The 142,806-nt window shown below is 40.3% G+C and overlaps 7 protein-coding genes across 25 annotated transcripts in view; 3 read left to right on the forward strand and 4 right to left on the reverse strand.

Annotated features, from left to right (window-relative positions):
• Window positions 1-3,413: 3,413 nt before the first annotated feature.
• Window positions 3,414-12,855, reverse strand: ARPC3 (actin related protein 2/3 complex subunit 3). Its single transcript, XM_042910838.1, has 7 exons — window positions 12,747-12,855; window positions 10,495-10,594; window positions 7,502-7,578; window positions 5,621-5,689; window positions 4,651-4,777; window positions 4,207-4,301; window positions 3,414-3,730 (listed from the first exon to the last, which is right to left on the reverse strand). Exons 1-7 carry the CDS (start codon window positions 12,750-12,752, stop codon window positions 3,668-3,670), a joined length of 537 nt encoding a protein of 178 aa, XP_042766772.1. The 5' UTR covers window positions 12,753-12,855; the 3' UTR covers window positions 3,414-3,667.
• Window positions 12,856-16,756: 3,901 nt separating this feature from the next.
• Window positions 16,757-29,829, reverse strand: GPN3 (GPN-loop GTPase 3). 2 transcript variants are annotated; one of them, XM_042910619.1, is made up of 8 exons: window positions 29,711-29,829; window positions 26,375-26,483; window positions 21,452-21,619; window positions 20,090-20,214; window positions 19,274-19,389; window positions 19,058-19,154; window positions 17,962-18,090; window positions 16,757-17,400 (listed from the first exon to the last, which is right to left on the reverse strand). In XM_042910619.1, exons 2-8 carry the CDS (start codon window positions 26,463-26,465, stop codon window positions 17,338-17,340), a joined length of 789 nt encoding a protein of 262 aa, XP_042766553.1. In that variant the 5' UTR covers window positions 26,466-26,483; window positions 29,711-29,829; the 3' UTR covers window positions 16,757-17,337. The 2 variants fall into 2 exon arrangements, with proteins under 2 accessions (XP_042766553.1, XP_042766552.1); XM_042910618.1 differs by having other exon boundaries at window positions 29,671-29,829.
• A 219-nt stretch (window positions 29,830-30,048) lies between these two features.
• On the forward strand, window positions 30,049-40,305 carry FAM216A (family with sequence similarity 216 member A). 5 transcript variants are annotated; one of them, XM_042910625.1, is made up of 7 exons: window positions 30,049-30,188; window positions 32,161-32,195; window positions 35,673-35,788; window positions 37,265-37,394; window positions 37,474-37,657; window positions 38,217-38,299; window positions 39,931-40,305. In XM_042910625.1, the coding sequence occupies exons 1-7, from the start codon at window positions 30,106-30,108 to the stop codon at window positions 40,044-40,046; spliced, it is 747 nt and encodes a 248-aa protein (XP_042766559.1). In that variant the 5' UTR covers window positions 30,049-30,105; the 3' UTR covers window positions 40,047-40,305. The 5 variants fall into 5 exon arrangements, with proteins under 5 accessions (XP_042766559.1, XP_042766558.1, XP_042766556.1 ...); XM_042910624.1 differs by having other exon boundaries at window positions 30,050-30,188; window positions 32,161-32,201; XM_042910622.1 differs by lacking the exon at window positions 30,049-30,188 and adding an exon at window positions 30,247-30,576 and having other exon boundaries at window positions 32,161-32,201; window positions 37,268-37,394.
• A 1,338-nt stretch (window positions 40,306-41,643) lies between these two features.
• VPS29 (VPS29 retromer complex component) lies at window positions 41,644-50,304 on the reverse strand. Of its 2 annotated transcripts, XM_042910087.1 has the most exons (5): window positions 50,211-50,304; window positions 47,907-47,918; window positions 45,457-45,648; window positions 42,367-42,602; window positions 41,644-42,132 (listed from the first exon to the last, which is right to left on the reverse strand). In XM_042910087.1, the coding sequence occupies exons 1-5, from the start codon at window positions 50,211-50,213 to the stop codon at window positions 42,015-42,017; spliced, it is 561 nt and encodes a 186-aa protein (XP_042766021.1). In that variant the 5' UTR covers window positions 50,214-50,304; the 3' UTR covers window positions 41,644-42,014. The 2 variants fall into 2 exon arrangements, with proteins under 2 accessions (XP_042766021.1, XP_042766022.1); XM_042910088.1 differs by lacking the exon at window positions 47,907-47,918 and having other exon boundaries at window positions 50,211-50,296.
• Window positions 50,305-50,382: 78 nt separating this feature from the next.
• RAD9B (RAD9 checkpoint clamp component B) lies at window positions 50,383-82,337 on the forward strand. Of its 9 annotated transcripts, none has more exons than XR_006195140.1 (12): window positions 50,418-50,540; window positions 52,424-52,494; window positions 53,288-53,440; window positions 53,647-53,761; window positions 61,791-61,890; window positions 63,340-63,446; window positions 69,756-69,862; window positions 69,945-70,009; window positions 70,563-70,685; window positions 71,816-72,056; window positions 74,953-75,037; window positions 80,198-82,337. XR_006195140.1 is itself a non-coding variant. In XM_042910085.1 (11 exons), the coding sequence occupies exons 1-11, from the start codon at window positions 50,504-50,506 to the stop codon at window positions 79,529-79,531; spliced, it is 1,248 nt and encodes a 415-aa protein (XP_042766019.1). In that variant the 5' UTR covers window positions 50,383-50,503; the 3' UTR covers window positions 79,532-80,087. The 9 variants fall into 9 exon arrangements, 7 of the variants coding, with proteins under 7 accessions (XP_042766019.1, XP_042766013.1, XP_042766014.1 ...); XR_006195141.1 differs by lacking the exon at window positions 80,198-82,337 and adding an exon at window positions 79,403-79,465; XM_042910085.1 differs by lacking the exons at window positions 74,953-75,037; window positions 80,198-82,337 and adding an exon at window positions 79,403-80,087 and having other exon boundaries at window positions 50,383-50,540.
• A 1,614-nt stretch (window positions 82,338-83,951) lies between these two features.
• PPTC7 (protein phosphatase targeting COQ7) lies at window positions 83,952-118,746 on the reverse strand. Of its 2 annotated transcripts, none has more exons than XM_042910241.1 (6): window positions 118,228-118,745; window positions 97,554-97,733; window positions 92,025-92,223; window positions 88,228-88,351; window positions 86,438-86,567; window positions 83,952-85,325 (listed from the first exon to the last, which is right to left on the reverse strand). In XM_042910241.1, exons 1-6 carry the CDS (start codon window positions 118,448-118,450, stop codon window positions 85,267-85,269), a joined length of 915 nt encoding a protein of 304 aa, XP_042766175.1. In that variant the 5' UTR covers window positions 118,451-118,745; the 3' UTR covers window positions 83,952-85,266. The 2 variants fall into 2 exon arrangements, 1 of the variants encoding a protein (XP_042766175.1); XR_006195178.1 differs by lacking the exon at window positions 83,952-85,325 and adding an exon at window positions 87,024-87,112 and having other exon boundaries at window positions 86,482-86,567; window positions 118,228-118,746.
• A 21,389-nt stretch (window positions 118,747-140,135) lies between these two features.
• Window positions 140,136-142,806, forward strand: part of TCTN1 (tectonic family member 1) — a 28,450-nt gene continuing 25,779 nt past the window's right edge. For 2 of the 4 annotated variants that reach the window (XM_042911472.1, XM_042911473.1), the window contains exon 1: window positions 140,136-140,435. In XM_042911472.1, the coding sequence (XP_042767406.1) occupies window positions 140,216-140,435 (220 nt within the window). In that variant the 5' untranslated portion in view covers window positions 140,136-140,215. Of the gene's footprint in view, window positions 140,498-142,806 lie in introns of all 4 variants that reach the window. The other 2 variants (XM_042911474.1, XM_042911475.1) reach the window with 2 other exon arrangements.

A 142,806-nucleotide genomic window follows, 5' to 3' on the forward strand; every position in this document is an offset into this window, starting at 1 on the left:
GTAACTCATACATTACAATTATATATAACCCATAACAATGTGGGAGTTAGGGGCACTGACCTTCCCCCGCCCAAGTTGAAAATCTGTATATTAACTTTTGACTCCTGAAAAACTTAACTATTAATAGCCTACTGTTGACTGGAAGCCTCATCGATACCATAAATAGTCAATTGACATGTATTCTGCATAAATATTTTATACAGTATTCTTATATAAAGCTAAAGAAAACCATAAGGAAAGTAACATTTACAGTACATTCTTGTAAAAAAATCTGCATACAAGTGGACCCAAGCAGTTTAAACTCATGTTTGGGGTCAACTCTTCTCTAGTTGATCAAGTAACACCATAAAGCTCCAGTTTTAATACAATTTTAAACTTAGTTCTGCTTCTATGTAGCTTTCCTTCTGTCCTTAATAGCACAACACAAATAACCAGGGTAGCAACACGCTCAGCTAAAATTTTCCTCTTTCCAGACTCCCTTGTAGCTACGCATGAAGGAGATATAGTACAAGTCTCCAGGCAGGATTTCTGGGAAGGATATTCAAGGTGGCACTCAGCTGGTATGCTCTCATGCTGTCCCCACTTCTTCTTAAGCCCAGAGATGCAGGAGCACCTAGAGGTGCTCTACATGTGGCACGTAAAGAAACGTAGACCAAGAAAACTGGAGGAGCCTGGATCTCCAATGACCTCTTTAAATGGCTGCCCCATTCAGGGACTACTTCTAGATTCAAAAGAAAAAACAAGACCCCCACCACCACCCAAGGCACTGTAAATTGGGTTTTCTGGGCTCGTGGCCAAATACAATCCCAACGTAGATACAGAAACAACTGCCTCTTAAAATAAAAGCCAAACACATATGGGCTCGATAGAGCTGGCAGTGCAATAACTTTATGTCCAAAGGACTCAAGGCCTTTTCTGAATCATCTAACTTATAACTTTAACATACCAGGAAATACATGGTCCCATAAGTATTTGTAATAACTCATGATGGCTACTTTTATCAGCCAAATAATGAAAACCTCTTAAATGCTAAAAAATTGGCCAAATAGAAAAGTGAATGTCACATAAGGATAGACAATAGAATCCAGAAATAAACCCATACATTTATGGTCATTTTTGACAAGAGAGCCAATTCAAAAGGAAAAGGATAGCCTTTTCCACAAATGTACTGTAACAAATAGCCATGTCCCAAAGAATAAAGCTGGGCCTCTACCTTACATCATATATAAAAGGAAACTCAAAAAGGATCAGAAACCCAAATGTAAGAGCTAAAGGTATAAAACACTTAGGAAATCATTACTTAGGTGTGAAATGATGTTTTGGAATATACAATAATTTTTTAATAAAAAACATTTTTTTAATGTTTATTTTTGAGAGAGAGAGAGAGACAGAGAGAGCACGATCTAGGGAGGGGAAGGAGGAGAGAGGGGGAGGGAGAGGGGGAGAGAGAGAGAGAGAGAGAGAGAGAGAGAGAGAGAGAGAGAATCTAAAGCAGGCTCCAGGCTCTGAGCTGTCAGCACAGAGCCCGACCGGGGGCTTGAACCCACAAACCACAAGATCATGACCTGAGCCGGACGCTTAACCAACTGAGCCACCCAGGCGCCCCTACAATAGTTTTTTAGATATGACACCAAAAGCACAAGCCACCAAAGGAAAAAAAAAAAAAAAAAGACTATAGACATAGGAGCAAGTTTCCACAAATCGTATATGTGATAAGGGTCTAGAATTCAGAATATAAAGAACTCCTGCAACTCAACAACTAAAAGATAAAAAAAAAAAAGTAAAAACGGGGCAAAGAATTTGAATAAGCATTTCTCCAAAGAAGATATACAAATGGCCAATATCTACATGAAAAGATGCTCAACATCATTAGTTATTAGAGAAATACATACCGAAACCACAATGAGATAAAACAGTACAGTTTTAGGAGATACTGCTTCATGCCTATCCGGATAGTTATAAATAAGGCACAAGTGTTGGAGAGGACATAGAGAAATTAGAACTCTTACTCCTTGCTATTGGAAATGTAAACTGGTGCAGCCACTGTGGAAAAAGTCTCCCAGTTCTTCAGAAAGCTAAACATAGTGTGATTCAGTAATCCCACTGGTAGGTATATAACCAAGAGAAATGGAAACATATATCCACACAAAAATTTGTACAGGAATGTCCCTGGCAACATTGTTCCTAACAGCCCATAAGTGGAAACAACCCAGATGTCCATAAACTGATGCATGGAAAAACAAAATGGGATATACACACGCGCACGCGCGCACACACGCGCGCGCACACACACACACACACACACACACACACACACACACACACGATGGACATACAGTGGAGTATTATTCAGCCATAAAAAGGAATGAAGTATTGATATAGGTTAAAATATAGATGAATCTTGAAGACATTATGCTAAGTAAAAGAAGCCAGATACAAAAGGACAAATATTGTTTGATCCCTCTTATATGAGATGCCAGGATAGGCAAATTCAGAGATTGAGAGTAGATTAGAGATTATCAGGAGCTGGATATTACAGTCACTGGTGGTTTTAAGTGTTGCTGTTTGGAGTACCGAGAAAGTTTTGGAAATAAACAGTGGTGATGGTTGCAAGTATTGTGAATGTAATCAATACCAGTGAGCTACACACTTAAAAATGGTTGAAATGGGGCGCCTGGGTGGCTCAGTCAGTTAAGTGTCTAACTCTTGATTTCAGCTCAGGTCATGATCTCACGATTCATGGGATCGAGCCCCATGCCAACCTCTGCGCTGGGAGCATGGCACCTGCTTGGGATTCTCTCTTCTCTCCCTCTCCTCCCCTGCTTGTACTTGCTCTCTTTCAAAATAAAGAACTAAACTTAAAGAAAATGGTTGACATGCTAATGTTATACGTTTTACCACAATAAAGAAAAAGAAAAAAGGAATGGAGTACTGTTACTGTAACATGGATGAACCTTGAAAATGTCAATTCTAAGAAGCCAGGACACAAAAGGCCACATGCTGTATGATCCCTTGTTGTGAAATATCCAGAAAAGGCAAATCCATAGACAGAAACTACATCACTGGTTGCCAGGGAATGATGGGGTGGGGAGAGGAAAAGAATGGTTGGGGGGGTGACCACCACTGAATTGTACACTTTATTATTATTTTTTAATTATTATTTTTTAATGTTTATTTATTTTTGAGAGAGAAAGAGAGCATGAGCAGGGGAGGGGCAGAGAGAGAGCTGTCAGCACAGAGATTGACGCGGGGCTTGAACCCACAAACCATGAGATCATGACTTGAGTGGAAGTTGGACGTTTAACCAACTGAGCCACCCTGGCATGCCATGAATTGTACACTTTAAAAGAGTGAATATTAGCTCGAAAAAATTTTAAGTGAATGTCAAAGATAAGCAATAAAGTGTTTTGACATGGAATGTTAGAAATTTCTTTATTATTACCTATTCTTATTAAGCACCAGCTTAATAACACAGAAAATTTCAAATCACCCTTCGACAACCCATTCTTCTCCCCACCACCCTAATTCTTGATAAAGAGCTCTTCAAGTGAAGACATGCTCTCTTCTCTCTTCCGTATAAAACTTTATCAAATAAAGGCAAAGAACTGTGTACATCTTGCTGTAAAATGCTGCCCGTGGCTGTGGGAAGTGTCTGCCCAGGCTCCTTTTACTGTCCAGGTCCTGAAAGACTCTTGTTCATGAACTGTCTCTTCACAAAGCAAGTCCACCACTAACAAGAGGAGATAAAACAGAATGGATAGTGGGTGTCAAATCACCATGCAAGTTCAAGATAAGGTCAGAATATTAATTTATGTAATAACAAAATGTAATCTTGGCCTGACATCTCTTACGTTATAAACTTCTTGAAAACACATGTAAAAAAGGTTTTTTTGACTCACAAATCAGTCAAAATTATGGTGACAAAAAAATGTAATACATTCAAGATATCTCACACAGAAAATCTGCCCTGTGGGTTTACAATGCCCTAACAGAAGAACATACAACCAAAAATGTTTATTGTATGCAATTCATTATTCACTGTGACTCACTGAACCCCTACTATGTACTAGGCACATACTCAAAGTTAAGCAGCACTGCAATGCACAGACTAAAATATTCTTGCAAGGGAAGACCTTAGTTTATTTAATAGTAGCTGCACGATAAAAGGTTATTTATCAACTAAGTAGGTAAAGAAGAGGGTCTTACCTTGCTAGGTTTATCATTCTGAGGGTCAAAAACTTTCTCACAAAGTCTCAGTCCAGTCTCTTGTCTCAGCTGCTGTAAGTAGGCCCTCATCACCTCTAAAATAAGGAGCCAGGAGAAAAATAAGAAAAATCCTGTCTGAGAATGCATCCCCAATGTGTGCTGGTTGCTGGACAGTGACCTTGGTAATACATTTCTACACATTCAGACAAGATATGAAATAGAAATGACAGTCCAGTGGTTTTATAACTATTCTGGTTCAAAGGATTCTCTACATGTTATATTTGTTGCCAAGAATCTTTTGTGAGAGTTACTGGTAAGATAGTATCTGTGCTAATGATTCTACTCTCAACCTGTACACCAATCAAGACAAAGAAAGGAGGGGGTAAATAATCAAATGGAGAAAATCTTGTGCCATAGAGAGGGAGGTGGAAACCCTGTTCTTACCATCCTCCTGTTTGTTTGCAGGTTTGGCATAAATTGCATTAAGTGGAAAACCAGGCTCTCCAGGAATGGGAAAATTAGTGATTCCCAGGGTATACATTTCTTTCTCACCTTGGCTTTTGGAATTGCACTAAAAAAAAAAAAAAGAAAAAGAAAAAAAATTATACACACACACATATTTTACAGAGAAAAGGATAATAACATCCAATTTGTAATTTTTTAGTCTAAGTAGATGTGGCTGGGATTACTAATGTTTTTGGGTGCCCTTCTGCATTCTGGGAAGCCTCTAGGCCCCTCCCCAGAATAATGTTTTAAATGACTAAAACTACAAAATTACAAAAGAAATCATTTATAGTCAAACACAATAATTACAATATTAAAAAGCCAAATTTATGACATACTCCTACAGGCACTTCTTTATTAATGCACTGCATGACAAGATCCAGGCAGGGGCCTAATAACTAAAATATGAAGTAGTAATGAGTGAAAATAAAATTTCAAAACATCTTCAACTCTGAATATAATAGGAAAATGTTGTGATTTCTACTGAAGAAAAAGTCACAGGTACAGCTTATGCTACTGTGGGTTGTTGCCTACATTAATAATTACAGTAAATGCTAAATTTCAGTTACAAGTTAGTGAAAAGAAAGATGTAATCTTTTTCCCTCTCAAGCTCATGAACCCTTGAATTATATCCTTGGACCCCAGGTTAACAACCTCTGAGCCAAGAGTTTAAAAGAAAGATTTCTGTCTCGGGAAGATACACGCAATGCCTTAAAACACCACACCCTTATCTTCTCATTAGTCAACTAAATTATAGGTTTAGAATCCACATTCAGATTTTCCTCTTGGGTCCGGGCTCTAAGAGAAAGTACTACTTGTCCTTAAAGTCTCAACAAGTCCAGATGGCTAAGCAGGTGAACATGTGTTAGTACTGTGTTTTCCAGATAGACAATCATCCAAGCTTAATTACCTTTTGGAGTTTCTTCAGACACTCAGAAATATAGAGAGTTATATATATCAAGGTTCTATCAGCTTCATTCTGCAGGGGTGGGGCGGGGGTGGGAACACAGAAGTTAAAAACAGTCCTGATTAAAACATAACAATCACGTGCAATAAAAATTCAAGCTTTGTCTTTTGAGCATCAACTGAAAGCTGCAAGTATAGTTCCTATAGCACCAAAAGTTGCCATTCTCCAAATGCAGTCTTCTCGGGCCACTGGTGTGTCTGCTCCTAGGGAGGGAGCTGCCTGTTGCCATCCTGAGCTGTGTGGCTGTTTTTGTTCACCTTGGCTGCCCTCATCCCTGCATTCCCCTTGCCTCTCAGTCCCCGGGAAGCTGTGCCAACAGCACCTCCCTCCGTGTAGGAAGGAGAGTTACTAGAGCTGCCTGGAAAACCTGAGGTGCACCATATGGTCAGCTAATCTTTAAAGCTCTTTCACTTCAGAGTCTCTGCCGAGAACAAAAGCCTTTATGACTTTAAAGGAGGAACAGCTATTTCATGTGTGTCTTGTTTTTTTTTTTTTTTTATGTTTGTTTATTTTTGAGCAAGTGAGAGAGACAGAGCACAAGCAGGGGAGGGGCAGGGAGAGAAGGAGACACAGAATCTGAAGCAGACTCTAGGCTCCAGGCTGTCAGCAGAGAGCCCGACAGGGGACTTGAACTCTGGAACTGTGAGATCATGACCTGAGCTGAAGTTGGACGCTTAACCAACTGAGTCACCCAGGCACCCCTTCATGTGTCTTGTTCTTAAAGAGCTTCATGAGCCCACCTCTTGATCTAATTAAAAGGAAAATGTGAGGATTGGATGTTGAGCAAATGTGGCACATACTTCAGGTTAAATCTGGCACAGATCTACAGTCTAAAAAAAACCAAATTACACATGTCCTTTTTTTTAAGATTATATGACTCAGAAGAATGAAATGTGGCAGAATTACATTTATTTACACCTATTACAAACATAACACTTAGACCGTATATTAAATACAGAATACGTTGAGAGTATCACAGGACAGTTAGACTACAATTTCTAGACCAAGAGTCTACAAAGATTTTCACACCCTGATTCCAAAAGGTCAAAGTTTGGCAAGGAGAGGCTGAAGTTCCATATTCTAGAATGTTATCAATAAAAGTTGTTGACATTCCTGTAACTTGCTCATAGAAGGAACTCAGAAAAGTTCCTTTTTATTTTGTTTCCATCTCCCCCTCTCCTTTTCTGCCACCTTCCTTCTACCTTCCTCTTGACCCCGTTCCTCACAAGAACTAAGAGCAGAAAGGAGAAAAGGGTAGTCAAGGGAAGGACCAGGATCAGTGAAGTTTCTTTATTGCTCCATTTCAGGTCCAGGACACAGAAGTATATAAAAATACCGTATCATGTAGGATTTTTTAGTTTTGGACTGGCACACAGTAGGAGCTTTACTAATGCTGATAATAAATAAAAATGTCCAGATGATGGGTTGGCAGACTTCCTCTGTAAAGGACCAGATATTAAATATTTTAGGTTTTGTAGGCCAGGCTTTGTCACAACTGCGCAACCCAGCTGCTGTGGAGTGAATGCAGCCATAGACAATATCTTAAAAAATGTACGTGGCTGTGTTCTAATAAAACTTTATTTGTAAAAAGAGGCAGGGGGCCAGATTTGGCCCTCAGGCTGTAGTTTGCTGACACATGGTACAGACTTTGGAGGAAAAATGAGAAACTAATGTTGATATAGGGTCTAATATTAGGCATTATTCTGGGTTTTTAAAGTCATACAATCTCATTCAATTTTATTTACTCCTCAGAACCCTGACTGCCAGGTAGATTATTATCCCTACCAGAAAACCAAATTAAATATTAAAAGCTCTGTACTTTACCTTAATCTCATAGTTTTTGAAGAAAACATTGGCCTTGAAGTAATAGATGGCTTCATCCACAATATCTGTATCTTTTGCTAAGGAGGACACAAGGGGAAGAAGGCAGAGAACATTAGCCAAATGCGAAAATAACACTTAGAAAAAAAACCCCAGTTCAACGGTCAAAAGTCTTGGTGTGAGGGGCGCCTGAGTAGCTCTGTCGGGTAAGCATGTGACATTGACTCAGGTCATGATTTCATGTTTCATGGGTTTAAACCTTGCACCTGGCTTGGTGCTGACAGCACGGAACCTGCTTGGGATATTCTCTCTCTCCCTTTCTCTCAAAACAAATAAACAAACTTAAAAATGGAGTTGAATAAAATGAGGCTGAGACATGAGGTCTTTAGAAACAATTTCTAGAAAAATCAGTATGTACATGGTTTATTATTTTTTTAAAAAAGCTTGCTATTTTTTAAAGGTTTATTTAAAACAGAGAGAGAGGGAGGGAGAGGGAGGGAGAGGGAGGGAGGGAGAGGGAGGGAGGGAGGGAGAGGGAGGGAGGGAGGGAGGGAGGGGCAGAGAGAGACAGGGAGAGAGAGAGAATCTCAAGCAGCCTCTGCTGTCAGCACAGAGCCTGACCTAGGGCTTTATCTCAAGACCTGGACGCTTAACCGACTGAGCCACCCAGGCATCCCCATGGTTTATTCTTATAGTTTTATTGTTTTTATAAAAAATATACTCATTAGAAACAAATTAATCACAGAAAAATATTTTACTGTCACCCTAAATCTCACTCCCTGGAAATAACTACTATTAACATTTGGTGAACATCATTCCAGACGTTTTTCTCAATGGGTTTATAAAAATAGACTGAGACACAGACTAACTTTGATAAAATGCTATTTAAAACTAAAAACTATTCAATGTAATTTCATTTGAATTTACATACTGCAGTTTCAGGGGAAAAAATCTCAATTGTCATTTAGGAACACACTGGGCTCATGTATATATCTTTCTATGAAAACGATGACTTCATATATACTTGTACAAGCTGTTTTAGGTGGTTAGAGACTGAGAAAAGCCAGAAACACTGTTGTGACAAAGACAGATCTCTTTATACAATTTCTTTGGCAGTTTTTTATTTTCCTTTTCTTATTTTAAGAAGGTCAAAATCCCAGGGTCTTGATATCCGGCAGCTGGTTGCAGAAATGCACAGACTGTTGTTATTTTTTTTTTCCCAGAGACAGTTATTTATATTTCTTGTCCATGACTGCTATCCCTCTCACACAGTAGAAATGCAAGGTAATCCTGAAGGTTGAATCCTGTGTGATTCAGCTGACTTTAATGCTGCTTGTTCCCCTGCTAAAAAATTTCAACATAATTCTAACTCTAGACTCTGTGTTCTCCCAATCTATTTTCTTATCTAGAGAAAAGGAAACTTCCTCAAAAGATTCAATATTGTTTATAAAACCAGTTAGGTCTTCTAAATGTAAAACTGTGGGGGGTGGGGAATGGGTTACAAGATTTAGAAGCATGTCTGGCACAAAAAAGTGTTCAAAAGCTATCTGTTGAATGTCAAAAAAATTTTTTTGGTTCTGAAAGAGGGGTTGGGGGAGGCCATGCACAAGCGGAGGGGAGGAGCAGAGGTAGAGAAAGAGGATCTTAAATTTAAGTAGGCTCTACCCTTGGTGAAGAGCGTGACATGGGGCTCAATCCCATGACCTGGGATCACAACCTGATCTTGAGCTGAAATCAAGAGTTGGTCGCTCAACCATCTGAGCCAGCCAGGTGCCCCATAAATAAATTAATTTGATTAATGCTACCTATTATTTAGCTCACAGCACAGGCTTGTACTCCTTCCTAATTCTCATTCAGGTCTAATCCTGTCTCCTGAGGAAGAGTATCCCTGTTTACAGAAGTCACAAAGATCTGGTTTCTAGGGGCCCCCTTCTCCCTTAAGGGCCCAGGAAATGTTGCAAAGGTGGTAACTAGATACACTCCATCCCTGGTCAATTACATTTTCTAATCTGCTACATGTATTTTGTAACCATCTGAAAAGGCTGCTTCTCAAGGAATCTGGGCCAACATTGATTCTTATTCTTTCTTTGCACTGTAATTCTTTTCTTTTATGCTATTTTTCTTCTTTTTGGTCTTTTATTTTTTCCCATCTGTTCCTTTTTCTTCATCTCAGAATCAAGTAAAAACTATGGCAACTCACCAAATTTATTGAGTTTACTGAGTTTTCCACTGGTGTTGAAAACAAAATTAAGAAGAGGTCAAGTCAAATAGTCTGGCAGAGGAATGGAGACCAGGTCAGTACAAAATTGACAGTGAAAACTATGGTGTTAGAAACCCAAAATGGAAATCACTGCAGATGCTTTCTGGGTACAGGGAAACCCTGTCTAATACAATACAAATCACACTGTTGGCAGAACATCTCAGAATGTGTCAGAAGAGTCTAAAAGAATGGGGCTTTCTAAACAGTAAGAAATGGTTCAAAAAAAGAGAAAGTGAGTACCAAGAAAGAAAGCAAAGATCTAAAATTCAGAAAAACAAGAGAAAGAATGTGCAATGTTATAGAGGGCACGTAAGATTTAAGATCGAAGTACTACTGAAAATGAAGATACTGAAGAATGAATAAAGGAAGTAGGATTGAATGGGAGAAGGGGTTAAAACGTTGTTTTTTTTTTTTTTTTTCTCCCAGCCTTAAGACAGAGGAAGGATGGGGACATGTCATTCTACAGAAATATCAGCATTAAATCACTTTGTAAGAACTGACAGTGGGATGACTGTCATCCTCTTCCCTCTCAACAAAATATCCTGGAGAACTCAGCAGCAATAATACACTTGATCTTGAAAGGCCTAGAATGCAATATCCACCAAGCATAGAGAAAATACAAGAGCAATCTGAGACCGAGGACCGAACTAAGACTTTGCCTGACTTGAAAACGTCCGAGGATTGCTAGTTGTTTCCTACTAAAATCTGAAAATAATGGAAAGAAGTTTCGACTTACTCTCTCTAGGGGCGGGTCCTTTGAACTGACTTCTGATAGGCAACAGTGCCATGTTTCCAATGAGTTTGGTATCGGGGTCCATGAGAGAAGAGTGGTAAGCCTGTTGTGGCAAGCCAGGTAAGAATACGGAAACAGAAAGAGAGCAAATGTCAGCGGGGCAGACAAGCAACATTTCTCCAGAGGAAACAAGAATAACCCACCCAAGACTAACTAGGGGAGGGGGAAAAAGGGATGGCAGCAGCAATGGTCTGGAGCTGGCTCTTACTGGCTCATGAAAACGGGATGTTATACATTTTGAGGAATTTTGACAAATTTGGAAGTAAGCTGGTTGTTAAACACAGCTGTTACTAAAAATTATATAAATTTGCAACTAAGTTATAGTAAAAACAAAGGTAATAAGTACTCAAAATTCATTACTTTCTATTTTTAAAAATTATTTCACTATGGTCTATGGTCTTAAGGTTATTTATAACTTTTCTATCTTTGCAGTATAAATACTATGTAATGGTGTGCTATTGGGCATCTTCCAAGTTCATGTTCAGTGACATCACATTTGTAACCGGTGGAAGTCTTTATGCTACAAAGATAGGCAAACACGAAAAAATCAGGGGTACGCCCCCCCCCTTCCCCAAGCTATTGTTAAACCAGAACCCAAGCAGTGGCTTTTCAGTTCTGCCACTTCCTGGCTGTGTGTTTGACCAAGACATCACTTTTCTTCTCTTAGCCTATTTCCGAATTTACAAAATGAAGAGTTATCTACTGCCTTCAGCGGGTAGGTGTGGGTTAAAGGAGCAGGGGAAACCACACTTATGAACGCAATTTGTACGCTGATTCCGAGTTCTGCTTTTTACAAGATGTCTGTCTTTCGGTAACTCAAGAAGGGCCCCATTCATATATTCACTCATTCACCGAATGATAACCAAACACCTTCTATGTGCAAGGCATGGTGATAAAATGGTAAGAAAGACCAGTGTGATCTCTGTCCTTGAAGAACTTTCAGCCCAATGGGGGACAGGGAAGTCCAGGAACGAGCACAGGACTTTAAAGTCCTAGCTTAAAATCTAGCTTTACCATCCGTACACAACCTTGGGTAAGTTACTTAACTTCTCTGAGCCTCAATTTCCTCGTCTGCAAAATGGGAACAATGGGTTACTGTGAGGATTAAATGGGATAATTTACGTGCAGTGTGTAGCTCAGGGCCTGCCTGGCACACATCAGGAATCAAATGGTAGCTACAAGATTCATTAAAAATGTAACTGTGGCTGGCTCTTTTTTGTCACAGGTATGCTTCATCTAAAGCAGCCTCCACCCTCACCTCCACCAGCTGTCTTGTTACCCATCGATTTCCTTCATCGCGTTTGTCACTAAAACCGTCTTCTCTATTTACATTTACATGTTTATCTGTCTCCCCATTAGACTGTGACCTCGAGTGTAGGGGTTTGTTGGCCTTATTTACAGCTGTTAACAGTGCTTGGCAAGCAGCAGATGCTCAGTAATTTTTTTGTGTGAGTAATCACGTTATTGAACCTCCTTTTCCTCACCCGCAAAATGGAGACCATGATGGCGATAAATTTGCCCCACAAGACGGGCTGTCAGCAATGAAGGACAACCAGCCTACTATCAATTTTACTCCTACCCCGAGGCACACGAAAATAGAAACATCTGGTAACCAGGCGCCGACCCAGCGTCTGCTCTGGCGGCCCTACACCCAGCAGCCAAGTGTGGCCACCACGGCCGGAGCGACAGAGGGGGAGTCCGGGAAGTGGGGTATGACAGTGACAAGCAGCGGGAGTGATCCGCCCCGGGGGCTGAAGAGGAAGTGGGCCTGTGGGGGGTAGAAAAAGAGAAACCAGACCCTAGACTTGAGAATTGGGGGAGAAAAAAAAAAAAAAAAAAAAAAAAAAAAAAAGCACAGCCCTTGGCTTCTCGGCTCTAGTGAAGCTTTGGGGATCCTGCCGGAGTCCGGGGACACAGGAAGAACGAGAGAAGGGGTCGGCACTGGAACGAAAGGGGCGAAAGGGGCCGGGGCAGCCTCCTCTACACGCTCGGGGTCTCTGGCCCACTCTGCCGCGGCCCCGTCCCCGCTGGCCGACCCAATCCTACAGCGACAGGCCCCCTCTCCTCGCCTCTCCCCTTCTCAGGGCCCGCTTCCTCTCTGCCCTCCTCGGCCCGCTTCTCTCAGCTCACGCACGACTTCTCGCCGCTCTCCCCAGTTCTCGCCATCTCTCCACACCGCGACTTCGCCCCCTTACCGGCATCTTGGCGGCACCCGGTTTCAAGCTAGACCAGGAGGTTGGGGTTAGAGCGCTACGCTTCCGGTCCGGCGGCCCGGGCGGGGTAGGCGGAAGTGAGCCGGAAGGGGAGGGTGAGGGGAGGACGCGGCACTTCCGGTCTTGCTATCCCTCCGCTGAGGCGGCCGAGGCTCCGCAGGGAGGAAGGGACACCAGAGGGCACCCGAGCACTAGGCAGGGGCTCTGAATGCCGCGCATGTGCGTAAAGTGTGCGCGAAATGGAGCTGGGTCTTGGGTTACAGAATCCTAAGGATCAATCCCCTAAAAACTTTGCTTTTCCTCAAAGGTCGTTTCAGTGAAGCGTTCCCTAGATAACACTATTTTAATTTTTTTAATGTTTATTTTTGAGAGAGAGCGCAAGTGGCGTAGGGGCGGGGGGGGGGTACAGAGGATCTGTATTGACTGTGCTGACGGCAGCGAACCCCATGGGGGGCTTGAACTCAGGAACCCCACGAGATCATGACCTGAGCCCAAGTCGGATGCTCAAGGGACCGAGCCCAAGGGTCACACTATTTTAAGTTCGACCCCAATCCACTCCGCTGTGTCATCCTTATTTCTTTTAGCCACAGTTATGATTCTTTGGTTCTTTAGTTTACTTTTGGTATTTATTTCCCCATCCATGTGGACGTCAAAAAGGCAGAGATTCTGTCCATTTCGTACACCATTGTATCCTCTGCGCCTATAATAGTGATGTACATGGCAGGCATCAAGAAATATTTGTTGAGTGAATGAACCCAACTGGTCCTAACAGTGGAGAAAGGAGAGCACTCAGAGATGGGATTTATGCACTACCCTACTCCAATTTGTGTGTAAAAACTGCGAAAATGGACTCTGGGTTTGAATCCTAGCTCCAGCATTTACTAGCGGTGTAATTTTGGGCAAGTTAATTAACCTCTCTGTGCCTCAGTTTCCTCCCCCAAACTGGAGATAATATACTTACCTCATTGTTTTGTGAGGATGAAATGAATTACATGTAAAGTGTGTAGAACTTAAATGCCTGGAACATACTAAAAGCTCAGGAGTTTTTTTTTTTTGTTTGTTTTTTGTTTTACCTATTACTAGAAAGCACCTCATGTGTTAGTTTGCAAACTGGCCCTTGTATACAGGAGGCAAGAAGACTGAAAAGGAAGGCCAATCCAGATATATAGGTGGTGGTTCTAATGAGCGAGGAAACTTACTTGTAAGGGTTATCTTTGGTGAGGCAAGAGTAGATGTCCCCACCTACATGCCAGACTAAGTTCGTGTAGAGGTCATAATTGGGTTCAGTCACATCCAGATGGGCTCAACACCTTATTCTCAAGACCATGTCCTTGGAACATCTCCCACAGCGAGGGTGGGAGGGATGAGGAACCTTGGACTGCCTGAGTCCAGTTTAAGGGTCAACCAGTGGTCACATCCTCTTGATTATCTTCTCCAACATCACCTCAAGTGCCACCTTATTGCTGCCTCAGGCTGTTTCTCCTGCCAGCCCCTCAGACTGGAACACTCTGCCCCATGTTCCCACAAATGATTTCTTACTCAGGTTTCTGGCCAAATAGCACCATTTAGGAGCATTCACCGACAATGAGCCCAAAGTAGCCCCTTACTCACTCTCCACTTCATTACTGTTTTCATTTCTTCCCATTCCTTATCAAGGTTTCCTTGTTTGTGGTCTCAAGGGCCCAGCGTGTCAACTCCATGAGACTAAGGCCTTGTCTGCTCTGAGTGCTCCCATTTTTTATCCCCAGTGCCTGGCACCCACCAGTAAATTTTTCCACAGAATCATGTCAGGATCTTCAGCAAGATAATGAAATCCTTGAGGACTGGAATGGACATAGTCATCTTTAAAACCCATGTCTCGAGGGGAAGGAAATTCAATCTGGCCCTTCACTTCTTGCCTAGAGGCACATTCCAGACTCCAGAAGCTAAACCAGGGCAAAATAGTTCAAGGAGCGATGAGGGCAAATGAAGTTGCCTTTCCTTTCTCCCATGGCAATAAAATGTCTAAGAATTTGCAACATGGGGAGACCAGAATGTTTTTACCCTTTCATACTCAGGGCCACAGGGAGAGTCCCCAAGCAGGACAGCACATTCCCATGATGCCCATTCATGTTCTCGCCTTATTGCCTTCCCATGACAATAGCTCACACCAATGCACCATGATGCAAATACCTGACTTGTACTCATAGCCTAAGCCCCCAGACACAAGTTACCACTGGAAGCTACAGCTTCTCAGTTTGCAAGTCTTTAGTTAAAATGGACCAAATGTGACACTACAGGTGTCTCTCCTGCTATCAAGGCCTAAGAGTGATTAAAATTTAACTGGAGTTGCGGGTTAAAGGGCTTAATTTGTATTGCTAGAAGATCCAGGACCAAATGACCAATGAAGCCTGGGCCCATTATGAGGATATGAAAGTGAAAGAAACTATAAAATGTTTCTTTTTTACCTTTTTATTTTATTTAAAAAAAAAATTTTTTTTTTACGTTTATTTATTTTTGAGACAGAGAGAGAGCATGAAGGGGGGAGGGTCAGAGAGCGAGGGAGACACAGAATCCGAAACAGGCTCCAGGCTCTGAGCTGTCAGCACAGAGCCCGATGCAGGGCTCGAACTCACAGACTGTGAGATCATGACCTGAGCCGAAGTCGGTCACCCAACCGACTGAGCCACCCAGGCGCCCCCTTTTTTACCTTTTTAAAAAAGACTTGAGAGAGAGCGCACACATGCAAGAGAGAGCAGGGTAAGGGCAGAGGGAGAGAGGGAGAGACAGACTCCCAAGCAGGCTTTGTGCTGTCAGTGCAGAGCCTGACACGGGCTCCAACTCATGAACTATGACATTGTGACCTGAGCCAAGATCAAGAGTTGGACACTTAATTAACTGGGCCACCCAGGCACCCCAAGACTATGTAAGATATTTCTTAGCACAATGCCTGGCAGAACTCGGTGGGCTTTAGCAGGGCCTGGCCCACGGTAGATACTAGAAAAATATCTGTTGACTGACTAGCCAGCCATTCTCCATGCTTTCATACCCAACCCCACTGAACTTAAAAACACTGAAAAGAAACAATTCGACCAATGTGCACATTAGTTAAAAGAAAAAACTTTACGTCTTTTGCATTTTTGTGTGCATGTTACTCCAGGAAAGTATACATTTTTAAATGCTCAGAGACTAAAAACTGCATTTTTGGGGTGCCTGGGTGGCTCAGTTGGTTAAGTGTCTGACTCTTGATTTCAGCTCAGGTCATGATCTTGCGGTTGAGTCTGAGCCCCGGATCAGGCTCTGCACTGACAGTGCGGAGCCTGCTTGGGATTCTTTCTCTCCCCTCTGCTCCTACCCTGCTTGCTCTCTCCCTCTTATAAAATGAAATATGAAATGAAATGAAATGAAATGAAATGAAATGAAATGAAATGAAATGAAATGAAAAAGTAAAAACTGCATTTAAAAAAAAATTTTTTTTTTAATGTTTATTTATTTTTGAGACAGAGAGAGACAGAGCATGAACTGGGGAGGGTCAGAGAGAGGGAGACACAGAATCTGAAACAGGCTCCAGGCTCTGAGCTGTCAGCACAGAGCCCGACGCGGGGCTCGAACTCACGGACCACGAGATCATGACCTGAGCCGGTTGGCCGCTTAACCAACTGAGCCACCCAGGCGCCCCAAAACTGCATTTTTAAAGAAATCACTGACTATGTTTTGATGACTGGGCAAATTTATTCATTTAAAAATTTGCCCTGGCTGAGTATTTCATTTTTTTTTATTTTAGAGAGAGAGAGAGAGAGAGAGAGAGAGAATGAGAGAGAGCGCACATGTGAGTTGGGGAGGGGTAGAGGGAGAGAGAGAATCTCAAGCAGGTTCCACGCTCGGCATGGAGCCTGATGCCTGACGTGGGGCTCAATCCCATGACCCTGGGTTCCTGACTTTTGTTTTGATCCTGGTATCAGAACCCAGGTGCCCCTGGCTGAGTATTTCAAATTCTGACTGGAAAACAAGAGTGTAATGAAAGGTTAGTGCTATTTTCTATTTATTTTATTTATATACATACATATATATTTTAAAAGTTACTTTTCATTTTTTAATTACACAAATGATACATTTTCAAAGTAGGAAAACTCAGAGATATAGGTAAGCAATGGGTCTTAACTATATCCTTCTAGATTTTTTTCCTTTGGACACACATACATATGTTTTATTACAATAATCCCTGCCTTTCCAAAAAAAAAAACCTTTCAAAAATAACAAAAACCCAACAGTAGAAATAAAAGTAGACTGGGTCCTAAATGTACCACAAGTGCTCATTCATTCATACTATATACAAGTCTATGTGCATTCATTTCAACTTCAACATTTAAAATCTAAATTGATGCTGTTAAAATGATACTAAAAGATTCCACCTGAAACACCAGCCATTGAAGAATAACTAGAACTTGATTCAGGCATGCTGCTGCTAAAGAGCCAAGTATTATTTTTTTCATTAAAATAAGTAGCTTTCTAGTACTGCATCCTTTGAAGGGAACAATGTCTTGCTGGTTCAGCCACAGTGCTTCACGTATATGGTTACTATTTTAAAAATTCTTCATTCATTCTGGTGTCCTTGAAAATATTCATCAAACATAGAAGACGACTCATCTTCATGTTCCTGACACAAAGAACAAAATAGAAAATATTCATTTCCCCTAAGGTAGACCTAGTATGTGCTTACGTATTTTTCAGGTAATGCCTTACCAGGAGATAATGCCCAACTGCATTTTAGGTGTATTTTACAGTGACAAAAGGCATGAGTGATAGAATTTTTCCAGCTAAGTGGTAAATCAAAGTGCCTGTATCTCATTGGAAGCACTTCTCACTTGAGTTTACACCTGCCGATTCTCAGCTACTTTGCTGAGATAGTGGCCTATGATGACTACCACCAGGCTTCCCAGTGACATGTGAGGGGAGCCCAAGTTCAATTGGATTTCATCTCCTCTCTGCACATGCCCCCACGCCCTGAGAACAAAGAAACTTAATAATACTGTAGCCTCAATAACAGGGAGTAGAACTGATACTGCTTGTTGAGCAAAGATGTCAATTTCAGAGATCTCCCAGAAAAGCCCAGATTACCACTGCTGCTAAGACAAAATTTAAGGAGTTGCTGGGAATATGTTAAGAGGCCACTGAGTGCTGGCAAACATTGATACCAAAAGCCAATAATCAAAATTACCTTTGGTTCTTTGAATTCTAAGTCTTCTCCATACTGAATGGCAAAATCAATATGCTGTAACACAATGTTCATGCTTTCTTCATCTGACTGATCATAAGGTAAAAATCGAACCATGCTGTAGTCATCAATCTATAAGTTGGGAATTTCAGAAAGGGTCATTCTGAAGCTGTACAAGACTTAACTTTCAACTTACATTTTCGTTTATAACCATTTATACTTCCGATTTAAAACATCTGCATGTGGAAGGGGGGGAGGAGGGACAGACACAGAACAACAGCAAATCATCATTGATTTTTCTGGCCTCTGACCTCCCGGATACTCATTAACTTACTATTTAACTAGACACTTACTGTTTCATACGCATTTATCTGAATTCAACAACCACCAGGAATTTCAAAAGGGCACAGACAGTTCTGACCTCCCCAGAAAGCTTAGAATAGTAGACACATCAGTTAACTTATCAGCTACTGCCAATAACTACTTCTAAATTAAACTTCTGAGGGGTGCCTGGGTGGCTCAGCTGGTTAAGTGTCTGACTCTTGATTTCGGCTCAGGTCATGATCCCTGTATCAGGCTATGTGCTGGGTGTGGGACCTGCTTAAGATTCTTTCTCTCCCTCTGCCCCTCCCCATGTGTGCATACACATGTGCTCTCATAAATAAGTAAGTAAGTAAGTAAGAAAGTAAATAATTTAAGCTACAGACTGGCCACAGCCTGCCCCTACCTTCCTCCCTTTTGCAAAGAATAGGGTTGGACTCTGCTTCCTGTAATAGTGGCCACTGACTAGCTATGGGTAAACAGCTAACCAGGTTATGGTCAGGTTATGGTCGGGTTTTTAAAAAAAAAAAAAAAACAAACTTGATGAGAGCCTGGGTGGCTCAGTGGGCTAAGCATCTGACTCTCGATTTAGGCTCAGGTCATAATGTCATTGGTTTGTGAGTTCAAGCCCCGCATCGGGATCTCTGCTGTGAGCACAGAGCCAGCTTCAGATCCTCTGTATCCCCCTCTCTCTGTCCCTCCCCACTGGTTCTCTCTCTCCTCTCTCTCAAAATAAATAAACTTAAAAAAAAAAAGAAAACAAAACTTGAAAGCTTACCAGTCCACATATAGCTTTAGTCAATTTTTTGAATTTTTTGCTTCTTAAGTCACTTGCAGAATCGTCTAATAAAGAATACATGTCTGGATCTAGAAACCTTCGAAGGAGAGAAAAATGATGAATAAAACGAAGAATAAATCAGGAACGTTTTGTAGACTGACAGAATGTCACATCTCTGCAATTAAAATCTGATGATAATGGAAGAAGTGAACTCACTTTTCAATTTCCTTTTTAGCTTTCTTGCTCAGCAGATCCATTTTTGTCATGATGTTAACTTGTGGAATTTCTAGAGAGATCATGGCACTCAGGGCTGCCAAGATGCCAGAGATGAACTGAAGGAGGAAACAGAAAAGGGAAGATAAATTAATTGTTGCCAATAAAATTTGCTGGTCTCTGCATAAAAGAGAGGCTTTTACTCCTCAATGGAACAAAACTGGCCTAAGTAAAAGAAATGCTAATCCTAAAGAAAAGACAGTCCATTCATCAGATGGTTGACCCTTGGTTTCCAAAGGTGAGAATAAAGAAGAAAGAGGCAGATTTAATTTACAGTGATCGTAAATTACAATTGTAAATTACCAAGTCCGGCTGGCTTGGTCATCTGAGCACACAACTCTTGATCTTGGGGCTGTAAGTTCAAGCCCCACATGGGTGTAGGAATTACTTAAATATAAAATCTTAAAAAAAAATTTACAGTGATCACAAACCTCAATCTAGATGTTTAACTTCTTTTCATCGAATATTCCTTAAGAGCGATTAATGGGAAATACAGTTCATAAGCTAGACCAAAGGCCCTCAGAGAATCAAAAATAGACTTATAAACTATGCACTTGCTTTATTTTTCTTGGTAAGTAGTTCCCCCAAATCTATATGATATCATATTTTGACTTAAAAATACATCATTATAATAACTGAATAAGGGATACTAAATAATTCCGGAATACCGTTTTGAAATGTCCAGAATCACACAGTGATTAAAGAAGACTGTCACCTGCATATACCCATGACTAAAAAATCGGTATGATTGATCTAAACCTTGAATGACTCCACCATGAACTGAGAGTCAACGAGAAAAACTCCACAGACTCGGAACTCCCACTGTTCCAGCTGCTGGACCAGTTGTTTCATCACAGGCAGGTGTGTATACAGCTCAATCTGACCTACATGAAGAATAATAACAAGACTATTATAAACAGGAAATATGTGAACTCATTAAATTACGTGAAAAAAAATTTTCTAAAAATGGTTAATAAAGGGAATCAAAAGCAAGTGCTACAAAGGTGTGTGTTGTTTGGGAATATTCATCAAGCTGTATGCTTGGGATATATACACTTTTCTGTAGGTTCAATTAAAAGCAAGGGAAAATAACGTGAGGGCACAAATGATCACATCTAGGTTAGACTCAAGTCTAAAATTCACAATTTTGGGGCAGCTTGGTGGCTCAGTCAAACACCTGACTCTTGATTTTTGGCTTGGGTCATGATCTAATGGTTCGTGAGATTTAGCCCCATGTCGGGAGCCTGCTTGGGATTCTCTCTCTGCCTCTCTCCTGCACGTGCTTGCTCGCTCTCTCTCTCTCAAAATAAATAAATAAATATTAAAAAAAATAGGGGCGCCTGGATGGCTCAGTTGGTTAAGCATCCAACTTTGGCTCGGGTCGTGATCTCACGGTTTGTGGGTTTGAGCCCCACATTGGGCTCTCTGCTGTCAGCACAGAGCCCGCTTTGGATCCTCTGTCCCCCCCACCTCCTGCCCCTCCCCAGCTCGTTGTCTCTTTCTCTCTCTTTCAAAATAAATAAGCATTAAAAGTAAAATAAAATAAAATTCACAATTTGGCTTAAGAAGTTGTGTGTGATTATGTGTCCCCCATCAGCTTCACCTCATGACATTTCCCTGGGTTTTCAGTACTCCAGCCACACTGGCCTTCTCAGTGCCCCAAACCCATCTCACTTTTTCCTGTCTCAAGGCTTTTGGCATGCTGTGCCCTCTGCCTGGACCATGGTTTCCCTCACCTTCACCTCACAGCCCAGCTTACGGGCCACTTGATCAGAAGACTCCTAATCTTGCTATGTGGGGGTCTGTACTACTCCTGTGGAGAACCTACCAAAAATGAATATTAAATAATAATTTGGGTGATTTTGTTCATTCTGTTTAGCACTTCCACTTGACTGAGGGCTCCGTGAGAGCAAAGGCCATGGCTTCCTGGCTCTGTATGGTATTCCCAGCACACAAAGTAAACCCTCAGTAAACTCATGAATGAGTTAGTGTCAATGAATAAGAGCTTTGTACTTCACTGCAATATGGTTTAGAGCTACAAAGGCTCAGTCCACTTTTTCTCACTGAGGATAGAGCCAGCACAACTTCAAGGAAAAGGTCATGTTCAAATTGTAGACTTACCTGGACAGTCAAAAAGGATATAGTCATCCTCTACGTGGCCAAGACAGTTCTCTAGCCAGTCAAAATTATTGGCAAAGTATTCCATGCAAAATACCAATCCTCCATTGGGACCAAACCGCAGACAGTCATCCTCCATGACATCATCCACCTCGATCAGCTCTCGAATGTCTGCAAAAGATAGACAGGGCCCAGAATATAAGAACATCCATTCAAAAATTGTTATCCTCACTAGTGAGAGTTAATAATTATATAAAAAAATCACATATATGAAACTATTCCTGTACATGATTATTCACTTCTGATCAAGTAGCAGTATTTGTGGGAACTAATTAAATAAATTACTATATAGCCAGATAATGGAATCCTATGTAGCCATAAAAAGGAGAAGTTCTTTTAAGTATGCATGTGATACAATCTTCCAGGTCTACTTTTTTATTTTTATTTTTTAACGTTTATTTTAGAGAGAGAGAGAGAGAGAGAGAGAGAGCGCGAGGATGGACACAGAGACAGAGAGACAGATCGAGAGGGAGACACAGAATCTGAAGCAGGCCCTAGGCTCCCAGCTGTCAGCACAGAGCCCGATGTGGGGCTCCAACCTGCAGACCACGAGATCATGACCTAAGCTGAAGTTGGACGTTTAACCGAATGAGCCACCTAGGCGGCCCTCCCAGGTATACCTTCAAGTGAAAAGTTTAAGGTACAGAATTCTGTGTAAAAATGCCATCATATGTGTCAACAACAACAACAAAAAGACAAAGATTCACTATATACATAATAATACACATATTTGATTTTATATGCACAGACTCTATACGGAAAACCATCCTAGAAACTGGCAACACTGGATGCCTCCAGGTAGGGGAGCTGATTAATGAGACACAGAGCTGGGAGGGAGATGTTTTCCTGTATACTTACTCTTTGTACCTTTTGCATTTTGAACCATGTGAATATATACTACTTACTCTAAAACAAGTACAACAAAACCAAACCAAGAAAACCAACTGCTATTTCTTAACATCATGACCTCAGGGAAGCTATGTAACCTCTCTGCATCTCACTTTCTTTATTTATAAAATGGCGGACAAATCATATATGCTGGGGTAGAAGGATGAAGACTCCATGGGATAATGTAGCTAAATCACCTATAGCGGGAGCTTAAAAATTCTGGTATATGTATAGTTCTTCTCTACTACTAATTTTGGAAATTTATTCCTTATAACTTTCTACCACAGGTTTTTTATGTTTGTGCTCAAACCTACAATCTCTGGGGGCACCTGGGTGGCTAAGTCGGTTAGGCGTCCATCTTCGGACTAGGTCATGATCCTGAGTTTGAGCCCTGTGTCAGGCTCTGTGCTGACAGCTCAGAGCCTGGAGCCTGTTTTGGATTCTGTGTCTCTCTCTCTGCCCCTCCCCTGCTCACGTTCTGTCTCTCTCTCCCCAAAATAAATAAACATTAAAAAACAAAACCAAACAAAACTATAATCTCTGTTCACAGAGAAATGCCTCACTCATAGCCATGTTTATATGGATAATATCTTCCTATGCACTTCCTCTCCCTATCAAGGGGATAAACATCTGACCCAAGTTGAGACAATGAAATAGGTCTTCTAAAAGGATGACTCAAGGGGTGCCTGGGTGGCTCAGTCAGTTAAGCATTCGACTTTGGCTCAGGTCATGATCTCGCAGTTCATGGGTTGCTCTCTGTGCTGACAGCTCAGAGCTTACAGCCTGCTTCAGATTCTGTGTCTCTCTCTCTCTCTCTCTCTGCCCCTCCTCCATTCGTGTTCTATCTCTCAAAAATAAATAAATTAAAAAAAATTTTTTTAATTAAAAATAAATAAATAAATAAAAGGACACAAGTCAGTCATTAAGACACCTGGACCAGAAAGGGATGTGAACCTGAAGTTGGAGGCACTTTGCTGGGCCACCTGAAGCGGAGAAAGCTGGTCTGTAAGAGAGAGAAAAAGGCAGAGAAAGACAGAAAGCCGGCTTTAGTTTCTGTTAGTTTTTGTGTTTTGGGTTCTAGTCTCTCATAAAGCCTTCCTCTTGGGTTTTGTAAGAGATTCCCTTATTCATTCTAAATAATCCTTTTATATAAGCTGGCTTGAGTGCTTTTTGTTGGGTGCAATGAAACAATCCCAAAGCAATGCAATGATGTTTTTTCAAGGAAGATGACTATTCAACCTGCCTCCTCCACCCCACTCACACCCACTTCCAGCCACTCTAACGTCCTGATGGCACAAATATCATTAACAGAAATCAGAAGCCAACCAAAGAGAATTTCCCATATTCCCACCACCACTATTACATGGTGCCTTCCACCCTGCCTTCCCTCTGCTTGCAAGGAAGAAGCACCCCACTCCAGGGACACCTGGTGGTTCAGTCAGTGGAGCATGCAATTCTTGATCGCGTTGTTACTAAGTTTGAGCCCCATGTTGATTCTATTTCTTAAAAATAGAAGAGACAATTTCTTTAAAAAAAAAAAAAGCCCCCCACTCCTAGTGAAGGCAAAACCCTCCACCTGTTTGGGATTTCCCCCTCCCTTTCTCACTTGTGAAGTTATTCCCACCGTCTGGCATTTTCAGTTTCTTTTTCTACTGGATCGTTCTCTTCAGCAATCAAGTCCGACCCAGTGTTCCAGTTAGCATCTCCAAGGTTAAAAGGAAACCTCCCTTGATCCTCCTATCCCCTCCAGTTCTCATCCCACTTCTCTGCTCCTTTCACAGTGAAACTTTGTCTCCTGTCTGCGTCACTGCATCACCTCTGGGCCACTCTTCAAACCGCTCTGCTGAAACTTCTAGGCACAGTTACCACCAACCACTTCCATGTCCCCACGTCTAACACCCACTTCTGTCCTCATCTTACATGAACTCCTAACCATCAAGAACATCACCAAGCACAAGCTCTTTCTTGAAACTGTCTCTCCTCCTGGCTTCTGTGATACAACATTTTTCTGGCTTTCCTATCTCACTGACTCCACTGCCTCCACCAGACTTCTGAAGATCAGACAACTTCAAGGCTTGGCCTTGGGTTCTCTTCTCTCACCATACTTCCTCCTGAGATGATCTCATCCAGGCCTGGAGGTTTATGTTCTGTCTATATGCTGCTGATTTGCCAACTTATATCTCTAGGCCAGATCTTGTCCCAGAGTCCCAGACTATTATATCCAATTGGTTCCCTGACGCTGCCTCTTAGATATGTCAGACATCTCCAGCTTAGTAAGTGCAAAGAGAACTGCCCTAACCTAAACAGACTTGTCCTCCTTCCTGGTAAATGGTACCACATGCTCTCTTCAGCAATTCAGGACACTCAAGTCAGAGATCTAAGAGTCACCCTTGATGATTCCTCCCTTTCTTATACCCTTCGGGTTCACTCTCCCACAGAATGCTAATTCCATTTGCAAAGTAGATACCAAATCCATCTACTTCTTTCCATCTGTACCATAACCACACTAGTCCAAGCCACCTAGACATTTTCAAGAGCCATACTGCTAGTACCTGCTACTCCTGACCCCTAGAATCTCTGTTTTTCATCTGGGAGTCATTATCTTTAAAAATGTATATTGGGGCACCTGGGTGGCTCGGTGAGTTAAGCATCCAACTCTTGATTTTGGCTCAGGTCATGACCTCACAGTCATGAGTCCAAGCATGAGTTCAAGCCCCTTGTTGGGGCTGACTGTGCAGAGCCTGCTTGGGATTCTCTCTCTGCCCCCCTCCCCACTTGTGCTTGCTCTCTGTCTCAAAATTAATAAATAAACTTAAAAAAAAAAAAAAAAAAGATGACTGTATTTCTTTAAAAAAAAAAAAGTATATCGGATGTCAATCCCCTCCTCTGCTTTAAACCCTCCAATGGTATTCTACTGCTGACAGGTACTATAGATTGAATGTTTGTGTCCCCTTGAAATTCCTATGTTGAATACCTAATGCCCAAGGTGATAATATTAGGAGCTGGAGCCTTTGGGAGGCACCTGGGTTATGAGGATGGTGTCTCATGAATGGGATTAGTGCTCTAATAAAAGAGGCCCCAGAGAGGTCCCTTGTCCCCTTCCATAATATGAGGACATGGGAGTCAGCAGTCTGCCACCTAGAAGATGTCTTTGACCAGAACCTGACTCTGCTGGCATCCTGATCTTGGACTTCCAGCCTCCAGAACCATGAGAAACACATTTCTGTTGTTTACAAGCTGCCCTGCCTGTGGGGTTTTGTTAAGGCAGCTCAAACGGACTAAGAACACAGGATAAAACCCAAACTTCTCATGTCCTACTGGCACTTCTTTGCTTCACTCATTATGTTCCAGCTCATTGACATACTTGCTTTTTCTGGAACACACCAAACCCCTTCCTGTCTCTAGGCTGTTTATTGCCCTGACATTCCCTCATCTTGGAAGGCATCTCCCCTGCTTGGTGAGCACATTACTATCATCATCAGGTCTGGGTCCAAATCTCCCTTCCTGAGACTTTTCCCCGACTACCCTTCCTAAATCAACTTCCCCACTTATTCCCTCTCATCAGCCTATTTGCAATCCTTAGGACAATCTGCAATGTTTATAAAGCATGTGCTCAACTGAATGAATAAATTAAAAGAATTTTAAAAAACAAAACAGGCTGCTTACTTATACTATGATCAGCGGTAAACCTGATTCACCACAGCAGGACTAAGCATGAAAGGGACAGAAGGGAAGTGTGACAAGGGAGGAGTCTACTCACTTAATTCTTAAACCAAAGACCAGGAAAGGATACTGTCACCTATGTCCACATGAGTGGATGTCACAAATGACATTCAGCCTCATGCTGTTCACTATAAAACAGGGAAGGAAACTGTAGTAATTAAAAATTTCAGCTTTTGTGCCAAGCAGCCTGCACTTATGGTTTCTCCACCCCCTTATTTTTCCTGAAGGAGGGGGAAGGCCCTGCTGAGGACTCACCAGCCATCACGGAATAGTTGAAGTGTTCTGCTGCAGGATCTAGGTTCACAACTTGGACAGATCGATTGAGGGCTTCACAGTGCTGGACCATGGTGGCACAGTAGGTGCTCTGTAATGTCACAAGGCATGAGGGGTCAAAGCAACAGGCAGAGTAGTACAGCCCCCTACACCCCCAGGAGGACTCTCCATATCCCTTGGTTAGTATCCACTAAGGGTAAAACTATGCCTTTATTGACCAAAAATCTGACTGAAAACAGGAAAGGTACTGGGCTGGGAGTCAGGGACACCAGACTGGGCTGCGGATCCAGACCTGGCTGGGACTCATGCATAACTTTAGGGAAATTGCTTCTCTACTTTGCTCATTTGTTTCCTTCCTTCCTTCCTCCCTCCCTCCCTCCCTTCCCTTCTTCTTCTTTTTTTTTTTTTTAAGGTTTTATGTTTGTTTGTTTATTTAATTTAAAAACTTTTTTTTAACCTTTATTCATTTTTGAGACAGAAACAGAGCATGAGTGGGGGAGGAGCAGAGAGAGAGGGAGTCACAGAATCTGAAGCAGGCTCCAGGCTCCAAGCTGTCAGCAGAGAGCCCAACATGGGGCACAAATCCACGAACCATGAGAGCATGACCTGAGCCAAGGTCAGACACTTAACCGACTGAGTCACCCAAGTGCCCCTATTTATTTTTTGAGAGGGGCGGGGGCAGAGAGGAGAAACAGAATCCCAAGCAGGCTCCACACCATTAGCACAGAGCCATATGCAGGGCTCGAATTCATGAACTGCGAGATCATAACTCGAGCGAAGAACAAGAGTTGGACGCTTAACCGACTAAGCCACCCAGGCGCCCCTTAAGACTTTAAGTAATCTCTACACCCAACATGGGGCTTGAATTTATAACCCTGAGATCAAGAGATGCATGCTGTGCGGAATGAACCAGCCAGGTGCCCCCCTGCTCAGTTTTCTAATCTTTTAACTGGGATGGCCTCTACGATCACTAAGGCTCCCTGCTGCTCTAACATGCAAAAAGTGGAATTTAAAAAGAAGATTTCTGATCATACCACGCAGCACACACAATGTCTATGTAACACACAATATCCTTACCAGGATGATTACAGTCCAAACAAAGATTTAGGTAGGGTGGTCAGGGATGATGTCCCTGAGGGGGGGAATGTTTGAGCCAAGTGATGTGAATGTGCTTACCAGCCAGGGGAAGAATATTTCAAGATGAGAGCACACTGAGGTCAATAAATAGCCTAGAGATAGGCTATCAGTTTGCAACTTTTGGTTTAGAGAATTCTTTATCCCTCATGTAATCCTTAACACACTATGTTAAAATCTCTAGGCTACTTGTCTGTCTTTCCTACTCTCTATTTAAGGGCAGGGATGTGTTGGGGCGCCTGGGTGACTCGGTCGAGTATATGACTCTCGATTTCGGCTCCGGTGGTGATCCCAGGGTTGTGGGATTGAGCCCTGTGTCAGGCTCCATGCCCAGTGTGGACCCTGCTTGAGATTTTTTTTTCCTCTCTCTCTCTCTCTCTGAGATTTTTTCCCCTCTCTCTCTGTCCCTCTCTCCCACTTGTGCACTCTCTAAAATTGAAAAAAAGAAGAAGAAAAAAGAAAAGAAAGAAAGAAAAAAAAAAGGGCAAGGATGTGTCTTATTCAGTTTTACAAGCCCAGAAACTAGCATGGCACCTGATACATAATAAATGCTTGATAATTGTTTCTAATTGGCTGACTTACTATGTTCAGATATAAACTCTACAAGGGCAGAAATGTGTGTATGTTTGTGTATGTGTGTTTTATTCACGATACAACCCCTGGGGCCCAGAACAGTGCCTGGCAAAAAGAACATGCTCAGTGAGTACTTTGGATAGCAGGCATCAAAAATTTAGAGAAAGGTACTTGTCTAACACAGTCAGAAAATTCATCTGGGGCACCTGGGTGGCTCAGTCAGTTAAGCGTCCGACTTCAGCTCAGGTCATGGTCTCACGGTTTGTGAGTTCGAGCCCCGCATCAGGCTCTGTGCTGACAGCTCGGAGCCTGGAGCCTATTTCGGATTCTGTGTCTCCCTTGCTCTCTGCCCCTCCTGTGCTCATGCTCTGTCTCTCTTTGTCTCTCTCAAAAATGAATACACGTTAAAAAAGTTAAAGAAAAGAAAAAGAAAAGAAAATTGATCTGGACTATAGAAGATAACTTCTATTAACCTTTCTCCTCAGTGACTTTTCACATACCATTCTCTCTAACAGGAGGCCCTCTCCATGCATCACACTATATTTTAATTAATAAGACACCTATCAGTCTTCCCAAATAGACTACAGGCACTGGGTAGGCAAGGGCTATATTACAGTCACATGTAGATCTCCTGCACCCAGAAGAGGTCAAGCCTGAGAACAGTGTCTTCAAGATTGAAGCCAGACAAGACTTCCAGACTCCAGAGCTTTTCACACTCCTGTTATTTGACCAGTATCTTCACCATTTCTGCAATATCTGAATGACCCTCATATCACTCTGCTAATACTTGCTTACAAGAAAAAAAATGATCTCTATTGTAAACAGGAAGCCAGGTATATTTATCATAACATGAAGGTAACCGTAAAATTAAATTAACCGTAAAATTAAAGGTACCTTAAAAGGTACCTTTAAAGGTCTATTTGTTCTAGCTAAATACAAATGTCTGTCAAAAGCTCTAAGATCCGACAGCGGAAGAGACCTGGGGATTAAAGAAGTGTTAGATACACAAGCACCAAACTGCCAATTTCACCTCAATGCAAACTGAAAGAGAATTGAAAAGGGAGTAACGTTCTCAATACATGATTCAATATTCACTAATGTTAGGTCCATGTACCTCCTAAAAGCGCCTCAAATACCAGAAGTCCACGTCTCAACCTCTAAGAAACAGTGATTGATGAGACCACACTTGAACCTTCTATGAGCGCGAGAGGGCGGGATTGTGGAGTTACACAAAACGATTCAAATTCCAGCTGTCACTTACTTACTAGCTGTGTGATCCTGGGCAAAGAACTTAACCTTTCTGTGTCTCGTTTTCTGTAAAATGAGAATAGGACTTCTCGCACAGTGTTTAAACGCAGTATCTGGGGTACAGGCACATTATAAACATTAGCAACCATCGTTAGTTACTCCACCTTCAAAACCACAACAAAAAGAGCACTGAAGCACAGACTGCAGAGGCGAGCTGCCCAGGGTCCCCAGTAAACGCATGCGCCGGTCCCGCCGTCAGGACCAGAACCTCCCTGCCTCCCACGAGCTCGGACTTTTCTCTTCTTCTCCCGCCAAATGCTCACCTTCCCGCTGCCTGCCGGGCCCATGACCAGCTGCGCATACCGAGGCATACCGGCACTCCAAGTCCCGGGTGCTGCTGGCGGCTCGACACAAGGTCCCACCGCCCCGCTCCCTTCAGCCTTCGCGCGGCGCTGACTGAATTCCGGGAACACGACTTGCGAACCAATCGCAATCCAAAGTCCTTCGGTACCTTCCGCTCTGCTACATCCCCGACTACGGAGCATCCCGCAGGTCACATCTCGTGTGAAACGCGTTCTCAGGAAACTTCGGGGAGGGCGGGAGGGCGGTTCGCGTGTGCGCAGAAGTAGTTGACGGAAATAGGCGGTTGGTAGGCTCGAGACGCTTGGTTGCCTTGGTGATAACGGTTAACGGACCACACTCAGCATCGCTGAGTTTGGGGCTTTGGTCCTTGGTTTGTGTACCGAGGTTTGACCTATATGGTGACTCTCAAGATTTTCAAATTTGTAAAGAAAGGGTCTGGGATACTAAGGTGCAAGGCACCTCCTGTTTTAGGGGACAGGTATATTTCCTTCTCGTGACTGATCCCTTCCACAAAAAAGATGCAAACGTGCAAGCGCGCGATCAACTAAAGAACTCCTGCCCCTCCCCCAATTTAACTCCTGCGTCGCGCATCTGCCCTCCCCGCTCTCCCGAAGCTATTCGGGCAGTGTCCGGAGCGCATCGGAGGGGGCTAGAATACCGCGTCCTCCTCTTCACCCGCGATATCGCCCGGCTTGACGCACGCGTGCTGACGGGGGAGGGGAGAGGGGAAGGCCGCTTCCGCACGCCGCTCGAGGTCCGGGCACCCGGGAGGAGATGCCGGGCCAGGGTCCGGTGTCCGACTGGACAGAATGCAGCTCTTCTGCAGAGCCTCCCGCAGTGGCCAGAACCGAGGGTGGCGGCGGCGGGTGAGGCTGAGGGGCCCTGACGGGTTAGGGAGGACGGCGACCGACCCTGGGTCGTGATCCCTAGTGGAGGAGGGGGTGGGAGTTGACTGCTCCAATAGACTGGTCCCCAGTGCACTGAAGCGAGAGGAGGGAGAACCTTTGTTGTGGCCGGGGTGGAACAAATGGAAGCCGACTCACAGTTTAGGGGAAGGGCTTGTGAGATAAGGTTGAGTGTTGGTGCAATGACTAAACGCGGTGATTGCGACAATTGCCTGGGTGCATTTTTCTGCCCCGAGGGGGCGCTGCGAAACCTGCTGGAAAATATGCCGTCTGGTCACAGGGTCTCTACAAAAAGAGGGGGTGGGGGATAGAGCAGAAAGGGAGGTTCAACGGAGGACTTCCAAGTCAATAAATCAGTGCCGTATGTGCGACATTAGCCACCTTCGTGTCCGAGGGATTCATAATGCCAATGAGACAGATAATTAGGGATATTAGAGGCACCTTGATCTTGATATTTTCTTCCCACATAAGTTTTTCTTCATAAATTCATTTTATTTTAAGCAGGGTGGGTTTTTTTTGTTTGTTTTTTGTTTTTTCATTGTTTTGTTTTGTTTTTACTATTATTTACTGGATGCTGAAGACAATTAGTCTTCGGTACCTCCTCATCCCTTCCATCAGTTATTACCTAAAAGTGAGAGCTGCCGGGTGTTTCTCTCCAATTCAGCACACAGTCATGGCTCCTGCCGTATAAAACAAAATGACCATAAGGTACTGAAGACTTTTAAAGATGTGGTCTTGTCTTTCTTTTCCGTTCATTACAGTGCTTGACAAAGTGTGGGATCCGAAATGTATCAAGAGATAAATGAACACTTGGTCACTGAATAAACGGAAGGAAGAGACAAGGAAGGGAGTTTTGTCTTAATTTGAAAAAAGAAAAAAGAACTTGTACAAACGTAGAAATATTCCAGACCAATTTATCAGTTCCCGTACACCTTAATTACATACAGTAAAGAACAAGATAGTCTTCTCCATAGCAAGTTACTTGATTAAAAATAAAGAGAGCAAGAAAATGCCACGGGTGACACAGAAGCCCAAACTACTTTATTGAGCTCAAAGTAGGAATTAGATTAAAAAGGCTATAAAAGTAAGACCAAATCTGGCTTAAAGTAAATCCTTTCTAGTATGGTAAAAACCTCAGATAACTCACTTTGAAAAAGCCCGGAGCCATTAGGATATAACCAGGATTAGAGGAGAAAATTTACAAGATGTTCTGTCTGATGGAAACATGAAAAGTAAAAAGCATACTCGATACTGCCCTTTTTTCATTTAAAATACTTTTTAGAAATACGTTTATTTATTTATTTTTGAGGCAAAGTGTGCCTGTGCGCGAGTAGGGGAGGGGCAGACGCGGAGACTGGAGACAGAAGATTCCAAGCGGGCTGGGAGCTCAAACCCACCAACGAGGAGACCATCAGCTGAGCCTGAATTAAGAATGAGTTTCTCAACAGACTCAGCCACCCAGGCGTCCCTAAAATATGTGCTTTCTTTAATGTTTATAAAGCTGTCAGTTATTGCATATTATTTAAATCTTTTTTTCCCCAACAGATCACCTGGACTTTCTTATTATCAGAATTCCAAAGGTATTGGTGAGTAGAGCATATACAACAGATAATACCTATAAATAACACGGTTTAGAGATTTTGCTACAACTACAAACACAATGGAGTTTTAAATATAGACTTTATTGGCATCCTGAGCTTAAAATTTTGGGGGGTGCCTGGGTGGCTCAGTCAGTTGGGCATCCGACTTCGGCTCAGGTCATGATCTCACGGTTCGTGGGCTCGAGCCCCCCGTTGGGCTCTGTGCTGACAGCTCGGAGCCTGGAGCCTGCTTTGGATTCTGTGTCTCCCTCTCCCTCTGCCCCTCATGCTCTGTATCTCTCTCCTTCAGATATAAATAAACATTAAAAAGAACAATCCAGGTTTTTTTCTCTTGTTAAGATATCTAATATCAAGTATTTATTTTTTTAAAAATTGTTTCTTTTGACAGGAGTGCGCATGCACATGGGGGAGGGGCAGAGAGAGGGGTACAGAGGATCTGAAGCGGGTTTTGTGCTCACAGCAGAGAGCCTGATGCAGGGGTCAGACTCCAGAACCTTGAGGTCAATGACTGGAGCTGAAGTGCATGCTCGACTGAGCCACCCAGGCGCCCCCCACATCAAGCATTTTAAAAAGAGTACTTCAAAATAGCAATGAATCTGAAAAGAATTGTGTTTGTAACTGATGTTTGAAATGTCCCAGGTATGGCCTGGGGTTTATACACAAATTGAAGGGAAAAGTTCTGACTAGAATAACTTCAAAGGATGTAAAATATTTCTCATTGCTGCCGTTTTCCCTCTCACTTGAAATAAAGGATAAAACTGCTGGAATTAAGAGAGTAACACAGAACCCCAAAGGCCTCTCACTAATTTCTGGTTGTGGTGAGGGGAGCAATTTCAATTCTATGATGTATAAGCTTAGATTCACTTTATTTTTCCTTGGAAATTTTATAGTCCTTACAGTTACCTCAGAAAAACACAGACGTGTATCAATGTGTATGTACATAAAAATGCATATGTACGTATAAATAAAGTAGTTGCTTTGAAATGAAATTGCTGGATCATATGGCAATTTTATATTTAATTTTTTGAGGAACCACCACACTGTTTCCACAGCCGCTGCACCATTTTACATTCTCACCAGCAATGCACAGGGTTCCAATTTCTCCACATGCTAGCTAACACTTGTTTTCGTTTAAAAAATTTTTTTTAATGTTTATTTTTAAGAGAGAAAGAGGGACAGAGCTCAAGCGGACAAAGGCAGAGAGGGAGGCACAGAATCGGAATCAGGCCCCAGGCTCCGAGCTGTCAGCTCAGAGCCCAACTTGGGCTCAAACTCACGAACTGTGAGATCATGACCTGAGCCGCTTAACTGACTCACCCAGGCGCTCCTGTTTTCATTTTTTCAAGTTTGTTTTTATTTATTTTGAGAGAAAGAGACAGAGAGCAAGCAGAGGAGGGGTAGAGAGAAAGGGAGACAAAATCCCAGGTTGGCTCTGTGCTGTTAGCAGAGAGCCCGATGCAGGGCTCAAACTCACGAACCATGAGATCATGACCTGAGCTGAAGTCAAGAGTTAGACACTTAACCAACTGAGCCACCCAGACACCTTCATTTTTTTTTTTTTTTTTTTTTTTTTTGTGATAATTACCCTTATGGGTATGAAATGATACTTCATTGTTACTTTGTGTTTCCCTAATAGTGAGCATCTTTTCTTGTGCTTATTGGCCTTTTGGGTGTCTTATTTGGAGACATCCAGTCTATTCAAGTCCTATGCTCATTTTTCAATTGGGTGTTTGTCACTGAGTTTAACTGTTATCTTTAAATGTTTAATTTTCTGTGAAGAAATGCTACCAAGCTTTTGACAAGTTAAATGTTAGTCCAGGCTATAATACGCATCTCAGAAATAATGAATAGCAGGGACACAAAAGATATAGTCTTAGATAATTAGCCCACATTTACCACTCGAAAAAGGATTTAAAAAAAAATAAGCTTTTATTACTATAGATTCCAAATTATATTTTAAGGGTCATAATGACATAATTTCCAGATAATTGTTTCTTTGTTGGCAAACTAGTTAGTCCTTTAGTATGCAAATATAACACTTACTTATCTGCATTAACTCTCCAATTTGTCAAAATCTTTTTCTTTTTTTAAATTTTTTACATGTTTATTTATTTTTGAGAGAGGGAGACAGAGTGCAAGCACGGGAGGGGCAGAGTGAGAGGGAGACGCAGAATCCAAAGCCCGCTCTGGGCTCCAGGCTCTTGGCTATCAGCACAGAGCCCGACACCGGGCTTGAATCCATGAACTCTGAGATCATGACCTGAGCTGAAGTCGGATGCTTGACCAACTGAGTCACCCAGGCATCCCTGTCAAAATCCCGAAGAAATAAATAACTAAAATTTAATATGTAAAATTGTAATGGACTTTGTTGTCAATATTGAAACAAAAGTGTGGTTATTTAATTCAACTTACTGAATATAAACTTTTAACTTAAAAATCTGTTCTGCCAGCTTTATTTGTAATAGCCTAAAACTGGAAACAACCCAAATGTCACCAACAGGTGGATAGATATATATCAAGAATAAAAAGGAATGAACTATTGTTACACATCACACAGATGGATTTCAGTATAATTATGCTGAGTGAAAGAAGCCAGACACAAACAGAATATATGCTGTATGTTTACATTTATATCAAACTCACGAAAATGCAAACTACTCTATAGTGATACTAACTGTAGTGATAGAAAGCACATCACTGGTTGCCTGGAGCGGGAGAGTGTGTGGGGACTTGGGGAGTGTTTCAAAGTGTTATTTCCTGGTTAAATTTCACCAGATACTGTTTTCCCCCAAACTGTTAATGAAGTTTTTACCCTAGATTAAGTTACTGATCTCAATATGTCTGAAACTGAAAACTAGCTTCATTCTCCTAGATATGTCTCAAATTGCATTTTGTATTAAAAGACTATTAGTCTACCCACATCGGTATTAAAAACATGAAATAACAGAAATCATGTAAAAATAAGTTTTAGTAAATTTCTGCAAAGCCCTTTGTGTTTTAACACTGCCTCATTAAAGGTATAAAATTTGTGTTATTCTATCTTCTATCTTGAGTTTAATACTAACATACTAAAATCAAATGAATGATAAAATATTGTTGCAAATCTTTAAAGTGCAAGTCTTGCATGCATATTCTTGTCTAGTATAGTTTGACATACGATAAACTAAACAACATAGTTTGCATCTCACCTGAGTTCAAAATAATGTAGTCTATATATAATTATATATATATAGAGAGAGAGAGAGAGAGAGAGAGAGAAAATATTTGTAAATATCTTAGACTTTTGTATGCTCTAAAACCAAATGGCATATCATACAGCCTCTTGAACTTTAACAGAGTGACTCATATTCCTACTGCAGGGTAGTCAGGGACATGTGTAAATATATAGATATTAATAATTAATTTATTGAGTACATCTTTGCTCATGAAATTCACCTAATAATGTCCTGCCCACAGACAGAATCAAAGATGGACCCAACACACACATAGCCAAGCTGCAAGAGTTATGGAAAACTCCTCAAATTCAAGCAATTAACATCCCTAAATCAATGACAGATGCGTCTTTTCTAAAGGTATGCTAACTAAATACCAATGCTTTATTTAAATGCCAAATTCTTTGTATTCAGAGCTGAACTTTTTATTGGAGATCTGCTGCTTAGAGGGTAAGGCACTTGAGAAGACAAGGTACACCCAGCATATTGTCTAGGACTCCATAAATATCTGTGGAGTAAACTCAGGAATGTATGCAAGGATTTTATCATTATAGATTTCTCATCATAAGAGTTCATTTAGGGCTTCATGATACTTGACATCTAATGTACCTTCACTCAGAAAGCTTAATGGCCCTGAGGAAAGTTACATTCCAGAGATGGAAACCCAAACTCCTAGATTTCACTGAAGGACTGCAAAATTAGAGGCAAGCTAATAAAGAAAATGGCAATAAGCATTTTATAACTGTTGAACCTCTGTTACCTATTAAAGGTCATATCTGCCAGATGTGTCCCTGTTAGAGGAAAGCAAATTAAGGTTACAAAAGATCTGTGCAAATTGGTCAGATTTTTTTGACCAGCATTTTGAGTTTTCACTGAATTTATTACCTGTTCAGTTCAGTAAATCCCGTGTGTGTATACACACATACAGACACAGTGTAGCCTTGCATTTTAAGTGAGTGTTACCTTCTAAAATCAGCAAGTGAAAATCTTAAGTCAAAATTACTTTCATCAAAGACCGATAGACTATTCCCCAGTTTGTTCAACACAGTTATTCTTCTGGTACTAGAAAAGACTATTTCTTTAGTTAAGACTAAGTAGAGTAGTTGAGTAGTTGAGTAGTTGAGATAACCACATGATACCTCAAAAATATTTGGAAGGTAAGATGCCCACATTCACTGAGAGGCACACAGGAACTAAGTCTCACTGACAGAACAGCGAATCTCTACTCTCCTTTTTTTTTTTCCTTTTTAAACGTTTATTCATGTTTTGATAGAGACAGAGCATGAGTGGGGGAGGGGCAGAGAGGGAGGGAGACACAGAATCAAGAGGGAAGCTCCAGGCTCTGAACTGACAGCGGGGCTCGAGCTCACAGACTGTCAGATCAACCTGAGCCGAAGTCGGACACTTAACCAACTGAGCCACCCAGGTGCCCCAACTCTCCTTATTCTTCTAGATCACTGGTTCTCAAACTTCATTGGGCATTTGAATCACTTGAGTGCAAACAGGAGGCAGGGTCACTTGTACTGTTTAAATGGCCTTTTCTTTCTTTTCTTTCTTTTTTCTTTCTTTCTTTCTTTCTTTCTTTCTTTCTTTCTTTCTTTCTTTCTTTCTTTCTTTCTTTCTTTCTTCCTTCCTTCCTTCCTTCCTCCCTCTCTTTCTCTCTCTCTCTCTCTCTTTCTTTCTTTTCTTTCTTTCTCTTTTTGGACAAATTAGGATAGTTGAATTGGAATAAATAAAAATACAGATGGTTCAGCTGTCCTGAACATTCAGCCTTTCAGATAAAGAATCTTGGCAACCTCTGTTCTACAATGCCTATATACCTTGTTTGTATTTTAGCAGCCAGACCTCACCTTAGGCCAGAAGCGTTATCTGTGCAGCATTGCTAAGATCTATAATGCAAACTACCTGCGGATATTAATGAAGAAGCAGTATATGCATGTGATCCAGCGCAACTCACAAAAGCCAGGCAGGTGCACCTCATTCGTTTCTCACTAGTTCTGGCAAGAAACAAGAGGGCCTTCTAACAGCGCTGGTCTGTATGACAGGTATCTTCACTCATCACAGAAGCCGCCTCAGTTCTCGTTACTCACAAAAGCAGCATTACCCCTGCACCACATGGCGACACCAGTTGGAGAGAGTGGACTTGGGGCCTTCTAACATCGCAGCTGCACCTGCACCTGAAATGATCCTGCAACATTCACTCTGGCGACCAGTGAGAAACAAAGAAGGGTCTGTTTCTTACTGTTTAAAAGGAGGAAAATGTATCCCAATTTTATCTGAAGGGTAGCTAAATGAGATAAAAGCTTGTTTCCTAATATGTTTATTTTGCTACATTCAGAGTAGGTTAGACAAAAAGCACAAAAGGATGTTATCTTATGGTCTCTTTACTGATCTGACTGGAATATGCCACTCCTTTTAGAACATCTTTTGTGGAATTGTAAAAATTTCTTGATCAGCTAGAAATATGGAAGACTGCCCTTTTTAGTAATTCCCACTCAAATTTAAAATAATACAAACACTTCCAAAAGGAGCATATGGTTGCTTCTGCACAGGGGACTACTATAAACAAAAAAGGAAAGAAAAAAGAAAATAAGCCTGATTATTCAACCTGTACTACAATAGTGAGCTTTGCATTTCAGGGTTAATAAGTCGCAGGAGAATTCAGAGATTGAAAGAGTCTTTTTGGTGATACTGGCAGCTTAATAAAAAGAATTTGTATGGTCTTCTACATGCATTAGACAGTTGTTCATTTCACTGGCTCCAATTAAGATACTTCTCTTTCTTACAGTTTAAAAACTGGATATGCATCCAAAACAAGATGTAAGTCACTGAAGATTTTTAGAAAACCAGGCAGACTGTTCATGCAATCAGGTAAATGTGGATTTTTTTTTTAATGTTTATTTTTGAGAGAGAAAGAGAGCATGAGTGGAGGAGGAGCAGAGAGAGGGAGACAGAACTCGGAGCAGGCTCCAGGCTCTGAGCTGTCAGCACAGAGCCTGACACAGGGCTCAAACTCACAGGCCGCGAGATCATGACCTGAGCCAAAGTCGGACGCTTAATTGACTGAGCCACCCAGGTGCCCCCCCCTTTTTTAAACACGGAATTTTAAAATAGCATTTTTAAAGATCTTATGCTAAAAAATACATTTTTTAAATGTTTATTTTTGAGAGGGAGAGTGTGAGCAGGAGAGGGGCAGAGACAGACAGGGACAGAGGATCTGAAGCAGACTGCACCAACAGCAGAGAGCCAGATGCAGGACTTTAACTCATGAACCAGAGATCATGACCTGAGCCAAAATCAGATGCTCAACAGACTTAGCCACCCAGGTGCCCCGTGCTTAAAAAATATTAACCCAATATAGTTTCATTTCTATTACAGAAGACATTAAAAATATAGAATATTATTTGCTTTTAATTCTCCAAATAAAATAAATATGAAATATAGTTTCTGCGTTTATCTAAATGGACATGCTGCTGAGGGGAGTAAAATTCAAGGCACTTCTAATTCTAAAGAAAGGTATTCATAATATCACGGTCGGAGACTTAACAGAGAATGAATTTCTGAGAACTCACAGCCACAAACATGAGTTTTTTAAGCCATAGCATTTTTATGAGATAGTGTCATTTTTGGATGGACAACATATTTTATATAGCATCATAGTTTACAAAGGGCTGTATCACCTATATCATTTTGTTTAATATTCAACAACCCAGTGGAAGCAAGCCAACCAAGTGACATTATCACAATTTTATGGGGCAACTCAGAAAAATCTAGACTTGGTAAGAATCAGCATAAAGGATCCTTCTATCACAAGTACAGAATACCACAAAATGAAAAAGGCAAAAGAGGAAGAAAGATGGAATGCTCAGAAGTATTCCTCAGAATTGATAACGTGGAGAGGACTAAGTGGAAGTTAAACAATTTCCTAGTTGCTACACAATGAGTAGAGAAGTGGGTAGGAAGGAAGTGGGGAAGTTAGGCCTTCTGAACTCCTGGCTCCTTGCTGTATGACAGTGCTGCTCAGCTCTGCTTAAATACCATAGTATACCTGTCCGAGGGAAATGGCAGGGGAAAAAGTAAGTCTGGGTCCAGAAAGAATAGCTGGATGAACTGCAGTGCAGACAGGGGGAAAGTGTCTGTGGTCACCAATGGAAGGGAGATGGGCAAGGACTTCAGGCTTACTGAGATGAGACTGCTGAAGCCGTAACTTTCGCATAACCAAGAGATTTTGAAAGCAAAGAGAAAACAAGACTCAGTAACAGAGAATTTGCTATAAGTTTCCCTGAATACAGTACTTACTAAGACTCTTATTTTACAAAGTTAAGAGATTTGGGGAAGGGAGAAGTGATTAAGTTTTGAAAATTGCAGGCCATTTATTTCTGCGAAAGGTTATTACTAAGGTAGGCCATTTTGAAGGTTGTTCTTATGTACAGATCTCAATATTCAGGATGAAATACAACTTTATTTCCAAAACAGATATTATAAATTTATTTTCCTTTCAGTTTCTACAAATGATTCTGAATCATACATGAATGAAGAAAAAAAGGAAGAAGATTTACTAAATAAGTATATGCAATCAATGTCAATTGAAGAACAAGAACATGTGATGTTAACTTGACAATCTTGTCTTGTGAGTCAATGAGGTGCCAAAGGTGGGGGGTTGGGGTTGTGAATTGTGTCCTCTCTCTACATTTAGGATAGTATTGTTATTCACCAGTAAGTCATTAAGTAATTTTAGTTTGTTCAGAAACTTTTACAACAGTGTAATTGGTTTGATGTAGTTCCATGTGCTAATTGATACTTGTGTAATAAAATTTATGTGTAATATTTGCTTGTATTTCTAGCTAGATACAATTAAAAATTTTCTTGTGGCTTAAGATTGAATTATTTTTCTTTAACCCTGAGAGGTAAATTGTATAATTATTTTTCTGCTTACAGTAAGTCCTAAAACAGCAACATTGGAATTCCCTACAAATTATTTTCTTGACTGGGCTAAGGAAAGCCCTGAAATATCCTGATACAGAACAGCACTTGATAGACATAGCACCCTGATTTGTAAAGAAGGTGCTTAATAAGTATTTGCTGCTTGAAAACAACTTAAAAATATCAATTTGTCCTATTTTATGAAAACTGCCACACACACACTTGGCCTCTCAAGCTAGAGTTGGGAGTAACTGTACTAATCAGAGGATTCTTTACATTATGTATTCACTCTAGTGTGCTTCCGGAATTTCTAAACATTACTGTTTAAAAAAATACATATACACACATACACATAAACACACACAGTTAAAACTTGAAAAATAGGAATAGGGCAATTTAAAGCAACAGTTTGAGGAATTATTGCTGATTTAATATGTCAATATAGTATATTCTTTGGAAAATCAAATCTGAGCCCAACATTATGACCCAGAATGTTGTAAGAAATGAGAGCACCCTGAAAGGTCACTCCATCTACCTCATCACTTTAATGCCTAGGTGCATTTAATTTCCTTTTATTTTTTATTTAAAATAATTTTTAACTTTATTTTTTTTATTTATTATTTTTTAATGTTTTATTTATTTTTGAGAGAGAGAGAGACAGAGCATGAGCGGGGAAGGGGCAGAGAGAGAGGGAGACATAGAATCCAAAGCAGGCTCCAGGCTCTGAGTGGTCAGCACAGAGCCCGATGCGGGGCTCGAACCCATGGACTGTGAGATCATGACCTGAGCTGAAGTCGGACGGTCAACTGACTGAGCCACCCAAGGCGCCCCAAGAATTTTTAACTTTAAAAAAAAAATGCGTATTTATTTTTGAGAGAGAGAGAGACTGAGGAAGTGAAGTGGGTTCCACACGGACAGCAGAGAGCCCAATGCGGGGCTCAAACCCATGAACCACAAGATCATGATCTGAGCCAAAGTCAGATGCTTAACCGACTGAGCCACCCAGGAGCCTATTTTATTTCTTTTTTTAAAAGGTTATTTATTTTGAGAGAGAGAGAGAGAGAGAGAGAGAGAGAGAGAGAGAGAGAGAGAGAGAGAGCGCGCGCACACACACAGGTGCAGGGGAGAGGTGGGGGGGGGGGGGGCAGGAATCCCAAACAGGCTCTGCCTTGTCAGCACAGATCTCACAAACTGTGAGATCATGACCCAAGCCAAAATTAAGAGTTGGATGCTTGACCAGCCAGTCACCCCTTTTATGATTTTAAAAAATTAAAACAAGTTTACCAAGAAAGTATAAATGAAAGGTTAATTGTTTATTAGTGAAGAGAAAAATGTATACAAGAAAGTCTAGATTCTTTTTCCTCATGCACTACTTTTGTAATAAAGTTCCAAATATCAACTTTGAAGATATTTACAAGGATAAATTTTTCTTAACACGTGACCATTTACTGGGTGGTGGACATTTTTTCATATAAATCACATACGGGAACGGAATATATTCTTAACAGTTTATAAGAAGCTTGGAACACTGTATTAACAGAAGATATTATATTTTACTGCAAAATATTATAAAAGTGATACAATTCTGTGGCTCATAAATGTTTAATTACTTGATTTGAACAGGGAATGAAAAAAAAAAAAACCACCAAGATAGGCCTGGCTTTTAAGATTTTTTGTATTCAATTCGTTCTACTTTCACATCATCTCCAATTAGCTGATACACATAAGTGACAACTGTAGAAGCCTGGATATCCATCAACACAAATGAAGGAATAATGTTTCTGAAAGAAAATATAAATAATGTCAGTGTTTTGTACTAAAAAGCACCGCACTAAAAATTTCAATTTACAATGACAATTTGGATTCAAGGAGAATTCGAGTTGTTACGTATTAAATAGAATAATCACCCAAAGAAGAATGCCACAAAGGCTATCACTGAAATGGCTGCATTTCTCCTTTATGAAACACGACACATGCAATTATTAACTTTAAAAAATCCCCAAATTCCTACTCACGTTTCCAAGGCATTATATGCTCCAGTGGCAGAACCTGGATTAATGTAAAATTTATTTTCATGCTCAAATGCTTCAAATTTGTGTGTGTGTCCCGAGATAAGAATGTCCACATCAAACTGCCTCTGCAACAGGGCTAAGCTGGCCATGTCTCCCCAAGGAATAACTTGATGCCCATGGATCAAACCAATTTTGAACTGCCCAACAGTCACAACTTTCTGTTCTGGATAATTCAGATTCTAAGATAAGAAACAGACATGAAAACATATATATATTTCAGAGATACTTATGTTTAAAAAACAACCTGCTTAAACATTCAATCTCATATGGATGTTTGGATACAGTGCTCCACAACCAATACATTTATTAAATATATACATATTTAAAAAAATTTTTTAATGTTTATTTTTGAGAGAGAAAGAGAGTGTGAGAAGGGGACGGTCAGAGAGAAAGGGAGACACAGAATCCAAAGCAGGCTCCAGGCTCTGAGCTGTCAGCACAGAGCCCAATATGGGGCTTGAACTCACGGACCACTAGATCATGACCTGAGCCAAAGTCAGACACCCAACCAACTGACCACCCAGGCACCCCTATTAAATATATATTTTTAAATGTTTATTTCTGAGCGAGAGAGCACAACCAGGGGAGGGACAGAGAGGGAGACACAGAATCCGAAGCAGGCTCCAGACTCTGAGCTGTCAGCACAGAGCCCTACGCAGGGCTCAAACTCATGAGCTATGAGATCATAACCTGAGCCAAAGTTAGATGCTTAACTGACTGAGCTACCCAGGCACCCCCATTTGTTAAATACTTGATTTCTCTTCAGTCTCTAAGGCTACAACTATGCTCAAAACATAACTTACTCCAGGTAAACTGGAATTTACCATGCAATCCCTTTCTTGTGTTTTGTTTTTTTGTTTTTTTTTTTGTAGAATATAGGTTCTTTGGGGCATGCTGTGGAGAATAATTACTCCCCCAAATTTGTGAGTTTCCTCTACCTAAGAATTCTAGGCATACGACCTATAAGCTAGATGTGTTCAAATTATATCCCAGGCTTTAATAATTATATAGATGGTTTCAAATAATAATGATAGTTAACACTTATTCAGTACTTAGTATGAAGCAGGCACTATCCCAAGGGCTTTATAAACATCAACCTATTTAATACTTACAAACAATCCTAAAAGGTAGCTTCTGTTATGACCCCCATTTTATGGATGAGGAAACTGAGGCACAGAGAGGTTAAAATAACTTGCTTAAGGTCACACCTTAGTAATAAGTGGTTGAGCCAAGATCTAAACCCTGGTAGTATGGCTCCAGGGTCTGTGAATTTAGCAATCAGAAGCAAAAAATTTTAATTCTTGCTACTGAAACTGTCTTTAGCATAACACAAGCAGAAACCCAAATATGTTTTTAACAAACCGAACCTATATTCTAATTATTGACAAGAAGTCTGTGCCTTCCTTCTCATTTCCCTGTCTTTTGCTCTCAGGTGGAAAGTTACCCGAAATCTTTTTTTAATTTATTTTTTTAAGTTATTTATTTTGAGAGAGGGGGGAGAGAACGTGTGCAAAGGAGGGACGGAGGGAGACAGAGAAAATCCCAAACAGGCTCCTCACTGTCAGTGCAGAGCCTGATGCAGGGCTCAAACTCATGAACGACAAGATCATGACCTGAGCTGAAACCCAAGAGTCAGATGCTAAACTGACTGAACCACCCAGGTATCCCTGAACTCTTTTTTTTTTTTTTAATCCACTAAAAAAAGAAAAAGACACTATACTTACTCAGTTTGATATAAAGGAATCCCATTAAACAGCACCAATTAAGTTAATTTATGAAAAAGCTTATATTCCCAGAAATAAAAGGCAATTTTTTACACTAGAATCAGATTTATCATGCTAAATCATACAGTGTTAGTATGAGTAGGGCCTTAAAAATCATCTATTCCAATCATTTACGTGAGAGGAAACTAAGAGGATGTAATTTGCCTAAAATCTCATTATTAACTAATGGGCAAAGCTGGAATCCCAGACCTTCTAACTTTTTTCCTTAAAGTCGGGTTTATTGAGGTATAATTCACATACAGTAAATTTACCCTTTTTAGTGTACAATTCAAGGGTTTTTGACAAATATAGTCATGTAAGCTCTGCCACAATCAAACCCAGAGCAGTTCTATCAAGTCCTCAAAACTTCCTCATGCCCCTTTATTGTCAACCCTGGAGTTAGGGAGCCACAGCAGGGTTTTCAGCAGAGTGGTGATGTGATGTTACTTCGCCTAAAAAGGATCACACTGGTTGCTACTTAGAGAACAAATTGTGGAGGAAGGAAGGGTAGAATGAGAAAGCTGGAATATAAGAGTGATATGGTGGCTTGGAACAGGGTAGTAGAGGTGGTGGTGAGAAGTAATAAAAACTTTATAGGGCTCCTGGGTGTCTCAGTCAGTTAAGCATCTGACTTCATGATCTCACAGTTTGTGAGTTCGAGCTCCTCATCGGGTTCTGTGTTGACAGCTAGGAGCCTGGAGCCTGCTTCTCTCTCTCTCTGCCCCTCCTCTGCTCGCACTCTCTCTCAAAAATAATAAACATTAAAAAAATTAAAAAAAAACTTTATAAACTAAATGATATCACTACAAAAAATAGCAACACAATCACTTTTAGTCCATATCAATTTAGTCAGAACAGGTATTTAATATGCTTATTGAGTAATCTACTATCAGTGATTTGCAAAGAGTAAGAAACAAGTATGTGTAGGAAATTGGTATTTGGGGGGCACCTGCATGGCTTAGTTGGTTGAGCATCCAACGACTTGATTTCCGCTCAGGTCATGATCTTACTTACGGTAATGGGATCGAACCCAATGTCAGGCTCGTTCAGTGTGTGGAGCCTCCTTGGGATTCTCTCCCTGCCGCTCCCCCCCCCCCCACTCCCCCCCCCCCCCTTTCTCAAAATAAATAAATAAGCTTAAAAAACTGCATTTGGGATGTTAACAACAAAAGACCTTCACAGTTGAAAAACTAAGGTGTAAAGAATAAAGCTTATATATGTAAGAATTAAGAAAAAGAAATAGTTGTGAATGGAAAGAGAAATACATCACCTCATCGAAGTCTCCTCTCACAATATGAACATCACCGGCCAGAGTCTTGAGATAGTCATAACTCTCTTTGGTGCAAAGGTTTCCAGTACAGAGAATGTGCTGAATCTTTCCTGGCACCAGCAGCTTTTTGAATTTAGCCGGCAAACTGTTGCACCGGTGTGGGATGTGCAGGTCTCCTAATACCAACACCAACTTTAAAGTGTCAAGGTGAGACAAGGTGTCATGTCAAACATGATGTCAAAACAAGATGTTCTCTCTTAACTCCCCTTTTAAATTAAATTAAGCAGAGATTCCAGAACCCATAAGAGCAGAAGTTATCCATACAGTTCTTAACATGACCATTTAAACAAACACACATATGGTAACCTACTCTGTTCTAATCAACCTTATTTTGGTCATAAATAGGTGTGCATTCACAATACAGGTCATCATTCAATTTACCAAGAATAAAATTGGGCTTTCTAAAGCAATTCATTTAGAGACCTATAAATGACACTTAAAAAATTGCAAAATGAAAAATACACTACTGGGTCCTATGGGATTTGGCATTTTTGAGGTGTGATACGGTAATTCCTAGTTCTCCAGCTATAATGTAAAACCTAATATACTGATTCCAATGTTCCAGGAACATTAGTAAAGAGAATTGCTAAAAATGTAGTGATAGAGAAAAAACTTAATTCTGTAATTTATGTTTACTAGACTGTTTACTAAACTATATGGAGGAGCAGTAGCCAAAATTTATAATATTTTACTTAAAACAATTAGTTCTACAGTATATAGGAATAAAAACAGCCTATGCTTCAAAGAGTTTCGATAGGACAAACACGTGCTTTTGAATTATGATCTCTGTTATCTTCTTTCCTTATTAAAAATCCTGTCATATTTCTACTGTCTAGATTAAATTGCCTATGTACCCTCAGTTTGGTTCCCAAATTTAAAATAACATTTTCACAGTCTTTCATGTGCATTAGAGATTAAAACAAAACAAAACAAAAAAGAGATCAACTAAATAAGTCATGAATTTAGCAGGAGGTGGTTTAGAGTTGCAACATAGTCTCAGATGACAAAAATAAATTTTGCACTTAAGTATAAAAGAATAAATAAAAACCTCAATCCTGTAAAATTTTAATTTTGAAAATTCAAGATTTGAATATAAACATTATTTGATTCAGTCATTTAATGGAATATTGTCAAAAGGTCATTTTGAAGTAATATCTGCCCCCCAAAGGACAATAATCAATTTCTTATGTTGATTAGTATAAACACCCTCATTCTGTAACAGGATGTTTTCCCACACAGACATTCCATCCATAAATGTACATGCCCTTTAACTGCTTTTAAAGAAGGCATGACTATTCCTTAATATTGAGAAAGAAAACATTAAATAAATACGATACAATCAGAAAATAGTTTTGCCACCATAGACTTTGTAAACTGAAATTAATCAAAAATGAAAATGTGTCAAACTAAAATTATTACTAAAACAAACTTGATTCATCTTGCAACAAATATCAACATGATTACAAAGGAAAGGAACTGTTATCAGGACACAGAGTAACTGAGGTAACACGAGGTTACACAATTAGCATACTTTAAAAGAAATTGTTAAATAAGTTTCTTCTTTTTAAAGTGTGGTTTCAGCTGGTTATTTGTTCAATGACTTAATTGTTTCAATCCAGATCTTGGTGGATAAAACATCTTACTGTAAAACTAAAGACCACTATGAAGTTTCCACCCTCACTGGTAATCAATGCAAAAGTACCTGGAGACAGAACAATCTTCATCTTTAGAGGGGGATCCCTTCAGATATGGATTGAAGTACATAGTTAATGTGGGAAGCTGGCATTTGAGAAAAAGGTAGAAAATAGATGTCTATATTAAAAAAAAAAACCCTCCAACTACTCGTAAAAGGGAATACGTCTATATATAGCAGGTCCAAAATCTTTGGGACTGATAATCAGCTGTTGAATCTGAATGTGCTAGAAAGAATATTAGTAAGACACGCTACTTTATAATGACTGATGACCTAAATTCTATCACATATTACGGATTATGCCTAAGTCTAAAGATATTAGCAGTCTAAAGCTATAACTATATGAATGACCAAACAAAAATTATCTCAAACTAGTAAAGATTCTTAGTAAGACTCTCATTTCATATAGGTGACTAAGTTATAGGGGAGATAGTGTCACATAACAAATGTCATACTCTGAAGAACGTCCTTGCCCAAATTCCACACTTTTGACAGTTCAGGTTAGGCAAAGTTTGTAGTCTTTTGAGACAGCAAAAGATCCTAGAAATGGCAGCTTTGTTAAATTTAAATAAAGAACCAACCCAATCAAAGCATAGGAATTTGGTTATTTCCTATTTGATAGATTGTAAAAGGGTGAAATCCCAGTAATCAGCCACCCGACCACCATTGTTAGTAGGAGCTAAGAGAAGAAACTTACTCTGTGCCCAGCCTTAGTGGAATGAAGAAGTTGATTGCAGACAGGGGAATGAAAAAAAAGGGTGAAACATGACCAATGTTAAAAGAAAGCAACGAAAAGAAACAAACCAAAAACAGAGCAACAAAAACTCATATCAAATGAATATGCAAACACTTGTTAATGATTTCTGAGTGTTATGAAAGAAAATGTTAAAAATTGGCTTTGCTCAAAACAATACCAAAAGAACCATTTGCTGTATTTTTAAACATGACACACACACGGACACACACACACACACACAAACGCACTGTAAAAGAAATTTGCCTTGTCGATTTTTTCTACTTCTCCTACTCTTCTCTACCATGATTCCAATCTCTTTTGTTTCCTGTTCTGTTTCAAATTTTGTAAAACAATTTGGAAAATTCACCAGTAACAATGTAAATGAAAGCTAACATTTTCTGGATGCGTAAGGACTAATGCCTCAAGTATACTGATTTTAATTCTCTTATGCTCAAAATTCTAGTAGTTGGAAAATTTATGCTGCAGCTAGATCATTATTTTGTATAGAAGATCTAACACAGCACTATGAATACATTATCAAGTGATGAAGCCACCAACGAAAGATGATGCAAAACCAAACACATTCCTCCAGCTACAACTGGACCTTCTCCACACCTGAATTTGCTGCCCACAGACCCTGTATACCAGGTGTTGAATATTTCTAGTCTACTTTGCCAAATTAAAAGTTTTTAATCATGAAAGAGTCCGCTAATGCTAAATTATGCCCAGTTCTATCTCACGTGACAAGTAATGTTCCAGTGTAACTCCCCTTAAAAAGTGTTCATTTCTCGGGGCGCCTGGGTGGCTCAGTCTGGTTGAGCGGCCGACTTCGGCTCAGGTCATGATCTCAGTCTGTGGGTTCGAGCCCCGCATCGGGCTCTGTGCTGACAGCTCAGAGCCTGGAGGCTGTTTCAGATTCTGTGTCTCCCTCTCTCTCTGACCCTCCCCCATTCATGCTCTGTCTCTCTCTGTCTCAAAAATAAATAAACGTTAAAAAAAAAATTTTTTTTTTTTTTTAAAGTGTTCATTTCTCAAAAAACCCTTCAGGAACATGAGTATGGAATCATATGTCCTCTTCTCTCAGGAATAGCTGCCTCAAAATTATTGTAAACCGATCACTCTAAACTGGAGTCTGCTGAGAAGCAAAAATCAAAAGACGGGGTTAAAAACCTTTCACAAAGATGCACAGACCATAAATCTTTGGCTGTCACGTCTACAACCACCTCCAAGGCTATGCTTGTCACACAATCGTGGGAATCTTAAAACGTGCAATGGATGCCCATCAGAAATAGAAGTCCCTTTACAGTTACCCTCACCAACACAAACACCGAGATAATCAGAGCTCCTTCTGAACACGTTAACTTTTCAGGGAGTGAAGGACACCTTTGAAAATCTGATCGTGGCTCGGAGTCCTCTCCAGCAGCAGCTCCCGAGTTTTTATATAAGACGGTCGCAGGGGCGGACACCTACTGGAGGCCAGCGGGTGGGGTTTGGCCTTGAAGCGGGCAGGGCAGTCCGATGAGTCTGACCAGGTAAAGCTCCACAAACTACCCCCCGCCCCGGCACCCACACTGGCTCCTTACCCGGAAAGAATGTACACATTCACAAATGTTTCCAATTTCAAGGAGCTCATAAACCATTAAGGAAACAACAGTTCCAGCCATTCTAAGAGCCACATCCAGTCCTTTGAGGACTCGCTACCAATTTTCAATGGCAGCTGCACTAAATTGCAGGGGCTAAGGGGATAGTTTGTATTCCCTTTTCTCGGACGGCAAACTAAAATGGATAGGGGATTCTGCTCGTTAGTTCCCATTTTGCATCCGAGAAGCCAGCTTTCCACGCAAGCGGCAGGCAACTGGTATACCCTCACCAGCGGAAGGTGCCTTTCAAGGGAAAGGAGTAGGGAAACGTCTGGAAACGGAGGGGACCATGCCCCTTTCTCAGGAGCTAGAGGACCAGGCCCAAAGGTCTTTCCCGGCTCGGGCGCGCGGGTCTCGTGACAGGACGAGTCGCTGAGGGGGGCCCTTTCCCCCCTCGGACGTCCTCTGGTCCCTGGGGCGGGGGTGCGAGCCGGCCGCACCCAGCGGTGGCTGCCCCTGATCCTCCCCTGCCCTCCCCCTGGGCCTTCTCCAGGCCCGGACCTGGGCTGCGCCCGCCACGCCCCCGAGATCGCCCATGCCCTCGCTCCGAGACTCCCAACGTCTCCCAACGATGCAGCACCGCGGCCGAGAGCTAGGCCTCGGCCGCCGCATCTGCACTCCTCACCATCCTGTCACAGGGCTGCGCTCAGTCACCACCGCCGCCGCCGCCTTCTTCCTCGGGCTCCGGGGCGACCCGCCCACCTCGCTCTCAACCAATGACAGAGGAGGTCGACGGGAGACGGCCTACGGAGGCCCGTACAGGCCCTTCCGCGACGTCAAACTTAGCTGCCCTTTGGGGAAGGGAGGGTGGCGGGAGGAGTAAGATCTCGAAGCTTCGGAGGGTGCGGCCGACATCCGGGCACCTGGGGCCGTCGAGCTGAGGCGCGCCTCGGGGCCCTGCTTGTTAGGGCTGCGGCCATGCTGAAGTGCGGGATGAGCGGCAGTCAGGTGAAAGGTGGAGCGACCTTTTTTGCCTACCTTTGTAGAAAAAGGAAAACCAAAAAAAAAAAAAAAAAAAAAAGTAAAAGAATAAGAAAAGAGAAAGCCGCAGGTTCAGCCTCAGGGTCTTCTCCTTTGCTCTTATGCTCAATGACTGGCGACACAAGGCCTGGCCACAAACAGCCGCCGCCCACCCAAGCTTCTAGTAGCTTCTGAGGGAAGAAAGAGAGCCCATCTGCTTTTATTTATGCGTAGTATTTATTTTCTTGGGTGTCCATGAAATGAAGTTGCACATTGGAACAGAGACTGGGAGCGCTGATAAGGACAGTGTTGGGTGGGGTTGGGAGAAAAAAATAACGTTTACACCCTTGAAGTGTTTTAGTGCCACGAGAAAAGCATCAACCTGTTTTTTATTCCAAATGCTATTTTTTGACGTGTGACCTGGAACAAGCCACTGAATCACTTGGCGGGGGGGGGGGGGGGGGGGGGGGGGGGGGGGGGGGGGGGGGGGGGGGGGGGGCGCTGCTCAGTTTCTTCATCTGTAAAATGAGAATAGTAACGTTTTCCTTGTAGGCCTTGTAGGAATGAAACGGAGATGCATGTAAAGAGCTCAATAATAGATGGGAATGTATAGGAACTATTGCATGCTACAAATAGTACTTAAACAAGGTTTTTCAGAAACTTCCTCAAGTTTCTATTTAGGAAAACAGTGGTTTCCTACATTTTGTAAGGTGTGAAGTGATCCTAGAAAGGCATCTTGTGTTGTGGTTGGCTTGCTCTGTGTTGAGGACAAATATGGAATAGTAGTAATGAACAGGAAAGGGAAGCACAGGCCCTCAGCTGTTCCATGTTCTCAGAGTTCTAGGAGGTTCTCTTGCAGTATATAGCTCACTTCTCGATAAGCAATTATTTGTATGATTGTTTTTGCTTTTTCTCCTGGACTGTATGTACGGTGAGGGCAGAACCGTTCCTGTCCTGTTCACTGCTCTACTCCCATTGCCTTGGGTTGTACCCCAAACATAGTGGGTGCTCAAAACCTAGTCATTGGAGGAATGAAGGGTCTGCAACAGGCAGCTCTAGGAAAAAGTGTTGAACGTGAAGTGGTAAAAGGGAGAAATGCCTCTTTCCCTCCCCCCCACCATTGGTCATCCCATCTCAGTTTGACACTGGCACACCCAATTCACACACCCTTGATTCTTAATATTGTAACCTGATTTTATGTTCTGGAATTAATTTTTCTTTTTTCTACTGTTCCATGGATTGCTGTGGCCATCCATTTTTATTGCAGCATAGTATTCCATATCCATTTGTCACATTTTGTACTTATTCATAATTCATAAGAATATGAACTGTGTCATACCAGATTAGACCAATATGTCATTCATCCTGGCCTCTGATACAGGGCATCTGAGTGTGTTTGGTGAGATCTGAGATCTGGCATTTTGCGTGCTACCTTCAAATTTCAGAGATGCATCTTAAATGCCTCTAATTTCTTTCATGTGACTTGTTTTGACCTTGCCACCTGTGAAGTTATTGAATCCCTTCAACCTCTCCATGCTCTATTTTCACAGTTCTTTTTTTGGGCAGGGGTGGGGGGTGGTAAACCAAGTCTAAAAATACATTAGTATGGAAATTGGCTTGCTACAGTACAGAAAGGAAGAATGTTACTGCATTTTATCATTTTGCACAATCATTCTGTAAATTTATTGATCTCTTACTATGTGTCTAGCATTTTGTCAAGAGTATTATTCTGTGTTTAAAGCAATTTGTAGCATTAGTCTATAAAAGACTGTTCTTTATGAATTTATCTTGAGTCCTGTGAATGCTGAAGTAGTCCTACAATTTGCTGTTATTGTTTGAGAGAAAAAATGTAAACCATACCTTTCTTTTGCTCCGTAGTATTTGGGAAAGCAATCCAAGCTCTATCACGAGTCAGTGACGAGCTGTGGTTAGACCCATCTGAAAAAGGTGTAAGTAAGAAAAGTGACCAATAGACCATCTATTAAGGCAAAAGAAGTTGTTTATAGATCCCAGTCCAGATTGAATGTTTACTATGAAATCCAGAAATTGTAATTATCCCTTTCATTGTTCATCTTTATTTTCCATATCTGAATACATTTAGAGCATATTAAACTTAAAAAGCATGCAGAGAACCACAAGAGATTTAAACCAGAAATTGCAAACTGGTGGTTGAGAAGCTAGATATTGCTTGCAGAAGTGTTTTGTGGGACTGCACTGTGTTTAAAAGAAAATAATAATAATTTTCTAAACTTAAAAAATTGGGAGTCCACATAAAGATCGGAGTTTTCTGCTTCTCTTGAAAACTTAATATCTGACAGTTTGGGGCCAGCATTCCCAAGCGGAAATAGTTGGCTGGCGCTGATGGATGGTTTCTCCCTTTAGACAGGACAAGAGATTGCCATTTTGCTGCAATCTTTTTACCCCTTTTACGTTGCTTTCTGCCACTTTGAGCATTAAAGTTAAAAGGTGTTTACAAGTTTACAGTTTCAACATGCAAGATATTAGAGTTAATACCTATACGTGTTCAATATAGATGTGTACCTGTGTGTGTAGGTATGCAAATTCAATGCATAGTGGATAATGCAACCTATTTAATATCTATAATAATTCATATGTAAAATGTAGTCCATAGAATGCAGTTAACATCCTATATTTAATTGCAGTGTTACACATAATAGAATTTTTTGAATGAATCCTTTACAGAACGTTGATTTTTTTCCTTAATAACTATTATTTTTCCAGCTTGCTTTAAGATCTGTGAATTCTTGTCGGTCAGCATACGGATGTGTTCTCTTCTCTCCTGTGTTTTTTCAACATTATCAATGGTCAACCTCAGTGAAAATGAATGATAATGATTCGACTTCATCAAACTTAAATTGCAAATTGGGAATGAAGGTAAATATAAGTGGCCCTGTTTTTCTCTCATATTGCAGGAATATTTATTATATATGATATAACATCTACCTTGCATTTAATATATGGCTTAAAGGGCGTGGGGAACAAATCTATTCATTTATAAATATACATACTCTTGTTAGTTCTTTTAAACTAATCAAACAACCAAACACCAAACCATGTTCTATAACGTATTTGTGTTACAGTCAATTCTGCCCATCTTTAGATGCCTGAATTCCCTCGAAAGAAATGTAGAGAAGTGCAAAATATTCACCAGGTCTGATAAATGTAAAGTGGTTATTGAATTCCTCTGCAGACATGGTAGGTATAATTAAAGCTAAAGTATCATGTGTTTTTTGTTAATATTTTTCATGTTTAGAATATTGAAAGTGCATGTCAAGACTTCTCATTGCATTACTGCTTAGAATTTGTGTGGTTTTGTTGTAGGGCCATTGTAAATACTTGGAAAGTATTATCTTGTCTCTGTAGAAGTATTATGAAATGATTTGTATTCAGTTTTTCCTCTTTTGACTTATCAGTGGCACAAGCTTGGCCTGTATACAAACCAAAAATTTTTTTAAATGTCTTTTTGAATTCAAACAACTGGTGATTCTAAAATTAACTGGCTGCTTGATGATATTCTGTAAGAGTGCCTTGGTAACAGCGTTCTTTGGTAAGAACAGAAAAGAATCATGCCTACCTGTATTGAAAGTCCTCCAAGAGGCACATAGTATTATATCTGGGGCTGAAGGAAGCATGGTAACCGGCCCACAGTCACAAAATTAGTAAGTCATAGTAATAGGAGCCAAAACTTTTATACGTTTTCTCTGTTACACGAAGCTGTAAAACAGATTTCCTGCCTCCCAGCCTTGCGTGGTAGATATTCAAACGTACCCACGGGACATTTACATGCTTAAGTATGTATAGTACGGTGGTTAAGAGCATGGACTCTGGAGGCCATAAGGTCTAGGGTAGAATCCTGCTCTGCCCTTTCTTTGCTGATACTTTGAGCAAATTATTTTCCATCTGTTTGCCTCATTTCCCCCCAATGTAAAATAGGGTCATGTTAGTACGAGCTTCCTTGGGTTTTAGGGAAGGATTTGATGAGTTAGAGGAAGTTATAGTTCTAAAGGGTTTAAAAGAACATTAGCACATTCTCTGTTAGCTTGTTGTATTTATTATGATTGCTGCTATTTTATTTGACATTAGCATGTAGAATTGTATGCTTTAAAAAAGCTCATGCTGGGCGCTTGGGTGGCTCAGTCGGTTAAGCGTTCGACTTTGGCTCAGGTCATGATTTCACAGTTCATGGGTTTGAGCCCCACATCGGGCTCCGTGTGGACAGCTCAGAGCCTGAAGCCTGTTTCAGATTCTGTGTCTCCCTCTCTCTCTGCCCCTACCCCACTCACACTCTGTCTCTGTCTCTATCAAAATAAATAAACATTAAAAAAAAAAAAAAAAAGCTCATGCTTGTGATATTAGTCCACATCTTTTTTTGTAACGGAATGGTCTTCTGGAAGGTTATTGTAGTGTTACAATTATCTTATATGTCTTACTTAAATTTCACCTCATATTTGTATTATAATCTTTAATTTTTCCCCTGCAAAATATCAATGATTTAACATGATTTCCCCCTTCTTTGAACTTTAGTTCATGTAATAGCAGAATCATGTAAAGAGCATGATTAAAAGCACAGCAGGCCTTGACATCACAGACTTGGGTATGGATTCTTCTGTGCTGCTGCTTCTTCTTCTTCTTCTTCTTCTTCTTCTTCTTCTTCTTCCTCTTCTTCTTTGTTTTTAATTTTTTTTAACGTTTATTTATTTTTGAGACAGAGAGACAGAGCATGAACAGGGGAGGGTCAGAGAGAGAGGGAGACATAGAATCCGAAACAGGCTCCAGGCTCTGAGCCGTCAGCACAGAGCGCGACGCACGGGTCAAACTCATGGACCGTGAGATCATGACCTGAGCCGAAGTCGGACGCTTAACCGACTGAGCCATCCAGGCACCCCATCTTCTTCTTTTTTTTTTTTTAAATGTTTATTTACTTTCGAGAGAGAGAGAGAGGGAGAGAGAGAGACAGAGCACATGTGGGGGAGGGGCAGAGAGGGAGGGAGACACAGAATCTGTGCTGTTAGCACAGAGCCTGACACGGGGCTCGAACCCAGGAACCGTGAGATCATGACTTGAGTCAATGTCAGACACTTAATCGACGGAACCACCCAGGCGCCCCTTCTATGCTTCTTATTAGCTTTGTGAAAGTGCATAAGCTTTGTCAACACAAATTGAACAAAGCTTTTGGAATCTCTGAAAGTAAGAAAGAGTTTATTCGAGCCCAAGTTAGGACAGCTGCCTGGGAAACACACTCTTCACGGGGGAGAAAGTGCTCTAGAGAATGAACAGTTCTTACAGGGTTATATACGTTTCTACATTTTGTAAAAGCTCGAAAGATGATAGATTAGCATATAGGCAGGAATCACCAGGAATGCAGGAGCAGGAGCATTGACAATGTGATTTTCATTAGGCTACTTGTTCTCAAAGCAGATGTACAACGTGTGCGTGGCAGGCCATTAATCAGCCTTTTGGTTTGAACAAAATTTATGAACAGTCATGCTAACTTAGAAATCTAACAGGGCTTCCTTTGTATATCTGGCCTTTGGAGAGTGTTTCTCTTATCAGCTCTCTGAACTTTCATTTTCTTTTCTGTAAAATGGGGATACTCTTACCCTCGCGTTTGGAGGTTGTTGTGAATGTAAAGCGAGATCACTTGTGTGAAGCACATAGCGTGGTGTCTGACACGGAGGAAGTACTAGAGAGTCAATGACTGCTGTCATTACAATTACCCTCAACCTTATTTCCAGCTAGATTTTAAACAACCAACTTTTCAGTTTCTTAAGAATCTCTCAAGCAGATTGATTAGATTACTGTCTAATACATACTTGTGATTGGTTGGTTTTTTTATTTTTTATTTTTTATTTTTTTTAACGTTTATTTATTTTTGAGATAGAGACAGAGCATGAACGGGGGGAGGGTCAGAGAGAGAGGGAGACACAGAATCCGAAACAGGCTCCAGGCTCTGAGCTGTCAGCACAGAGCTCGACGTGGGGCTCTAACTCACGGACCGCGAGATCATGACCTGAGCCGAAGTCGGACGCTTAACCGACTGAGCCACCCAGGCGCCCCGGTTGGTTTTTTTAAAGTTTATTCATTTATTTTGAGAGAGAGAAAGCACGAGCAAGGGAGGGGCAGAGAGAGAGAATCCCAAGCAGGCTCTGCACTAATAGCGTGGATTCCAACGTAGGGCTCAAACTCACGAACCGTGAGATCATGACCTGGGCTGAAATCAAGGGTTGACACTTAACTGACTGAGCCACCCAGGCACTCCAATTGGTTGATTTTCAGTAGCTTTTGTAGGAAAGCTATATGAGTTGGGATGCTTTAAGTTGCAAGTAACAGGAAAAAAAAAAAAAAACACGGAAAATCTAACTCAAACTAACTTTAACAATAAGGAGAAATATTGGCTCATGGAAATGAAAAGTTCAAAATTGGGTCACAGGTGTGGGTTTGGTTCAGGCTGCAGCAGCTGCTGCTTCTTTTCCTTCTCTTTTTTATTTTATTTTTTGAGAGACAGAGCATGCGTGGGGGTGGTCAGAGAGAGAGAGGGAGACAGAGGATCCGAAGCAGGCTCTCCGCTGACAGCGGCAAGCCCTATGTGGGGTTTGAACTCACGACCCACGAGATTATGGCCTGAGCTGAAGTCAAACACTCAACTGACTGAGCCACCCAGGTGCCCCTCTCCTTTTTCTTTTTTTTTTAATTTTTAAAAATGTTTTTATTTATTTTTGAGACAGAGGGAGACAGAGCATGAGTAGGGGAGGGGCAGAGAGAGGGGGAGACACAGAATCCGAAGCAGGCTCCAGGCTCTGAGCTGTCAGCACAGAGCCCGACACAAGGCTCGAACTCATGGAGTGTGAGGTCACAACCTGAGCTGAAGTCAGATGCTCAACTGACTGAGCCACCCAGGTGCGCCTCCCTCTCCTTTTTCTTTTTAAAATTCACTCAGCTCTCCTTTCCTCCACGTGACTTATCCTAAGGCTAGTTTCTCTGATAAACTTTCAATAATAAGGTGGCTTGCAGCAGCAGCTGAGGCTAGATGCTGCTTCCTCTTTCACACCCAGTGGGAGCAAGAGCCTTACCTCATGTATCCATTAAACAAAAGTTCTTGCCTTTGCTCTGATTGGACCAACCTAAACTAATCTTCGTGGCCAGGAAATTCACTCTTTAAGCATCATACCTGGTCCAAATTTAATTGTAGGGGGGGATAAAATTATACCAATTAATTTCTACCAATGAGGGCCCATCAGTGATGCTGGAAGTAGAGTCAATCCCACCCAAACCTCATGGCAGCTGCAAAATGGGGAAGGGACAGCTCAGGAAAGAAGGGGAACATAGGAGATAGATGCTGCTACTTAATTAGGTAAGTACTTATACTTCCCCAAACTGTGTGTACCCAGAAAATAAAGCTTGCAACTTTATATTTATAATCTGGTGGAGAAACGTTCAAATTTAGTTGAGAAAAATCACCTGGGCAGGGATAGCCAATAAGCTGCTAGAAATACACATTTGGGATTTGGTAAGAAATTAAGGATAGTGATGTAAATCTGGCTCTCTTCACTGATAGAAAACACTTGAAAAAAAAACTGAGCTACTAAAAAGGACTGACTTCTCTAAATCTAACCATGAAAAGTTTCTGTAACAGTGATTTCTTGAATTATTTAGCATCTGCAAATAGATAAAAAAGGATTTATACCACTGAGAAGCAAGATTTAGCTGAAATATTTATGTCATTAATAATTCTACCAATTCTCCATACTTTTCTTTTGCACTGGCCCTAGAGTTTCTAAAAATGAGTCCATGAGTTCCTGAAGAACACACTCGGATATGAACCACCTGCTAATATGTTCTGTCCTGGCTCAAGGGGACAGGACTCCAACAGAGGGGAGCTTCCATAAGAGGAGTGCACTGGGATACTGAATGAAAATAAGACTTTGAATCATACGCATATATTAATGAAGTGATGTCAAGAAGGTTGGACTCCTTCAAGTTTTCAAGTTTTGGGCATTCTACAGATGTGCTAATGATTTTAAACTCAATGGTGAACTTACAGGGATTGAGGAATATTTGAATAACTTACAAGATTTTTGAAGTATCACTAGCCCCTAAAATTCTAAACTCTACAAATGTAACATCTCCAAACTAATGGTTCGTCCTTAGCTGTACCCCTTCAGGTTTGAAAGAGTTCTCTGGACCCATTGAGGGAAGTTTGAAATAGAGCTTATGAAGTGGCAGGTAGAATTCTTTCATAGCGCCAGGAATCCCATGGCAGGAGCAGATGGTATGAGACACCCACTACTCAGCGTGGTCCATCGACTGGCTCCTGGGCCCTAAATTGTTGTTACTATTCTGTGAGAAGATAGCGAGCTTATGCCAGAATTTAGGCCAAATACATTACTAAGCATTTGCATTAATTCAGCTGTTGTTGTTGTTGTTGTTAATAGTACTATTTTATCAAAGAAGGCAGTCAGTTCCTCTTTTTTTTTTTTTAAGGTTTACTTATTGTGAGAGAGAGCACAAGTTGGGGAGGGGCAGAGAGAGGGAGAGAGAGAGAATCCCAAGCAGGCTTTGCACCGTCAGCCCAATGCAGGGCTCAGATTCACGAACCATGTGGTCATGACCTGAACCGAAATCCAGAGTCTGACGCTTAACCCACTGAGCCACCCAGGTGGCCCAGAAGTCAATTCTGATGAAAACTCCCTTGTCTCATTACAGTCCGGTGCTTTGTGCAGCATAAGATAAAGCCAATAAATGACCAGGGGGGAAACAGGACTTCTAAATGTTTGTGCCATTTGCATGCTACCAAGGGAGATTGTTATTGTTATTAAACTAGAAACTAGAAAAACCACAGCGAAGAGGTACATCAAGCCAAATTACTCAAACAAGGGACAGTGGATGTTCTTTGAGCCAGAGACTCGAAGGAGAGAAAGCCGAAGAGGAAAGGCTTTCTGGTTAGTGGCATCACATCTGGGTAAGTTTCCAGCAGGCAGAAATGGGAAGGCATTCTGTGATGAGGGAGCAGTGTGATCAAAGGCACAGGTTGAAAGTGTTTAGCACCTGTTCATAAGGTAAAAGGTGAAGGAAGCCGATGGCAAGAAAAGGAGCATCAGGAATGACAGATTAGACATTTCTCAGCCTGGACATCTTTGGCAATGCCAGTATTCGCTCGAGGGAAATATTTAGAGGTATGCTTGTGCTGTGTGTGCCGGGGCTGTTTGTGAACAGTACCTGCGAAACCGGTAACGGTAGTTGCCTCTGTGGAGGATACAGGGCTGGCAGGAGTCAGGAGTGGAGGATGACTTACTTTTCACTGTCTCTCTGGTATCTTTTGAACTTTCTACCATCAGCATCTATCTATTACGTGTCCCTCCAAAAGTAACTCGAAAATATTTTTAAAAATAGGTAAGCTATGCCAACTTTTTAGATTTGTGTCTTCCCCAAATAGAAATCACAGCGATCCTTCACAATGCCATGCTCTTTGTAGTACATCTAAAATTTACGGACGAAAGCAAAGATGAAATAGGTCAGCTTATGTTACTCTAGTGCTCAAAACTCTCTCTCTCAAAAAAACAAAAAAACCAAAACCACCTTCCCCATTTTACATAGGGTATTAGCCAATGATCTTTCAATGGCCAGTGAGGTCCTACATGGGTTGGAAGCCCTCTGCCCAGTAAGCTCCTTCTCCCAGGTAGCATGTAACTCGCTGTTTCGCTTCCTCCAAGTCTTCACTCAGATGGTGTCATTTCCATGAGGTCTTTCGTGACCTCTCTATTTGCAATTGCTACCTACCACCACTGGCACTCCCTAGTCTTTCCTGCTTTGCTTTTCTGTGGTCTTTATCACCCTGTGACATATTAATTATTTACTTATTTATTTTCTTATTGTCTGTCTCCTCTCCCTAGAATGTAAACACTATGAGGATAGAGATTTTTGTCTGATTTGTTCTTTGCTAATCCCCAGCTCCTAAAATTGTTCTTGTGTAGTAGATTACCAAAAAAAAAGATCTCACAAATTATTTGCAACACCCCCCTCTTCAAAAGCTGGAGTCTGATTCCCCAGCTGGAATCATGGCTTGCCTTGGGCTTTATCAATTAGATGCAATAGAAGTGATATTCTGTGAGTTCCAAGCCTAGGCCTTAAGAGGCCTGGCAGTTTCCCCTGTTAAAGTAGGAACTTTTCCTCAGCATGAGAATACATGCAGCACAGTATAGACTTATGGAGGATGAGGGACCATGTGGTGAGAGGCCTCCGCTGGCCCCGCAGGCCCCCGCCATGCCTGTTGTCTACTGAAGCCTTAGACCTGAAAGTGAAGCCATCCAAAACGTCCAGCCACAGCTAAGCCAGCCTAAACCAGAAGGACTCAGTCGAATTGTGAGAAACAACAAATGTTTGTTATTTTGGTTTGTTATCCATAAAAAACTAACTAATGCAGCTTTGTACATAGTAGGTGGTCAGTAAATACTTAAGAAATTAATAAATGTTGCTGTTATTAATTTGGTACCAAAAAATCCCAGTTAGTTGAGAAACATTGTTTCTAGTGAGCCCTTTTGATTCTCACTGCAACATTATTATGCTGTAGAAAGTTACAGCCCACTTGGGTTTTATTACATCGGCTCTGTATTCAAACTTAGATTCAAATTTTGACTATACATGTTAAAATAGCATAGCCTTGGAAAGTCAGTCTCTCTCAGCTACAGTTTCCTCTTCTGAGAGTAAGTGCTTACACCATAGGAATATTGTGAAGATCAGAGGTCATGTATGTAAAATGTGTACTACAGTTCCTGGCACCTGGGGTCATAGCCGTTACAGCTGTACACTCTTCCTCTCTTCCTCCTCTCGGAAGAAAAGAATCCACAGACCAGATGTTCATGTCTGACTTCCGAGAGTCCCAGAAATCTGGAAATAATAGACGTGGATAAAAGGTAGTGAAAGGGAATTGTAAGTACGTGAACTGTAATGGGCAATCACTGTTTTACACACAGTTTAAGAATTCACCTGTATTTCAAAAGAACTTGGGAGCTCTGCTGATACTGTCCAAGGACCCGGCATGTTGCATAATGTCCACTAGGGGGCGATAAACACATTTATGGAGGAATAGTGTTCCTTCAAGCTATGTATGCACCTGCCTGATAGATAGTAAATGTTACTTTAATTTTGTTTGGCTGTGATGCTTAGACTTTTTAAATAGTTTGTTTTGCACTTAAAATTATTAAAAGGTTTATTTATTCTTTTTAAGGTATTAGAAGAACTCATAATGTATGTTTTCAAGAAAGTCAGCCCTTGCAAGTTATTTTTGAAAAGAATATGTGTTCTAATACACTAGTGATTCAACCAAGGTAATGAATTCTCTGGTATTTATTTTTCTTTTTCTGAATACGGGCACATAGTAAGGAATTAAGCTTTGTAATCAGTTATATTTTTTAAAAAAGCTAATATTTAACTTGTAGAAATCACCTTACAAAGTGAAGAGGAAACCATGAAAAAGATAATAGTAGATAATATAACTGCTTAATGGTAGCAATGATGATTTAGTGGCAAGAAAGTTCTGAAAATATCCTATTACTGGATTTTTATATTAAGTGATACCAAGATAGAAATATATTACCTGATAATACTTTGCATTTATATATTGCCTTCTGAGTCTTTAAAAAAATTTTTTTAATGTTTATTTACTTTTGAAGGGGGGGGAGGGGCAGAGAGAGACAGAGACACAGAATCTGAAGCAGGCTCCAGGCTCCGAGCTGTCAGCACAGCTCAACCCACGAACCATGACATCATGACCTGAGCTGAAGATGGACGCAACCGGCTGAGCCATCCAGGCGCCCCTGTTGTCATTTTTTAACGTCAGGTTATTTTGTATCTTATAAAACACCTCCCCCCAACACTGGAAAAGTTGCTAGATGAATTTGGCAGGTGTTCCTGAAATTTTGGCATCAAGAAACACTGCTGAGCTAATGTCTAGCATCAGGTTAACATCAACATCACATAAATTCTAAGAATCTCATTTTTTATCTAACAACACCTCAATTTAAAAAGTATCCCAGAAGTTGTCATGCAATAATAAAAAGATAACATAACTAAGAGCTGGCAAAGGATTTGAATAGATATTTTGCCAAAGAAGATATACAAATGGCTGAAAAGCACATGAAAAGGTGCTCACCATCATTAGTAGTTAGGGAAATACAAATTAAAACTTTAAATCTGTGAATTGTACAGTATGTGAATTCTGTATCAATAAAGCTGTTTTTAAAAAGGGAGCCCCAGGATAAAAGGGCATTTGGGATGTCAAGACAACCTTGAAAGTATAGGTATAATGTAGGACAAATAACAAAGGGAAAGAGAATATAGGCAGCAGGCTGTTTGTAAACCTCTACCCTCACCTGGGTCTCCAGCAGGTTCTATTTGAACAGCTCTGTTTTCTTATATCTCCCTTAGGCGTATGATTGCAGGCCATTAAAAATATATATTGATCATATAAAAACATAGAATTAAAAACATTTTCTTCCAGTGTCTGGTTTATCTTGCAGCTTTCACATGTCTTACTAAGAATATATTTTACTATTTTCTTGGCCTGTCAAATGAAGTTGCCGTTTTAAAATACACTGAAAATATTGCAGCTCACATAGAAAAAAGAAAATACAGGGGTTTTTTTTTGGTAAGCTTTTAAAAATCTAGCCTGACTAACCTGTTTATTTCCAGATTAAAGATTTGAGCCTTATTTAATAAGACTTTTTTTTTCCTGCTTGTTTTTCAAATAACGTAGTACTTTTCTTTACATTTTGTAGAGTGCTTGCTGAGGCGATTGTTCTTTTCACATCAAGTCAAGAAGAAGTTACTCTTGCTGTTACCCCACTCAGTGTTTGCCTTAAGAGTTCCAGTGACGAACCAGTGGGTAAGGACTACATCTGTCACGACACTTGGATGGAATGTCACTTCCTGACTTTCTTGATCACTGACCACAGTAAACATTAGTGGCATGACATTTATTCTTGTCTAAAAAGCAGTAAGATGTAGAAAGATCATTAAAATTTTTGAGAGATCCAGGAAATGGAACATAACCAATAATTAAAATATTTGGCTTTGAAATTCAGGTTGTTTTATTTTTTATATTAATTAATTGATTGATTTTTTAATTTATATCCAAGCTAGCATATAGTGCAACAATGATTTCAGGAGTAGATTCCTTAATGCCTCTTAACCCATTTAGCTTATCCTCCCTCTCACACCCCCTCTGGCAACTCTCTGTTTGTTTTCTATATTTAAGAGTCTTTTATGTTTTGTTCCCCTCCTTGTTTTTATATTATTTTTGCTTCCCTTCCCTTATGTTCATCTGTTTTGTATCTTAAATTCTTCACGTGAGTGAAATAATATGATATTTGTCTTTCTCTAATTTCGCTTAGCATAGTACCTTCTAGTTCCATCCACACAGTTTCAAATGACAAGATTCTTTTTGATTGCCGAGTAATACCCCATTGTATATATATACCACATCTTCTTTACCCATTCATCTATAGATGGACATTTGGGCTCTTTCCATACTTTGGCTATTGTTGATAGCACTACTGTAAACATTGGGGTGCATGTGCCCCTTCGAAACAGCACAACTCTATCCCTTGGATAAATACCTAGTAGTGCAATTGCTGGGTCGTAGGGTAGTTCTATTTTTAATTTTTTGAGGAACCTCCATATTGTTTTCCAGAGTGGCTGCACCAGTTTGCATTCCCACCAGCAGTGCAAAAGAGATCCTTTTTCTCCGCATCCTCACCAACATCTGTCGTTGCCTGAGTTGTTAATGTTAGCCATTCTGACAGCTGTGAGGTGGTATCTCATTGTGGTTTTGATTTGTATTTCCCTGATGATGAATGATGTTGAGCATTTTTTCATGTGTCAGTTGGCCATCTGGATGTCTTCTTTGGAGAAGTGTCTATTCATGTCTTTTGCACATTTCTTCACTTATTATTTGTTTTTTGGGGTGTTGAGTTTGATAAGTTCTTTATAGATTTTGCATACTAACCCTTTATCTGATATGTCATTTGCAAATATCTTCTTCCATTCTGTCGGTTGACTTTTGGTTGTGCTGATTGTTTCCTTCGCTGTGCAGAAGCTTTTTATTTTGATGAAGTCCCAATATTTCATTTTTGCTTTGGTTTCCCTTGCTTCTGGAGACCTGTTGAGTAAGAAGTTGCTGTGGCCAAGGTCAAAGAGGTTTTTGCCTGCTTTCTCCTCTAGGATTTTGATTGTTTCCTGTCTTACATTTAGGTCTTTCATCCATGTTGAGTTTGTTTTTGGAAATTCAGGTGTTTTAAAATTAGGAGAATGGTGGGGTGCCTGGGTGGCTTAGTTGGTGAAGCATTCGACTTCAGCTCAGGTCATGATCTCATGGTTCATTAGTTAGACCCCTGCATCAGGGTCTGTGCTGCCAGCTCAGAGCCTGGAGCCTGGTTTGGATTCTGTGTCTCCCTCTCTCTCTGCCCCTCCCCCACAAGAGCATGGGCATGCATGTTCACTCTCTCTCTCTCAAAAATAAACATTAAAAAAGATTTAAAAATATACAATTAGGAGAATGGTTACTGAGAAAAGTGTATCTTCAGTTAAGATTTTAAGATCTGTTTTTCATCTTTTTTTAAAGGTTTTTTTTGTTTTGTTTTGTTTTTAGTAATTTCTACATCCACTGTGGGGCTCAAACTCACAACCCCAAGATCAAGAGTTGCATGCTTTTCCAAAAAGCCAACCAGGTGCCCCTGTTTTTCATCTTTTATCACCCTTTGTGTTTGGCACAAAAAAAAAAATTAAGAGGGAGCAATCCAATTGAGATTATCTTTGATCACCTAAGAAGAAAAAGTAGCTCCAAATTAGAGATGTAAGATATTCCAGATGGCAAATACACACGGCAGAAAATGTGACTACGTCTTAAGTCAGCTCTTCCAAGAGTTACCTGGATTTAATGGAGAAACTAAGGCATGATTAAATTGGCAGTTTTGCTACCAAGAAAATTGACTAGGGTCTTTCAGACATAAGCTGTTTGAGACTCTTTAATTTTGGGTAATTGTGTGTGTGTGTGTGTGTGTGTGTGTGTGTGTGTGTGTGAGAGAGAGAGAGAGAGAGAGAGAGAGAGAGAGAGAGATAGCAGTAAAGAATATGAAGGGAGGGAATTGTATTATTTGAAGTGAAAAACCAGTAGAACCAGGGCTAAAATTGGATCAGATGACTTTTGTGGTATTTAGTTGGTGCCATGTTCTTTTCTAAACGGTTTCCAGTTGTGAATTCATGTAATGTTTGTAACAACTCTGTGATGTGGGTACTATTATGCCCATTTTTCCATGTGGAGAATATGAAGCACAGAGAAACGAAGTGACTTGCCTGGTGTCACACAGTTAGTAGTGCTGGAATATTATCTGAATGTAGGCTTCAAGGCACAGGCTCAATACCACTGTGTTATTATTGTTTCTCTGAAGTCTTATCTAGCATTGTTTTTTGACACCCAGAAGTGCATGATTTGGAAAATATATGCTTATTCTAGTAAAAGGGTCTGTTTTATATTCCGTAGTGCCATCTCTGAATAAAGATGGCCATTGTGTCTCACCAGGAGACACTGTCCCTTGTGAGAAGCTTTCTAATGAGTAGTTTTAGTTATGGTTGACTGGGGACTTATGGGCACAAGTAGCAATTGGAGACCCAATTATGCATTTTATTTTTTAAGGTTTTTTTTAACATTCATTCATTTTTTAGAGACAGAGACAGAGTGCAAGTGGGGGAGGGACAGAGAGAGTGGGAGACACAGAATCTGAAGCAGGCTCCAGGCTCCGAGTTGTCAGCACAGAGCCTGATGCGGGGCTCGAACCCATGAACTGTGAGATCATGACCTGAGCCAAAGTTGGATGCTTAACCCCGAGCCTCATCTGTTTATTACTGAACTTACTCTGTACTAGTACACTGGGAGTGACATGAGCGTTCTTGTTTGATAATAATGTATTTTTAGGGTAGTGTTTGATCCTTTTAAAAAGTATATACTGTTTATCCTTTGTTCTTACATAATTCATGGTCATTGAAGAAAATAAAAAACACAAACACTAAGAAAAAAAAGTCACCTGAAATCCCACTATCCAGAGATAAGCAGTTTTAATAGTTTGGGACATCTCCTTGTATACTTTAGATTTAATGACAGAAGATTGGTTGAGTGAAAGTAATGAAATACTGTGAAGCTATTAAAAGTAATTCAATAAAAAAGGGGCAGAGGACCTAAATACCCATTTTTCCAAAGAATGCATACAGATGGCCACAGACATATGAAAAGATGCTCAACATCACTCATCAGCAGGGAAATGCAAATCAAAACCACAATGAGAATGTGAGGGTGACCTGACTGCAACATCTGTCACCCCATCCATTGCCAGGGTTGATTTGGCTAATCTGTCTGGCTAGGCAGGTGTCCCCTTCCTCCCTTACCGCTTGATATGTGTCCCTCCAGAAGCTGTGTGCTCAGTTGAAGAGGATGACCTTCCCTGATAGAGGACTGTTCTTTGGTCAACGGTATACAAGTAGCTGCTCTCCCCTGCTACAACCTTCAAACAAGCTCTCACGGTCCTTTTGCAGGAGAACTTGGGTAGTCAAGCTTCCAAGACTTGAGACACATACAAATGAGGTGCTGCATGTGGTAGTCTGTCTTCCTTTAAAGAAAAAAAACACAACACACAATGAGATAATCATCTTAAAGCTGTCAGAATGGCTAAAATAAAAAACATAGAAATAATAAGTGTTGGCGAGGATGTTGAGAAAAAAGAACTCTTGTGCACTGATGGTGGGAATATAAATTGGTGCAGCCTCTGTGTAAAATAGTATAGAGTTTCCTGAAAAAATTAAAAATTGAAATACTAGGAGCATGTGGGTGGCTCAGTTGGTTAAGCGTCTGCCCCTTGATTTCAGCTCAGGTCATGGTCTCATGGTTTGTGAGATTGAGCCCTGTCTCGGGCTCTGTGCTTGGGATCTTCTCTCTACCTCTCTCTCTGCACCTTCGCTGCTTGTGCTTGCTGTCTCTCTCTCTCTTAAATAAACATAAAAAAAAAACCCAAATACAATATGATCCAATAATTCCACTATTGGGTATTTACCCAAAGAAAATGTAAACATTGACTTGAAAAGATATATGCACCCCTGTGTTCACTGTAGCATTATTTAGAACAACCAAGATTTGGAAGCAACCCAAGTCCATCCATAGACGAATGGATAGAGAAGATGTGGTATGTATATAATGTAATTATTACTCAGCCATAAAAAAGAATGAAATTTTTCCATTTAAAACAACCTGGGTGTACCTAAAGGATATAATGCTAAATGCAATAAATCAATCAGAGAAAGACAAATACTATATGATTTCACTCATGTGGAATTTAAGAAACAAATGAACGAACAAAGAAGAGAAACAAACAAAAAGCATTCTCTTTTATATTATTTAATGTTCATTTATTTTTGAAGGAGAGAGAGAGACAGAGCACGAGCAGGGGTGGGGCAGAGAGAGAGGGAGACACAGAATCTGAAGCAGGCTCCAGGCAGAGCCCGATGCGGGGCTTGAACTCATGAGCTGTGATATCATGACCTGAGCCAAAGACTTAACTGACTGAGCCACCCAGGTGCCCCAGCATTCTCTCTCTTTTTTAAAAAAAAATTTTTTTTTTACGTTTATTTTTGAGAGACAGAGACAGAGCACAAGTGGGGGAGGGGCAGAGAGAGAATGAGACACAGAATCCCAAGCAGGCTCCAGGCTCTGAGCTCTGAGCTGTCAGCACGGAGCCTGATGCGGGGCTTGAACCCACAAACTGTGAGATCATGACCTGAACCGAAGTTGGACAATTAACCAACTGAGCCACCCAGGCGCCCCTTGCCCATTCTCGTCAGTATAGAGAACAAACCAGTGGTTGGCAGAGGGAAGGTAAGTAGGGGGATTGTTGATATAGATAAAGGGGATTAAGAATACACTTATATTGATGAATACTGAGGAATGTATAGAATTGTTGAATTATTATATATGTGAAACTAATATAACAGTGTATGTTAATTACACTTCAAGTAAGGTGTAAAAAGAAAATGGAAGAAAAGGTACTCGTGTGTGTGTATATATTTCTGAGCATTTATATCAAACATTTTTGCAGTGAAAAACAAAATAATTTATTCTTGTCACTTATGTTTCTGTGGGTTTATGAGGCTCAGCTAGACAGTTCTCACTTGGGGGTCTTTCATGCAATTGCAGTTAGATAGCGGCTGGGGCTGGAATCATCTGAAGACATCCAAGATGTCTGATAGTTGATCTTGGGAACACAGTTGGGCCGTTAACCAGAGTGACTGCACAGATATGGCCTCTCCATTAACTTGGACTTCATATAGCATGAACTCAGCATGGTGGCTGAGTTCCAAGAGTGAGTGTTACAGGATAGAGGAAGTGGATAGAGAATAGAGGAAGTAGAAGTTGCCAGTCTCTTCAGAAACCAGCACCAGGTCATTTCACCTATAGCGCCATATCCTATTGGTCTCAGTAGTCAGAGAGCCCTCCTACCCAAATTCAGGAGAGGGGGACATAGACATAGACCCCATCTCTCAATGAAGGAATGTCAAAGGACTTGTGGCTATTTTTAATCTACCACTTACAGTTGAATTTTCATATTAAAATTTAACAAATGGGGTGCCTGGGTGGCTCAGTGGGTTAAGCATCCGACTCTTTTTTTTTTTTTTTTTTTAATTTTTTTTTTTCAACGTTTTTTTTTTTTTTTATTTATTTTTGGGACAGAGAGAGACAGACAGAGCATGAACGGGGGAGGGGCAGAGAGAGGGAGACACAGAATCGGAAACAGGCTCCAGGCTCTGAGCCATCAGCCCAGAGCCCGACGCGGGGCTCGAACTCACGGACCGCGAGATCGTGACCTGGCTGAAGTCGGACGCTTAACCGACTGCGCCACCCAGGCGCCCCGAGCATCCGACTCTTGATTTCAGCTCAGGTCATGATCTCACAGTTTGTGAGATCGAGCCCCACATTGGGTTCTGTGCTGACAGTGTGGAACCAGCTTGGGATTCTCTCTCTCCATCTCTCTGTGTCTCCATGCTCACACATGCTATCTCTCTCTCAAAAAAAAAAAAAAAAACCATTTTAAAAAAATTTCACAAGTACCTCTGGAACTAATTTTATTCTTTATTTTCCTATAATGTCGAACAGATTTGACCAGTTCTGTGTACAGTGAGATGTTTGTTGGCCCAGATGAGTTTGACTTCTTTCAAATTGGAGTTGATAGTGAAATAACATTTTGCTTCAAAGAATTGAAGGTAAACAAAAATTTGTGTCAAAATTTCACTGGTAATTTTTAAATAAAGATTTCAACTATTTTTCTTCTTATTTTTTTTTCAGGGAATACTGACGTTTTCAGAAGCTACACATGCTCCTATAGCCATTCATTTTGATTTTCCTGGGAAGTAAGTCCTTGGGAAGTTTTCTGAGTTTTTTTTTTTTTAATTGTTGTTATGTATCAATAATAAACCCCTTTGGATCGCTTTGCAGTTAATTCACACCTCAGGAATTGCTTACTTTATCAGCAACACTTATCAAACTAGAATTTTGAAGGATGCCATAACAGGGCATTTTTTAATTGGTAATTGAGAAAGATATATTCTGCAGAGTGAAAACACTTATAAATTTGACATGGTGCCGAATAAATTGCCTAATTAGAAAATTATACATGGCTTAAATAAGTCTAATCTCTATGAAGCTATGATATTTTATATGGTATTTCAGAACTAAAATTTCAAATGAGATTAGGTTAGGATAGATGTGTTTTATGAAATCAGATCTGATGATGTCTAAGGTCCCTTTCGGCTCTTAGGAGTGCGTTAACTTTGTGAAAAGACAAAAAGGACTTCTACTTCTATGATTTCCTTTTACTCTTGAATTAAGTGTCATTTTTTAATGTTTTCCCAGTGTCCATCAGAAAATGTGTGTGATGTTTGCTCTGACTTTGCCTTTTTTTAGACCTATGGCTTTAAGTATTGATGATATGTTATTGGAAGCTAACTTTATTTTGGCTACATTAGCTGATGAGCCAAGTAGAGCATCTTCTCTGCAGTCACTGTGTCTTTCCCCAAAACAAAAAAGGTAAGGCCAATGTTTCAACATCTTTATTGTTTGCGAAAAAGCCATTGCAATCTTATTCTGAAATAATTCATCGGCATTCATTTAGGAAACAGTCGAGGAACAAAACATTAGATCAGATTGACCGAATCAGGAAGAGCTATGGTAGGACCTAACTAGCATTGAGATATCCTCAGTCATGTGTTAGAAATTTGCTTTTTCTGTTCTGATCAGAATTTAATAGTTTTGGTTTATCTTTGTTACTACCCAAAACTCATTTCCATTTTTGGTAGTCATTTTTTAGGAGGGATATGGTGTTAAGCTTCACCGGACAGTTTTTATCACTGCCTAGAACTCTCTTTCTCAGACAAGGAGACAGCCATTGTTTTTCCTTCCCTTTTTTTTGTCTCTTAGTAACTTTTTTTTTTTTTTTTTTTTTTTTTTGGTGCAGGGTTCTTCACTGTAAAAGTAGCTTAAAGGTACTATGGGAAATTTGGAAAATACAGAAGAGTAGAAAGAAGATAATCAAAACTGCACTACCTAGAGATAGCTACTGCTAACATTTGCCTCACCTTTTTTTTCTCTTATTTTGCATATACTTGCATTTTAAAATAAGATCAGGATCATATAGCATATGTAGTTTTCTATCTTGTTTTTCCCCCACAGAATATATTGTGAATATGTTCCAGTATCACTGATTATGATTCGGAAACATGGTTTTTCTTTAAGATTTTATTTCTAAGTAATTTCTGCATACAACATGGGGCCCAAACTCACAACCGTGAGATCAAGAGTCACATGCTCTACAGACTGAGTTGGCCAGGTGGCCCTGGAAACATGATTTTTATTGACTGTATAAAATATTATCATACAGATGTTTAGTATTTGACTTTTTTTCTAACTTTTGGTCCTGTTACTACATCACAGGTTTGTCTCATGCACACTAGGTTGCTTTACTGAAGAATTTGAATCTGTAGGGAGAATTTCTAAATAATCATATATGTAAATTTTAACTTTCAACAACTAGTTCCGTGTTGTTTCAATATATTCTCTAAACCAGTGTTATCACTGTCATCCCATATTGCTTCATCAGTTATATGAAAATATATATTTCCAGGCAAACAGTTCATTCATTTAATCTCTTAATACCTCAGGTCAGAGCCGCTGAGTTCAAATTCAGAGGCTGGTAAAAATGTAACCAGCAAGGCCCCAGAATGTATCCTGAGAAAAGTAGCACCTAAAAGGCTTTATCCGAAGGAGACTCTCACAGATGTCTCTGCACTGGAAAACTGTGGCAGCCCCATAATGAAAAGAGCGAATGGAGACAGGAGTGAAGTGTCGGAAAGCAGCGTCAGCGACACGGAGAAGGTGCCGGGGTCTCCGTATCTGAGGAAGGTAAAGGGAAAGCGTTGAGACGCGACTGACCCGACCGTGTCTCAGTCAGGAATTCTCATCATCTGTCTCCTTTTGCAGTCTCCTTGCCCAAGCTCACCCCAATATCCTGAAATTAGTTCATCCTTACTTTTTGATAGGGCAGAGGTGAAACCAGTCTGAGATGGTGCAAAGACTGACTTATATAGACTGTCAGTACAAAAGAGTTAAAAATTGCTCATTGAGTAACAAAGTATATTCAAGTAGAGATTTGGGTCACTTGTTTAAAAGAATAAATTATGATTTCTTACAAGATACTTATCTGTGAGTACAAATACTTTGCTAAAGTCATATAATTTCTTTTCTAAAATAAGTGTCCTCATTTTAGTTTTCAAATTTGGCTGGGAAACCCTTTACTCATTGTAGTACAAATACAAATTTCATCCCAACAAACATCATAAATTTTTTCATAGTGGAGTCCCAGCTAATAACACTTGTACTACCAACATTTTACTAGTGGATAATAAGCTTTATGGAGTGCTGTTGTGTTAAACCTTATTATATCTATTGAGCTGAAGATAAATAGGATTTATTAGAAAAGTGAAGTATCTGAAATACCAGTCCCAATTTAACATGTTTACATTAATGTTTTATTCAAGCTACTTTTACTGGAAATACGAGTTTCTTAGAATTAGAAAATTGAAGGGAGAAAGAATATTTGTAAAAGTCACTATCTTTTATGCTGTATAAAAGATTTTTAGAATAGTAAAATTGGGTTGTAAACTCCATTTATTATTCAGTTTGATGCTATGAGTGTTTATTTTTTCTTTAAAAAATTAAAAAAAAATGTTAACATTTATTTATTTTTGAGCGACAGAACTTGAGCGGGGGAGGGGCACAGAGAGAGGGAGACACAGAGTCTGAAGCAGGCTCCAGGCCGTCAGCACAGAGCCCAACATGGGGCTCAAATCTACTGACCTTGAGATCATGACCTGAGCCGAAGTTGGACGCTTAACCAACTGAGCCACCCAGGCACCCCTCTTTAAAAATTTTTAATGTTTATTTTATTTTTGAGAGAGAGAGAGAGAGAGAGAGAGGGAGCGTGAGCATGGGAGGGGCAGAGAGAGAGGGAAACACAAGATCCGAAGCAAGCTCCGAGTTCTGAGCTGTCAGCACAGAGCCCAATGCAGGGCTCGAACTCACAGACTGCGAGATCACGACCTGAGCTGAAGCCGGAGCTCAACCCATTGAGCCACCTAGGTGCCCCTATAAGGTTTACTGAATACCTGTTCCATTCCTAGCAGTTGACAGTTTTGTCTTCTGTATCCCTAGCTTGGCCATAAAGTGAAAACAGAAATTTGTCCTTTGATTATACGAAAGTGTTTTCCCCCTCCTCTTTTTTTTGGTCACACGTTATGTGCTTACTTTTTCACAGATAACAACACAAAAACATTTTCTGACTGCTTCACCTCCCTGAAATTCACTGAGATTGCCCGTTTCCTCAGTAGGGAAAGTGACACGTATAAAGAACTGTAAGCTCCATGAGCACCATTACAGGTACTCTTCTTCAAATTTCCCATCACGTCACTTAAATTCTAAAAAGGAAATTCTATTTTTAAAGGGAATTATTTACCGTAATGTGGCAAATTCCTGCAAAACTGAAATTGCAATATGGTTAAGTATGTATCCCCATACCATCTTCCTCCCAAACTACTGTGAGCCTTCAGGTTGGCCTCCATGCCTCCATGTCTCCATTCCCCTGCACTCTGGTTCTCCTCAAAGTGTTTTAGAAGATCTTGCGCAAACCTTCTAGCTGAGGATGGAGTACAGGGGTTCAGAGTGCTGGCTCCAGGTTTAGAGCTCCTGGGTTCACATCCCTGCTTGCCACTTACTAGCTGTGTGACTAGGACAAGTTACTCCTCTTTGTCTTAGTTTTTTTTTTTTTTTTTAATCGGTAAAATGGAGGTAATAATAATACTACCCATTAATTAGAACCGTGGAAACTAATTGAACCAATATATGGAGCTGGCACATGGTCGGTGCTCATTAAATGTTATTTTTACACGTCACTCTCCTGTCTTCAAAACTCTTGGATCATTCCTTTTTTCCCATGAGATTACACCTAAACTCCTCGGAATGGCATTCGGGGACCGTCCCTAAGATATTTACTATGCTCTTCACTGGGCCTCCTCCTTCCCTCCCTCTTGCCCCATTGCAGAACACACTCCACGCCGGGAATGGCAGATAGGTTTCCTCTCTAGTAACACCACCTGTCAGTCATTTGGTTGGGCAAGCTGAGAATGACTCAAGTTGTATCTCTAGTTGATTAGCAGTTATCTGCCGTGCACACTAGAGGGCCATCACCTGTGAACCAGACTAAAATTGTAGCCATTATGGTGCTAGTGACATTCTTATGATAATATGGCCCATCCTGTTTGTTTCGTTTATTTTTAACTTTTCGTTTTAAAATAATTTCACTTCTAAAAAGTTGCAAAATTAGTACAAAGAATTCCTACATACCCTTCTCGCAGACTCTCCAAATGCTAACATTTATGTGTAACAGTACAATTATCATTTCATCAGAGAAAAATCAGAAAGTACAAATAAGAGATTTTCAGAGATAATCACTATGAACACTTTTATTATTACTCTACCTGTTAAGACTTTTTCTGTGCATATGTACACACTCATACTTGTACACATGCACATCAATTTTTTTTTAATTTTGAAATAAATTCAGACTCACAGAATTTAGTATATAATTCCGACATGCCATTTACCCAGATTCCCTAAATGTTAACAGTCTCCTTTAGTCTGGAACATTTTCTAAATCTTGTTTTGCCTTTCTTTACCTTGACACTTCACTAGAATATCCCTGATTTTGAATTTTCCTGATGATTTCTTCATGGTTAAATTCCAGCTGTGTATTTTTAGTAAGAATACAACAGAATGACGCTGTGTTCTTCTACATCATATCTGGAGGCACATGATGGAGACTTGCCTTGGTAATCCTAATTTTTATCATATAGTTAAGGTGTTATCTGCCAGATCTCTCCACTGTAAGGGTACTTTTTTCTGTTAGTAATTGAAGGTGTCGTGGTGGAAGATACTTTGAAACTACATGAATATCCTGTTTCTCATCCTACTTTTTGCCTACTAATTTTAGCATCCATTGATGCTTTTTTTGTCTAAAATAGTTATTACTGTGATGCTTGACAAATGGTAATTTTTTGGTGGGTAATTTTTCTATTATCTGATGAAATTGCACTTTAATAACTTTCCTTCCCCTCATCTGTTATTCAGTTATTTAGATCACAAAATACTCTTGGATATTAATATTACTTTCTGGGTAATGATCCATCATTTATTTTGTTGCTTGAACTCTCCGTATTTGGCCACTGGGAGACTATCTCTTTGGCATGTCTCCAGCATTTTTTGAGCACTTACTTACTTTTGGGAAATTTAAAGTGTGCTAGGCTTAACTTGTATTTCTCTGACTCCAACCCAAATGGAATCAGCCATTCCTCCCAGAGTCCTGGTTCCTTTGATTGCGGATGGTAGACAAAAACAACTTGTGGGTAGTAGGTTTTGTGCTCCTTTGTACTTGGGTTTCCTTGCTTCTAGGGCCTCTCAGCAGACAGAACTAGGAAACATATGCATTTATTGACATACACACATACTGATCGATTTTTGTATCTATTTGTGTACATACATACATATGTACACGAAAACCCATGCATTCATAATGATACCTCCAGTTCCAGTCCAACACCACAGGGTTCATACTGGCCTCCCCCTTTTCTTTATAACTCCTTTGTCTGACAATGAGAAACTTGGCTGTTACTATCTACAACATGTTTACTTATTGCTCAGTCCAAGAACGTAGTTTCAGAATTGCTAACCCATACCCCTGGAAAAATGAATCTGCTAACAGAGGTATAATATTTGTGAACATTTTTGTGTCTTTAGCTATAAAGTGTATATTCAAAAGACCATTTTTCAAAGTTACTTAGGGTAGTTTCTTCCTTCACTCATATTTCAGTATGGTTATATTAATCATCATATGGATACCTTTGTTTGCTTGTCTTCCATTCTGGTTCTCCCCAAATCCTTGTTGATTTGGTCTTTGAGTGCTGACCCGTGAACAGCACTAGAAGTCAGAACTATGCAAGCGTCTCTGCAGAGACAAAGAAGGGATCATCACTCCCTTCTTTGTACCCTTTGTAGAGAATACATCTCATTAGTTTTTCATTGATCATTTGTGTTAGTTTTGCACAAATGAGCAGATGCATATATTTTATTTCTTCTCCTTTCTTATACTATACATGCCGTTTTCCGCTTGGCTTTTTGCACCTACTAGTATGTACTGCAAATCACTCCCTGTCACTTTCTATGTTTCCCCCCCGCCCAACAGTTGTGTAGTATTTCACCTGTGATGTACCATAATTCATTCAACCATTCTCTTATATGTGGGCATTTAGATAATCCCCCCTTATATTTTGCAGTTACAAAGCTGCAGCGAATAACTTTTACACATGTATTTTCATATTGTCGAAAGTGTATCTTCAAGGCAAATTCCTAAAAGTGTGTTGTTTTTTCTGCTTAAATATTTATTTTGAGAGAGAGAGACAGCACGGAAGCAGGTGTGAGGCAGAGAGAGGGAAAAAGACAGAACCCAAGTAGGCTCTGCACTGTAAGCGTGGAGTCTGTTGTGGGGTTCAAACTCACGAACCATGAGATCATGACCTGAGCTGAAATCAAGAGTCGGAGGCTTAACCAGCTGAGTCACCCAGGTGCTCGAGTGTCATAAATTCTTTACATATTTTGGATACTACCCCTGTACTGGATAGGTCATTTGCAAACCACTTCCCCATTCTGTAGGTTGCCTTTTAGTTTTGTTGATCGTTTCCTGCACTGTGCAGCAGCTTTTTATTTTGATGTAGTCCCAATAGTTTATTTTTGCTTTTGTTTTCCGTGCCTCAGGAGACATGTCTATAAAGAAGTTGCTACTGCCTGTGTCAAAGAAGTTACTGCTTGTGTTTTCTTCTAGGATTTTTGTGATTTCAGGTCTCCCATTTAGATCTTTAATCCATTTTGAATTTATTTTTGTGTATGGTGTAAGTAAGTGGTCCAGTTTTCCCAACTCCATTTGTTGAAGAGACATTCTTTGTCCCATTGGATATTCTTTCATCGAAGATTAATTGGCCATGTAATTGTGGGTTTATTTCTGGATTTTCTATTCTCTTCCATTGATCTATGTGTCTGGTTTTGTGCCAGTACCGTACTGTTTTGATTACTACAGCTTTGTAATTTAACTTGAAGTCCGGAATTGTGATGCCTCCGGCTTTGCTTTTCTTTCAAGATTGCTTTGGCTATTTAGGGTCTTCTGTGGTTCCATACAAACTTTAGGATTGTGTGTTCTATTTTTGTAAAAATGCTGTTGGTGTTTTGGTAGGAATTGCACTAAATGAGTAGATTGCTTTGGGTAGTATAGACATTTTAACAATATTTATTCTTCCAATCCATGAGCATGGAATGCCTTTCCATTTCTTTGTGTCCTCTGCAATCTCTCAGTAGTGCTTTGCAGTTTTCAGAGTACACATCTTTCACCTCTTTGGTTAGGCTTATTTCTAGGTAGCTTATTATTTTGGGTGCAGTTTTACTGAGGCAAATTATTTATTTTTAATTATTTTTATTTATTTTTTGAGAGAGAGGGAGGAAGAGAGGGTGTGCGTGTGCATGAGAGCCTCGGAGGGGCAGAAGAAGGAGAGACTCTTAAGCAGGCTCCATGTCCTTTTTTTTTTTTTTTTTTTTTTAACGTTTACTTATTTTTGAGAGAGAGAGTATGCGAGTGTGGGGTAGGGGCAGAGAGAGAGGGACAGAGAATCCTAAGCAGGCTCTGCACTGTCAGCACAGAGCCCAACGTGGGACTTGATCTCACGCACCGTGAGCTCATAACCTGAGCTGAAACCAAGAGTCGGATGTTTAGCTGACTGAACCACCAAGGTGCCCCTAAAGCAGTGGTTCTTAACCTGGGCGGTTATGCTCCCCAGAAGACACAGAGCGATGTCTAGGGTTTTTTTGGATGTTGCGATTTGGTGGGGGGCGGGGAATGCTACTGGCATCTAGTGGATAGAGGCCATGGGTGCCGCTCAACATCCCCTGCTGCACAGCACAGTCCCCACAATGAAAAACCCTCAGCCCCAAAATGTCTGTAGTGCTGACTGCGAAACCCTAATTCAAAGGGCGAGCCAGCTGAAAATTCTAAAGGCAACCAGGAGAGTGTGGCAGGGGGAAGGTATGAGAAGAGTCAGTGAGTATCAAATGGGATGAAGACCCCAAATGGTCATTGACAAGGATGTGGTGATTTGGGGTGACCACAAGAACAGTTTGTGAAGTGATGGGGTCAGCAGCTTTTTCAGACAGGATTGAGGAAGAGGAGAATGAGAAAATGGAGACAGTAAATGCATACAACTCTACAGCAGAGGTCAGGCAACGGTTGGAAGTGGGGAATGGGATAAGGCTATTTTATATTTTAAAGATGAGAGGGGCGCTTGGGTGGCTCCGTAGGTTAGGTGCCTGACTTCAACTCAGGTCATGGTCTCACGGTTGGAGAGTTGGAGCCCGGCATCAGGCTCTCTGCTGTCAGTGCAGAGCCTGCTTCAGATCCTCTGCCTCCCTCTCTCTGCCCCTCCCGTTTGCTCTGTCTCTCAAAAATAAATAAGTATTAAGAAAAAAAGAGATAAGTGACATTTGATTACAGTGGTGATATTCCTATTCAAGAGAGGAGAGGCCTGGGAGGCAGAGACAGGGAGGGAAGGATTGGCCTTAGCTGGGAGTGGTAGCCTCTGCTGAAGCAGGAGGGAAAGGGAAGATGAATTAGTCAGGTAGCCCGCAGAAGGTCCCTTTGTCTCCCACTGCCTTGGTGTGAGTTTTAATGGCTCAGGCAGGGGGCACCTAGGTGGCTCAGTCGGTTAAGTGTCCCACTCTTGGTTTCAGCTCAGGTCTCATGGTTCGTGAATTTGAGCCCCACACTGGGCTCTGTGCTGACAGAGCTCTACACTCCCTCTCTCTCTGCCCCTCCTCCACTCTGTCTCTCAAAATAAATAAACTTAAAAAAAATTTTTTTTTTTTAATGGCTTAGAAGAGTCAGAAGCACATCACTTATCCCAAACTGTGCCTTGAAGTCAGGGAAAGGTTTTGTTTTAGGATGTGCTGGACCAGTCATGAAGGTTTGGGGTGTTCCATGAACCATCACCGTTAATGTTAGGGGACCGTATTGGCCAGGTTTCTGAAAAGGGGCTGGTACCTGGGGCATCTAACGAGCACTTTCACTTGAATAAACAGTGGAGTAACTTCTTTCCCTCCAGTTTTCTTGCATGTTCTTTGGAGCAGTTTCTTCTAACCAGCAAGAACGCTTCAACCACCCTTTTGACGGTCTGGCAACAGCAAGTGACAGTGAAGAGGACATGAATGATGGCAGTTTTTCCACATTCTAACACTTAATGATGGCTGAATTGGCCCTCAGCCCATTTGCTAGCTCACTTGCAACCTCAGACACGTTTTCACATTTAGTCAATAAAGATATTGTCTTGGCCTTCCTCGAAATGGGGGATGGGTTTCTGCTTTTCTCAACATCATCATCTGGTATAACAGCCATATCTAGAAATAGCTGCTTGTTAAGTGGACATATTTACTTTAAATCCATTATGCTACTTGGGAGGCAGAAGAGTTTTCCCGTGCAGGGAAAAAGCCCATTCGAGTTCTCTAATTCAGTGCACGTTCACACTATAGCTTTTAGCATTTTCTTTGCCAGTTTTTATAAAGGTATTTAGACTTTCTTCAGCAGCTCTTTGGAATGCGTCAATATGGCCTGTGGTCTTGTGACTAGTAGGTAGCTTTTGTATTTGATTGCAAACATTTGAGTTTGGGTGCTTTCAGACAGTTAAAAGTTATGCAATCTTTCCTCGTGTAATGCGTGACTTTTTTTGTTCATTGCTTTTTATACTTTAAGATTTTAAGTAAAACAATCTCTGGAAAAAAAAAGTCTGGAATAAAAATAATAGCTACCCCCCCTCACTTTGGAGTTTTTTTAGGTATTGTAAAATTTTATTTTGTAGCCTTAAATTGTTCTGATTTTCATATGTGGTTTTTACATTTTGCAGTGTGATGCAGAAAAGAATCTAATGGAACTGATGCCAAAAAATTACTTCTGTTATCTGACATAGATCAGCAGCCTCCACTGCCAGGGACCCTAGGTTTGGAGTAAAATGAGGTAGATTACAAATGTCTCTGTTCTTTGTCCGTCTGAGAATCAGCTTCCTACCTGAACAAACAGACTAAAAAATCTGGCACAAAACCATTGTTATGTAATTTTACGCCTGCCTCTCCCTCCCCCAAACCTGTTTAGAGTCCATTATAACCTGACAAACTCTTCTGTAACATCTTACTGTGGAGTCTTTGTGAACCAACACATCACAAGGAAATGTTTAACTGGCAAGCAGTTGTACGTTTTGTGAGGATTTCATACACAAAGGTGGCAGAGTGAATTAGTAAACTTCAGAACTGTGAACAGAGTTCTAACTAAAACCAGAATGAATTTGGCTCTTGTAGCTTAGTCAGTGAGTCAGAGCTACCCACAATAACCTAATAAAAACTCAAGTTCATCCCAAAATGTTCCTCAGTGAATGAAAATGGGCTTTCACCAAGCTTTTTGTGGAAATTGGCAATGCCCACATAATTTTAAGTCCTTTCACACTGTAGGCTAAAGATTTACATATCTTATGCTTACACTGATGATTAACACTGAAATTTCACAAATTCCTAACGATTGCGGATGACTACAGAGAGCAGGTGTACCCCAAGAGTAACCGGAGGTCTCCTTGCAGAGGATGAAGTTTCTGGTTCACTCGCTGAAATGGGCAGAGGGGTGCACGTTGTGAAGGCACCCTCACCAATAATTGCCTGGATGCAGCACAAGTCTGGAAGAGATAGTCACACTATTAAATTGTATGTAATTTGGGTTTTATAATTTGCATACAGAATGCTAAGTTTAAATGACACCAGATTTTTTTGTGGCTTCATTCCATACCATTTTTGGAAGATGCAAAAGCCTTCTCAGTTGGGAAAACATCTATATTTTACATTCAATTATCAGTCCATTTTGATGAATTTTTGAGGCAGCTAAACTGATGTAGTAAACCAGCTGGTGAAAAAGAGCTAAGTGGGATAAACTAGTAAAAGACAGAAAATGATAGCTACAAAGTAAGGAGTACTGCTGGAATGACTAAGAGCCTTGGAAATGAGGACTTGACAGAGATCCACAAAATGCCAAGGGCTGGTGTCTTACGTAGTTAAGGTTCAAATTAAGAGGAGTTAACGCAGGTTAGTATAAATACTATATTTATTAAATATCTTTACAGTTTATTTAAATGTATTTACAGAACTATTCCTGCATAAGTTATATTTCAGACATCCAATTCAGGTCATTGCCTCTTGGGTAAGACAAACAATGATAGTCTCAACAGAAAAAAGCAGCTCATTAGTATACACAAATTCAAATTTGCTTCATTATTTAGCCATCTTTGCCACAAACTACCTGCTAACAGTTAAAATTTTGCCATGGACACTGTTGATGTTTAGTTTGAGAAGTTCAATTTTGCAAAGAATTTTTTTTTAGCAAATAGAATCCAAATCCTTTTCTGCTTCACATTTTCAATTTTATAAGTAGATTTTGCTTTGTTTTTCATATTGTAAAATTTTTTCACTGCAAAATGTGATAGTTTCCAGGGAAATTGGATGCTGTAGCTTCTACCAAAGATAGCTGGTATAAGGTGACAAGGAACCATGAACTTATTCCAGAGGACAAACATTTACAGTTCTAGCCAATCTTGTTTACAATCTCCAAAATGCTCAAAACCGACTCAGTGAATCCCAACAACTCCTGCCTCGTTACTCAAGGTGGTGGGTTGGTGGTACTGAAGGCTACTGTTCTATCCAGAACAAATGCAGCTGACAGGAGAGGACACACTCCTATCACGCAAAGCTAAAATCTAGTTTCTAATCTAGACACAGCCCGCCCCCCAGACATGCATACCTGGAATGGATTCTTTTGTGATTTAGTACCTATCAACCACATCAAGCCAGGACAGTAATTCAGGACAAATAACTTGTTTCCCCCACCCCCATTTCTTCTTTCAGTTTTGAAGAGCCTATGGATTCTACTGCATTATCCATTCAGTAAATTTTTTTGTGCGCAGGCAGCTTAAGTTCACAGGAAGAAATAAGGTTCTGATATGTTTAGAGTGCACATTTTAAAACAGAATAAAATAAAAATTTCAAGCATGTGATAAAAATATTGATTTTTATAATACAGTATTGCTTTATAAATATAGATGGAAAAGCTATAAACTTTACTGGTCTTTGGTGCATCCAGAGAGGGATAAATAATTTGCCATTTGTAAATTAGAAATCCAAATTCTCTTTTGTTATAAAAGTCCATTGGATGAGGCAAATTGTGTGTGTGTGCGTGTGTGTGTGTGTGTGTGTGTGTGTTTATACTGCTTGATTTAAAATACAACTAACACACACATCAAGTTCAGAATCAGACCCACCAAGTAGTATATCTCAGTCACACCCCCCAGAGACTTGGGTTCTGTGACCTGGAAAATTCCAGTATGGGTCCAGCAGAGCCTCTGATCGCTGGGAGTGGAAGGAGAGTTCCCTGTTAAGCAGCACTTCAACTGACCACTCCCCCCAACCCCCAGTCACAAAATGAAGTGCTCAACACACAAAGGACAGGGCAAAAGAAAATAGAGAAAATACTGTGTCACTAATCTACAGGCCAGGTCCAAAGTCAGTTCCACTGTGAAACTCAATTCTTGTCCTGCTACTTTCAACATCACTGACACAAACGATGTCGGTTTCTAACAGTCATTTCTCAAAAAAAGTAAGTTGATTAAATAAATGTGTTGTGTGAAACACCACCAATCTAGCTTTATAAAGATTGTGTTTGAAGGGTTAAATGAGAGCAGAGGAAAGCCAGTGACTTGAACAGAACTGCTCTTACAAGGAATTAAATGTAGGCATTGGAAAATTAATGCAAAATATATCCAGATCATAAGGCTACATACCTCTGACCAGAAATAATTAAAAACCCAAACAAAAGAACTGAAATTGTCAGTCCAAGTATAAATGTATTCCTTCCAACAAAACCCTTCTGGATGCAACTTTCTTTACTTTTTAAATACACAGAGACTGCAAACAGTTTGTGCAAAATAAATACCCCACCACTTGCCACTCACGCTTCTGTGTTTTATCAAAGCACGATGGCTACTCATTATTTCAACAGTCTCCCCTCCATCCCCCTGCCCCGTCCCCTATCTCCTCTACCAAAGAATTCTGTTTTGTCAAGTTAGGGTAGTTAAGGCATTCTGACATGTAATTAAAGGTGATTCAAAATAGATATCTAACATTATGCCAATTTAGGAATAGTAGATAAATTACTGAACGGCTTACAAATGAATAACTCATTCTTATTATAAATGAAATGCCTGTTACAAGCATGATGCATTGAAATATAGTAATGACATGTACATGGTACATGTTAAACAATTTTAAATAAAACAAAAGCTTGACAGTTACTCAAATATACAGTACAAATTCACAAAACAAAATCTTTTAAAACAAGTTGAGGTAACCTCAAACATAAGTTTTAATGCAATAAACCAGGGAATAAGTATCTCCTTTAGAGAAAGAGACTTTCTGTATTCTCCTCCAGTAGATTCTCATCAGGTTTAATTGCATTCTCATCTATACACCAATGTTACCTGACTTATATATAAAACATGGCTTTAATTTAAGAATTTCTAAATATATATATATATATATATATATATATATATATATATTTTCTACCACCAAGTTAATGAAGGAAAAAAAACTGACCCAAAAATATATATCTTTACAGCAGTCAACTTGTACACAAACCTTAAAAATAAGTCTGGGCTTGCAGATAAAGGGAAAACTGAATGCGGGGTAGTTTTATAAGGAAACTATACACTGCAAGATGGCTATTCGGAAACTGTAAACATTAAGCTTGATTCAGAAACCCCTAAATTTCTGTGTAGGGCAAATGCAAATGTCAGATCATCACCAGGAGTTTTCCCTGTGGACTCTTGTGCTGTTGCCATCGCCCAAGGTGCTCTTTCCACACAGACTCCCCGAATGTGGTGCACGCTCTACAGAGAGCAAGGCTACTAATGACAGGTCTGACAGGGAGACCAGGAGTAGCACGACTGTAAAAGCCAACAAAATTCAATGTTACAGCTGTCCACTGTGAGGCCTGTGGCCCCGGGACTCCCACACAGGGGCATCGTATCTGACAGCTGGGAGGAACTTCATCCACAACATTAAATTTCTAGGCTTTGAGGAGTTTACAATATTGAATAATATTTCCATTGAAAAATGTTGGTAGGGAGTCTCCCTCACCCCTCCTGCAGATCAGGCCACCAGCCTATGATTTGGACCACTCAATAAACTGCCGAAACTTTCCTTACAGGAGTACAATTAGGCATCTTTTAAAAACCACAGAACATTTGCATCCATAGAACTAAACTGAAGTTTTCTTCCAATTTGTAACAAAAAAGCTCCTGGGATAAAGACTTCATAATCCAGAGCAGTGTTTTAGAGCAGAATTATAAGCCCCTGAAAAAGAGGAGTTTATAATGAAAACATAAAGCCACACCCAATCATCATAACAAAGACTGTATAGTACGTGTGTAACGTTTCTTTTGATGATAATGTATGTTTCTAGTAGATGTACCATAACATACAATTTGTGTTAGACTTTAAAAATCCCTTTTACACGCTGTAATTCTGAATTCACGTTACCAACATCATCATTTTCAATGCCTAAACCATTTTGGAAACGCAATAGCCATTTTGGCCTTGAAAACCTCCATCCCATCGGAGAAAGGACAGTAGGAAGTGAAGGCCTATCTTCAAATCTTGATTCTCTTCAAAGTTGCTGGCAGATAATGAGCTAGCGAACAAACGACAGTAGTGGTTCTCCACAAAGATCTCAACCGGGTCTCAAAAAGACAGGCAAAGGCTTACATCACCGGCCATCGAGATCAGTGGCAAAGAAACACGGTCCCGCCAGCAGGATCAGCACATGTGGCAGGGGAGAACTTGGGAAGATGAAACGAAAGGCCGGAGTTGACACCTAGGCGGCTCAGTCTGTATACTCAGCCACTATTGAAAGAAGGACGGTGATGTCATCTGGCTTTCCACCTAAAATGAAAATGAAAATGAAAATGTATTCAGAGATCTTAAAAGGAAAAGTCAATTAAAAATGTAAGCCTAAGCAGGTACTAGGAGATAAAAGTTTGCAAGTAAGGCAGGTTTGATGTGTCAACATGCTCTAGTAGAAAAGTATTTGATATGGAAAATATCTGATAAAGAGAAATAGTTTAAAAAAAATGACATGTAGTTTAACGGAGGTTTAAAAAAACCTTCGCTGCTTCTTTACCACAGGAGCTCTATCAAAATGGCTACCACATCCTCTGTCTACAGCAATCGCAGTAAACTAGACAAATCTGGTTGGGATAAATTCTGCCTGATGAGAAAGTTACAGGCTTTTACTCACAATCCTAATTTGGACAAACATATCTAATGTTTTGAAACTAGGAATAGTCTTGTATTCTAATCTGCCAAACAGCTATGGCATGTGCTTTTTTCTATTTTAATACTTCCTGGAGGGCTAAGAAATGCTTTACATGTCACAATATTGTACCAGCAAGACACTGACCAACTCCACAAGTTCTGATACGACAGCACAACATGTCACCCCAGCTCTAAGACTGAGCTGCTGGCCTGCTCCCGAAGTTACATATCGTTCAGCAGATAGAAGGACTCTTGAGGCAAGGGCAGTTTAACATTGCTTTCCTCTTCAAAACCTGCTGTGGTAATCTGGCAGGCAAATATCGTCAACGAGTCCCACAAGGCCAGAGGAAGGGAGAAGTGAAATGTCAGACCCGTGAAGGGCAGAATGTTAAGCTGCTAGGAATGTCCAGGGCCTCTAGGCAGACTTAGAGGCCTTTTGGGCTCAGGTCCAAGCAGTGCAGTGGTGGCAATAAAGGGCTTCAGGTTCCGCCTGCCTCTACAGCCAATGGAGTTCAGTTCTGGAGGGCATCCTCTGTGGGGAAGACACGATGACAGGTACTTGCTCTTGTCCTTCAGTGCTAGGGCCTGCTGACCAGGCTCAAAGCCACGGGCTCCCAACTGAAGAGGAGAGCTTACCGGTCTCACCCCAGTGCTCTAGTTTACCTCACCCCACAGCCCAGAATGCTCCCATCCGACTATGTCCCCAGTTAGTCCCTATGACCTTCCTAAGGAATGCTTACCTCTCACATTCAATCCATTGTCACATGCAAACTGTGCAAAAGGTGACATATAATTTGGGTCATAGGCCAGCTCATGGGCTTGCTCAGCAATGCTTCTTGCCGTCTGTTGTATACTCTCATAATTTGAATTCTAAGACGAAAGGATGAGGGAGTTATTTTTACACAATGCCTCGTAGGATTTCTGCACACAAGTACATACGCTTTTTGTAAATACCACTTTTTGAGACAGTAACATTTATCTAGCCACAGTTTCCAGCATTTCAGTTTTTACTCTAGAGAAGACATTAAAACATTACACCTTCAGTAAAATGAACAAGGCCACCAGTGCTGCCTGCACAAGATGTCAGTCAGATGTCATTCTTTGCTCAGGTGGCCTTGGGCCCTGAAGGTTGGATTTCCGTTTCTGCTTTTTTTCCCATTTGGAATTCTTAAGGTATTCTTGCTAAAACTGGACAGGACTGAAAAGGTGGATTTTGATAGCACTTCAGGGAGGACCTCAAAAGTTTCCTTGCTTAGGAATGCGACCCTGGCCAACCACACAGTTTGCTCTCCAAGTAAGAGCTGCCAGGTGTCCTATTGAAAATACCTTTAGAATTTTATATCATGATGAAAGATTCTTGTTTAGCTGTGTGATCTTGATCCATACCCTTATCCTTGCTGCTTCAACCTCCTCATCTGTAAAATGGGGATGGGAAACAAGGTCCACTTTAGCTCTAACATGCTAAGACTCGGAATAGTTTTAGTATAAATAAGTAACAGGCTTCTGCTTCAATGTCGCTTCCTCAAAGAGGCCTTCCCCGGCCAATCTTTCTAAAACAGCAGCTTGTTTTATTCTCTGTTCCTTCACCCTGCTTTAGTTTCTTACTAAGCCACCAACATTTATTATATATTTCTTTCTTTGTATTATCTTTCTCCACTAGAATGTCAGCTCCATATGCAAGGAATGTGTCATTTCTGCTTACCACCCTGTCACCACACAGAGCACAGGGCCAGCTCCATATAAGCACCTGACCTTTACTATATCCCACAGATGGGGCATGACACTAAGGACCTCGTATATATGGTCTTAGTCTATAAATTATAATAGCATTGTGGTGAGGATTAACTAAGACCATGGTACTCCCCCCCCCCCCCATTTTAAAGGTGAGGAAAATATTGCTTAAAAAAAGTTCAGCAACTTACTTTAAGTCATAACTGCTTACTGGTAAGGACCTAGGAAAAGACTAATTTTCCCCAGAGTTAGTACTTTTACAAAGCCAGGAAAATATGGAAAAACTGGTTTTCACTTCCTTCCACTCTCTATATGGGCCAAGTCTGAACTTTTAGTTACTGGGACAGCTCAGATGACATCAAGGCCCCTAGCTGCCTGTTGCCCTTGGCCTGGCTGGCTCTAGTGTGGTGATTTCTTGTCTTTCCCGACCTCAACACCTGCCGAGTCTGTTAAGAAATAAAAGGAGAAAAAGACAACCAGGAACCAGCACCATTAAAATACAATTAAAAATACAAGAAATGTCTCATCTGGACTTTCCTACCTTTACCACTTTTTTTTTTTTTTTTTTTTTAACCTTTACCACTCTACTAAAAGGTGTAGGTGGGAAACCTCTTTTTTTCTCAAGTGCTCCAATTGTGACTATTTCCATTTACAATTGCTTGAAAGACCAGAACTATTATTTCTTTCCTAAATTTACAAGAGTCCTTTCCTACAAAAAGAGATAATACAATTGTACCAATAAAACTTAGCTGCCCAGAGAGGGCCTCTCCTTCCACGAACTAACCTTTGAGTTAATTACCTTTAACTTTTTTAGCTCCTGAAGGATCATATAATCAGGCATGTTGTCAAAAAGTCCATCTGTTGCCGTCAGAATAATGTCTCCTAACTGGACATCAAAAGACGTGCTATCAGCAGCATCCGGGCTGTGACAAGGACAGGGTAGGGGCAAAGTTACAAGAGGCCTTCAGAGATATGGTGAAAGTTTCCAACAGGCACTATGTTATATTGTAATGAGGCTATAAGAAAAACTAATTTATAGTAACAGAATAAAAAATAAAAATAAAAAAAAACCAGTCACAGGGCACCTGGTGGCTCAGTAGGTTAAGTGTCGGACTTTGGCTCAGGTCATGATCTCACGGTTCACAAGTTCGAGCCCCGCGTCGGGCTCTGTGCTGACAGCTCAGAGCCTGGAGCCTGCTTTGGATTCTGTGTCTCCCTCTCTCTCTGCCCCTCCCCCGCTCGTGCTGGCTCGCTCTCTCAAAAAAAGAATAAAAAACATTAAAAAAAAAAAACCCAGTTGTTCTGAAATTCCTAACCTTGAAAAAAATTAATTGAAAAATCTGATATAAATGTTTCAAAAGCTTAACTGAAACTACCAAGTAAGACTGAATTTGATGATTAGTCACATATGGCTTAAAAGGAGGAAGGGTTCTCTTCTGAGTCAGAACTAACATGCCTCTAAAAGCCTAGTAGAAATGAGTCTTTATTTCCTAATTCTTTAGAGCCAAATTCCATCCTCTCTTATTCATTTTCTACTCATCAGTTTCCCTGCAGGCTTGACTGTGGCTCTCAGGAGGCTGCCTTAATAGTGTAACAAGAGAGCACCATGGAAGAGAGCATGCAAATCCTGTAAGAATTAATTCACATGAAATACCTACAATGGTATGTCTCACTATAGTGCCAGTAATCACTAGTATTATTACTACTAGATTAGTATTAGTATGGACTAGTAAGGCAGAGTAGGGACTGTGTGTCTCCAGGGCTTAAAGAGTGCTCATCATGTAAGTTTTTTTTTTTTTTTTTAACGTTTATTTATTGTTGAGAGAAAGAGAGAGAAAGAGAGAGAGAGAGAGAGAGAATGAATGCAAGCGGGGGAGGGGCAGAGAGAGAGGGAGACACAGAATCCCAAGCAGGCTCCATCCAGGCTCTGAGCCGTCAGCACAGAGCCTGACACGGGGCTCAAACTCACAAACACAAGATCATGACCTGAGCTGAAGTCAGACACTTAACCAACTAAGCCACCCAGGCACCCTGTCATCACCTAAGTATTTAATTATTAGTATACCTGGTGCAAAGTAGGTCTTCAAGAAATATCTAATAAGTGAAGAAACAAAGTAACCCTCCAAATTGGGAAAAACTGTTTAACACATTGTTAATGAAGAGAGGAATGTACAGACATCGTGTGCATGTGTGTGTGTGTGTGTGTGTGTGTGTGTAGGGGGGGTAGATTCATAAGCACAGACACTTCCATATGCAGAGAATAAATCTGGAAGGACACAAAGAACAGACAACAGTGGCTGAGGAGAGAGAATGTATTGCTGGGGGATGGGATAGGAGGTAGATTTTTCACTACATCTTTTTGTATGCAACTTTAAAAAAGATAGATGGGAGTGGTTTTTTGTTTGTTTTTCTGTGATAACACCTGATGAAAACAGATACAAGAAGTGGAGGGGGGCGGGAATCTCAGGTGGGGAGAAAAGATCATATACTCAAAGAGTCAATGGCCCTCTCCCAAAGGCTGGTTCTCAGCCATCTCCAAAGGCCAGCTTCACTGAATCCAAGCCTCCAAGGTGAAGGAAAGGTGAAATACCTAATAATCTGCCTTAACCTGTAATTAGGGAACAAATGCAAAGAAAAAAATTTATACACTGATCCAGAAAGGAGAAGCCAGACCCAAGTACCCTGAGCTTGACAGAAAAATCCCACAACTTGTTTGTGTAACTGATATGTTATAAAATATGTGAAGAGAAAACATAAAAACCCACCCACCCACGCCTGCTGGGGATTTATACAAAGTGCACCGAGAAAATTTCTGGTTCATCTACTCCTGACTGAGGAAAAGAAGTAGCACATTTCAAAGTTCTGTGATGGGCTTTGGCTTACACATATCACTTACACATTTATATCACAAATATTTTGTAAAGACAGCAAACCAAAAGGAAACTAAAGGAAACCTGTAAATTAAGGAAAAATTATACTTTATAGATATGAGGAACTGAGTAACAAAAGAAATGTCCTTCAGCAGGAGGAAAAAAGACTGTAAAACTGGTGGAAACCAGGTCGATTTCTTCTGTGGAATAAAGAGAAACAATGCAAGACACTTCACAGTTGCTCAGACTTTGGAAACGAATCAGATTCTAGAAGTTTAGATTAATGACCAGGTTGGCAGTGAAGCTCTATTTTATGCTGAGGTTTTTCTTCCCCAGGAGTGTCCTTTGCTATCCTGCCTGTGCGAGACTCGCTACCATTGGACGGTTTGTCCTCTTCTCCCAACACTCCCACCCATGAGCTTGGTGTTCCGCCAGCTGCAGTTTTGCCCGTTTTGATTGAACATACTGTGCTGCTGGAAACTTTTGACTGCACTGAAACACGAGCTGAAGTCACATGCTAGCAAGCTGTCTGTGGGCTCCAGGGGGAAGCAACCTCCACCTCGCTGGCAGGCCAGAGCGCTGCCCCGACCAGACTGTCCCAAAGATAGTGTGTGAGGTATGGCAGGGCAGCTCTAGCACTCAGATGCCAAAATAACAAGAATCAAATAAGGGAAAATTAAAACACTGCTCTCTGTAACTGTTAGCTGAGCTTGGTATCTACCACCCCCTGGGGTTCTGCTTTCTCCTCACTCCAATATGGCTAATATGAATGTATGTTAGAGCCAACTGAAGAAGGGACTATAATGAAATATTCTTCCAATTATGGTAGCATACCTTAATCTGAAAGTAAAAAAATGCTTCCCTCTCTCTAGGAGTCAGCAACAGACCTAGATGGACAATCCTGAATACCTAATTATACAATATACTCATTCCAGTTTAAAAGATGGCAGTAATAATCATTCTATCTTAGTTTGCACTCAAAATCTGGCTTAATAAGAACTATTAAGTAGAGACAACAGAGCTTTGCAAGACTACTTCTATTTTTACAAAAGGTTCATTACCCATTTTACAACATTCATGAATCATAATCATAATCTGGCACAATCAAATATGTTTGTGCCAGGTCCCATAAGGTTGTTAAAGGAAGAGGAATCTGAGACTGTCTTAGCTTTATTCTGTACTCTGATCTTAGGAAAGATAAACTGTAAAAGTTGATTCAGAAAAGTAGTTATTGTCTTGAAAGGTCTTGACAATTTAAAAGTTCTATTTGATGCATATAATAGGAGGCCCTGAGAATCAGGAAGTCATTCTGATAAATAAAGCAGATGTCTGTTTGAACTCTTCCCTAACAACATATGCAAATTCTCATACGGGCAGTGGCATGCATAGACAATGATTCACTTCTCCAGCACGATTTAACAAATATAACCGTATATACCATGTTGGTCTTGGTATGAAAAACTGATACTCTGTAAGCTTGAAGAATATTTTCAGTCTTGTCAAATTATTGGGTGTTCGTTAGAATTCAACTTGGCTGTAATAGCCAGCAAAATATCTTTCAAAGTCAAACTAAAATATCTTTTTGATGAGAACATTCTCAATGTGCCTTATGTCATATGAGAACTGAAAATGCCCATCTCCACTGTAGGTAAAGGGGGATGGGAGGAGGATGTGGGCGAGCCATGTCCTACTGGTTCTTAATGTAATGGCCAAGAGGGGAGATTACCTGTCACTCAGGACGACTCCCTCGGCTTCAGGTGGTGCAATTGAGAGCTGGAATGGAGTGTTGAAGTAATGCTGCTGCTCATCTGATCGGTGCACAACTTCACCACCCCTGACAACCAGGAAGCCCGAATCGCCCAGGTTTGCTGTGTGTAAGCGGTGGCTAGTTCTGTCCAGCACCACAATGCAGGCAGTACTGCTACCTAGAAACAAAAATGATCCCCGTTTAGTTTTTCTTTCTACCTTCCTATCTTTGCATCCACATTTTTATCACATCACCCCAAAAAGCAATATGCCACGACTGGAACCTCCTTTGCCTATCTTAGTCGTGCTCCAAATCTCCGACAAGTGTCAACAGTAACCTGATCAGGGTCAACATAATAGGGAGAGAAATATTACACATAGTAAGCAGGCCCCTGAATCTGAATTCTTTCATTTGCAGAGACAGAAAACAATAAAAATGGCTGGTATCTAACCATACTTTTTTCATTTCAATAGCACTATAATCTGTGCCAAGTGCTCAAAACCATGTTGTTGAAATTTTAAGTTTTAATACTTAAATGCCAGAATAAGAATGTTATGTTTTCCTGACATTTCTCATTAGTCATCAGCAGGAAGCCTTCTCCATGAAATTCACTAAAATTTAAGAGGGCACATAACTATAATAACCAGATTTCCATCTGTTGAGGTCATGAAGAACCTTCATCAAAGACTGACTTGCTATGAAGTGACAAGACCAATTTTTCTCAGGTAGCCTATGGGATCTACCTGTTGACCTTACAGAGACCATTAATGTTCAGAGAGAAGCGAGCATGTCCAAGCAGAGAGCAAAAGCTTCTGTGTAGCTTTGCAGCACACAGCTCACACGACCTTCTGCAGATTGAAAAGCTGATGTACCACCAGTACGACTGCTTTCAAGTACTAAAATTTAAACTTATACCTACAGAAAAAGTGGCAAAATAGAAAAACAGTTCATCAAGAAGAAAATGTAAATGGTCTTTAAATATATGAAAAAATCATCATCACACTAGTAGCCATTTTGCCTATTAGTTTAACAAGAGTCCAAAAAAAAAAAAAGAAAAAAAAAAATCCTGCGTGGTGTTGACAAGAGTGCAGGGAACATGGTCATTCTTATTCCATGATGGTGGGAGGGTAAAACTAAACAACCTTTCTGAAGGGCAATACAACATTGGGAAATGTGTGTATCACTTGATTTAGCAATTCCTAAGAAACAACTAGAGATGTAAACAAAGTAAGCACAAAAGCATTGTCCAAGAACTAGAAACAACCTCAACATTTGACATTAAGAGACTGGTTAAATCAGTTACAGCACCTCCAGGAGGATGTAGCAGCAGGAGGCTGCACACTATCACAGAATACTTAGCAGTACAGACTCTGCGGTCAGCCTGGCCCCATCTGAATGCTGGCTCTGTCGCTTACTCACCTGGTGACCCGGGGCAACTTACTTAACCTCTTTGCACCTCAGTTTCCTAATCTACAAAACAGGGATAACAGTACCTACCTCTTAGTGTAGTTTGTGAGGATAAAGTTAGTTAAAGCATGTCAAACACAACACATAGTAAGTGTTAGCTATCTGATAGTCACTAAAATTGTTAAGAGAAATATATTTGCAAACGAAAGATAACTTAAGCGAAACAAGTAGATTACAAGTTGGCATTAAAGTTTCCTTAAATAGGGGCGCCTGGGGTGGCCCGGTCGGTTACGCATCCGACTTCAGCTCAGGTCATGATCTTGAGGTCCGTGAGTTTGAGCCCTGCCCCGGACTCTGTGCTGATAGCTCGGTGCTTGGAGCCTGCTTTGGATTCTGTGTCTCCCTCTCTCTCTGTCCCTCCCCCACTGGTTCTCTTGCTTGCTCTCTCTCAAAAATAAACATTAAAAAAATTTTTTTAAGTTTCCTTAAATAAAAAGTGTTCTCAAACTTAAATTGTAATTCAAAAAAAGTAAAATTTAATGTAATTTTAAAAAGATAATAGTAGACAAAAGCTAAACTCTTAAGATGCCTGTTAAAAGCAAAATGAAAAAAAATAAACAGGCTGTGGAACCAGCTGCGTTAAATCCCAGGGCTCCATTATTTTCTAGCTGTGTGACTGTGGGCAAGTCACTTATTCTCTCTAGGCCTCAGTTTCTTCCTAACAAAATGAGAAACAGAAGTACCTATGAATCTATCTCATGGGGCTGCTGTAAGCACACGGTAGATGCACAATTCATATTACCGTTATTCTATGCACAAACATACCCAAAAGAAAAATCAGGGAGCATAATCACTAAAATACTAAGTTTCCTTAGTGGGATTATGGGTAATTTATTAATTTTTCCTTAATAAAAATGTGTAAGTTAATATAAAAACACTTAAATTAAAATATTTATCTCATCATAATGTTCAGAAATTCCATTTCCTTGTTATCTAATCGGACACCCTAACGCTAAGCTATTTAGTCGCTAGCCACTAAACATCAGAGAAAAACACAGCACTGTAACGAACTGGCAGTGCCACCAGATAATCTGCATAGCTTACGTTAAGATCACCAATTACCTTTCCTTCCTAACTCAATGCACAAAAACTCCAATCACTTTTCATTAATAGAATCACCACACAAAAGGTCTTCTGAAAGCTGATGGGATTAATCTGAGGACGAAAAATGACAGATGAGTAGCACAGCCTTGAAAAACCTGGGGCAGGAAGGACTCATGTTGACTCATTATTACTCACTGACAAACCCAGGCTATTGTTTTGCCACCCCTGTGGCTGTCATGGTCACCTGCTGAGTTGGAGTCAAAACGGTCCTTGTGAATGACAGAGCTTTAACACGCAAAGCAGCACAAATGAAGGTTAAGCCCAGTGTTACGGAATCATCTGGATTTGGGAGTATATACTCCTCCTCTGCCTCTTCAAATAACTGATGTGTGCACATGGCTCGGGCCCTGAGAGCCTAATCCTGGAATACATTATTCTTGTGTATTTGTAGAGGAACAAGCAGGAAATGAAGAAAAAAAGTGCTGAGGACAACAGGGTCAAGATGTTCAGACCACTGACAATCCACACAGGGACCCAAGCAAATCACTCATGCTAAAATGGAAATAATTTTTATCACTGGCCCCTAATTTTGTAAACTACTATGGAGCCTTTTGTGCAGTAAAGAAAGAACCTTATTATGACTCACCCCCTCAAATTCTTAAGATATGTTGGTTTTATAAGACCTAACTCCACTTACAGTTTTCTGAGAAATTATATATTGACAATTAGCCTGTGATGCCGACCTGGATATCAAAGCAGCTAGAAATTCTTAAGAAATGAGTAGTTGACCTTTATATTGGAATTGTGTTATAGGCTTTTTAGCAATTCCTGGATTAAAAAAAAAAAAAAGATTTACCTAAAGTTATCATTATTTGCGGTTATATCAGAGGCTCAGTAAAATTCAGCAGGCTGTCTTCGCCAAAAGATGCTTGAGTTTAAACAGCTTAAAGGAGTGTAGATTAGGTGAAAGAAGCGTGTATGTATCAAACATGGTAATGAAGGATTATTTCAATATGTCTTTTAGGAGAAAAGAAGTGATTATAATATTCAATGTAAGAAAACTTCTAATATATCCTTACATTTATTTTAAGACCTTCCAACTACATGAGGGTAAACAGGAAAGGAAGGAGGGATAAGAAAGAAACATAGCAAAAAACAAAGCTAAAGCTTTCAAAGTACAAAATCAGGATAGTTGGGGCGCCTGGGTGGCTCAGTCGGTTAAGCGGCCGACTTCGGCTCAGGTGATGATCTCGTGGTCCGTGAGTTCAAGCGCTGCTTCAGGCTCTGTGCTGACAGCTCACAGCATGGAGCCTGTTTCAGATTCTGCGTCTCCCTCTCTCTGACCCTCCCCTGTTCGTGCTCTGTCTCTCTGTCTCAAAAATGAATAAACGTTAGAAAAAAAAAAAAAAAAAGATCTTTAAAAAAAAAAAAAACAAAATCAGGATAGTTGTTGCTTTGCAATTGCTCATTCCAAGTTGCAGTGAATTGATAGGGGGTGTCGGCAAAGGACTCATGGGAACAAGCAGGAGTTGGGACCTGGAATCTGTGTCTATAGGCTCTTTGTCAGATGTTAGACTTTTAGATAGTATTCTGCAATGCCCTCTTTCCCTCAACATGCTTCTGAGTATTGCATGAAGCTTTGAGTTGTTCCTTTTCACAGAAAAAGATCTCTCCATTGAACAAATGAAGCAAGGGGGTCAGAGGTTAAGTAGTTTTCCCAAAGTCATATGGAAAGTTGACAGAGGTGCTAGAAATAGAATCTAGGGTGTTTCACTGTGCCAGGCAAGCTCCAGATTGCATGTCCAAAATAGCGGATTAAGACAAAGCGGTATATTGAAACCTCAAGACAAGGTTTCTCTTCAGTTAGAAGGAAAACAAGCTGATTAGTCACAGCACTAAGACAGAAGATGGCAGCATGATAAAAAGAACGCCTTCTTATAAAAGATTTAAATTGAAGGCAAAATTTTACAACATGGAAATCTCCATTAACACTGATCAGAGGCTGATTTTAAAAATGGATGGTGACTGGGAAGGAGGCTACTTCTACTAACCAGAAAGATGCTGGCAATTAGCAGAAACTTAATAACAGCCTTCTGAGAGCTTGCTCAGAAGGCTGGGTAAGTTGTTGGGTAAGTTCCCAGGAAACCATTTAACAAACAAATGTAGAAGCTTTGGCCAAAAGATGCTCTATTAGCACACCAGATAAACACACACTAGATATTTGGAAGTTTTCTAATACAAGATTAATGGGGATCTATTTTGTGTCATGCTAACTCACAGACTAATCAGCTACCTGCTAGCAGTCTAGGGTACCTAAATGCAACTTGAACTCCCCACAGGTAATCAACTTAATTTTACATACCCAATCCCATTCCCTTTCTTCCTCCCCTGGAGAGGACCACTATCCTGAACTATACAACCACTTACTTTTCTTTCTTCTTTTATCACATTTTGGAAACCCTGAACAATATGGTTTTACTTATTTATGTTTCTGAATTTGAAATGTGGAATTAAACTGTTAGGTGATATTCCACAATGTTCTATTTTCCCTCAACATCATGTTCCTGAATATTGCATGCAGCTTTAAGTTGTTCCTTTTCAAAATGCATTTTTCTACAGTAAATGGACTTTCTAGATTTGTTCTGAGTCTTCTGCTGTTATATGAGCATTCCTGTACCTATCTCTTGGTACACGGATATGCAAGAGCTTCTCTGGTCTAGGGTATAGACCTAGGAGTGGAACTGCTATGTCATACACTCTGTTTACATTTAACTTTATTCCATAATACCAAATTGTTTTCCAAAGTGGCCGCACCTATTTACATCCCCTCCAAGCAGTAGTACTTACGTATAGAGTGAGAGAAGCTCAGAGCTTTTCTATCAAACTCTGCTTAATAAAGAGCCTCAGAAAAAAAGGTGGGTTGCCAAGTGATTTTCTTGGTTTTGTTGACCATCTCCTGAGCTTCTTTAGAGGAAAACACACAGCATAGCTACTTACCAAGCAAGGGTACTTTATTTTGCAGCAACTCACAGTAGCTCGTGGTGAGGATTCCAATGGGATTACTTGGGACGAACCGTCCTTCTTTTACTAACCGTTCACACGTCCGCATTAAAGTCCCTGAGAACTGAGATGGATCAACTCCATAGTCTCTCCATCCTCCTACACCATCTGCAACCCCTAAAAACAAAACAAAAAAATTACATTGAAAGGATGTTCTTACTGACCTCTCAGGAATTTTTATCCTGTCTTCTACTAACAGTTAATTTTACTACATACTAGTACATGTATTTACCCTGGAATTCAGAATGAAAAGTGCTCATATTTAATGTATTATACACTAAAGGGCACCTGGGTGGCTCAGATGGTTAAGCGTCTTGACTTCTACTCAGGTCATGATATCATGGTTCATGGGTTTGAGCCCCACATCAGGCTTGGTGCTTGCTATCAGTGCAGAGCCTGCTTCAAATCCTCTGTCCCCCTCTCTCTCTGCCTCTTCCGTGTGTGCTCTCTCTGTCACTCTCTCTCAAAAATAATGTATTATACACTAATAATCCTAATTCACATTCTCTACTTAGAATTCAATCTTTCATAAATTGATGAATAAATATGTGTGTTACCACAGGGTGGCATTGCCTATTAGCCAAGAGTTCAACTTCAGCAGGATTATTGTCTTCGTATAGAAGTATTTATGTTATTACTGTGTTCTATTTTATAAGAATGAAAACTGATTTTTTAAAAAAATGCTGATGATAGTGATAATACAACTGAGCCAGAGCTGGCAATCATTCAGGATATCAAACACAGCAAACTCTAACTTCAAATTTTGGTCAATAACTATGAAATAAAGAAATAATTAAAAACATATCCCATCCTCTTTCCTCCTCCCTCAGAGACAGCCACTATTCTGTACAGGTCAGCACTAATACAACAGCCACTACCACAAGTGACTACTGAGCCTTTGAAATGGTGCTGATCCAAATTAAGAAGTCCTCTGAGTATAAAACACACATTGGATTTTGAAAACTTAGTATAAGAAAAGGGTAAAATATCTCACTAAATTTTTATATTGATTACATGTTGAAATAATATTTTGGATATAATGTGCTAAAGATTAAAATTAATTTCACATGTTTCTATTTGTTTTATCAATGTGAATACTAGGAAATTTAAAATGACATGTGTGGTTCACCTTTTTTTTTTTCCCCGAGAGAGAGAGAGGGTGAGAGAGAGTATGCAGAGGGGAGAGGGGCAGAGGGAGAGAAAGAATCTTAAGCAGGCTCCACACTTAATGTGGAGCCCAATCCCACAACCCTGGAATCATGACCTGAGCTGAAATCAAGAGTCAGACCCTCAACCGACTGAGCCACCCAGGGGCCCCTCACACTGTACTTCCATTGGATAGCAATGGTATTGAGATTTGCATGGGTCCATAGAGCTGCTGATGAGTTCAGAGTGTACACAAGACTCCTTTATCAAAAGGAAACTAGTGTTTAAGAAAGTCAGTAAGACACCAAAGTCAACATCATACTACCTCCTATTCAACTCCTTACAAAACCCAAAGCTAGTTGTTCAACATTAAAATCAATTTCTGTCTGCTAAATTTAAATGAACTGAGGGAACTAAAAGATCAGATATATATATATATACATTATTAAGGCTTTAAATGACCATATATCAACCTTTCTGGAAGGACCTATAAGAAGTATTAATAGTAGTTTTGGAAATAAGAGACTGAAAATGATCAGTGAACAAATGGTGAGACTTTAGCTTTTTAACTTCATACTGTTCTGAACTATTTAAAATTTATTTTTATAATGATTATGTATTGATTTTATAATAAAAATATTAGGAATTTTATAATTTTTAAGGCTTGCTGAGCATTAAACATCCTCCCCACATACATATTTACATTTTTGTATGTTCAACTTTCACACACATTTTAAAGAACTTATTTGGTACAAAAGTAGGAGAGTGTCTGTCTATATATGCATCCTGAAAAGACTGGCTTAACATGAAATGGACCCAGAAAAACCAAACAAATATGAAATGGACACATGAAACTCTGTTTTCTGGTGACTGCATTTCTCAAACAGAAGTGGAATACATCCTGAAAAAAAATGAGAGGAAACATAATCGGAAGAGAGTATAAGGAAGGTGGCAAGCAACATCCCTCTTAGGACAGCAACTTTTCCTACCTTTATGACCAACCAGTAAGCAAAATTTCACTACGGGGCAGTTCCAAATTAGTTGATTAAATGATATGGTGTCTGGGATTTATTTCAAAACAATAGGGGGGAGGAGTGATGGAGGAATGGATGAAATAAGATTGGCCATGAGTGGAAAACTATAAAGTGGAATGAGAAGCACTCTCATTTCTCTACTTTGATATATATTTGAAATTTTCCGTTATCCAAATTTTCCACTATACGTTATTTAAAATTTCCATTATTATTATCAATGATAATAAGAAAGAAAAAAGATTCTTCTGCTGGCTGTGTGGAGAGCAAGAGCAGAAAAAGGGGACGACTCAGGAATCTATCTTAGTAACTCAGCGGTGAAATGGTGGCAGTGCAGTCAGTGTACAGAGATTGGAGATCCGGTGAAACAGAAGGACTCATTGGGGTACTGGATGGAGGTATAGCAGTGGTGGAGAAAGACAAGTACCAAGGATGACTGAGGTCTACCCTACCAGGAAGAAGTATCACTTTTTTGTTTTTCAAGCAATTTTGAGGATATCTGGAAATTTTTCACAGAATTTAAGATAGTTTAATAGGAACTTCTTTTGAGGAATTCTTATTGGGGGTAAGATTTCACCATTATTTTATTTTTTAAAGATTTTATTTTTAAGTAATTTTTACACCCAACATTGGGCTTGAACTCACAACCTGAAGACCTACAGCCACATGTTCCACCGACTGAGCCAGCCAGGTACCCCTCACCATTATTTTAAATGCAATAATTTGTGTTAATTATAACCGTTGCAACTTCATCTGATGAATCATTTGTTCTTTTCAAATTACTGCCTGCTTGAGGAAAGAATTTCTTTTCAACCAGTCTCTAAGAGCCACAATTAATTTTAAATACAAAGTGGTTTCATCTGCAAATGCCCTTCACAAGAAAACCATTAAAATCTGAGATAACGTTGAGAGTTGATCCTGGCACTCACTAAATAATCTGTCAGCAGGTTATAGAGTCTGACCTGACACAGCTCTTCAACATTAATCAGATTTCTCCCAGAATAGAGTGTAACCTTTCAAGCACCTGTTTGCTTTTCTACGGGAAAAAATCCTAGGCAAAGCTCCATTGGAGAAATCTCTTTAGGGCAAGAAGGAGATTCAAAAAGCCTATAAACTGTTCAATAAAGCTGTGGGAAAAAAACGCCTTAGTATACATAAATAATTTACTCACAAAGAACAAGTTATGTAATAGGAAGAGTCATATTTGGGATTAGAATCAGGCTAAAACCAGAATAACCTACCACATGTATATTTGAAACCTAGTTTAATTCATATTAGGCAATTATTTCTACAAGGAAATGAGTATTTCCTCTCATGCACAAGCAAAAGCTTCCATCCACAAAGGAATAACACCTTTTAAACAGTGGAATTAATCCAGATATAAAGAGAAATTTCACTCAGAATACATTTCAAAGGTAACGAAAACAACTGTTAAAGGAGAAATTGCTTAAGATCCCAAAGATATGAAACGGCAAATAAGAACATACCTAAGAGCAAAGGGAGACCACAGCAAATACTAGAAGCGGGGCTGAGGGAGACACATCCTACCTATGAGAAAGCAGTTCACATTCTTAGTGGGCAGCAACTACTCACACAGGAACTAGACACACAGCTCCCACAGATGCTGCTATAGGAGGGTCAAGAACAAATGGTTAATGCTCATGGTGCCCTGTGGGAATGGAGCAAGCCTTCGCTTATAACATTCAGATTAGGCCCTGGAAGGTAAGTCACTTCCACAGGCAAAGGAAAGTAATAACAGGAAAAGAATGGTAGACAATTAGGTGTGGCTGGGGTTTGGGTGCTGAGAAGTTAAGTTGAAAAATGCAGGGCAGGAGCTGAAGTTGTGGGCTCAGAGTTGTGATCCAAGAACTTTAAACTTTACGCTATAGACTTGAACTGATACGGGAGCTATTAGATACATGTGGCTACTGAGTTTGAAATGTGGCTAGTTTGAATTGAGATGTGCTGTTAAATGTAAAATAACACTGGATTCCAAAAATGTAGTACAAAAAAACTATAAAATACTTCAGTGATAGTTTTATACTGAATAGGTTGAAATGTTTTAGATATTGTGGGTTAAATAAAATATATTAATTGAAATTAACTGCATCTGTTTCATTTTTACTCTTTTAAATGTGGCTACTACAAAATTTAAGATTACATTATGTAGTTTACAGTATATATAGCACTGCTATAGACAATAAAGTCATCAAGTTTCCTGGGTAAAAGTGATATAATCTAATCTATATATATATTTTTTTTTCTAATCTATATTTTAGAAGAATAATACTGATAGCAGTGGAGAGAATGGGTTGGGAAGAGGATGGAGGTCAGGCATCAGCTGCAAGATTTTAGTTTAGACGTAACGAGAAAAATAGAATACTCACTAGAAATACAAAGGAATGAATACAGAAAGACACCTGGACTTGATATCAACGTATTTTATGTCAACAGGTTTCTGGATTTCAGGAATGAGTATTGATTAGATGACTCTCCAGTTGGGAAAGGAGTGGAAATGCCTCTAGAAAATATTGAATTGTCTTGGGTATGCTGAGTTTTAGGCACCAGGAGGACATTTTTAAGGAAATGTTATGTATGAAAAGTCAGGAACTGTAAGTCTGCAGCTGGGGAGGTAATCAGAGCCACATCTTTGACAAAGATTGGGAAGTAACGCCATTAGGGGTGGATTAGATGCTCAGGGAGAACACAGAGAGTAGTAAGTTCAAGGAGTCAAGTGGGGACCTTAGGAATGAGAATTCCTGGTCAAATAGCTCATTTGTGAATTGCATTTTACTCCAGGCATCAAATTACAATCACAGATATGATAACTGATTAAGTTTTTTACAACTGATTAAAGTTTAAGGAAATAGTCCAGTTTGGCAAAATGATATAATTGCTTTAGAGGTGAAAAGAGGTGAAGCTGAAAAGGTAGGCCTGAATTAATGACTGGGAATGCTTTGAATGCCACCGGAGAGTTTACACTGAATATAGAAGCTATTTCCTTTAATTCACTATAATCATCTTATGTCTCCATTAATAACATTCTGTCAGCATACATCTAGCTTAAGTGTTTCCTTTGACCCCCAAATCCAATTAAAACCATTATTAGAGTAAGATAATGGTTACATATCTGAAATAGCCAAGCAAAAGGCTGAGAGGAGACTACAGAACACAGAAAATTCACTTAGGTGTACTATTTACGTGGAAATGCCAGTTTTGTAAAGTGGAAGATAATCAACCAGAAAATATTTATGATGATTATAATTTTCCACATAATATTTTGGTAAGTTTCCTGTAGACTGTTTTTCTAAAGTGAAGAGTTAAGAGAAAAGAAGATAGGATAATTCTGGTGTGTTTCCCATCATTTAAGTGCATCTTTCTATAAAAAGAAAATTCTTAAAAGTAACAGCCAATTTTCATTTATTAACACATTTTTGTCTTTTCCTTACTTATAATCATATAAAAACAAAATTTTGAGTACTTTAAAAAAATCATTTGGCTTTTTATTAAACTTGAATTTTTACTTAATAGCTTTGTTCTAGGCCAAAAGTTGAAGGAGAAAAGATTTTGTAAGCTGAAATTGTGGAAGCTTAACAATCCTATCTTTCCAATTACTTATGGTCACCTAGCTGCAAAAGGCTCACCTTGAAAAAGACTCTGAACTAAGCCAACATTAGTCTGTGTCTCTCTAGTATGGTCCATTATCAGCCATAAGCATGAGGTTGCCATTCTTAAGCCCTTCCTACTACACTCACCTTCAGACTGACATGCAATTAGTTACAAAGCAAACATTTTCCAGAAGAAAGTGACGCCTAGAGAATAAATTCTAAATTTCAATTTTTATGTAAGTATCAGTGAAAAAAGATTTGACAATTTTATCTAAAAATAGACTCTGGCAGAATTTCAGATATTATCTAGTACCCAAAGGTAATAGCTTTATTCTTTGCATTTTTGATGATCTTGAGGCATTTTACATTGAGCCTTACACTCTAGTGAAGCAAGACAGTTCGACAGGGATTGTTTTTCCATCAGTGAAACACATCTCCTATCTACTAAGATGGGTACTTGATAGTGAATTGAAACTCCAGAAGAGAAACTGAGTAAGATTCTGGCTGGATCACAAGAGTTGAATAAGGAGGGATCAGGATATCTGTTTTTACACTTTCTGCAGCAAGTATTCATCTAATGAAGCCCTGGCTAGGCAGTATTTATTGCAGTGCTATGGCCAGCTCCTTTTCAGATGAAAAGGTTCTTTTTCAAATACTATCATCTAGCGTTTTCCGAGCTAATCTTATTTGTCTAGAGACATCACAACATGAAGCATTATAACTAAAGAAAAATGAGATCAGAGTATAAACTCAATTTCTATCAAATAGAATAGATCTTATTTGTATCAACATTGCTGAAGCCTCAACTATTTGGGCATTAAGAACACTCCCCTGTGATTCAGGACTGTGAAATGTTGTATCTGCAAATAATTATCCCAAAGGGAATAAAAAGCAGAATTACTGAAAAAAAAAAAATTCAACAGTTGAGTTATTCAGAAAAGTACAATTTGCTTTGACTAACAGTCCTTCAGTTCTCTAGAGGTGAAATTATATAGATTATGATGTTCTTTCTGCTTTAACAAGCAAGTGATATATTCCCTTTGCAAAAAGTTTCCCCAAAGCAACCATTCTTCATTAATCACAACAAAACCTGCTTCTTCTGATTCTCCGGAGAAAAATCTACGTCAAGAATTCAAGATCTCTAAGCAGAACAGCAAACTCAGAGCTGAGGCCATGAAGCTGAAAGAATGGAAGGGAAGAAAAGTTCAACTCTGTGGTAAAATGTGTGAAAGTGGAACCTATAAACAAAACTCAAATTCTGCTAAAGAAAGGGAACTGTCTGAGGCACTTAAATAAGGATCCAAAGCAGAATGGTCCATTTTATGTTTTAGAATTCTGAACAATATAGCTGCTATTTCTTACTAGCTTAGTAAACACAAAATTACTTCGTGATTAATCAAATTAAAATGTACACACACACACACACACACACACACACACTCACCCCTACTGCCCAGAATACTTCATTATCTAGAGATGGTAATTTCCAGACAACTCTGGGCAGTTGCTTTGCCTTAAAAAAGTAGTGAAAAATGCTAAAAGGATTAGGAAATGATACTGTGAAGGCAAAATAAAATAAAATTAAAATTAAAATGTTCTTCCTCTAACTTTAGCTCTTCTGTTTAAATACCAACACTTAATGTGGAATGTCTGGCTCAGCGTGACTTGGGGAACTTGGTATCTTATAGACTTCGGTATGAATCACTACCTTCTCATCAAACTGAAGAGTTGAAGGTGAAGTCACAGAAAAGGTCACTTCACTCCTTTCTGAGCTGCAACGGTATCTTCCTCAAATGCTAAATGCTGTTAGCAGTGCTTTCCGAACCGAAGGAAGCAACAGGCAAATCATGGGCTCACACTTATTGTGAACTGTGAAGTGTATGGGCAGAGCCCTTAGTGTGTTATAGAATTAAGGGCTTCTATTAAAGCCAAGACTTCTGTTTCTAAATATTAGAAAATGTTATATAACACCTAATGATTTAATGTTTAAATAAGAAAACAACAGCAATTAAAGCCTAGTTAGTTATCTGATGTGTACCTACTTGTACTGGCCCTTTAGGCTAAAAAAGAATTTTTCCTTTTGCTTGTAATTTATAAGATTAGATCTAGAATTCTGGTCTTAAAGATTAACATAATATTTATGACAATTAAGCTATATATCCTTGACCTAACCCCAAAGAGGATACTTATTTACCTCCCTGCTTTTCTCACCCATCTATAAAAATAAGAGCTGGCCTTTACTAAAATACCACCCTCTGGGAGAGGTCAAGAGTCACATGTAGCCCTGGCACAAACAATCTTTTTTTAAAAAATGAGAACATAATTTCTCTGAATAAGCCTGCCAAGTGGAGAACTGTCCCTTAATTTCTAAACACTAATTAATTTTTTTTCCTACACACTGTTTCACTAAGTAATGATATTTGAGTGGTAGGACCAATAATTGTTTTTTCTTCTTTCCATTTTCCACGATATTCCCATTTTTCAGTAATGAGTATATATGTTACCTTTATGGGAGGGATTACAAAACCTATATAAATCCAGTCAGAACTATATTTTACACTTACATTCAATATTAAAGTTATTCAACACAGTTTACTGAACATTTTCTATATGCATGACATTGTAGTGAAAGGGAGCTAAAGGGATTTACATATAATAAAAGATTTCCTGCCCAGGGAGCCTAAAATCAAGTGGTAGTGACTGTGGCAGGGAAGAAGGGTTTGGAGAGGTTTATGATAAATGGCTCTAACAAAATAAACATGCACCAATAAAAACTAAAGTAAAGATCAGATTACATCTAGCTGAAGGAATCAAGAAAGTATTCATGGAGAAGAGAAGTGCCTGATCCGTGCCTTGAAGGATGAAAACATGAGTCATGGGGGAGGAGGTTGACAAGAGAGGCAATTTGGGCAGTTCCTTAAGATTCTGACTAATATGGATAAAGTGCAGTAATAAAGGTGAGGGTAGAACTCTTAAGAGCTGAGAAACCTGACCTCCAGGTAAATGCCTATTTATTACATTCCAGCCAGGAACCTCTGACCAGCAATCAGCCCAAACAATTCACTGCAGGAGTTCAGGCCTATAAAGGAGGTCTCCTGAAGGAAAGGACTGGCCTGAAACCACCAAAGTCCTTGAGGCCCACTGAACTAGTTAGTTCAACTGAGGCCTTTATTTGCTTTAATGAAGGGGCTTTGCTCAACTATTAGCCTAGGAATAGCTAATGTCAAGGTAGTATTCAGACTCAGCAAAGATCACCTTAGTAAAACAAAGTTTTAAATGATCATTTCTGACTTGAAAAGCAGTGTATATACACTAGGCAAGGGCACAGGCTTTGGAGTCAGATCTGGGTTCAAACCGCAGCTCCAGGACCAGGGTAATGTGTATCCAAGGGTGTCCCTTGGATAGCTCTTTGAGCCTTAGCATCTTCACCTGTAAATGGGTGCTCAGCTCATAGTCGACATGCAGTAAGAGAGACTTATGCCTCTCTAAGACCAAATAACAGCATACAGAACAGTCTATATCAAGCAATCTTTGATCAGTGTTTGTAGTTTACAAACACTGTTCTGTGGTCACAACCAAAAGACAATTCCCACTCACAGGTAATATATAAAAGATGAATGGAGTCCATTCAACTTTTCCCATCACACATCCACCACCATTCAGTATCTCATTAAACATTTAACAGGAATTAAGGAACAAACATATACGTCTCTACAAAATATACAAGGAAAAACAGATCAACCTACACTTTGAAGAAATTAGTTTTCCTTTTTCAGAAGTGATTCTGAAATAACCTTAGTGAACAAATATCTCTTCAGTGCCTGCTGTCTGCTAGGTGCCAGGGTTCAGATTTAGATATTCCTTATTTTAAATGGAAAATCTTACATAACAACTGGTGATACGTCAATTGGCCTAAACCATTCCTTTCAGTCACTACAATAATCACAGCACCTCTATCACAACTTTCCTGTCTCCTTTCTCTTTACATTGTGACTCCCTTTCAGGGCGGAGTCTCTTTCACACTGCTAACCAACCATCCTTTTCACCTCTGGGTGCTGGCCTAGTAGCTGGCATAACAGTTCTCAATTCTTGCTGCACAATGACATTACCTGTGGAATCCAAGTCCCACCTCCTGAGTCAGTATGCCCAGGATGGACCTGGACATCCTAGCAAAGTATGGCGAACCAACTGCCCAGGTGATTCTCATGAGAATCACTACTGGAGCACTCAGAACTTAGTTAAGGCCAGCTGGACTTAAACATTCTATGAGCCAGATGATTCCACCTCTGAAATGCCTCTCCCAACAAGCAATTCCCTGTTTCCCATTCCCAAATTTGATCCTTCTCTTGCATTTCCTTCTCTTGCAGCCCAACCCACCCACACTTGTAGGCTAGAAACCTTAAGGAAGCTTCCAGATGCAAAACCTCAAAATCAACTTCAATTCCTCTTTTCTCTTTCATCCTCTTTGTCCAATTATCACTAAGGACTATTGGTTCTATGTCTGCAATGAGTCTGAAGCCCAACTACTTTCCACTGCCCTAGTTAAAGCCTTTTCTAACACACTATTTCAGTAGCTTCCTAACTGGTCTTTTGCTTCCTGTTCTCCCATTACACTCTCTGTATCATTTTCGTTTCTTTCTTTTTTGCTTTTTACAAGCTTACTATGTCCATGTTATTCTTCTAGTCAAATACCTTCCATGTATATACACTTTTTTACTTGTATATGTAAAAACATTCTCTAGAAGGATACATAAGAAACCGGTAACATTAGTTCCTTCTGGGAGAGGAACTTTGCAGCTAGAAGAACCAAGAGAGACATTTTACTCTGCACCTTTTTAAATTTATAGTATCTTTTGAATTTTGTACCATTTGAATGTGGTACCTCTTCAAAAATGACCAAACCAAACTCAAAACAAAAGTGAAAACATTTTCTATAGCCTCCTAACAACAACAAAAATGAAACACCCAATTACTTAACGCAGCAATTGTGACCTTCCACAGTTTGGTCTCAACCTATTTTCTAACAATTCTCAACCACCCTCCCAAACCCACCCAGCTGGCCCAAATTACTCTTTAGCCACAAAACAGCTGTAGTTCAGAGAATCTCCAGTGTCTCTGCTGATCCCTCAATCTGGAGAGCTTCACCATTTTTCTCATTTGCCTCCATTTACTGAAAACCCATCTCTCGAGGCCTGACTCCAGGCTTCCATAACACCTGATGTGTATTCTTTATCCTGTTCCTGTGGCCTTCCCTGCCCCACTATGAAACTTCCAGGCTGAAGTCTGTTTTGTTCTTGGTCTTCTCCACCAAGGAAGCAACCTGTAAACAATGAATTCAAGTGACTGTACTGAAAAGTTACAATACCAACACTCTGGTATACAAACTTTCATCTGAGAACTCCAAAAAGAGAACGTACCCAATATTTTATCGTAGAGTTGCACAAGGTGTTGTGCTAGCTACAGGATGCTCCCGTCACAGACCATTATAAGAAAGTTTGATGGAAAGAATCCTAAAAGGGAGTCAGGAGAGAACACCACTCCCAGCTTTCTTTGCCACTAACCTGCTGTAGGAAACTGGCCAAATCACTTGTCTAAGCTTTACTTTTCTTATCTGTGAAATAAGCGACAGGAAGGACAAATTCTCTCGAGTTCCTTTAAGAACTAAGATTCTGGGATTCTAAATCACACTGCAAGAAAAGGGAACCTGATTTAGAAACTATAAAATAAAGGTTAACATACAGCTATGCTTTCTTTTTCACATACATTACATTTATTGCATGAGCTAGTTTTGAAGCAAAGGCTCCATTTTAACCTTCCCAAATTTTCCTTTCTTCTTTATTACACCATCACATGTATGTTTTCAGAGACGTTGCAATAATGATTCAGAGGGTAAGAATACTGCCCCATGTCCTTTTACTTTAGTTTTAACCACTTAAAAATGTTGGAAATGTTTCTTCTTTAAGTGTTACTACCTGACAAAAGTCTAATTAAGCCTAACAAAATGTCAGGCCAAACATTTTTCAATTTGAAACTCTGATAAAAGAAGAAAAAAAAAAAAGAATAAAAGAGGGTTATCGATTAGTATTAATTTACTTCACTGAATTCATCTGATCTGTAAAGAAATTTATATGTATACATGGAATGTATTCACAAAACACACTTTGTTATCCAAAGACCACTAACTGTTGAGTGACTTTAGCATACATGAACAAGAAAAGCAATAAGATCAAAGTTGATGCTCAAGAACTAAGTGAATTTTTAAAAACAATGTATGCATAAGACATCTTTGTTTAGAGTTCCTCATTTCATAGAAACATTAATGACCATATTACCAATTAGTGGTTGACTTAAAGACCAGGAACAGTTTTCTAGCTCTTATGCAAATAGCTCACCTCTATTTTCTTATCCTAAACTGCTATCCAAACATTGATGTGAAAACAGAAGCACTTTTTGTTTGCTTCATTCAGCACAGCTAATCTTTTTCATAGACATCAAATGACAGCATGGACAAATTCTGATAAATCAAAAAACTTGCTGGGTAGCATCCTTGAAAGATCAAAATGTACAGTCATAGTGGCACACAGACTCGCAAAAAGAAATTCCTTTTCTTTTCAAAATAGTCTGTTAATGAGTAAAAGAAAAATCGGTACAAAAATGTGTTAGAATTGGCCTGAGTCAAAATAGTACTGGGTCTTTCAACAGAAAGCATTCTTTGTAGTAAGTCACTTTTGTAGTCTCTGGCAAAGTTTTTGCAGTCATTTTGTAGCCTGTGGGATTCATACCAACAATTCAATCAATTCTAGAACTATTCACCAAACTTATTCACCACAAAACAACTGTTTAAGAACCTGGTAAATTTATAAATTGTTAATTAAATGTGACAGACTCAAGATCAATAATAAGCTTACTAATGAGAGCAATTTCATAACAACTGAAAAAGGATAAATTACTATAACCTTTTTGAAGGGACCTATGCTAAAATTCATATCAGAGGCCTTGCAACTGTTTGTAGCCTTTGACACAAGAACTCTTCAAGGAATTTATTCTAAGGAAATATTCAGATGCAGATATTCATTCATTCTAATGTTACTCAAAACAGAAAATTGGCAATTGGGGCATCTGGCTGGCTCAGTCAGTAGAGCATGCGATTCTTGATTTTGGGGTGTGAGTTTGAGCCTCACATTGGGTGTAGAGATTACTTACATAAATAAAACTTAATAAATAAAATCTTTTAAAAAATGAAAGAAAACTGGCAATAATCTAAATAATGAAAAATAGATGACTGGTTAAATGAATTATGGACTATGCACGCAGTAAAATGTGATGCAATTATGTAAGGAAATATGCTCAATTTACATTACAAAAAATAACATTACTGTTAGCTCAATTTTATTTAATAATATATATATTGTTGTACATACACAAAAGCTAGAGGAAGCCACACTGACTACAGCTGAATTATGATGTACAGGTGTTTTATACTGTGCTTTTCTGAACATGGGTTACTTTTTAAAGCACAAAACAAAAGCATTTATTTAAAAGCACCAGATAACCAAGCAGGAAACTTAGGCCCAAGTCCCAGCTATGATACCAGCTGTTAACGACCTTATTGAGGAGTCAACTTCACAGATGAGGAAACAGATGCAGATTAAATGGAGATAAGAACAGCTATTCTAGTTAAAAGATTAAATAATGTTAAACACAAAAATGCACTGTAAAATCTAAAGCACTACATATAAAGCACTGATGAATCATATATTGTGTCAAGATACTGAATAAATGCTTAGGAAAAACTGAGTGAAGTGTTTTCACTCTTCAAGGAAAAGCTTTGTACCCCACCCCACAATCCATCCAAAATCCTGTTTGGGATCTTATTCAAAAGAACTGAACATCTTTTCTTCTTCAAAATTTTAAACTAAATTGTAAGATCTGTGCCACTTGCCAACTCAAGTTTAAATGATTAAGTATGTTATCAGCCTAATGCCCTCTGCAATGAGTCAGCTTTTGTAAAAAGTCTTGATTTATGATGCAATTCTGTCAATTGTGTGTATTGTTTAATAATAGGAAACAAATGACTTAGCTCTCAAGGAAATAGAAAAATACCAGATTTTTAAAATATTTGACAACTCCCAAACAAAATAGATCACTAAATTTTATTACTAATGACAAAAATTAGGATCCAGGGCATCACTTCTTAAAATGAGATCAAAAGTTAACACTAATTTTGAAAGGCAAACTCACAACGCACACTGTTTTTCAGCTAACTAGAACTTCTGGTTTGAAAAGTCTAATTTCTTTTTTTTCAAATTAAAAAAAAATGTTTATTTACTTATTTTTGAGAGAGCACGAGCAGGGGAGGGGCAGAGAGAGAGAGAGAGAGAGAGAGAGAGAGACAGACAGAGACAGAGAGACAGAGAGAGACTGAGAGACTGAGAATCCTAAGCAGACTCTGCACTGTCAGGGCAGAGCCCAAGGTGGGGCTAGAACCCACAGAGTGTGAGATCCTGACCTGAGCCGAAGTCAGATGCTTAACCAACTGAGCCACCCAGGTGCCCCTAAAAAGTCAAATTTCTTTAGAAAGAAAATACTGTTAACTTACTTTCCTAAAGCATTTTCCTGAAAATTCTGAACCTAAAGCCCCAAGTAAGGCCTCTCTAAAAGGCACGGGACTTACATAAAATGCATTTGACATTCAGCCTGAACTTGACATCAGCATTTACTCAAAGGACATGGTTGTAGGTCAAATACTGTGGCCCGGATATAATGCTTCGTGAGTCACACATGAGTACAAACTCCATTTGGATACTGTTGCTACTATTCAGGTTATGTATTGCCCAGTTTCATAAAGCAGTGCTAAAGTTCAGGGAACAGCCTCCTTAGATCCAGCCCCTTCTCCTCCACCCTCCGAAAAAACCCCACCACAACCAGCTAACTAACATATGCATCTTACCTTCTGCTACAATTTAAAACCTTTTAAAAAAAAATGTATTTTCTAAAAAGTATAAACAGTCATGCTTTCAAAATTCAGTTACTTGCTCTATAAAAAAGATTCATCTAGAATCCTTTAAAAAGATTAACACATTGAGAGAGAAGCTGAGAGTTAGGAAAATTTAAAACTAAGCTTGAGAAATCTCTAGATTAAAGACTGAACAAAGGAAAAGTAGTTCTGACAGTAAAACAAATGAGGACAGGACTTTAAAAATAATGTGCCTTATAAGAATCTTAAGAAAAGTACAATATATCTGTATAACAAAATGAGAAAAATATCAGGGAGAAAGGGTTTAAAAAACAAACAGCAAAATTCCTCTACCCAGCAACCCTGTAATCTTATTTATTACACAATGAAAGAACACTCAGAAAAATCAGACAGCAACTAGTCAAATGCATGGCCTTTTTTTTCTTTCTTTCCTTTTTTGGCCAGTGACTTCTTAAGCCCTGTTGCTTCTATGGGTCCTAGAAGGCTCTTTTACTAAACCCACAACTCTCATATTTCCTTAATATTCCACAATTTTCTCTTGAAAGTACATAGATTATGAAATCAGGCATATTTAAAGTACTGATTAATCTTAGAACTTACATTTGATTTTTACCTTTTAAAAAAAATTTCCCTTGGATAATTATAAGTATGTAAAAATAATTATATAAAAAACAACTATATTCCTCATAAAGTTATAGTTATAATAAGACCCAATAATTCCATTTCTAGATATATACCCAAGAGAATGAAAAATATACGTTCATACAAAAGCCTGTACGTGAATGTGTCACAACAGCACTATTCACAACAGCTAAAAAGTAGAAACAACCCAATGTCCATTAATAGATGAATGGATAAACAAATGCGGGGTCCTTCCATAGAACAGAATATTATTCAGCCATTAAAAGGAATGAAGCACTGATACAAACTATAATGTGAGCAGATTTTGAAAATATACTAAGTGAAAAAAGCTAGATACAAAAGGCCACATTTTGTATGATTCCATTTATATGAGATGTCCAGAATAGGCAAATCTATTGTCAGAATCTACTTTCTGTTGCCAGGGGTTGAGGGAGGGGAGACGGGGAGTGACTGCTAATGCACAGGGGTTTTTTTTTGTGTGGGGATGAACATGTTCTGGAACTAGTCAGTGGTGGCAGCTGAACAATCTTGTGAATGTACTAAATACTAAATTTAGTACTAAATGTACTAATTTTTTTTAAGTTTTATTTATTTATTTTTGAGAGACAGAGACAGCATGTGCAGGGGAGGGGCAGAGAGAGAGAGAGGGAGAGAGAGAATCCCAAGCAGGCTCCGAGCTGCCAGCACAGAGCCTGATGTGGGGCTCGACCCCAAAAAACCATGAGATCATAACCTGAGCCAAAACCAAGAGTGGGATACTTAACTGACTGAGCCACCCAGGTAACCCCCAAATTTTTTAATTATAAAAGGCAAATGTTATGGCAGATGAATTCTATACCTCAATTTTTAAAAATTCAACCAAGGTCATGTCTGCTGTCAAGATGTAGATCAGGCTAAAATTTGGCTTTCAGAAAATTATGACTATATAGTAATAACACTAGTTTCCTGATACAGCGTAAATTTTAGCTGAGGCAAGTTTCAAAGAGGTCTTCTTCAAAGGCTTAAATTAGCATACATACACACTCTCCCAGGGTGACTACTTTGCTATTAAAAGGATAACTCACTTTTGGGTACAGAAGTTCAACCAAATACATTAAAATTACCATGACTGTTGGAAAACATAAAATTCTACCTAGTGTATTCACTTCCTAAATACACTTTTAATGTTTATATTGTTCACATAATCCTTACACCTTAAAGACAACTACTTTTAAGACTGCCATTACTTACAAAAACACTTCAGAAATCCTGGCCACGATCAAAATCATACCTAAAGGCTAGAATATGACATTTTTTTCATTTCTCTTTAAGGTTTCAAGTTAAGTCTAGCTTAAATAAATATCCTGCAGTTTTTTAAGAATTACATTACAAATACTCAATTTTCAGAGGTCAGATTTTAGATGGCAGAGACCATGCTGCCATTTGTAAAGAAGTGGTTTCAGTTAACTGTGCTTTAGTATGCAGAGGAGTTTTTGTTGCATTTTAATTATGAGTCATAGTGTGAATGCAGAAGTTGTAAATACACACACACACACCCTTAAGCAGAAAAGCATTAAAAGGACAAACGGTACCTAAAGACAGACTGGTTTTGAATTCACCTATCTTTTCAAGAAAATCTAACTAGTGATGCAACGGAAAGAGGACAGGAATGGGGAGTCTGGGTGCTAGTCCTAGTGCTGCTATTAACTAGTGGAGTAACCTAAGCAAAATCATTTGACCCTCTGTAGGCGTCCATCTTCTCACTGGTCTCCAAGGTTTCTAAGTCTTACAACTCTCAACAGTCTTGGATTCTATTGTTAAGTAGCTTAGGGCTGTGGGAGGCCTAGCAGTTACACACTAGGCAGCTCTCATATTTTTGTGTACTTAGGCATCCATGCCACATAGAGTAATGAAAGAACTCAGGATTAGCCACAAGGAAGAAGAAAAAAGAAAAGTGCACGTATAGCCCCTGCTGGTACTGATTTCCTCCTGTTGGACCTAATAAAGAGAAAGCACCTTTGCCAATTTTCCAAGGGATAGGAGTGGTTCCTATGTCTCACCACACCCACCATAGTCGGTTTTTCCTAAACGAAATCCAGTGGGGACTCTACAAAATGTTGTAATGCACCAGGTACTTTTAGTCACTGCATGACTAATAGAACAGATCAATTCTAAATTAAAGAAAAACAACAGTTTTCTCTTTCTAATACAAAAAGAAACAAACAGCTTTTATTCCAAACAGTCAAGGAGTTCTAAATGACCACAGTGAGGTGCACATATACTTAGCAACAAATGGTGTCAACCCAAAGAAAATGAATTAGCTGTAGAACTAGAAGGTTTGAAGCACTGAGGTTCAACATAACATCATTCAACAGTCTTTTAACACATTTCAGTTCAGAACTCCAACTTCTAGAGAAAAAGCACTACTAAAGATGTGCTGAGATGCTTGGCCTCTCTCACAGCCAGAGATAACCAGAGCTGCCTGTGAGGGGATGGTGTCAATAAAGTAGAAGTAACCATCACACAAAGTGGAAGCCAAAGAAAGGAGGCCAACTCAGTTGTTTCCGGTGGCTCCCAAGATGGCTCTCTGGAAGAGCTCCTCCAAAACAGGACAGTCCAAGAGAACCTGTCTTCCCTGATTTGTACGCCAAACACACACACACTCAGTCTCTCTCTCTCTTAAAATGGCTCTTTGTCAAAAATGGCCAAAGACCACCCCTAGGTGACATAAGCAACACGTGTTTGGTTATGCCTGGCAGCCTCCCTTTTGGAAGGGGTACAGAGCTGCAGTTCCTAATCTGGTCCCCGTGCATGCACCTCTAGGTCATACACAGATGGACTTCATGGGGTTAGTGAAGTCCTTGAATGCCTGTACAAAATTTTGCCTCCATGCACATTTTTCTGGAGAGAGAGCCCTTGGGCACTCAAAAATCCTGAGACTGTGAAACAAGGATAGTTAAGAACCACTGCTTTAGCACCAAACATAAAACAGAAGAAATATACTGAAGGTACCCATGTGAATAAGATAGGAAGTAATGCCCGTTACTTCAGATGCAAAATAGCAAAGGGTGCCGTCTTTTCAAAACAAAAAGAAAATATGATCTGATGGTCAGAAGTCCCTAAGGGTCACGTAGTCCACTCTCTAGTGGTAGTCCATCCTCTAGTTTAGATGAGGAAAATGAGTCGAGAGGCTCTTGCCCAAAATCACAGATCACAGAGCCAGCCTGGCAAGGCTCAGCACCAAATTAGGCAGGGTTCCTGCCAAGATGATAGGTTTATCTTTCAAAATGGGTTTGACCAAAATTCCCCCATCCTTAGAAATACCCCCACTTCATTAAGAAAGTAGCCTTCAAAAAAAAAATTTTTTTTTTAATGTTTGTTTATTTTTGACAGATACACACACACACACACACACACACACACACACACACACACACACACACACACAGAGACAGGGCATGAGTGGGGGAGGGGCAGAGAGAGAGGGAGACACAGAATCCGAAACAGGCTCCAGGCTCTGAGCTGTCAGCACAGAGCCCGACGCGGGGCTTGAACCCACATACCGCGAGATCGTGATCTGAGCCGAAGTCAGACACTCAACTGACTGAGACACCCAGGTGCCCCTTTCAAAAATTTTAAATCAAGCTTAAGTACAGGGATTTGGCTCATTAAAATGTCCCCTAATCATCAATCAAATATTTCACAAAAGCCACTACATAGATTTACAAGGGGGAACCTCAGTGGCTCATTGTCACCTATCCTGTTGCACTATGAGTGCAATTTGAAAAAGCAGCACAGGTCACAAGCTCATTAAATGAAGCTTCTAAATGTAATGGAAAAAGACAGCTCCTGACAGCCCTTTAAAAAAAATACACGGAATCAGGGTCAAGCCGACTTCAAAGTGGAGCTGTAGGATATCTACAAGCTCCTTCACCTAAGGAATCCTCTCCCACCCTCTTACAGTTAACATCAAGAGTGTTGCCTAAACACTAAACGATTTTTTCTACCCAGGTAATGGGGTCATTCATAAATTAAAATGAGAACAACCTTTCTATACCACGTTCACAAACACTGCATGCAGTAGAAACAAAGATAATGAGCAGTTATTCTGAGATCAAATTAAAAAATAATTATTGTCATAAAAAGTTACAGGACCATTTGTTCCAACGCCAAACTCTGCCCCAGCATATGAAATTTAAAGTAATCAAAAACTCAATCTCACCTGGGAAGTGAAACCAAAGTGACATTTGAACCCAATTCAATGACAGCATGTCCTTCAATTTCAAAGGAAGTGCTTTACTCATTAAAGGAGATTCAATGGCATACGACTCTATAGCATACACATTGTCTCCAAAGACGTACGTTATGACAAACTTTCTGATTGCTTGGGAATTATATCTAGCCCTTTCTGTAAGTTCTCACGCTAGTCTCCCGTCCCCAAAGGTGTAACTGGAACAGGCCCTTCGGAAGCACCTGTGGCCTGAAAAGGCTTGAACCAATTTCTCAAGGCTTTCTTGGCTGCAGTTTGAAGAAGGTTCGACCATTCTATTTTGGGTCAAGGAGATTCTCTTCCACCCCAAGTGACCTCAAGCGGGCAAGATCAGTTTGGGAGAAGGTACTGCGAGTGTTTTTTCACCAGGCCAGCGCCAGCGCCACCGCCACCGCCTGCGAGACTCCGAAAAGGATGGAGATCTGGTCACCATCGAGGCGGTCAAAGAATGCGGCCGGGCTGTCTGGGGCTCGCGACAGTCCGCTCTGGATCCCGCAGTCCGGGGACAGGCTGCGGCGTCAGGAGTACGCGAAGAATCAGAGATCTCCGGGGCACGCAGAGGGAGGACGCAGGGAGGGAACAAGAGCGAGGTTAGGAGTCTGCAGGTGTCTCCGGGGGAAGGGACGAGGTCGTCGGGACTAGCAGAGCCAAGTGACTAACAGTGCGGCTCTGGACTCGGACAAACTGGTCACATCTCAGGCTGGGTGACCTTGAGCCCAGAGCTCGACCGCTCTGCGGCTCAGTTTCCTCATCTCTAAAATGGGGGTTGTTCCAACGGAAAACGCACCTTGGAGCGCTTGGCATCGCGCCTGGCACATAGTAAGCGCTCCCTCCCTGCAGCTACTACTGGCTCTCGGGCTCCTCTCACCGCCCGGAGAACTGGGGAAAGCCCGGAGCAGGGAAGTCCCCAGGAGGCGGATCCGGGGCTGAGACGGGGGGACCCGAGCCGGGGACTCACCGAGCACGTCTGCCGAGCGGTGCCGGGCCACGAAGCACGCGTCGTCCCCGTAGCACGCGCCCTTCTTGAGAAGGCCCTTACGGAAGTCTTTGCCGAAGCCGCAGCCGGCCGTCACCAGCCCGTAGTCACCGCCGCCGCCGCCACCGGCCCTGGGGTCGGTCTGCGAGAGGCCGCCGAGGACGGCGCGGGCCACCAGCCGCCCGTACGAGAGGACCGAGAACATCGCCGCCGCCGCCCCCCCGAGGAGGCGGGGGGCCCGGGGAGCAGGAGGACGCGGAGGCCCGGAGCCGGCTCTCTCTTCAGCCGCAGCAGCGCCGCTGCCGGAGCGCTCCTCAGGGCGGCGCACAGCCGCCGGCGCCGCCCCTGCCCGACGCGCGGGGCCTCGCACACGCTGCGCCGCGCGCACCGGAGCCAGAGCGAGGTCAGAGCCGGCGGCTCCTCCGCCTCAGCCCGACTGGGGTCCCGGCTGCAGCCACCGCTGCCGCCGCCATCTTCCGCTCCACTAGCGTGTTCCGGGCCGCGCCGGCAGCGCCGCCCCCCCCGTGGCCACGCCTATAGCCCCGCCTACTGCTCGCGGCTCGGGCCCAAGCCACGCCCTCTCGGGCCCCGTGCCTCAGGCTGCCCTTGAGGTCGAGCGTGCGCAGAGGGAGTGGACACAATGTCTCCTGGGAGTTGTAGTCTCTGTTTATTTCACTGCCTACCATCCAGGACGTTTGAGGATTCCCCAGACGCGGGACCTAAATTCATTTACTGAGAATTACAGATGGGCTGTTTGAAAGTTTCCTCCCTGTTTTAACCACGTATTTTAAAGGCTATTGTTTTAAATAACGCCACCATCCCTTAAAAGAAAAATCCAAAAGAAACTAGAGTCAGGTCACATAATACTACTCTAGTGACATCTCCAGAATTTATATATTGGAAGGGTTAAGAGGCAGAAATCTGGAAATAAGAGCCATTTTGCATATTATTTAGGAAAATTCGGGGAGATGTTACTGTCCTTATTAGACTAGGGGTTGAATGAGAAGATAGTGATGTCGATACAAAAATGGTCACTGTAGATATGGCTATATAGAAGTGTTTCAGACTTTGCAAATGGTTCTGCCAATTTGGTAATAAAAAAATTCCAAGCCCCAAACTTCTTTGCCCCAAATCTTAATTATCTTGAGGGTCCACCTGTATGAGCAGGTCTTCTGACCTCTAGCTTGAGTTGCCCAGAAGAGGTGCAGTGCCAAAGACTTGCAAAGATGAGGTCTCTCCTCTCTCCTTCTATGGCTGCTACCTCTTCTCTTCAGAAGGACAGCCCTTGGCAAGAAAGGCAGTTCTTTTACTTTTTCTATCAAGCTCTCAGCCCAACCCTAATAAAAACAGCACAGTAGCCTTCTCCAAAGTTTGACTATTAACACACTTCTTCTGAAATTATTTAGGTTAAATAACTAAATTTAACGGCGAGTTTGTAATCTAATGGAAAGGTTAGCTCACCCAATATGTGCAATATGTTTGTATGTGTGTATGCACGTACAGATTACATACCATGCCAGATTACATACCATACCATACATAATCTAGCCCTGGGTACCTCTCCATCCCATTTGGTGCCATGTCCCCTTCACTAGCTGGGCTCCATACATGCTCACAGCTGCTTCAGGACCTTTGCTCTTGCTCTTCCTTCACTCACTAGAATGTAATTTTATTATCTCAGGGTCCTATGTTCTTTGTTGCTGTATACCCAGAATGTATGCGCACACAGTGGATACTTCAGTAAATGAATGAAAGAATGAATGAATAGTTCTATTTGCTAAAATTTCAAGGGCAAGAATCATTTGCCATTGTATTATTAGAATCCAATGTAAAGCCTGGCACATGGTAGGGAGTTTGTAATTGCATGTTGAATAAAAGAGGAAATAATTGAATAGAAACCATAAATAATATAAAAAATAACATTGAATACAAGAATGATTGAAGGGTGGTTACAAAGGAAAATTGAGATTTGAGGCAAGTGATCCAATTTGGAATAATTTTTAATTTTATTAAAACATAAATATCACTCAGATGCGTTGGTCTTCTTCCGATTCACTTTTGACAGAACTGCAGTTACTCTGGGGACTCCCATTTCATTCTTTAAGTGATTCTTTTTTATATATCTTTATATATATCTATCTTTATACACATATATAAAAGATATACATATATCTTTTATATATCTTTAAGTGATTCTTAATATATCTAAAGTCCTGCCAAACATTCACTCAAAGCACATTGTTGCATTATCCTAATTACTGTCATCATTAAACACTTCTGTGTTTCGGTGTGCCGAGTACTCTATATGTTTCTGTCCTTAAGGGTTTTCATAAAAATTGGACTGAATAAATCACTTCACAAAGCAAGGGCATTTTGTCAACTATGCAGACTAAATAAAAGTTCATTTACTGGATAAAAGATATGGCGATTCCAAGAACGCAGTCCCGCCTTACTATTCTTCATGGCCCACAAGAATTGGAGCACGTCCAGAAGAGGGGGTAGAGTCTTGTGGATCCTCTGCTTGGCATTTATGTCTATGCCAGCTGTGCTAAAGGTTGTTCTTTCAACCACACACACCACTACCAAATCCCAGCCGGGCTGTCAGGTAATTCTACCCCAAGGACAAACTTTTTAAAATAGTACGTCAACCCCTATTCCTTGCCTCGTCAAACTCCTTCAGACTGTCCTACCTTTCATTTTCAGAGCATATATTATCTAATTTCCGTGTCACTCACAAGAACCGGTTGGATGAGATGAGTGCCTCCGAAGCTGGTAACCTCTGCTCTGATGGGGCTGCTGTGTTCAGTTAAATGATATGGGTGCCTTGAGTTTCCTGCAAATGAGTTTCCTGCAAGTGAGTTGCTCACTGGAGCACAATGTGAACAGAATCCTTTCTCAAAACTCCTTTGCAGTTTTTAGAAAGGAGAGGAGACAAGGCCTCAGGTTCCCTTGAATCATTTATTCCAGAGATAGATCTGAAAAGTTTCACCATCATGGGGAAGCCAGAAGAAGATACTTTGAATTTTTTTAAATGTTTGTTTATTTTTGAGAGAGAGAGAGAGAGAGAGAGAGAGAGAGAGAGAGAGCGCAAGTGGGGAAGGAGCAGAGAGAGAGGGAGACACAGAATCTGAAACAGGTTCCAGGCTCTGAGCTATCAGAACAGAGCCCAGTGCGGGGCTCAAACTCACAGACCCCAAGATCATGACCTGAGCCAAAGTCAGATGCTTGACCGACTAAGCCACTCAGGCACCCCCAGAAGAGGATACTTTAAAAAAACACCTTCCTCTGCCCTCCCCCAGAAGTACTATTCACTTTTGACATTTTGATAGATTTAAAAATCCCTAAGAGTTTTCTTCCTTAACAGAATTACATTCCTAGCACTTCAAAGATTCCTGGGAGGTCAGTTGTCACTCTCAAAGGCGAACAAGTGGTGAAAATACCATCTGTGTTCCCAGGGCACCTACTATGGCATTAGGAAAGAGGTTTGCACTGGAGTTACCCTCAGCTCCTAAAAAAAGAAAAAAAATTCTTTAATAAGATTTTCTGCCAAAGTCATACACTGATCTCTCCTAACTTCTTTTTGCTAACCTATTCAAAAGGAGCATTAATTAGTTTGTGGCAATGTTTCTCAACTTTGCCACTATTGACATTTAAGCCAGATAATTTTTTTGGTGTGTGTGTTAGTGGGGGAGGGGGGCGGTGCGTAGGGGACTACCCTGTGCATTGGAAGCTACTTAGCAGCAACCCTGACCTCTATCTACTAGATGTCAGTAGCACACCTCACCTCCTAGTTAGGGCAACCAAAAAGCTCTCCAGATATTGCTAAATGTCCCCTGGGGAACAAAACTGTCCCCAGTTTAGAACCACTGGGTTATACCAATGCCATGCAAGTTAGCAAATATTTGATGAGCACTTGTTACATTTGAAGTTGTGGGAAAGGGATTTTAAAAAGTTAGTGCCTTCATGGCAATCACAGTGGAGTAGGAGGATTAAAGTTAAGTAAATATATAGAAAAAATAAGCACCATCGGTTGAAATAAAAAAAGGAGCATGGGGAGGAAAAATGGGACCCTTTGTGGGGGGAGGGAGAACACTCAGGGCACTTTGTGAAGAGGTGACATTTGTGAGAGGTGTGAATGCACAGAGAAAGGTCTGAGGGGGGGCAGGAAATGAAACAAAAGGGGCGCCTGGGTGGCTCAGCTGGATGAGCACCCGACTTCGCTCAGATCATGATCTCACAGTTTGTGGGTTCAAGCCCTGCATCAGGCTCTGTGCTGACAGCTTGGAGCCTGGAGCCTGCTTTGGATTCTGTGTCTCCCTCTCTCTCTGCCCCTCCCCGTCCCACTCCTCTGCTGGCGCTCTCTCTCTTAAAAATAAACATAAGAAAGAAAGAAAGAAAGAAAGAAAGAAAGAGAAAAAAAGAAAGAAAGAAAACAAAAGCAGAGTATGGAGAAGGACAAGTAATCCAGTGCAGCTCAACCTTAGGGTTTGAGTGAAGAAAAATGAGAAATGGGGCTAGGAAAGTAGTTTAGTAACCATTCAGCCATTAAAGGAGAGAAGCACTAATACATACCTCAACATGGATGACCCTTGAAAACATGATGAAACCAGTCCCCAAAGACCACATGTTGTAGGATTCTATTTATATGAAATATCCAGAGTAAGCAAACCCATAGAGACAGAAAGCAGATTAGTGGTTGCCATAGGCTAGGGTGTGGGAGAAATGGGAAGTGACTATTAATGGGTGTGGGGTTTCTTTTTGGGGTAATGAAAATGTTCTGGAATTAGAGAGTGGTGATGGTTGTACAACCTTATGAATATACTAAAAAGCATTGAACCGTACACTTCAAACGGGGAATGTTATAGTATGTGAGTTACATCTCAATTTAAAAAATAGTTTAGGACCTGGGGTGCCTGGGTAGCTCAGTTGGTTAGGCATCTGACTCTTGGTTTCAGCTTAGGTCATGATCTTGCAGTTCATGAGTTCGAGCCCCACATAGGGGCTGCACTGTCAGCGCAGAGCCTGCTTAGGATTCTCTTCCCCCGTCCCCCTCTCACAATAAACAAATAAAGTAAAAAAAAAAGTCTAGTAAAAAAATAGTTTAGGACCTATGGCAGAGGGCCTTATATCCTAAGCTGAGGGTTCTTTTTTTTTTTTTAACTTTTTTTTTTTATGTTTATTTCTGAGAGAGAGAGAGAGAGAGAGAGAGAGAGACAGAGCATGAGTGGGGGAGGGGCAGAGAGAGAGGGAGACACAGAATCAGAAGCAGGCTCCAGGCTCTGAGCTGTCAGCACAGAGCCCGACGTGGGGCTCAAACTCATGAGCTGTGAGATCATGACCTGAGCCGAAGTCGGACGCTCAACCAACTGAGCCACCCAGGTGCCCCCTAAGCGGAGGGTTCTTAATGCTGGAGACACCAAGGGGTCACCCAATGCTTTTAATATGACAGTAGTAATAATAAAGTAATAAATAATAATAGAATTATAATAAAATAATAAAAAACAAGAGTGATGAAAAGAATAATAGAGTGAAAATAATAGATACCATAGACTGAACACTTGCCATGTGCTTTACCTATACCATCTGCTGTGACTACGTCACCATGGGACGACCCAAGAGTCCCACCTGCAGTTTCCTTCATAGCACACAGGACTTAATTATTTTGTTTAATGTTTGGCTCCCCCACTGACTAAAATGTAAGTTCCAGGAAAGCAGGGGATTTTGTCTATTTTTTTTTTTACTCACATGTCCAGAACAGTGCCTGGCATGTATATAGATGCTAAATAAATCAAATTAGTGAATGCTGTTGAATAAAAGAACTTTAGAGATCACATGAAACAAGCAACTTATTTTACAGTTAAGGAAAGGGAGCAAGCGGCATGTTCATCCCATATGAAATTAATGGGTGGAGACGGGGTGAGCAGGAGAGGTGTCCAGGAAACTCTTGGCGCCTGCCCTGTAAAGCCCTTTGAAGGAACTAGCCACAGGCTGTTCTTTTCATTGAACTTACCCTGCTTTGCATTATGTGCGATGGTCATGTTTTTCCCACCTAGAATCCGTTCTCTGATAATGGTATTTTGATTTTCCTTGGAGGTGCACTCCAACACCCTCTTGGTTCGTGCAGACGGGGTGGACCTGGACCAGCGGTGGACGCATGGCCCAGGTATCATCAATCAGAACATTACATTCTCTTGGTCACAGTGATTCGTCCAGAGTGAAGGCAACGTAACCCAAGGTGGGTCAATGAAATTCCACTGTGGAATTTTGCTGGAAGTATTAAGAAGGAGAAATTCTCACCAGGGTTTGTAAGGTGGTGAGACTGCAAGAATGGAGCTGCGGATGGCCATTTTCGCCACTACCTAGGAGGAGCTAGCCTGAGAAGAAAGGCAGTAATACAAAGAGAAGCAGAGCCTACAGATGGTAAGAAATGGAGGCCTGGGGACATTGAGCAAACCCCTGAATCCAGCTTTACCTGAAAAAGGAACTCGTGTTAATTCCCTGTTTTGCTTAAGTCACTTTGAGTTTAGCTTGCAATACGGTGAATCCTGACAAACACATCATGTGATCCAGGTACCACGGCTACATTGATTGGACTGAGAATAAGTCCTCGACCCAAGACAACTGTGACAAGAGAATTTATCCTCTGCTTATTTACATAGAGGAGGAGGAGCTCCCACTTCTCATTAGAAAAACTAGTGAAGGAAAAGCTCCTTCCACGGGGTGAGGAGTGATTGGTCTGATCAGTGTGTTTGGGAGAAGATGCTGAGCATGTTGCCCAGTCCCTTTCTCTTTTTTTCTTTCTTGCTGTGGCCTGACTCTGGGGTACTCGTGTTTCCTCCTCCACCTTTGGGAGCCTGTCCCTCTGGAGGAGGCCTGCAGTAATCCAGCCCGGGATCAGGTGAACCAATGTAATCCGGAGGGGGAACTGAGTGCACAATGAAGCCACATTCTCCAATCAGCCTTATAAAGCTGATACTTTTGAGCCCCGGCAGTCTGATTGATACATCTCCTTCTTAGTGGGTTTAGAATTTGGAAAGGCTGAGAAGGGTATAATTAATTAGCACCCCATAAACCCCCAACATGTTAGTTTTCCTTTCGGAAAACTTTGAGAGGCGGGCATGCCGACTGACACTTGGGGGGCTAAAATAGCACATGGAGATCAGGTTTCTGGTGCAGTCAGGGCCCTAGGCTTAAAGGTAATTGTGGGTCAAGTGGGTTTTTGACCTGGGCAGTTTGTGACAGCTACAGTTGTTTGGCAGGATTTTAACTGGCAGGGGCCTGAGTACAAGGGCCGCTGGGGCAGGCCTTGACCTAACCCATGTGAGCACAGCTTTGACCTCAGCAGGTGGCGGGGACAGGGATTAGGCCATTGGAAAAAAATCTTTTTGTCCCAGGAAAGGCTTACCTTAAAGAGGGCAGAACTTTAGTCTCCAAACATTTAGGCTCTGGTGGGCAGACAGTTTTTGCTTCTTGTATTATGTCTTTCAGCAAAGCTTTAAGCTAAACTTTAAAACAGCAGAGGCAGCTAAATTATACAGGGTCGGCAGAGCTCTTGTTTGTGTGATTGTAGCCTCCCGGCAGCACAAATGCAGGGTGTAGGTGGACACCACAAAGTTAATAGCCCCAAATCTGTTCTTCTGTAGGTTGTTCTGAGTTTCATTCAGGGCCATGAACAAGACCCACAGAGGGGCTGATTTCTTAACATTTGGCTTGTCACATGCTGGTAAGACTCATTTCACTACTGAGATCCCAGAATAGCTTTGCTTTGTTCATTACATAAACCTTGATCATGGCTTTGGCTTTAGGGAGCTCAGACTTCAACTCTACCCATAGAATGGGGGGTATATTTTATTAATGAAAACAAAGAAAAAGAACAGGGCCCCTATTAAACAGGAGATAATGTTTCTTTATGGGTTGAGGTAGAGAAAGCTAATGAAAACCTAACAGCTAAGAAGGCAGTTAATGAAGCTTATACCCAGAAGATTTTTGTCTCTGGGAAACAGGTTTGCTGAGGAAATCAGGGAGGGATGAGGTTGTTTTTAAAAATATGCTTCTGTCATACTACCGGAACAGAACCAGCGGAAGAGTGACAGACAAATAAAGGACTGGCTTACTAAACTGGATGGAGTAAGGCGGGGATTTTTTAAAGCTAGAACTGTGATCTTAGTAGACCAGATAGATATGAAAGGGAAATGAGTTTTTGAAGGCTCAGCTAGGCAGGTATTAAGAGGGAGAAGAGACTCATGTATATATGGAAACTTGAGAGGAAGCTGAGGTAATATTACAGATTAATGGGGGAAATGGTACTTATTATTTTTAAAGATTTTATTTTTAAGCAATCTCTAAACCCAACGTGGGACTCAAATCCACAACCCCAAGATCAAGAGTTGCATGTTCCACCGACTGAGTCAGCCAGGTGCCCAGGAAAAAAATTATTTTTAAATGATGTGAGGACATTGGTTATCCCTTTGGAAAAATTAAAAAAAAACTAAACTGGACTCTTAACTCACACAATATACAAGAGTAAATTCCAGGGGTCAAAAGCAAATCTTTAAAGCTTTTTAGAAGAAAATATAGAATATTGAGATAGGAAATGATGACTTCAATAATATATAAAAATACACACATTGTTAAGAAAAATTTTGATCAGTGGCACCTGGGTGGCTCAGTCGGTTAAGCATCTGACTCTTGGTTTCAGTTCATGTCATGATCTCATGGTCATGAGTTTGAGCCCCACATCAGGCTATGCGCTGGCAGTGCAGAGCCTGCTTGGGATTTCTCTCTCCCCCTCTCTCTGCCCCTTCCCTGCTTGTTCTCTCTCTCTCAAAATAAATAAAAATAACATTTTTAAAAATTAAAAAAAATTGACCAATTTGATTATGTTAAAAGTTAAAATTTCTTCAAAATGGATCAAAGACCTATACATGAGAGCTAAAACTCTAAAACTCTTAAAAGAAAATATGGAGGAAAAGCTTCACGACATTGGATTTGGCGATGATTTCTTGGCTATGACTCCAAAAGCACAGGCAACAAAAGAAAAAAATAGATAAATTAGATTAAATCAAAATTTAAAACTTATGTTTATCAAAGATTGTAATCAACAGAGTGAAAAGGCAAGCATGGGATGGGAGAAAATATATGCAAGTAATATATCTGACAAGGAGTTAATATCCAGAATATAATATAATATAAACATATTTATATTATATATATTATTAATTAAATTATATAAATATATATTTATACTATATATATTTTAGATTATAATATAATATAATACAATATAAAGAACTCTCACAACTAAACAACAACAACAACAAAAAGAAAAAAAGATTTAAAAATGGGCAAAGGACTTCAACAGACATTTCTCCAAAGAAGATATACAAAATGGTCAATAAGCACAGGCAAAAATGCTCAACATCACTAATCATTAAGGAAATAAACATCAAAACTGCAGAGATAGCACCTCACACACATTAGGATGGTTACTATAAAATAATAATAATTTTTATTATTATATTATTATCATTATTCTAATAAACCGGAAAGTAACAAATGTTACCAGGGATGTGGAGAATTGGGAACCCTTGTGCGCTATTGGTGGCAATGTAAAATGGTATAGCTGCTGTGGAAATCAGTACGACAGTTCCTCAAAAATTAAACATAGAATTACCATATGACCCAGCAATTCCACTTGTGAGCATATACCCAAAAGAATTGAAAACTGAGACTTGAACAGTTATCTGCACATCCATGTTCATAGCTGTATTATTCACAATAGCCAAAAGATGGGGTCAACCCAAGTATTCATCAGTGGATGAACAGATAAACAAAATGTGGTCTTTCCATGCAGTGAAATATTAGTCAGCCTTAGAAAGGAAGGGAATTCTGATGCAGGCTCGAACATGGATGAATTTTGAAGACATTATGCTGATGAGACAAGCCACACACAGAAAGACAAATACTATATGATTCCACTTACATGAGGTACTCAGAGTAGCCAAATTTACAGAGGCAGAAAGTAGAATGGTGGTTGCTATGGACTGGAGGATGGAAGGCATGGGGAGTTATTTTTTCATGTAGATGGAGTCTCAGTTTTGCAAGATGAAAAGAGTTCTGAAGATGGTCAGTGGTGATGGTTGCAGAACAACGTGAATGTACTTAATGCCCCTGGACTGTACACTGTACACTTAATTTCATGTTATACATATTTTATGTTAACATAAATTAACATGAATTTTGTTATGCATATTTTACCCATTAACAGGAATTTCATGTCATGCATATTTTACAACAGATAACATTTTTTAAGCTTCTACACAACAGAAGACATCATTAAAATATTTCTCTTAAGTTTTTTATTTATTTAAGTAATCTCTACACCCAATATGGGGCTTGAATTCATAACCCCAAGATCAAGAGTTGCATGTTCTTCCAACTGAGCCAGCAACTACCCCCAAAATATTTTTAAATAAAAAGATAAGCCATAGACTGAGAGATGATATTTATAATGCATAAAGTCAAAAAGGATTAGTATCCAGAGTACATAAAGAACTTCTTCACATTAATAAAGAAAAAGAGCTCAATAACAAAGTAGAAAAATATGAAAAATGCCCAGTGGGGTGTTACATTAATTAAACAAAGAAGCCATTAGAGTGAGGTGGCTTAGTGCCCGAGCAGCCTATATAAGTGAACCAAAAGCTAAGTCTGTAAATGCCTCAAGGTTAAGAAATTGAAACCTAGGCACAAACAGCCAACTGGGCTCTCTCACATAAAGCAATCGCTTAAGGTACAGCCAATCAAGTAATTGCTTTGCTTTGCTTCCTGGTCTTCTCTTAGGAGTCTTGCTCCTAGCTCCTGTTGGTGGAGCTCTCCTAACCATTTCTGGTTTGGTGCTGCCTGATTCAAATGGATTTGTGTTCAAGTAACTTCTAAAACTTTTAATGTGACTCAGTTTATCTTTTAATGAGGAAAGGCATTTCTTTAAAAAAAATTTTTTTTTTTACATTTATTTATTTTTGAGAGACAGAGAGTGAGCAGGGGAGGGGCAGAGAGAGAGGGAGACACAGAATCCAAAGCAGGCTCCAGGCTCCAGGCTCCAGGCTCTGAGCTGTTAGCACAGAGCCCAACACAGGGCTCGAATCCATGAACTGTGGGATCATGACCTGAGCCAAAGCCGGACGCCCAACTGACTGAGCCAACCAGGAGCCCTGAGGAAGGGCATTTCTGAAGAGAAAAGCCAATTGTCCAATAGACATGCAAAGAGACGATCTCGTGATCAGGTAAATGACTACAGTGGGGAGGCTACATTAGGGTGAGCAGAGAAGGCTACTCTGAAAGGTATCATTTCATCTGAAACCTAAGTGAAAATTTGCAGAAAAACAGCCAATCATTCATAATTCTGGAAGAAGCACATTCCAGGCAGGGGGAACAACAAGTGTAAATGTCCTGGGCTGGGAATACATTTGGTGATATCTTAGCTTTAGCAGCCATAGCGAAATACCATAAACTGGGTGGCTTAAACAACAGACATTTATTTTCTCACAGTTCTGAAAGTCTGGGATCAGCGTGCCAGCATGGTTGGGTTCTAGTGAGGCTTCTCTTTGTGGCTTGCCTATGACCTCATCCATAATCACCATCCTTATGACCTCATTTAACTTTAATTACATCTTAAAAGCCCTGTTTCCAATTTCAGTAACATTGGGGATTAGGGCGTTAACATATGAATTTTGAGGGACATCAACATTTAGTTCATAACACCATGTTGAGGAGCTTGCTTTAAAAACTAGATTTGAGGGGTGCCTGGGTGGCTCAGTCGGTTAAGCAGCCGACTTCAGCTTAGGTCGTGATCTCGTGGTTCGTGAGTTTGAGCCCTGCACGGGGCTCTGTGATGAAAGCTCAGAACCCGGAACTGCTTCAGATTCTGTGTCTCCTTTTCTCTCTGTCCCTCCCCTGCTTGCTCTCTCTCTCTCAAAAATAAATAAAAAACATTTTTTAAGAAAGCAGATTTGCGGGAGCCAGGATTTCAGGACTAAAATGTGGAAGTGAAATCCTAGAGGTCAACAGAGGTTGGGTAAGATAGAATGAATCCTCCCATAGTCTATTTTTTGTTAATATAAAGAATTGTTCCGTATTCATGCCAAGGGGAATCAGGGGGAAATGATACGGTCTTTTAAAAAAATTCCTTGCCAAAGACACAAAAACTCTGCCCCTACCACAGGGGGTTTCTCTTCTCTGATTTTGACAACAGACTAAGATGAAGTTCCTAAGTTCTTTCTTTGCTACCCTCCATGATAATGAGGGAACAATAATTGCTAGGGAACAACAAGAGTATAACAAACAATGCCAAAAGTTACAACATGACTCATTCAAATACAGGATAAACGTCAAAAATTTATTTAACTTGTTAAAGAGGAGACAGTAATATAGTAAAGCTGGTTCAGAGAGCATTTTGAGAAGTAGGAACTTAGATACAAAACTGGTTAATCTCCACAGGGTAATAGAAACTATACATTTCAGAGTTTATTTTTTTGTACTGGTTAGAAATGATTTGAAATTTTCTACCAGACAAAAACCTGAGCCTTTAACCAATAGTAAATAGCTAGGCAAAAAAAGTTACATTCTTTGTCTTATATATATGACCAGAAGGCCAAATCTGGCCCTGCTGCTTACATTTGTAATAAAGTTTTATTGGAACCCAGCCATAGCCATTTTACATATTGTCTAAGGCTGCCTTTGCTGTACAATGAGAGTGCTAAGACACCAGAGTTGAATAGTTGAGAATATAGCCTGAAAGCCTAAAATATTTACTATTTAGACCTTTATAAGAAAAGTTTCCAGACCCCTGTTAGAGAATTCATCCTTGGGTGGGCTTGTTAAACAATGTCCCAGATAACATGGAAAGAACTATGCCGCCCTCTTTTGGTCTAATTCCAAATTCTGGATAATGTTTTCTTCAAAAGGAGATGTCTGGCTTAAAAATTTGGGGGACACTTTGAGAGTTGTTATCTTTGGCCTGTAATTCCTAAATCCTCCCGTCCAGCTACTTCAACACTGCAACACCCCTTTCTGCACTGGTGACTATCTCAATGCCTTAGTCTCCCAACCCTTTCATTGGAGGGTGGGACTTAGGAAAGTCTTTAAGTGCAAGAAGGCCTGAGAAAGTATTGGTGTTAGGTAACGTCCTTTACAGCATCATTTTTGCTCCAGAGGACATTCTGTTTCTTAGTAGAACTCTAGTTAGGGCTTGCACACCCAAGCACATTCATATGGAAGGTTTTCTTGGAGGAGGGATGTGGGGGGAGGGAGGGTCCTCTCAGCTTCTTTGAAGTAAGTTCCAGGGCTATTGCAAACCATTAAGTTTGAGAAGGCAGTGCTGGTGTGTCCTTGACCACTACTGTTTCCCTGGTTCCTGGCACACAGTAGGTACTCGGTAAATACTTACTGAGGAAATGATCAAACCAATGAAAGAATAAAGTTATAGGGTTTATTTCCCCCCTCAGGGTCAGCCCTAGCTGAGGAACTAAGTTTTGGTGACAAAGGTTGCCACCTGCAGGGAAAAAGTGAATCTGCAGGATTCAAAGCCACTAAAGCCCTAAGGTAAATACAGTCAACTTCACGACAAGATTTTCCAGAGAATTAATTGTTCTCCTTTAGCTTTTGGCCGAATTAATCAACATCATTTTGTCTTTCCTTTTTTTTTTTTTTTAAGGTAAGCTCTATGTGGAACGTGGGGTTTGAAGGGTTTGAACTCATGACCCTGAGATCGAGAGTCACATGCTCTGTTGACTGAGCCAACCAGACATCCCATTTTGTCCTTTCCAATTAAGAAAACCTGTACCCTTTCTTTAATAACATTTGTAACCTTTTGGAGTTCTTAATAAACATCCATTACCATGCCACACACACCATTTTGAGACTGGTATCACTATTATCCCTATTTTATAGATGAGGAATCTGAGCATAGAAAGCATGCCCAAGACTACACAGCTAGCAAGTAGCAGAACTAGGGATCTGAACCCAAACACCGTGGGGCCATAACGTATACTTTTAATCATTTTTCTATGCTACCTCTCTACACCTGATATGGAAAATGTTTACATGAAACATACAGAAATACATGGACAGAACCCAGCCACTTATTTCTGTGCTCTCCTGAAACACTACTAACATGGTAAAAGAAGCATCAAAGAGGTCTAACCTTACCACACAGAATCGGAAAGCTGATGGCTGCTCACGAGAGATATCAAATCCTTTTTGGAGGCTAGAGAGTGGATGGATGATTTGGCTGAGTGGAAAAACCCTAGGTTTTGCAGAAGGAGATGCCAATGAGGAGCAAGCCAGTTGCAGCTGTTGAGCCCCAGAAGGGCTCAGGGATTGAAGGTCCCAAGTACCTGGGGTGAGAGGTGGGAGTGAAAGCAGAGCATTAATTGTACCAGTAACATACACTAAGATTCCAATAACATAATCTCAGATTCCCCTCCCGTGACTCCTTGCACTGATCCTTGTAGAAGATTAGGTGTTTATTCTTTGGAGAACATCAAACAGAGCAGCTCTAAGTCCAGAGATAGCATTCAGAGAAAGGAGTGGAGACAACATGCTAAAAACAGAGGGATTAAATGAAAGCATGCAGCTAAAAAGAAATCTCCTGGGTTTTTAAAATATAAACAAACAAACAAACAAATAAATAATGTTTATTTATTTTAGAGAGATAGTGTGAGCTTGGGAGGGCAGAGAGAGAGAGTGGGACAGAGGATCTGAAGCGGGTTCTGCGTTGACAGCAGCAAGCCTAATGTGGGGCTTGAACTCATGAACTGCGAGATCATGACCTGAGCTGAAGTCAGATGCTTAACCAACTGAGCCACCCAGGTGCCCTTTCTCCTGTTTTTTCAATAACCATGTATTTAGCGATAATATTGACATTGTTATTCTGAGATTTAGCACTGTGCTAAGTGTATTTTTTGGGATAAATCAAATAATGAATTATATTGGAGCTATTGAGAACCAACCTTTATGGTATGGGAAAAAAGAAATACACATGCAAGATCAATGTGTTTAAGTAAAACCCCTCTAGTCTTGATTTTATTTATTTTTACTTTTTTTTTTTTTTTTTTTTTTTTTTTTTTTTTTTTACTTTTTGGTTTTTTAAAGATTTTATTTTTAAGTAATCTCTACATTCAACATGGGGCTCGAACCTACAACCCAGAGATCAAAAATCACACACTTCACTGGCTGAGCCAGCCAAGCGCCTCATAGTCTTGATTTTAATTAGAAACATCAGCATGATGGATTTTATCGGAAAAGTTAAGTACCCAGTTAATAAGAGATGTAATTATGGGGCTCCTGGGTGGCTCAGTCGGTTGAGCGTCCGACTTCAGCTCAGGTCACGATCTCACAGTCCGTGAGTTTGAGCCCCGCGTCGGGCTCTGGGCTGATGGCTCAGAGCCTGGAGCCTGCTTCTGATTCTGTCTCCCTCTCTCTCTGCCCCTCCCCTGTTCATGCCTGTCTCTCTCTGTCTCAAAAATAAATAAACGTTAAAAAAAAAAAAATAAGAGATGTAATTAGATTAACACAAACTGGTCTTGCTCCGAAATTTGTGAGGGTCTGTCTCCTTGGTGGGTCAGGGCAGGAGGGCCTCCTGGAGGAGGTGAGATTTGAGGGATAAGGCAGAACAATAAATGGACATCTCTTCTTCTGATCTCTGGAAGATCTGCTTACCATGACCCAGTAATGATGGGCTGATCTGAAAAGATTTTGTTTCTGAAATGTCAGAATGGAGGGCCAGCCTGCAGATCACGGTGACCAGTGACCATCAGAAGCTACCCATGTAGTGAACTGGTCTCCCTCTGTGCCATCCCTTTAAACAATTTTTAAGAAGAGTGACATATTTTCAATAATTCTAGAAAGTAAGCACTTCCTGTAGGACACGCCTACAGTATTTGTTTGAGTCTAATTTTATTTTAGACTTGAAAATGTTCAAACCTTTAAAAATTGCTTTCGAGTCTAGTTTAAGCAGTAGACACCGGGCAAAGCTGGCAGGAAGGAAGGATATTTGCTCTATTTTCCAACTGCTCCCCCTAATGGAACATAAGAATAGGTTAAGAGAGGGAACATAGGCTTTAAAATTTTGTTTTATCATTGTGTTCATTTAATTTAAAAATTAATTTCATTTTACTATTTTTTTAAAGTAAGCTCAGCGCCCAACATGGGGCTTAAACTCATGACCCTGAGATCAGGGGTCACATACTCCACCTGCTGAGCCAACCAGGCACCTTGAAAAAAAATTCAATTTGATTTTAACTGAGAAGTAATGCATGCACAATAGATTGAAGAGTGACTTCTCCTCAAGGAGAATTCACTAACAGGCTTCCAGTAAGGGGTGAATAAAAGCAGAACTACCTGTGGGTCCTGAGGGCAACGATGAAAACATGTTTACAGCACAGACATAGAAATAGAAGTGGGGGAGGAGAGAGCAGTGCCCCTCAGTTGCACCAAGAGGCCAGCTCACTTCCATTTTTCTTGCGGCTCTTCGCCTGCAGAAAAATAAAGAATTCATTTCTTCGTTTAGCATTTAACAAGTACTCCTGGCAGCCCCAAGATTAAAATGTAATGGAATCTGTGCCATCACAAAATGGCTGAGTTTATTAAAAGCCAACTAATAAAGCCACAGTGAGACACCACCACGCACTTATTAGAATAGCTAAAAACAAAAATGAAAACAAAACTGATGATATCAAGTTTTTACGAGCATGTGGAGCAGCTGGAAATCTCATACGCTACTGGTGAGAACGCAAAATGTGCAGTTGCTTTGGGAAAAAGTTGGGCAATTTCTTATAACATTAAACACACACCCACTATACAACACAGAAACCTGACTCCTAGGTATATGTTCCCAAGATAAATGAAAATAGATACTCGCACAAAATCTGTGTGTGAGTGTTTATAATGACTTAATTTGGAATCGCCCAAACTGGAAAGACCCAAATACTTTCAACGGGTGAATGAAGAAATGGTGGTATATCCATCATGGAATACTTGTCAGCAATAAAAAGGAGTGGATTGAAATAAACCTTTGCATCTATGGTCAAATGATTTTCAACCAGGGTGCCAAGACTACACGATATTATAATACCGTTGTATGGTAACAGGTGTAGCTACACTTGTAAACACAGCATAATATATAAACTTGTCCAGTCACTATGCTGTGCACCTGAAACTAAGGTAACATTGTGTGTCAACTACACTCAGATAATTTTTTAAAAAAAGAAGTGCGGTACATACCTGCAATGAAATATTATACAGGCTTAAAAAGAAGGAAATCCTGTCACAGGCTACAACCTGGATGAACTTCCAGGACATATGCTAAGTATAATAAGCCAGTCACAAAAGGACAAATACTGTGTGGTTCCACTTATATGAAGTATCTAAAGTAGAATCACAAAAACAGAAAAAGGAAAGGTGGTTATGAAGGGGTGTGGGGAGGGGAAGGGGAATTAGTAGAGTTTCAGTGTTGTAAGATGAAAAAGATCTAGAGATCTATTGCACAACAATGTGAAAACACTCAACATTACTGAACTTAAAATTTACTATGATGGTAAGTTTAATGTTATGTGTTTTTACATTGTTGATACAAACAACATGGATAAATCTCAAAGGCATTAGGCTAAGTGAAAGAAGCCAGGACCAAATGGCTGCATGCTGTATGAGTCCATTGATGTGACGTTCTGGAGAAGGGAAAACCTTAGGGACAGAAAATAGATCACTGTTATGAAAGGCTGGGCCAGGGAGAGGGGTTGCCTATAAAGGGGCATGAGGGAAACTTTGAGGGTGATAAAATTGTTCTGTATCTTAAAACTTTTTTTCATGTTTATTTTCGAGAGAGAGAGAGAGAGAGGGAGAGCATGAGCAGGGTAGGGGCAGAGAGAGAGGGAGACACAGAATCTGAAGCAGGCTCCAGCCTCTGAGCTGTCAGCACAGAGCCCAATGCGGGCCCAAACCCACAAACTGTGAGATCATGACCTGAGCTGAAGTTAGACGCTTAAACAACGGAGCCACCAGGGCACCCCAAATTGTTCTACATCTTGATTGTAATTGTGGTCACATGACTGTATGTGTTTGCTAAAATTTATAACACTATGCCAAAAAACCCTGTACATTGATGCGTCAGAAAAACCTGTACATCAAAAATTGTATACAAAGAGATTTATACTGTATATAAATTATCCCTCTTAAAAATTACTAGAAAGAAATATGAGTACATATGTCAAAATGTCAAACCTGATCATGGTACACATCATGGTGTACGTGCTATTCTTTTTTGTAACTTTCATTGTGATTGAAGTGTTTCAATTCATAAATAATAACACTAAAAATGATTCTTAAAAAACCAACTGGTTTATTCCAACTACAGTATGGTCCATTAGTAGGAGGCAGGTTTAAAATTGTCTAGTAGGGGCGCCAGGGTGGCTCAGTCAGTTAAGTGTCCGACTTCGGCTCAGGTCATGATCTCGCGGTCCGTGAGTTCGAGCCCTGCGTCGGGCTCTGTGCTGACAGCTCAGAGCCTGGAGCCTGCTTCAGATTCTGTGTCTCCCTCTCTCTCTGCCCCTCCCCTTGCTCGTGCTCTGTCTCTCTCTCTCAAAACTAAATAAACACTTTTTTTTAAAAGTGTCTGGTAAACAAGGAATTCTTATTTCATTCCTGTAAGTGTATGTCTGTGATCATATTTATTACGTCATTTTCAGGAAAGGTCAAACTTGTAAATTTGGGACCTTTCAAGAATGTGAAGTCTGCTCAAATAGTCCTCCTGTCCTCATAGTGTTCCAGAACAAGAATAGCACCTGGTGGTTGACTAGACACATGAGGAATGAGAGGAGGAGAGAAGCTGAGGATTATTTTTTTTCCCCCTGGGTGTTGATTTAGAAACCAATTACTGGTCTGTTCACTTCAGTCAAAATGGTAGAGTCAATCCTTTGTCCTCACATAGCCTTAACTCCTTGTGGTGCTAAGCAGTTCCTTTATAAAGCTTGATGGTTCTGCCTCCCTATTTGTAAAATATTTGTCTAAATTGAATAAAGATAGGAAAAACTGGATACGTAATTTTAGACAGGTTAGAAACCAATGTACCCCAGGCCATACCAAAGGTCAAGAAAGAGTGGCTAACTCTGCCTTAAAAAGTCAGCCTTAGCTACTTTCCCACCTAGCCACTCCTGTCTTTGGTTTTTCAGCCTCCTCATTTGAGGCAGCTTCCAAATTCAGAATTCCAAAAAGCTGAATGATCTTGATTCCTCCCAACGTTGGCACAGACTATAAGGAATTCTCAATGCCAGTAATCCTAGAGAAACAGATGGACATTTTTAATCACAAGCATTTATGCGCAACCCAAATGATGCAGTTTTGGATAAATATGGAAATTGATCTTAGCCTTCCTTGTGTCTTTCCATCCTAATGAAGGAACCTGCCAAAGGCAGGGAAGAAGGAAGGGATAAAGGATCCTCTGGGTTGAAAGATGAAAAAAGCCTGGCAGAAATGGGTCACCTGTGAAATGAAAACTTTGTTTTTTTTCTAGGTTTGCAAAGTTCCCAAGGTTTGCAAAATTGATTTGAGTTGATTGTAGCCCTCATTTCAACTTTGCAAGATGTCGTAAAATTGCCTACTGAATGTTTGAAATTGGACAATAAGGGTGGGAAGATTATTTCCCAAACCATAAAATGAAATGTTAGAGCCAAAAGACACCTCATCAAAATTTAATCCAACAGCCTAAAATTTCAAAACAGAAAACAGGGCAAAGAGATTCACAGATATTAAGGAATAGAAAGGAAAGTAGTACCTGGGGGCTCTTGGGTGGCTCAGTTGGTTCAGCGTCTGACTCTTGATTTTGGCTCAGATCACAATCTCACGGTTAGTGAGTTCAAGCCCCTCATCAGGCTCTGCGGTGACAGTGTGGAGTCTGCTTGAGATTCTCTTTCTCTCTCTGCACCTACCACTCTCTCTCTTAAAAAAAAAAAACAAAGAAAGAAAGAAAGAAAGGAAATTAGTACCTGGAAGTAAAGAGAAGGTTTTATTTATTTATTTTTTTAACATTCATTTATTTTTGGGACAGAGAGAGACAGAGCATGGATGGGGGAGGGGCAGAGAGAGAGGGAGACAGAATCGGAAGCAGGATCCAGGTTCTGAGCCATCAGCGGGGCTCGAACTCACAGACCGCGGGATCATGACCAGAGCTGAAGTCGGATGCCCAACCGACTGAGCCACCCAGGCGCCCCTAAAGAGAAGGTTTTAAAAAACAACAGTAAGTCCTGGATTTAGAAGTTATGAAATAAAGGTTTGGAAAATACAGTTGTTTTTTTTTTTTTTTTAAAGGGAAGCATTACACCAGTTATTAAAAGTGGTCCAGAATTTCAGTCAGATGTTAAAGTAATCCTTTGTAGAAAAAAAAAAAAAAGGAAATATCTGTAGTATACATTTGATCCAATTTTATCTTTCTACACTTTGTCCAGCATGCCAGACAAAGGTGCTACAGGTGCCACTTTGATGATTTAGTTTTGCTACATTTAACAAACTAGATATATGTACTGTTTTGGCATTTTTCTGAATTGGTAAATGTGTCTCGTGAGTAAATACCATGAGATTTTAAGTATTTTGACATTTACTTCTGAATTGTAAGGAGATTAAGGGTCAATGATACAGCCAACATCCCTGGACTGGGGTATCTTTATAAATAAGCCAGTTTAGATTGTAGGGGCTTTCTTAAGTCTTGTGGTCTCCATCCCCTTTGGTAGAATTACATACAGATTTGTTTTCTTTCTTTTCTTTTAAAACTTGTAAATCATTCTGCTTAATTTTCATCAATTTTTTTTGTCTGTAAAAAAAGTGTTCATTTGTCCCCCTTATTACAACAGGGTGACTAGAAGTTATCTGGCGACCTCCTTAGATCTGGCCATCTGAAAAAAAAAAGGCAAAGCAAGTGTCAACAGTGGATGACATGGAGAAAATTCAAGGGCTGTGATGTGTTCTCTGTGTTCCTTTAGTATTTATAGCTTTAGGGGCATCTGTGTAGCTTAGTCGTTTAAGCGACCAACTTCAGCTCAGGTCCAACTTCAGCTCAGGTCATGACCATACGCCCGTGGGTTCAAGCCCCTTGTCCAGCTGTGTGCTAACAGCTCAGAGGCTGGAACCTGCTTCTGATTCTGTGTCTCCCTCTCTCTTTGCCCCTCCCCCGCTCAGTCTCTCTCTTTCAAAATAATAAATAGACATTAGAAATTAAAAAATATATATTTAGTAGCTTTAGGGGATAGGTTCCCAAATTTCCCTCCTGTCACTGGTTGCGTCAGGACATTTGTTAAAAATATTGATTCCTGGAGGTGACTGGGTGGCTCAATTAATGATTGGACTCTTGGTTTCGGCTCAGGTCACCTTCCCAGGATCATGGGATTGAGCCTCACGTGGGGTTCCTCGCTGAGTGCGCAGCCTGCTTAAATTTTCTCTTTCTCTGTCTCTCTCTCTCCCCCTCCCTCTCCCCTGCTCATGCTCTCTCTAAAATAAAAAATAAAAAATAGAGTCTAGCAATATAATATAGCACAAAAATACCATAAAAAATCACGTAATTAAAAAAAAAATATATATGTATATATATTCCTGGACGCTACTCCAGACTTACTGAGTCTGAATCCCGGGAAAGTACTTGGAAACACGCATTTTTTAAACAAGCCTGGAAGTTGGCTTGCAAACTGCTGCGGGGATTCACAAGCCCTTCACCCCTACTAGCGAAATTTCACTAGCTTCACGCCACCCCAGGTCTTCACGCCTCGTCCCGCCCCTGTCCCCGCCCCTCGTAGCCGGCCTTACCCAGGCCCCGCCCACCGCGGTCTCGTGTGGCCTCGCGGGACCATTCCCATAATGCCCCGCGCCAGGCCGCGGTTGCCAGGCAACGCGCGGGGTCCCCGCTGCGGGTCGCGTGGGGTTCCGCGGGGCTATGGGTTCCCCCGGCCTTCGGCCGCTCCTTCTTGTGCTCCTGGATTGCTGCGCCTCCGTGAGCGCCCAGGCCGCTGCCACCCCGCCTGTGACGACGGAGGGCTTCAACTCTACGGAGGCAGCCTGGATGACTCTCCGACCCGCCTTGTCTCCTAGGCCCCCCGGAACCCCCAAGGCCCCCGGGCCCTTCTCTGGCCCCAGGCCCACTCCGGTCACGGACGGTGGGTACCAAGTGGCAGTTCCTGGGGATCCAGAGTGATCCAACCTGGAGCGGTTAGCCCGGGTGAGGATGTAATAATGATAGTTAACATTTATGGAACACGCAGCTGTGTGCAGGCATTTCTAAGTATTTCATAGGCTTTGAGTCTCTCAGCAGCCCTTAAGGGAAGATAGACCTCATTATTCCTCTCCTACACATGAGAAAATTGAGGCTCACAGAGCGTAAGTGTGACAGTATAAAATCTTTGCAATTACTTGCAGTGGTCCTGGACAACATTATGCTAGAGGTAATAATGAACGAATTGTTACACCTTTGCAGCCAAAGGCGAAATTATGTAAATCCAAAGTTTCTGGGCAGTTATGGAAGTTGAATGCGTAGGATGCGTTGAACTTTTGATTTATCAAAAAGAGACGCCAGATGTCTAGTTTACTAAATGTGACTAGGCCCTTGTCTGTTGACCCCAGTTATGAAAACCCAGGATTCCTCCCATGTTGAGTTGGAGGTGGGAAGCGATGAGGTGAGGGGTGATGCCCACCTCTTAGGATTCATCCTGAGGGATAATTAACATATTTGTCAGAAAGGGACCTAATGCTGGAGTTACACATTAGTGAATCTTGTATAATGTGATAAGACATGGATGACTTAAGGGGATGGCTGTAACCCTGAGACGCTCAGAGTGCAAAATTTTGTGAATATGCTTTTTTCTGGGTGAGGGTTCTTAGCAGTGAGCAGTTTCTCAAAGGGGTTTGTGATCTCAAAAAACAAACCAGACCAAAACATCAAAACTGTAAGTCCTCTGACTGTAACCCCAATAGGCATGCAGTATTTTTTTTTTTCCCTTTGTGAGAGAAAAAGATCTTGAGTAAGGCTCAGTATTAGTTGAAAAGTTGTGATTGGCTGACACCATGTACTCTAGGACTTCAGTTCCTGAATCATCATTTTTCCAGAGGGCCTCCTTTATACATTGTGTGTAAGGAAACGTACAGAGAAATACATTTTTACATTTTCTGTTTCAGTATATATTAACCAAACTTCTATATTGAAACTGTCGATTTGGTGAATTAGGGGAGGTAAATAAATGATATACAGGAACAGAATTCAATATCCACAATTCTCTAAGGTTGGGACTGGGTTGTCCTTTATCCATCTAAGTATTCCATCTGTTTATGTACTTTCTCCCCACAATAAATCTATTCTTGAAGCATCATTATTCGGGCATGTGTTCAGGGCTGTTTTTCCAGTATGGGGGGATGCATTTGCATTTCATCTTTTTAAAGGACCCCTCTCTAGATCTGTGACTGTAATGATAAGAAATGACAGTTGGCATTTATTAACTGCTTACTGTGTAGCAGCAGGCCCTGTGCTAAGCTTTTCATCTTAATGTATCTCATTTAATTCCCAATGGTGTGGGTTATCCCCATTTTCTGGGTAGGTGAATTAGTTGCCTGATTAGGTCCCACCCCTGCCCTGAGTTGGAGCAGGGGCTGATGGAGTGGAGAACTGGACACCACGTGCAGAATGGGTTATAGGTAGAAGAGAAAAGTGATAACTTCATTCTTGGTCTGAGCTCTGTTCATTAATATCTTGCTCTAGAGCCAGGCATGTAGATGTTAAGAGGTCTAGAAGAGCAGCTGAGCGCTACTTAGACCTTGGGAGCGCTCAGCAGATACTTGTTGGCTGATTAAGTGCACTCACATCCTGGATAGAGACCTTTTTTTTTTTTTTTTTTTCTTCCCTAAGTGGCGTTCTTAAACACTATTGCTTTGTCCTTACTGGTCATATAGTTACTTACAAGGGTTTTGAGTTCTGAAAAACAAGTCAAGATTGTAATTTTAAGCACATAAGGCAGGGAGCCTAAACACTTTTTTTTTTTTTTTTTTACATTAGCTTGCACACGTTGCCTTTTCATTTCTCTAAGCACATAGGAGAGTCCTTGGCTAGAGGGAAGTATGTAAGCTTAAGGGGGAAAACTTTTGTGTCTCAGATGAAGAAAGGATTGTGTATTTATTGGCAAAACCTTCCTCTTACACTTCCTTCCAGAGGATGCTGTTGTACCTTTTTTGAGGTGTATTTTGTAAAGCTGATTTTTGTCGTGAAATAGTTCATTCATGCAAATCAGAATGTTGAATTGACTCTCTACCACCATTTGCTTAAGGTCCTTGTTTGTTTTGCATGAGATTTGTTTTTTTTTTTTTTTTTTTTGAAAAAGGAAACAAAACATTTTACGTAAGACTGAAGCATGATCTTATTCTCCTCTTCTCAGGAATAATTACTACCATGAATTCCCTGTTTATCATTCTTATGCTCTGCCATCTTTAAAAGGGTTATCTCTCCCCTGTTTGACAGAATAAAATAGAGATTTAAAAATCCAG

This window comes from Panthera leo, chromosome D3 (genome assembly GCF_018350215.1).
Source record: "Panthera leo isolate Ple1 chromosome D3, P.leo_Ple1_pat1.1, whole genome shotgun sequence".
Taxonomy (NCBI): Eukaryota; Metazoa; Chordata; class Mammalia; order Carnivora; family Felidae; genus Panthera; species Panthera leo.

Bases quoted from the DNA above. Each gene is read 5' to 3' on its own strand.
- ARPC3 (XM_042910838.1), bottom strand. The intron at 5,690-7,501 runs GTAAAGTACAGA...CCACCCCTGCAG, and splicing joins TCAAAAACTATGAGATTAAG to AATGAAGCTGATAGAACCTT. The intron at 4,302-4,650 runs GTAAGAACAGGG...TCCTTATTTTAG, and splicing joins TGCAAACAAACAGGAGGATG to AGGTGATGAGGGCCTACTTA.
- GPN3 (XM_042910618.1), bottom strand. From the start codon at position 29,718: ATGCCTCGGTATGCGCAGCTGGTCATGGGCCCGGCAGGCAGCGGGAAG. The intron at 19,390-20,089 runs GTTTAGATCAAT...TTCCTCCTTCAG, and splicing joins TCATGGTGGAGTCATTCAAG to TTCATCTCTGGCATCTTGGC. The intron at 19,155-19,273 runs GTGAGTTCACTT...TCTCCTTCGAAG, and splicing joins GCTAAAAAGGAAATTGAAAA to GTTTCTAGATCCAGACATGT.
- FAM216A (XM_042910620.1), top strand. From the start codon at position 30,485: ATGCCGGGCCAGGGTCCGGTGTCCGACTGGACAGAATGCAGCTCTTCT. The intron at 35,789-37,264 runs GTATGCTAACTA...TTTGTATTTTAG, and splicing joins CAGATGCGTCTTTTCTAAAG to CAGCCAGACCTCACCTTAGG. The intron at 38,300-39,930 runs GTAAATGTGGAT...TTTTCCTTTCAG, and splicing joins CAGACTGTTCATGCAATCAG to TTTCTACAAATGATTCTGAA.
- VPS29 (XM_042910087.1), bottom strand. The intron at 42,603-45,456 runs GTGATGTATTTC...TTCTTATCTTAG, and splicing joins TGAGAGGAGACTTCGATGAG to AATCTGAATTATCCAGAACA. The intron at 42,133-42,366 runs GTGAGTAGGAAT...ATTTTCTTTCAG, and splicing joins GCATATAATGCCTTGGAAAC to AAACATTATTCCTTCATTTG.
- RAD9B (XM_042910085.1), top strand. From the start codon at position 50,504: ATGCTGAAGTGCGGGATGAGCGGCAGTCAGGTGAAAG. The intron at 70,686-71,815 runs GTAAGGCCAATG...TTAATACCTCAG, and splicing joins CTTTCCCCAAAACAAAAAAG to GTCAGAGCCGCTGAGTTCAA. The intron at 72,057-79,402 runs GTAAAGGGAAAG...CTTTCCCTCCAG, and splicing joins GGTCTCCGTATCTGAGGAAG to TTTTCTTGCATGTTCTTTGG.
- PPTC7 (XM_042910241.1), bottom strand. From the start codon at position 118,450: ATGTTCTCGGTCCTCTCGTACGGGCGGCTGGTGGCCCGCGCCGTCCTC. The intron at 97,734-118,227 runs GTGAGTCCCCGG...TTTTGTTTTTAG, and splicing joins CCGCTCGGCAGACGTGCTCG to GGGTTGCAGATGGTGTAGGA. The intron at 88,352-92,024 runs GTAATCTCCCCT...TCCTTGTCACAG, and splicing joins GGAGTCGTCCTGAGTGACAG to CCCGGATGCTGCTGATAGCA.